This window comes from Zingiber officinale, chromosome 8A (genome assembly GCF_018446385.1).
Source record: "Zingiber officinale cultivar Zhangliang chromosome 8A, Zo_v1.1, whole genome shotgun sequence".
Taxonomy (NCBI): Eukaryota; Viridiplantae; Streptophyta; class Magnoliopsida; order Zingiberales; family Zingiberaceae; genus Zingiber; species Zingiber officinale.
The window spans coordinates 54,093,031-54,237,209 of NC_056000.1; the positions used below are offsets into that span (position 1 = coordinate 54,093,031).

Consider the following 144,179-nt stretch of genomic DNA (forward strand, 5'->3'; position numbering starts at 1 on the left):
AGCACAGTTGTCACCTGTCTCACTAGCACAATTAGAGTCTTAGATACTTACATCAAGATCATAAACCCTAACTTCTAGGGTTGACACAATCAGATAAGATCATGTTCATAACCTACTCAACCTTCAAGTCTTATCTAATAAGATATTTTTCTTTTCCATGCATATCCAAAATAAAATGTGGGCATATAATCGTAGGCTTTATTTAGTTTGGGCTTGTTTGAAGAACTCAAACGCATATCCAATTAGATTAACCTATTAATCCAACAAGTTTAGGATTTAATTAGATTAATTCACTAATCCAATAAGTTTAAAATCTAATTAAAATAACTCATTAATCTAACATGATTAAGATTTGAAATAAATTTTAGACTTAACACTTATACTCACTTTATTTTAGTCATACTAAAATAAAACAAACTCCAAAATTGATGCGCTCTCTGTGTGCGATGTTGACAGTGACTCTAAAATTTCATTTTAAAAACATAAACAATGAGTGACTTCTAGCACTACATCATAGCTACCCAAATAACGAGAATATCATAGATTTAACTTAACCTATCTATGACTATTTTATTGTATAATTTAGTCTTTTTTTTCCTTAACATCTAGATTGATTTATAAGGCATAAATTATATCATCCTCTTATTAATTTATGTGTTTCTTAATCTCTAAGTAGACTTACTTAACTAAATAAGCTCAATATCTCATACTAATTTATTTTAGCATGACTATGCATATTAATAGTCTTACTTAATCAAGGGGTCCACAGATATTATTTTTGTTATATGAAAGGGATAAATTCTATCTACATCACTCACATTCCTCCATATAACTTATTGCATACCAATGAACAACTTTATAATCGACCTTATTATAAGTGACGTTCATCAATACTAAAGTATACAATTCCTTATATAGGGAATCGTAGTGACTTCAGTTTAAATGACTATTTATACTAATAGTCACTATTAAATTATTTATAACACTCATATATCAATTTATGTAACATTCTTATAATGGATTAATTCAGTATATATTATCTAATATATATCCATCTATTAACTTGATATTTTATATTTATAACTTGTGAGATTAAGTCATTAGTTAACATACATGATTGTTGCTCTTATATATTAATATTATAATCTTTCATAATCAATTAAAAAAAATGATGTGTTATAAAACAGAACCAATTACTTTAAAGTATTATTATATTTATTCAAATTTATACATATACAAAATAAATATAAGAGAAAATTACATTTTCAGTTTTGTAATTTGCATCTTTTTCAATTTTAGTTCTGTTATGAGTTAATTTACGTTCTTAGTCCTGTAACTTGTAATATTTTCCAATTTCAGTCATTTTTCCTCCAAAATTGAAAATTTTCAACGGAAAATATCTAGTTTGTGATTGGAATATAAAAAACACATGGGTCATAAAAAATCAAAATTCCCAAATTCAATTTACAACTCATCATTTTCCGTTGAAAAATTTTAATTTTAGAGGAAAAAGGATTGAAATTGGAAAATATTATAAGTTACAGGACTAAAAATATAAATTGACTCATAACAGGACTAAAATTGAAAAAAAATATAAATTACAGGACTAAAAACATAATTTTCTCTAAATATAATAAACATAAAATATTATTTATTATTAAAATATGATATAAAAATCTCATATCAATCATCATTGACTCTTAGGGTTAGTGTTGACATTGACAAAAAGACCAATGTAGTGAAAGTTCTCTATTTAGCGATATTACGATTAAAATGTCAATGTAGTGAAGTTCTTTACTGGCGAAACAATTATATATCAGACACCTTTATTAACCAAATGAGAAGACTTTGAAAAGAAAATACGACCTAGATGTTAATGTCAATCTATAAAACTAGAATTGTTGAACGGAAGAATTGCGGCTAAGTGGATACTAATGTTACAAGCAATACTGTTTCATTAATGAAGAGTAAATGCCCTCCCTATCTCACAATCTTGCACGGCACAACCAGAAGAAGAAGAGGAAACAACCATATTAATCCATGTCCATTTATTTTATTCGTCGTTATCGTTAAATATTCACCCTAAGATCTCCTTCAATCCGCAGGCATGAATTCTATTCCATGAGTCAGCTTGAGAAGGATGGATTCATAAACTTGTGGTTTGCATCCTTATCTCAAATAAGAGATGACTGATTCCATTAGGATTGAAATTGTATGGAACAAAAACAGATGAAGAATATCTTGAAGTGGAAGTGGATTCCCCTTTGAGCATCAGATTTGACACAGTTTCATTTCATGTGCCGTCAGAATTTTGTCTTGGAGATCGATTGTTGAATTCCTAGTGTGCATGGGTTTTTTCATGATTTAAATTATGAAGGCTGGCGTAAATAAAAATTAAATAATTACAATACAATGCCAATATAATACAAGTGATAATATAACATGATTCAAATCTATTTTTACTCAATCATCTTATTGTTTGTGAAATAAAAAATCACTAAACTATTCTTTTAGCACCAAGGCAAAAGAGCAAGCCCACACAATTCGTGGATAGAACCTTTAAATAATGACCCGACTAATAGGACTTACAATCAACTCTCTTCGCTATTATAATGAATAGATCTTAAGAGAAAACTCACATCTTACAATAGAAATCAACTCTCTTCGCCTTCAATCCTCATGGTGATTCATTGGCACTTTGAGGAAGATAAGGAGTGATTAAGGATATTTTCCAAAAATGTAGTATCGATGTAATTAATATCTGACTAGAGGGCGAGGTTGAAATAAATGACACCTCTCATAAGTACAAAGACAAACAAGATTGCGTCTCCTCGGGGCGGTACGATGGTTAAGGCATGGGGTGTTGCCACATGAGGTCTTGGGGTCGAAACTCGGCGTGACCGAGCATAACCTCCCTCATGTTTTGGCCATTTGCACTAATGACTAGTAGCCACCCATGATTTACCTCCTCCGTGTTAGCTTAGAGACGGGTTGACGGAGGCGCCGGGGCGAGCGAATCGCCTTTTGTCATAAAGACAAACAAAATTGCTAGTTGCTTGAGAGTGCTCGTGTGTCTATCCAGTTTAATATGTGAAGTAGTGATTACAACAAAAATAATGATATATACAGACAAGACACAAATAGATGTCGATATAACGTCAGTTCAGATCCTCTGTCCCCATGTTCCATTGTTGATCGGACGGATCAGATTAAATCTCAAGGCATCATGACATCTTTAAAATATGCGCAGTATCCTCGTGATGTGCAAAACATCCTTGAGATTTAATCTGATCCGTCCGATCGACAATGGGACACGGGGACAGAGAGAAATGGAGACAGAGGATCTGAACTAATATAACCTAGTTTAAAAACATTGCTCATAGTCCACAATATATAATTAACATGTGACACCCCTAAATATTCATTAGATATCACTCCTTCACAGGACACAATGATGCCAACATTCTATATATAATCCCAATCTTGGAATGTATAATATGTTTTTCTCTCTTTTGTAGCAAAACACTACAAAAAAAATTCAGCATTAGAGACGGAATTTTCCGTCGCTATTTCGTTGATGATTAGATTAGCGACGGATTCACTGCGTCGATACTAGTTTTGTCGCTGACTGTATTTAGAGACGGAATTTTAAATTCCGTCGCTAGTTAGAGACGGAATATATATTCCGTCTCTAAATTTAGCAACGGGATATATATTCCGTCTCTAAAATTTAGCGACGGAAATTTAATCATCAGTCGCTAACCATGAAATCCCCTCTCTAGTTAGATTAATATTCTCTCTAATTAGAGACGGAATTTTAAACTTCCGTCTCTTAGAGACGGAATATTAAAATTCCGTCTCTAATTAGAGACGGATTTTTTTATATTCCGTCGCAAGCTATCGGCATTTCAGACAAATTCAGGTCACTCAGCGATGGAAAATTAAAGTTCCGTCGCTAAGTATCGATATTACAGTAATTTTCATTGTGAAATTAGAGACGGAATATTAAAATTCCGTCTCTAATACCTAAAAATTTCACCAGAACCATTTTATTTCTGCAGTCAATGTTGTTTACATTTCATATCAATCTAAACCATCACATACGATGGTTTTCAAACAACACAATACATACACAATTAGACAATAACAATACAAAATAAAATATAAATGTAAATATCAAACCAAATATCCAATCCAAGCACAATACATTCCTACAACATCTCCAATAACAACAATCCAAGCACAAAACTAAAACTAAATATCCAATCAAACAACAAAGATAAATATCCAAACATCTCCAACCATAAACACTGATTGTATAGTACTACAACATCTGAAATTTAAAAACACAATACAACACCTTCTAGCAAAGAAAATCCAATCCTAAGCTAGTGAGTAGTAATTAATCCTGCAAAAATGTTAATATGATAGATTACTAATAAAATAAAGAATAAACTAATACACAATTATGAGTAACATATTAAATATAATATTATGAATTTATTTGACATACCTGAGTGCTAGTTTGGATATATGATGATAGTGCTGTATAGATATCAACGTTCCTGAAAAGATATAATACAATGTTAGAAATAATTCAAAATTGATAACTATGGCAATGTTGAACAAAAAAAAAATTAAAAAGTTAAACATCAAGATACCTATGGCAATCTACGGATCAGGGGGATTATTAGGGTCTTGAGTCTCCTAAGAGGCAAAACAATGCGGCGTTGCACTCATTTGGTCCAAGAAGACCTGCATATCCCGCCCAATTTTCTCAAGATCCAATCGGGATTGCCGCTCTGCTCTAAAATCTGCCTCCAAGCTTGATAGTCGGGTCTTCAAATCTACGTTTTCTTGCTCTAAGGCGTCTACTCTAGCAGATGAATCAGATGCACTCGATGATGTGCTGGGACGACCCCTGACCCTAGGAGCCATCGTCTGATCATATACAACTCTTGCCTGGCTCCAAGACCATAGAGGGTGGAGGTCTTTTTCCTTCCACCAACCACATCATAATAAATTTCATTTATCTGGTCAGTGGATAAAGTCTGCTCCTCACCTCCTTCTAAACTAGGCTGAGACGCCTGTGTAACCCTAGCAGCAATTTCTTCCTATTTACATTAAAAAAAAGTATTATTAGATATTTACTAAAATGATAGATAATCATTATTAATAGTTAAATATATTCAAGTGTAGATTCTTACGTCTAATGCCGACGATCGATGATCTATAAAGTTGCCATCTTTTGACTTGTGTGTCTTGGTAAATATCTCCCAACAAGTAGGAGGTCGCTGTAGATCATGTTCTTGAATATTAAAGAATGTAAATATTTCTAGCCGTATGTTCTAGGTACAAAACTCTTATAGAATTTTAAAATTGATAACTCACCAAGTCTAAGGCATGCTCAACGATCGATCGGGATCCAGCAGTATGTTTTGTCGCTCCGGTACTAGGGCCAGCCAGCTTACTCTTTCTATTGGCTCGAGCTATCATTGCATTTTCTTGTCATCTATCTGCAGCCCAGATGACTCGCCATGCATCCCAAATGTTCTCAGGCACATAGGATGGTTTTATTCCCTTTTGTCTTGCTTTGTATAACATGTCTTTGTATAGTTTGGCACATGCTGCGTTTCAGGTAGCATAAAATTCTGCCTCATTCCCTTCCTCCCAAGTATATCTTTTTCTGCAATAATATGTTCACAAATTATTATAAAAAACATAATAAAATCATGATAATTAAAATGGCTTACCAAAAACTCATCGTAATAAAATTGCTTCATATCCGGGTCTACACGCTTCCATGTAGTACCAGCGGGCTAAATCACTCTTTAAATTTCGAGGTGATGTATGCAGCTACTCTATGACCATCTGTGGTAAAACTGCATTTAACAAATAAAATTAAACAAATATATTAAAAAAATACACTATTAACACCAATACTTACCAACCCCCAATAATCCGTAGAACAATCTATAGAATTACATTATAACATATACGCATGCACACTAGTTTTTATCAAAAAAAAAATAATGACTACTAGAGTAAGACAAGTGATATAACCATGAATATTTAGATCTAAAATTTAGCTTAACAATGCTTAATCTGAAGATATAACAATTTTAATCATTAACATTTTGTAGATCCTCCTCACTAGACTCTGTTAGTTCAATAAGCTCCTCCCTGCTGGATATTTTTCCATCATCTATCTCCTTATAAGGTACATTAACATCTACAAGTAATTGAGATGTTGATTGAAGCCGAGAATCTACTGAATATATCTCCATTGTATCATTTTGAAAAACATCATGGTTTTGGTTCACGAAGAGTTGGGCAATTCTATGGTAGAGCGTGGCTTTGTTCGGCAAACTGCTAACCATTCACTAGCTCTTCTCCTCTTCGTGGGATATTCAAGATAGAAAACCTGCCCCGCTTGTACCGTAAAAATGAAAGGTTCATACTTGTTGAAGCTTTTGTTTGTATTTACCTCAACTAAATTGTAGTTTGGATGTATTCTGGTACCTGTTCTTGGAGTCGGATCATACCAAGAATATTTAAATAACACACATCTTTTGATGGGTAAAGCAGGATATTCAACTTCTATGATTTCTTCAAGTCTCCCATAATAATCCAACTCAGAATTACTATTGTTGATAGATCCTTTCACACAAACACCCGAATTGAAAGTTAGTCTGCGTGAATCTCGTTGTGTCACGTGAAATTTAAAACCATTAACATAGTAGCTAGAGTACATTGTTATCTTACGGAGAGGTCTAGATGCAAGATTGATTATCCTGGAATCTTGCACATTAGATATTCTCCGATCGGACACCTATAACAATAATAGAATATAAAATAAGCCTCTGATAATTTAATATGGATGTAAGAAATTAAAATTATCCTCTAACTTACATAAATTTGAAACCATAATGCAAATTCCGTCTCTAACTTTTCAGCTATTTCACTTGCACAAACTGATGGATTTTATACTTGTAGTTGTTGTTCATACAAGCTGAAAAATAAGGTAATTTTAAGAAAATTATGCTATCGAGAAACAACTTATTTTTTGAGAAATTTTTTATTCAAGAAGTCAACTTACTTTATGTAGGGTTTGACTTCATCACAGTTTAAGAGTATGTATGTCCTCACAGTATGATATTCTTGTGGAGTTAACCATCTAGAAACAGATGCTCCCATTGGCTTGCCAGGAAACTTGAAAATAGAAAGTATAGATGGGTCTATAGGCTGCGCATCATCTGAATTTCTAAGACACTTACGATGCCTGGTTTTTACATTATCAGCAAAATAATAGGAACAGAATGAGGATGTTTCTTCAATCAGATAAGCATTATAGATTGACCTCTCAACTCTAGCTTTGTTACGAACATTATTCTTTAATTTTCTTAAAAGTCGTTTGAATGGATACATCCATCTGTACTGGACATGACCAGCTATTCGTGCCTCGTACGCTAAATGTACTGGTAGATGCTCCATTGAGTCAAAAAAACTGGGTGGAAAAATACGTTCAAGCTTACATAGTATGAGAGGAATGTTTGTTTCTAATTGAAGCATATCATCCATCATAATACACCTCGCAGTCAAATATCTAAAATATAGACTCAATTCTGTGAGTGCTTGCCAAACATTTTGAGGAAGTAAGTCATGAAAAGCCACTGGAATAAGTCTTTGCATGAATACATGACAGTCATGACTCTTCATTCCAAATATCTTTAACCTGTTCATATCCACGCATCGAGCCATATTCGAGGCATACCCATTTGGGAATTTGATTTCTTTCAACCAATTACATAAAACTTGTTTAGCATCTTTATCCAATGTATAACAAGACTTTGGGAATTTATTGGTTGTTTCATCCTGATGCAACTCTGGTATGCTAACTAGTTCTTTTAATTCCTCACGTGATTTTGTAGTATTTAGTTTTTCCATGCACATTCATCACAGTGTTAAAAATATTATCAAAGAAATTTTTCTCAATGTGCATTACATCTAAATTATGTCGAATAAGTAGATACTTCCAATATGGTAGTTCCCAAAAAATACTCATTTTCTTCCAACTACACTTGCACTGCCTAACGATGTATTTATTTATCTCATCAGAATTAGTCTCAACTACTGGTAGAAAACCATAGTTGTTTATTTGGTCAAGGATTTCTTCACCTGACTTGATTGTTGGAGGAAGTTTTCTGACTACAACATTCCTAATGAAATTTTTCTTATTTCGCCTGAAAGGGTGATCAACTAGTAAAAATTTATGATGATTATCAAACCAAGATACCTTCCCACTGTAGGGTAATGAAAATGCATCAGATTCTGTCATGCAGTGTGGGCATGCTAATTTACCAGCCGTGCTCCATCCTGACAACATTGAGTATGCTGGAAAATCACTGATCGTCCATAATAATTCAGCATGTAATCTGAAATTAGTTTTGCTTGCAACATCATAAGTCACTGACCCTACATTCCATAATTCATTCAACTCAGCAATCAGATGTTGCAAGAAAATATCAATCTTCTCTTTTGGATTAGTCGGCCCTGGAATAAGTACAGTAAGGAACATAAATTCATCTTTCATACACATCCATGGTGGTAAGTTATAAGGTGTTATTATAACTGGCCAAGATGAATATTGCTGTCCAAACTGACCAAATGGTTGAAATCCATCTGCAGAAAGTCCGAGTCTCACATTACGTGGTTCCATTGCAAATGAAGAAAATGTTGTATCAAGATGTTTCCATGCAGACGAGTCACAAGGAGGACACATTATACCTTCTTCGTGCACATGCTCATGATGCCACCTCAAGTAGCTTGCTGTTGCAGTAGATGCGTACAAGCGTTGAAGTCTAGCAGTTAACGGAAAATAATACATAAATTTCCATGAAATCTTTTTATTTTTCTTCTCTGGTATTCGACTACTATGCTTATAACGAGGGTGAGTACACACTACAAAAAAAACACCCATATAAGAGCGGTTTTTTTTCCTTTTAAAAGCGGTTTTCAAGCGCTCCTACACTTTTACCAACGGTTGTAAAACCGCTCCTCTTGTTGCCGTCCCTATATCCTATAGTAGCGGTTTTTGTAACCGTTGGTACAAGGTGAAAAACCACTCCTATTATTCTATGTAGGTACGGTTTGAAACCAATCTTACACGTTGTGCATATAACAACGGTTTCAAATCGCTTCTATAGGTATAAATCTAGGAGCGGTTTAAACCGCTCTACAACCTTTTAGGTGTAAGAACAATTTTAAACCGCTCCTACACACCATGAATATAAGAGCGATTTCCAAACACTATTGATGCTAGAAATTTAGGAGCGGTTCAAACCACTTCTAAATGTCATGGGTATAGGAGCACTTCAAAACGTTATTAAAGCTAGAAATATAGGAGCGGTTCAAATTGCTCTAGAACTCATAAGGTTTAATAACAGTTTTCACAATATATGAGTGATTTCAAACCACTTCTAAATGTCATGGATAAAGGAGCATTATTAAATGCTTTAAGAGCACTACAAACCACTCTTTAACCCGTGCTCTTACATGTCATGAAAATAAGAGTAATTTCAAGATTGATGTTAGAAATTTTAGATTTGTTTTAAACTATGCTTAAAAGTACAACCTATTGATTGATTAAAAGTGATCTAAATAATTTTATGGATTAAGCTACCTGATCAATTATGTAAATCGAAGTTATCATGTTAATCGTGCCTGATGATGAATAAATCAATATGATTTGAGATTAGATACTTGCGAATACTACAATTAAAAGATGTTTTTAATTACAAGTCTAAAGATTCTTTTACAATCAAAACATGAAGATGAACAAAAAAAAGCCTAGAATTCTTGTGAGGGTGATATGATCTCTGGTTTACTCTTCCCTCCACCTTGCTTCTTGGGTAGTAAAGCCCGATGGATGTTGGCCATGACCCATCATTGGAAATCGTCGCACACGCTAGGAGCCTGCCAAACTCCTCATTGTTTTTCATGAGCAATTGAATGTGTTTTGGGATGATGCGTCATTTTTCGCCAACTCTAACATCTTGAACAATAAAGAAATATAAATTTAGTTAGAGAAGGGGATCCCTAGTGAAAGAACAAAACAACGAAGCTTACATCAACATCTATGTATTCGAGGACTATAGAGAGAGACCGGTGCACCGGAACCAACGCGCTAAGAGTATCGATCGACCCCAAGGTAGTGAGTGATGCACCCCATCGGGAACTGGAGGCCAACCTTCTGCAACCAAGAAACAACCTTCGTCCCCTTGGCCTTACTATGGCCACTCTTAGTCGTCGTCGCCCCCACTGTCGTCAAACTATCACAAGAGATCGAAGCTATTCGACGGGCGAAAAAAATAGCAACAATGATGGATGCTAGATGGGTAGGGTTTTCACATGATTTTATTGAATGGGTCGTCACTCAGATTGCCAGCGTGGAACAACTAAAGGTGTTAGATGATGTGAGAAATTTAGATATTCGACTGTCACGATTAGCTTTCACATGACGGTAATCCCCTTTCCAATTAAGCAAAATATGCTCTACAAATCTTCCATTATCACTAATACTGAATAAATGATAATAATACGATGTAGTCACTCATTGATTTTTTTCCTTTTTTATTTTTTAAATGTTTTTATTTTTTTAATATTTTTTACACGTATTCCCTTTTTTATTATTTACACGGGTTTCCTTTTTTAATTTTTTACACGCTAATCCTTTTTTTATTTTTTTACATATTTTTCCTATTTTAAATTTTTACACGTTTTCCCTTTTATATTTTTAAATATATTTCCTTTTTTATTATTTACATGGTTTTTACTTTTAATTTTTTACACGCTTTCTATTTTTTTAAAAAAATTACACGTTTTTCTTTCTTTTTTTATTTTTTACAAATTTTTTTATATTATTTATTTATGTACTACTATAATTTAGACGAGTGCCGTTTGAAACAGGTATAGTTTACAAATCAATTCTCCATTAGAAAACAAATAGATCTGCTACCTTAGCGAGTCCCTCGTGTCGACCCCATGGATATGAAAGAAGGTAAATGTAGATACACATGTGTTAAACGTATGGTGGGTGACCACATGTCATCAGTTCCTGGTAATCGACTCATGACCATTACACTAGAGATGTCATGCGTCCACCATCTGTATTATGCCCTAGGGGCATTACCCATTAGAGGAGAGAATATAAGTGGTTTATTGCCGTACTAATTCTTATCCATTAGAAGAGAGAATGATTTATAGCATCACTTTATATAAAATATTGTTAGCGATTTGAAAATTATTCCTAGAAGTTAAGCAATAAAAATGGTGAGTAGCAATATTTGACACAAAACTGTTGCTATGTAGATAATTTCAATGTCTTGTGATCCATTGCACCATTTCCTCGCGATAGAGCTATCGATTTAAGTTGGGTCCGTTAAGTTGGGTTCGTCGGATTGATATACTTTAATTGTTATTTTTTAAAAATAATATTGATCAATTTTAACTTGGATAAGTTATTAATTAAATTTATCTGGTTAAAAATATTTAATTAGTAATTAATTCTTTTTTAGCATCCAGCTAAAAAAATATTTATAATAATTAGTGGATAAATGAGAATATGAAAACAATAGTATAAAAATTGATAACAAAAGATAGAAATTGTGAAAGAAATAAAATTTAAAGAGAAATAATCTATTTTAATATTAAATATATTTTTATTTAAAAAATTAAACATAAAAATGTTATGTCCAAATTTTTAAAAAAATTATAAAAAATTAATAATAAGTATAACCAATAAATATTTTAATTTATTAGTGAAACCTAACTTATACTAGTAAAAAGATTAAATATTACAGTTCAAATCTAATTTTGATAAATAATAAATTAAATATTACCGAAAAATAAATTTGGTTAGTAAAAAATTATATATTACCTGTTAAATTTAACTTTGATTATAAAAATAAATTAAATATTACCGACCAAAGTTTGAATGATTTGATAGCGGTTTATAGCAACATTTTACACAAAACAATATTAAATATATTCAGTATGAATGCTTTGATAATTGTTCTTAGAAATTAGAGCAATAAAAACGATTAGTAGCAATATTTGACATAGAACCATTACTAAAATTATCCAATATCAGTAGTTTCAATATTATTTCTAATATTTATATCATTAAGAGCGGTTTACAGCGATGGTTTATTCAAATTGATGCTAAAACTATATAATAGGAGCACTTTGAAAATTAATTCTAAAACAATAGAGCAATAGAAGCCGTTTATAATGACACTTGACACAAAATGATGTTAAAAGTATTTAGTAGGAATAGTTTGATAATTGTTCTTAGAAGTTAGAGCAATAGAAACAGTTAGTAGCAATGTTTGACATAGAACCATTGTTAAAGATACCCAATATCAGTAGTTTCAAGATTGCTTCTAAAAGTTATATCATTAAGAGTGGTTTATAGCGGTGATTTAATCAAATTAGTGCTAAAAGCTATTCAACAAGAGTGGTTGCAAAACCATTCTGAAAATGTAAGACAATAGAAACAGTTTAGTTCAAATTGATTCTGTTGTTGGATTTCCAAGAGCGGTGTTACAACCGCTCCTAATAAACCGCTTCTATATGGGTATTTTTTTTGTAGTGACATATTCTGCATTCAATCAGTTCACTGTCTTCTTTCCAAAATATCATGCAGTTATTAATGCAACAATCAATCTTCTCTACGGGCAAGCCTAAACCTCTCACCAATTTTTTTGTATTGTAGAAGCCATCAGGCATTATGTTATCAGCAGGATGTAACTCAGACATCAATTGACAGATGTTATCGTAACATCTTTCTGAAAAATGATGCTCTACCTTTATATTCAATAATCTTGCAGTAGTTGATAATTAAGAATGACCAGACGGAATCCCTTCCCACACTTCTCTTTCACTAGCTTTTAACATGTCATACATTTGCTGAACTTCATGTGTTGATACATCATCTATATTTGAATGATCAACAACATTCATAGCGTCATAAACCATTGATTGCATTGCATTCTCATTAGATGATGATTCCCCTAAAGGAGTTGTGTCTGATGATGAAGCAATCGAGTTCTAATATGGTGAGACAAATAAGGCTCTCCATGACAGTACCAGTTGTAGTAATTTGGAACAAATCCTTTTTTACATAGATGTACTTTGACAGTATCCTCATCATGGAAAGCTTTATTTATACATTTGGAATGATTACACGGACAACGTAACATGACATCATCCATACATTCTGGATGACTTTTCGCAAAGTTCACAAACTCTTTAACTCCAGCAAAATATTCATCTCGAATAAATCCATTTTCTAATCTATTGTACATCCAATCTTTGTTCAAGTACATTGTATCCTAATAAACATAAGATTGATTACTTAGTAAGCATGCAATTAATATAATTGAGGTACCACACATATGATATTCAAAAATCATACCATGAATACAACATTTTGAGCATTGGTGGTGTGTGTAGAGTTTAACAGTTTCTAACAATCAAATTTTACAATAGTGACACAATGTAATATGTTTTGTGTAGTCATTTCAAGTCAATTCTATTTGATGCCACAGGAAGATCAAATATAATACTTTTCCTCAAAGGAAAAGATCATAGATTGACTAAGTTGTATGTGTTTAAGCCAGCTACATTTCCTGTATGCATCTTTCCTAATGAAATTGTATTTTTTTTTTAAATAGAAAATTGGATAGATTTAATGACGATTAGTAGATTCTATAAGCAAACAAGTTCATTTGAGTAGAATTTATGGTGGTTTAAAGTGTGAGGGATAGACCAAAGAAAATAATATTTAATATAATTATATTGATTTTGATATGTTTGTTTGCTCATATTTCTTTGACCACTCTATTTGCAAATAGCAATTACAGAACTATTGCTATTCTGGTGTACTTAGGTCACCATCATTTCACTTGCTGGATAAATTTGATTTATCCAACAACCTTACTAGATAAAATATATAACTATTACTCTAGTTGCAAATGAATTACTTCATTTGTTTCCGTTGGATTCTTATACAGTTCAAAAGGCAAGTGTTCAGTACAAATGTGATCCATTGCATCTGCTTTACTAGGACTATTACTTTTGCAAGGCATTGAAATTAGAGAGAGATCTGAGGTACTAAGTAAACTAGTAATCTAGCTTTAGAAACTAGCTTTTGAAATTGCAAAGAACATGAATGAAAAGGAAATAAACCACAAAAAGCAGAGCCTCGGCTGATCATCAAGATGTTGATCTACTTGGACTATGTGGATCCAAATTCCAAGTCAAATAGTATCAAAGTATAACCATATAAATTACTAAATCCTTAATTTTATATTGCTTTCATCGAAACTAGTTTGCATAACTGTCAATACTGCCACTTGAGTGAACAACTGAGGGAAAAGATCCGTACAAACAATATCTAATGGATTATGTGTTTAAATTTAGCCAGACGATTTACCCGACTTTATGAAAGTGTTAAGGCAAAAATAAAACATACAAGTGAGGTGTTCCAAGAGTTAGTAGCAGAGATATGTTAGACGTCCCAAATTCTTCGAAGTACAAATGGTCAAGCCATCCGCCTACAGAATGACCATTAAATTTCCCACCTGCATCAAGATAAATTTCCAATTTTCACTTCTTATTGTTGAATAAATTAGCAAGCAAAAGGTTCAGGCGAAACAGATCTACACAGCATTGAACTAGAGAGGTTTTCACACTGTGACACAAAATTTTTTAATGACTTGAAACTTTTGAGTTCAGAAGCAGATTATGAGGAGAACGAAGTCTGAAAGAGAAAAATTACCTAGGGTTCCTTTTGAGTTCTCAATTCACAAAATGCAACAATAGAAAATTATAAATAAAAGCATCTACTGAAGCATAACAAAATCTGTGAAGATGGATCATGCTTCACGCTTTACCGGATAGTAATTCCTTGTCAAAGTTGAAAGTTAAAAGAAAGTTGTGAACTTGTGAAGAAGATCAAGGTGGAAGGAGCTACAGAATGACACCAAATCCATCAAACTAGTAAACTCAATTCAATAGATTACCGAGAAGGAAGGAGACGAGACGCGGGGAACTAGAACTGGGAAGACAAAGACGTTGTTGCAGAGAGCTCTCTGCAGGAACTGAGAATGAAAGAGGCGAGCCGCTGCGAGGGAAGGAGGTGAGCCGCTGTGAGGGAAGGAGCCGAGACAGAACTTACTGAGACATAGCTGGGAAGGAGCCGTTGCGGAGAGGAGATGAAAGGGATGCGGTATGCGGAGATGCGTTGCGGTCTGTAGAGAGGAGAAGGAGACGAGCGAGGGAGCACAGAGGAGAAGAGTGTTCTACCCTAAATCGTGAGGAGAAGAGGGTTCTGCCCTAAATCGCGAACATAGCGATAGTTCCGTCGCTATTTAGAGACGGAACTAATAGTTCCGTCTCTAATCCATTTATGATGGGGCTTAATTCACTACCAAATAGTGATATTTAGTCCCTAATTAGAGACAGAATCAAAATGTTCGTCTCTATTTAGAGACAGATAATTTATTTCCGTCGCTAAACTTTACGGATTCATTTTTTTTAATTAAAAATGGTCAAAATAGAGACAGAACTATGTTTCCGTCTCTAATTAGAGACAGAACTATGTTTCCGTCTCTAATTAGAGACGGAACTATATTTCCGTCTCTAATGCTGTATTTTGTTGTAGTGAAAGGTGATTATATTCACCCCAAGAGCTCCTCATAGTCCGTCCTCAGGTTATAGTCGACCATCAAGTGAATATGCTTCCCTCTCTTGCAGGTTATGAAAGTGAGACCTATTGGTACTCCAAAGTAGTTTGATGTGATCAATCGAGTTAGGTTAGGTCTTGTTGTGTTTAACTCTGTGTCTAAATATGCAGGAACTTAGGAGCACAGGACGCCGAGCAAAAGACGTAGCTAGCGAGAAGGATGACATGGGAGAGCTGACGGACTCGGTGCGTCTGAGGGACGAAGTGCTGCGGAAGAGTATGCGAGTAGACGAGAAGGAGGAGCGCGACGTTTCTGAGAGATGAGAAGCCGGAGCGGAAGCTTACTCGAGAAAATCAGAAATTGGGTACGGGTGAGCCCCATTTCGGATGGCCGAAATCACCCAAGCGAGTTGAGCCAGAGCGAAAAACTCGGACCGAGACGAGTAGAACCGAAGAAGGAGGCTCGGACCAAAAGTTAGCAAAACGCTGACTTCTGGTGGTTGGGGCACCTGGATTAGTCCGGGGCGCCTGAACCTGGTCGGGGCACCCAAACCAGTCCGGGGCACCAAGACTCCAAGCACTCGGAACCATTTCGGGGGCTCGAAACCCGATTTTTATCCAGTTCAACGTGACATTTGAACGTTGCATTGGGGGTAGATTTCTATCTCATTCCAAGCACCTGAAACCCTTCCAAGTACCCCGAACAGGACTATATAAGCAGCCCTACTCCCAAAATTTGAGAACAACTGAAGAGTCTGAAACAATACTTGTACACTTCCTAATTTTTGTTTAGCTTTATTTTGTGAGCTTTGAATGCTGTAAGAGGCTTCTCCGCCTGAAGGAGAAATTAGTGCGCTTTAACTTCCTTGGATTAACAACCTCCCCGGTTGTAACCAAGTAAAGTCTCGGTGTCACTTTCTTTTTAGTTTCTTCTTTATTCTTACTTATACAAGTGTTCTTTTAATTAAGCTATAAATCCGAGAAAGATTTTTTTATTTATAATTTGTGCAGGGACTATTCACCCCTTCTAACCGGCCGCCAACGATCCTAACAAGACCAAGACTACCAATTAGAGCTTGATTTGAAGCCTTCAATCTTTATCTAAGTCCTTAGAAATCTTGAGCACTTAAACACTTATTCATGTGAGAGTTGAAAATATTTTAATTCAAAGTTGTTAGCTCAAACCTCTCCGAGAGATTTTATAATAAGTGCCATAACAATTGTCTCTTGTCCACCTCTTATTGACTAGAAAATCCTTCCGATCACTAGTTGGACAAATTTTACCTTTAAAAGTCAACGTTTATATTGCTAGTTAAGTAGATTTCTACCTCCAATTGACTCCTCAACCTCTACTAGATTGAAAACTTCATTCAATATATTGACGCTGTGACAAAAATATTCTATATATTCATGGAACCCTCATGCTTAATTGGCTAGCATGCCCTAGCCAATTGAAATCACATCAATTGACTCATACTAAGTAAAATATGACTTGAGATTAATAATCCCTCTATTGAAGGACTTACACTAAGTCACTAGGTAATTAATGTTGAGAGATTGTTAGTGTAATCGTCCTCAGATCAAAGTTGACCAGTTTAACTAAGCTCGAGTGGGTTTGAACTTGAGTTTCGATATTTGAACAATATATGAGATAATATATGAGGAAACCCTAGACTTGAATTAGGGAGTTAGGATTAGAGGCAAATGAATGAGTAATCGATTAACCCAAGTTCAATTGATCAGTAGATCGATTGAGAGTGCTTTCACACATAAGCATGAGTAATCGATTAGCCCAGAGTTTAATCGATCAGGTAATCGATTGAAAACCTAAATCATGAGCACAGAGAGGTGTTGAATCAATTGGACAATCAATTCAACACTCTCTAATTGATTGGGAGGAGTTTTTCACAAAGAACAGTAAGCCACTGGATCGATTGGGTAATTGATCCAGAGCATCCTCAATTAATTGACCAATCGATTGAGGGGAGTTCTTCATGACGCACAGTGGGTTTTGTAATCAATCAAGTGATCGATTAAAGCTTTTCAATCGATTAGGCAATGTTTTGTCACGAGGAGAAAAAGTCGATTAAGGCAATCGATTAAAAAGGTTTAATCGATTGATCTAATCAATTAAGGTCTTTTCGTGAGAGCATAGAGTTTTGAAATCGATTAAAGCCCACTAGATCAATTGGGATGTCTCACCAATTGATTAAGGTTCGAAAAAAGAGTCATTCTACAGGTTGTTGGACGGTTGGATGACGTGTCAATCGATTAAGGAAAAACTTAATCGATTAGAGGCATCAGTGAATCTTAGAAAAGGGTTTTCATGAAGATTTGAAGATAGATCTCTCTCGCACACTCTCCACCAGTTCTTGAGCCCTTAGAAGACAAGTGTTGTTGCACTTTCCAATGATCAAGAGACATCTACAAGTTACAAGAGATTAAGCAAGGTGTTTATTACATTGTGTATTCATTTCCTTGTTGTATATTCTCGTTGTGAGCTTATACGAGGTTTCCCCACCTCCGGATTATTTCTGAGAAGGAGTGTTTTCATAGTGGAGTGTATGTATTGTGTGGATCCTTAAATTAGTCATCGCAAGGAGATGGATACCAACAAATAAATTTAGATGTTAGTATTGCTTTAAATTTTTTCACTATAACAAATTAATAAAACGAAACGATTGAAGATAATCACTCTCTCCTCTCTAGCTTCCAAAATGTCCTAACAATTAATTACTCGTACCTAACTAAAATGTTAGGACCAAGAAAGGCTAGAGGGGGAGGGGTAATTAAATAGTCTATTGTTTACTTTGTTTTGTATTTACAATTGAAATTAGTGTAGCGCTTTCTCAAATCATGTAGTTATGTTGATATGATGACAAACTCAAAATTACTAAGTAAATATAGTCAAAACTATTTTAATAATGATCAAAATTACTCAAATATTGATTAAAATTATTCCAATTTAATTAAAACTAATCCAACTTATCATAACTTGGTCAAATATTATTGGAGTAATTTTGATCAAATTTGTTATAATGTGAAATAATTTTAATCAAAACTACTCTAATTACTTCATGTTAAACAAGTTTTGGCCCATATTAGAGCAGCTTTACACAAAGCTATTCTAATTGGAGTAATTTTGCCGAAAGCTATTATAACGACATTGGATGAAAATATTTTTGAAATAAAAGATAATCTTTTAAATTTTTTTTTTTAAGTAATCCACTCTGTTTTTCTTTGTTTTTTATTTTTTTATTCCCACACAATTTTGAATTAATATTTCAAATTGTAGATTTGAATAATTGAAGATTGTCTATAAATTACGGACAAAAGTCCAAAAGCACCTCTAGTTTTTAAAATCATCGCAAGTTTCGTCTCATTTTCTTAAAATCATCGCAAGTTTCGTCTCATTTTCTTTCATTTTTATCAAAAGAGTGTTTGATTTCATCAATATTTCATATAGAATTAATTGTTCTCTAAAACAATATTTTTATTATTATCTTTTATCTATATTTCTCGTCTACATCTTCAACTATGTTGTAATAATAGGTATTACTATAAAGAGTAAAGTAAAAAAAAATTCTCAATCGTAACTTGAATTTTACATACAATCCTCACTTATAAAAAATTTTGTTTCCACTCCATGTAAAGTTTTATTTGCTTCAACTCCCTCATGTAAATATTGTGACTTAATTGTCCCTCAAATTTTTTAAGTACAAAAAGATCCAAAAATGAGTATAATTCCTCTTAAATTCAGTACTTTACATTAGAATCGAGTATATTTTCTATTAAATTGAGCATATTTTTTTTCCTATTTTAATATAATTCCAATTAAATATCATTTAAAGAAAATCTAGTATATTTTCTATCCAATTGAGTATCATTTAAATAAAATCTAGTATATTTTTCTATCAAATTGAGCATTTAAAGAAAATCTATTATATTGAGTATATTTTCTATTAAAATTGCCCTTCATATTTTTTAGGTATAATAGTCTAAAAATGAGTATAATTCCTATTAAATTCAGCAATTTAAACTAGAATTGAGTATATTTTCTATTAAATTGAGTACGACTTTTTTCCTACTTAATATAATTCTTTCTAAATTCAGCACAATTTAAAGAAAATCTAGTATATTTTTCATCCAATTAAGTACCATTTAAAGAAAATCAAGTATATTTTCTATCCAATTGAGGTAGAAAAAAAACATGCTCAATTTGATTAAAAATATACTAGATTCTAGTTTAATGTACTGAATTTAAGAGGAATTATACTGATTTTTAGACTTTTTATATTAAAATATCATGGATAATTAGATAAATATATTTGACTAGGGAATAAAAATAAAAATTTATTTCAGTGAAAATGGCATACAAAATTATATTTGCCAACGAAGGACTGCATGCAAATTTTCCCTATAATGCATAGGGTTGGTAACAGGCCTGGCATGGGCCTTCGCAACTTTTATCCTCTTGATGGTCGTAACAAAGACTTCGATGCCTTCCCAATCCCACCCAAATATACTCTATCGAGTTCTATCCGATACCGCGAGCAATGGAGAGCCTCTTCACCGGCTTCCTCCCTCGAGCTTGGACCATCTCCACCAACCGTGGAGTTCTGCCTTCGAATTACTTCGGCAGGACGAGGAACAATGAAGCGATTATCCGCATGCCTCGGAGGAGAGCCACACTGCCTGGAATCTTTTGCATGGCTGTAATTTCTGTTAATATGAACTTGCCTATCACATCTTCGGATTTTCTATTGATGAGTGACTGAAAGATTTCGTCTTTCTTCTGCTTTTCCTGGTTTTGAACCTGCAAAGTTGGGTCTTTTGGGCTCATCGAGTTCGTTTCGCTGACTCTATTCTGAATTCAGTCAAAGGTGAATTTTTGTCTGGTTTACAAGTGAGGCGAGATAACAGTAGCATGGCAAATCCACATTGTTGTCGGCCTGTCGAATTATGATTCTTCCCTTTGTTCTGGGCCAGAGAGTTGATGGAAGATAAAGATTTACTAATGGCCTCCCGATTACCTATACGCACCGCGAGCATAGTTAATTTGGCATGATTTTTTTCATTGATTATCTGATTATGTCATCGTCCCTGTAATGACTCTCTGGCGAGCATGGTCATTGAACTGGCATATTCAGCGTTCTAGCATCTGACTATTTCATCATCACTTTTTTTATGATTTGGATTTTATTTGTTCAAAATAAAATTTCAAGAGTTGGGCATCCCACTTTGTTGCCATGGATTCTTATGTATATAGTTGTTTTTGCCCCCCTTTTATCTCCCACAAATACATAAAATATTCCAATGCAGGAACCGTATCTGATAGCAAAGTTGGATTCTGCCGAGAAAACTTGGAAAGAGTTGTCGGTATGAATATGTTCATCGTATTTAAATAATGTATGATTATTAAATACTTATGAAAATGACTTAATTTCATTATTGGCTTGATATCTAGTTTTGGTGGATTTTGCATATATTCATCATTTTATTATGGCCTACAGATGTTTAGTAGGAACAATCATCAGCTAAATCTTCAAAACTAATTTGTGGCAGCATGAACAGAATTTTTAGTTCCTTATTAGCATTTATCTTGCAATAATGATATGAATATAATTTATTTGTTCTCTTCATAACACTTTGTATTCCATTAATTTTTTTCCTTTTCAGTTTTACTATCATCAATCACTACCCAGATGTTATGACTGATGAGGAATAATTTTCTACAAAGTTTCTTTATCTTATATGACATTTAGTTTTAGGGTTGATGTTGGTTTTTTGTTCCTTTTCAGCCAACATGGTCATATGCATCCTCAATAATAAGTTAATTACTTGGATTCTCAAACATATTGCCCATATGCGGCCTACATTTTATCAAATTCATAACTTTGGAGATTAACATGATACTGAAACGCCAAAATGATTCATTGTTAATTGTTTGTTGCTCCATTCTATTCACAGTAAATGAAGAAAACCCTCATATAAAGATTCCTTTTCAGTTTTCATTCCAGTCCTTTCCCACATTGAAGACTGAAGTAGCCATAAAGGTTTAATTTATAGAAAATCTTCACAACCATTGTGAGGCACTAAAACAGCTGTAGCTTACAAATCAACCTCTTTTGAGAATGTGAGAGTTGTCCACTTTCTTTCTTTCAGGATGCATGAACTTAGCTGACTCTATTGCTTTCATAATGTTCCCTTTAGTGTTAACAGGCAAGTCACACTGTCCAACCTCTTACTAAAGGAGTTGGAGTCGGCATTAGAACTGACTTTCCATATCTGAATTATACTTATTGGCTTCAGTCATTGCTCTCTCTCTCTCTCTCTCTCTCTCTCTCTCTCTCTCTCTAAGGTATCTAGGTTGTCACTCAGGCACCTGCGGTTTGATCCCTAGCTATGACGAATTTACTGAATTTTTCCTCCAAATGGGGTGCGCAACAAAAGTTTGCTGGGCTTCTTGGCCGTCCACCGCGAGCGCTTTCCAATTTACTCTAGTGGTATGTGGGAAAATTCCGTGGGACGGGCCGGTCACCTCAGGGCTAGTCAATGAGGCTAATTGAGTTTATCATTTTTTTTTTCTCTCCAAACTTGTAAATTTAAAACTCTACTCAAGTATTAGATTGAGTTATTGATTAACAATATAGTTCCTTCCAAGTAATGATGTGGCACATAATTTCCACTGCAGGCCAAACTTGCAGATCCTGATGTTGTTTCAAATCATACAGAGTATCAGAAGCTTGCACAATCGGTGGCAGAACTTGATGAGGTATCGGAGATTCCACTTGGTGCCTTCTTAGTTTATAGATTGAAGCACACTGACAACACAAGATGTTTGGTTGTTGATCATTCATGTGTTGTTATTGAATAAAAAATTTCTTCTTAATCTGAGAATAAACAGGTGGTGGTGAACTACAGGAAGTTCAAAGAATGCAGGAGACTACTAGACGAAACAAAAGGTTTACACTTCTAGATCATATTTTTACTTGCCTTGCAATTAATAAGATCATATAATTAACATTGTATTTGTCTGACAATAGCTCTAACAGAGGATGAGAGTGATCCAGATATGGATGAATTGGTTGCTCATGAGATGGAAATGTTATCTAATCAGCTTAAAGATCTTGGGGATAAGTTGAAGGTAGCAATTTAGTAGTATTTGTTGATTTAGAATTCATCTTATTATTTTTCATGTTTAATGTGTTCAAATAGACTATCTGGTTCAACATACCACTTGCTTAGATTTTGATTTCTGACTTTGAGACATGCTTTCTTCATACCATGGAAAGCAATAGTTTGTAACTTAGGCTACGTTTGGTGAGGGGTAATTAGCATTGTAATGTAATCAAGATTACATTACAATATTGATTACTTTGTTTTGTATAGTTTTAAAACTGTAATATAATGTAATCTAGATTACAAGGGCAACAATACGTAATTCATATTACATTCCAAGCTCAATATTTAACTAAAATTTAAATGTCAAATATAACTCTAGTCCATTTCCTGTTCCAACCGGTCGCTAATGCCACTATCGCCATCGTCAACCACCGCCCGCCGGTTGTCAGCTGCCTCCGCAGGCCGCCTCCTCCGCCGTCGGCCGTTGCCGCAATTGCCCCTCGCCGCCGCCTCCCCCTACCGCTGGTCGCCCGCCGCCGCCGATAAAGGTCACCGGATATTTTTGTCATTTTATAATAATACGAATTACATTCTCTATAAAAAATAATGGATACCAAATAAAATAATGTAATCAAAGATTACAGTTTTTTACCAAATGTAGTAATGTAATGTTAATTACATTACATTACAAAGTTTATTAAATTACAAGTTTGATTACATTACCCCTAAACAAACATAACCTTATAGTTTGTCGGGTGCTAAAGTATTCTTCCCATCTTATATACTTATCTCAGGCACTATTTCTAAATGAGGAAAAGTTTTATAACAGATTTGGTGAAAATGAAGTTTGGTTTGTGTTTCTTCATTTGCTTTTGCGTACTGTGTAGATCCTTAATTAAGTGGCTTTCATTCATGAACTTTCTTAGACAACACCGCTGAAAATTTCTCAAAAGCGATCCAACTTTTTTAATACCTATTTTTTCTCATACTGGAATTTAGTTTCCACATCCAGAAAGTTTGCTATATATTGCTCTTGGCCTTTTTTGATCTCAGATTATGATTTATTTTTTCTTGCTCTATAGAGAGATAACCTCTTCAATGTATTTCTTATATGTTTGTTTAAGTGTTGGATATTCTTCCATGTTTATGCTATAAACTAGCACATTTTTTTACTTATTATGTTCTTTTTGGCAATATTTCCACAATCCTACCTCATAATGGTATCATCATCCCATGTTGGGCCCAATATTTATAGTTGACTATATGAAATCTTATCCCCATTATTTTTGTCCCATTAGTTTTTTATATAATCAACAAATGATATACACCAAGTTGTTATATCTTAAAATAATTGATTAGCTAATCCAGTACATGTGAAATATAGGGACCCTTAGTGTGAACCTACAATTGTAGTAAATTATTTATTTCACTTCCGGTAGCTCTCATGACCATCTTTGTTTTATTTTTCACAGGTTACATTGTGTTTGTATATATAAGAAAGATTGCTAATAGACCATGCTTGTGTTTTGGAGCTTTTATTTATCAACACATATGTAAAATGTTAACATTTGGTTCTACCGCAGAAATTTAACTGGCATCCATTTTTCTGAATTAAATCATCTGTTAATTCATCTTTGAAAATTCATTTGTAGGTGTTATTACTTCCTAGTGATCCAATGGATGCTCGCAACATCTTACTTGAAGGTGATCATTGATCTCTGATCACATGTGTAATCAATATTTGCTTATTCTGTTTTTATGCGATTAGGAAGATTGTATGCACCTGATATAGTACAATGAATGAATAAGCAAACGAACCTCACATAGAGAAAAGTGTGTACCAAAAGAGAAAAATATGTCTAACCCTAAATTACCAAACAATTTGACAAGTTATCAAATGATAAAAATGTTTATTTAATATTAAATTGAAGATGCTTCAATCTCAAAATATTTTTTGATTGTTTCCTTTAATTGAAAATGTGTCATTCTCGAATTATTTTCTAATTTATCTCTTTAAATTTTGTTTTTTTTTCTGTGTTATTGTTTTTTTTCTTCTGCATTAGCCCATTACAAACAACAATGTCAAGAATGGCACAAACTTTATTCTAATGCAAATGCATGTCTTAATGTCAGAGTTGATAGGCTAGTTCTAAATTGATAGTTTAGCCATTAGATATTATTTATGTATAGGGGAGGTTGGGGGTTTGATGTGATGATGCAAGCTCTTATCCTCTCTCCCTTCACCCACCTCCAAAACCACCCTCTTCTCATTCTCCTTCCTGTCAAACTTTAATATGCTTCTATTACAATGTTTCTATCATCTTTCTCATTAACTTGATGCTCACAGCACTCACCTCCTCATAGTTATCGCTACCTTTGCCGCTCAAGACCCCTGTGGTGTCTCCTATAATCGACAACTACCCATCTCTTCATTGGTTGTGTGAATCCTTGCTCAATCACTTCTCTACAACTTGTATCGACCATGAGTCCTGGCCACCGCTCATTGACTCAGTAGGTCTAGTTCAACACCTCTCTCCACTAAACCACAGATATTTGTATACTCTGACCGCCTCAACCTCTAATCTGCCTAAAAATCCTCAAGTTTGCTGCTCCTCAAGCTTTTCAAACTATAGATCTTGAAGAAGAATAACCAAGTGGGTTCTCTTCTTCTGTTGCAGCACCTTGAAACTCCTTTAACAGTAGTCTCCATCATCTCTACATGAATTTCACTTTGTCAACCACCATGAGCTGCACTCTCAACAACTTCTAGTGTACCTCTAGGCCAGTAAGTGCTGTATGCTGTTCTCAGTACTCAATGAACGTGCATCACTTAGATCATTGATGCCTACTCTCAGCTTCAGCCTTGTTATCCTTTTGGAAACTTTCTCTTCAATTCTTCTTATGCCAGAAGGAAAAGAATTCCTCATGGCCATCACTACTTGTGCTACTAATACAACCTAAGCTAATTGCAGGATTATCTTTTTTAGAAAGAAGGCATATATAAAATAAAATGAGAGGAGGGAACCAAAAGGAAGTTAATGGTCAAGTGGCAGATTTCAAAACAAGGCAGCTGGAAAAAGGTAAAAATGCTTGATGGTAATATTAAAAAGTACAGTTTGAAAATCCAATAAACATGATATGAAACCATGAAGGTTTTCTTCACATGGATTCTACTGAAAAAGAAACCATGTTGCTAAGATATCTGCCATTGTTATTGCCTACTAAGATAGCAAACAATCTAGTCTTTTCCCTCAAAGTTGGAGTATTATTTATAAGTACTCCGGGTGAGTTTGGATGTGATCAACCGAGTTAAGTTAGACTATGTGGTTTTAATGTCTTGTGTCTAAGTGTGCAGGAATTTAGGAACACAAAAAGTCAAGCGGAAGACACAGCGAGTGAGAAGGATGACACGAGAATCGAGTCAACGGGCTCGGTGCATCCGAGAGACAAGGAGCCGCGAAAAGAGTACACCGGCAGACTAGAAAGACGCGCGTGGTGCTTCTGAGGGACAAGAAGTCCGGGAGGAAGACTGCTCGAGGAGAAGGCCGAAGTTGTGTTCGGGTGAGCTCTACTCTAGACGCCTGGATGATCACCTAATCGAACGGATGGAAAATCGGTCAACTTTGAAGTTGATCGAGTCCATACGCCGAGACCTAGTTCAAGTGCTCGGATTCCCTCGGGCCACATTAGCAAGCTGTTGCAGCGAGGATCAAAACTGGAGTCCACGTCAGCTGACTCTAGAAGCCTAGACCGGGTCCAAGCGCTCGGGTATCGATAAGTCATTGATGAAGAGCAGTTGCGGAGTGGATCGAGTCGACTAGGTCGAGATGGCACGTCAACCATTAGCTAACTTCAACCAGTAGGCTATAAATAGAGCCCTAGTTCTTGAAGTTTATAAAAACACACTCTCTGTACTCGAATTGTTTTTCGAATTTTAAAGTCTGCACTTTCAACGATTGTAATAGGCTACTCCGCCTTCGTCAAAAGGAGATCTTTTAGTGGAGCCTTACTTTGCCTTGGATTAGCAACCTGCCAGTTATAAACTAAGTAAATTCTGCCTCGTTTCTTTAATTTTATGCTTTCATTTTATTTCAATTAACGTGTGTGTCCTTGCTAAGTTTAGAAGCAAGATAAGTTTTTAAGCTTAATTGCAGGCTATTCACTCCCCTCTAGCTGGCCTACTACGATCAACAAGTGGTATTAGAGCAAGTTATGCTTTAGAAGGATTAACCGCTAATTAAAGCAACACGGAGATGGCCAGAGCGAGCATTCACCCGCCAAAGCTCGAGGAAGATTTCGCGACATGGAAAAAGAGAATAGAGGTATTCTTTAAAATAGACTTTGAAATTTTACTAACCATTAAATATGACTTTGTAGCCCCCAGAGATCAGGATGACAAGGAAAAAGAAGAACATCTCTAGAGCAAAAAGGAGTAGAATGACTCCATAGCAAACGACAAAGCAAAGTTCCATCTGCTGAGTATTCTTTCGTCTCAAGAAGTCAATCGGATCGGCAACTATGACTCAGCTAAAGAACTTTGGAAGAAGTTCCTAGAAATGCATGAAGGGACCTCGGACGCTAAACTCGCAAGATGGGACCTGCTTCGGAACCAACTCAGCAACCTCCGGATGGAAAAGGAAGAGACAATAGCTCATCTACACGCAAGAATCAAGGAATTGATCACCGGACTCACGAATCTCAGAGAAGTGGTACCAAACTGAGATTTGCTAAGGTATGCATTAAATGGTTTTCCAAAAACTCCCGAATGGACATCTATAGTGGACTCATTGTACATATCCAAGGATCTCAAGGTAAGTACTCTAGAAAATTTATTTTCCACTTTCGAATTACATAAGTCGAGATGTGCAGGTTTAAGAAATAAAGAAGAAAAGTTGACTGAGAATCTGACACTCAAAGCCAAGAAGAACGAACCGGAACCAGATTCAAACTCATCGGTTTTCGAAGATGAAAGGGCTTATGTGGTAAGAAAATTGAATAAATTTTTTAAAACTAATAAATTTAATAAGACACACGCTAAGAAGTTTATTTCGGGAAAAAGGAAAGTATGATGCTACAACTGCAATGAAGGACACATTAAAGATAACTGCTCCAGATTGAAAGACAAAGGAGCAAGAAAATCTAAACACAAGAACCTCAAAGCAATATGGGACGAGTCATCCTCAGAAGAGTCCGAGCGTGAGGAGTATGCCGGAATAGCACTGATGGCAAGTCATCAAAAAGAGAGCATCGATGAAGGGGGAGCCACTTCTAAAGAAAGCAGCAACAAAGGAGGATAATCAAACTACGAATCCGACACCATAGTAGGCGAGGTCCGTCTTCTGCCTCCTGAACCGTTATATGATGTATTAAACTTATGTCTAGATCATTGTTCAAATTAAGGTCCAAGTATGTTAAATTAAAAATGATAACATCTAAAAGTTAAATTAGCAACGGTTTGTCCGTTAAAACATTTTGATAAAGTTCAAATGGAAAATAGAAAACTGAAAGAGCAAATAAAATTATTGAAAAAGAATTATGCATGCTCCGATTTGAACATTTCACCAATTTTAAATTTTAGAAATACTAGAGTACTAGTTGGTATATTAGAAACCATAGGGGCTAAATTACAAAAATTCCTAGAAATTATGTTCCTAGAAAGTACTTGATAAACTAGTGGTAGAAATTTATTTTGGGTTCCCAAATTATGTTTAGTCTGATTAAAATAATTTTTTATGCATACTAAAATTTAGATTTAGATTAATTTTAAACATTGATTGCAAAATTAATTATCCTGTATGCCTTCTATTTATCTTTTGTGTTGAAACTTTTTTCTGTGAAAAATAAAGACATTATCAACTCACAGAAATATTTTCAAAATTTTCTAATCATATTATTTTTTAATTCTTTCGAAAAATGAATTTTAACAATTAAAAATATTTCAAAAATTGATTCCTCAAAAACTTAATTTTTCTGTGATAACGAATTAGGTTTTCTGATAGAATAAAATTTTTTGATATTTTTTTAACAATTATATGATTTTTTTCTGAATTTTTGATTGAAAAATAAAATTTAAAATTTAAAATTTTTTAGAGATTAATTTTGAAAAACCTGATTTTTCAGAAACTTACCGTTGTATTAGAAATATGTAGAAAAATCAGCCAAATTTTTAGGACTCGAAAACTATTTTTTTTTTATTTTTTTTTGCGAAATAACTCTATCTATTTACAAATATTAATTACAATTAAAATAAAAATATTTTGTACTTGAAATTTTTATTATGTTTTCAAATCATTATGATTGTAATTGTCAAAAATTTTCAGGATTTTTCATACCTTTAAAATAATTTTTAATTATTTATGCCAAACTTGAGAATAAATTGATAAAAATTATTTTTTAATAATTAATTTCAGTAAAAATACATATCACTAAAAATTGCAATATTTAACTAGGGATTAAGTTCCAATAATTTTCAAGCTTTTTTCATAATTTTCCCTAACATATTTTTGATGCGATCAAAGGGGGAGAACGATTAAGTTAAGGAGGAGATATATTTAATTTTTCCTTGAATTAATTGCAAAATTATTACTTGTTATAATTGCAAATATATTGTTTAAATTGTTTTATTATTTGTTTTTAACTCTAGCTTAACTTGGGTTGATGCATATCAAAAAAGAGGAGATTGTAAGTACACCGGGTGAGTTTTGATGTGATCAATCGAGTTAAATTAGGCTCTGGGGGTTTTGATGATTTGTGTCCAAGTGTACATGAACTTAGGAATATAAGAAGTCGAGCAGAAGACGCATCGAGTGATAAAGATGGCATGAGAATCGAGTCAACATGCTTGGTGTATCCGAGGGATGAAGAGCTATGGAAGAGTACATCGGCGACGAGAAGGACGCGCACAGTGTTTCCGATGGACGAGAAGCCGGAGAGAAAGACTGCTCGAGGAGAAGGCCAGAGTTGGGTTCGGGTGAGCTCAACTCTGGACGGCTGGATGATCACCCAAGCGAATGAACAAAAAATTGGTCAACCTTGAAGTTGCCTTGCCTCTAGGTGCTCTGACCAGGTCTAGTTGCCTGGACTCCAGGCGCTCAGACTTGGTCTGGATTCCCTCGGGCCACATCAGCAAGTCGTTGCAGCGAGGATCAAAACGAGAGTCCATGTCAGTCGAGTTCAAGCGCTCGGACCGGGTTCAAGTGCCTGGACTGAGTTCAGGTGCCCGGGAACCAATAAGTCTTTGACGAAGAGTCATTGTGAAGTGGATCGAGTCGACCACGTTTAGGCGTTCGAACTGGGTCCCAGGAGTTACCACATCAGTCAATGGCTAACTTCGACCAGTGGGCTATAAATAGAGCTCTGGTCCTCGAAGTTTATAAAAACACACTCTCTGTACTTGAATTGCTTTTCATTTTTTAAATCTGTGCTTTTAATGATTGTAAGAGGTTACTCTGCCTTCGTCAAAAGAAGATCTTTTAGTGGAGCTTTGTATCGCCTTGGATTAGCAACCTCCCCAATTGTAAACTAAGTATATTCTACCTTGTTTCTTTAATTTTATGCTTTCATTTTATTTCAATGAACGTGTGTGTGTTCTTACTAAGTTTAGAAGCAGATTGTTTTTAACCCTATCCATCCCCCTCTAGCCAATCTACCGGGACCAACATCATTAGGTTTCTAATTTGATGATCAAAATTTTTTTTCAGAGATCTCCTCTATCTGTTGATTGCTAAGCCTTCAACAAGATTATTGATTCTTTCTGCATTCTTATTTTCTTTCAGAGTCATTCTGATACTTTTCCTTGTATAAATTTCTTTATTCATGTTCTCTTGGGACATTTTCTCCCATTTTATCTCATATAAAAAAAGTATTGAGATCCCAGTCCAGCTCTCTTCTTCAATCCTGAAATTTTCCCTCCATCTTCACAATTTTTATATGCCTGTGATATTATTCAATTTAAAGGGAATTGAGAAAGTGAATGATATTTTCTCAAAGAATATGTAAATTCATTGACTACAAAATCGCACCACAGATTTCTCAATCATTGCATCAGTGCTATGTCTGTTTCTCTATTTGTAAGGCTTGTATTCTAGTTTGTGTGCGACATTTTAGAAATCGTTCTATAATTATGTTCCAGCTTGAGTATTAGGAGTAAACTTTATTTTGCACTGATAGTTTAGCCATTGGATATTATGTTTCGGTCTTATATAGTTGTTATTCCTCTATTTTCTATTTGGGTCATATTACTATTTTATTTGGGCTGTAAGACTGTTACTTGTAAGCAAATGTAGAGCTTATTAGCTCAGGTTTGGATAAGATCTTTCATCAAATTTTGATTGTTCACCTAACTAGTTTTATCCATTCATATAGTTATGACCTATATATGATGATAACAATTGCAAAGTGGGTTTGAATTGCTACATGGAACTTTTCCTTCTAAATGACTGGTTTTAGTAACAAATCAAATAGCATAACATTATTAGTTCTTAATAAACTTGGAATGCCTGTAAAACAAATACTCATTTACCAGTTCCTATTTCTGCAACATGCCAGTACATATGGTATGCTATATTTCTTAAACATTGCTTCATATATTGGAAATGTGATATTCCATAATATCCTAGAATATTATTGTTTATAATTCAATATTTCCTTGCTTGTTTTGGGCTATCACAATGCAATTCTATATCTTTTTCTTAATTTTGCATCAGGCTATGTGATGTCCATTGCAAGATGTTTATATCATTTGTATATTTATACCTCCCACGCTGTTGTCATGACAAGAGACTTTCCAATTATTATTTGTTTATTTGAGCCAGGAACTTTTTATTTTAAGTCTTCAGCATCTCCACGGCGCTATATCTGACCAATGTCTTCCCTTCTAATTTCAACTTCACAACAGAGATTCCAGAGTAGTCTTAAATGACTTGGAGATCATATGTTTAGGTTTAATCTAGATCGACAGGCTTCCTAGATAGATTATAACTGTCAGATGTGATTGTATTGCTTGCCTTTATGTTGGGAGTCTTTCCTAATAGTCGTGCATACCATTTTTCTGTTTCATTGATAAATTTTCTCATTTAACATGTTTGCTTGAAGTGTATTATGCTCATATAATCATTGTTTCTCTAGTTTGTACAAAATCCAATTCTTCCTGCTGTACCAATATTTATCCATTTTTTGCAGTAAGGGCAGGTACCGGTGGTGACGAGGCGGGAATATGGGCAGGTGATCTTGTAGGTAGATGATACCTTCATGATCTTTAAATATGTTTTCTGGAAGATGCTCCTACAGAATGTTTCTTAGTAAAAAGATGTTGTACTAGACTACTAATTATCACCGATCCATTTATTACTTGAAACTGATACTGTGGTTTAACATAATTATCTAGTGTTTCAGTGAATCTTCTTGCTTGTCATCCTTTAGGTACGCATGTACCAAAAATATTGTGAGCGAAGTTCTCTAAAATATTCTTCAATTTCTAGTTCAGAGGTATGCTTTTGACTACCTTCCATACCTCTTGATGCTAAGTCACATCAAAACTACAGATATCTATTTTCAGGCTGAAAAGGGTGGATATAAGACTTATGTGATGGAAGTTAAGGGAAATTATGTATATAGCAAATTGAAGTATGAGTCAGGTGTTCACCGTGTCCAACGTGTGCCTCAAACCGAAGCTCAAGGTCGTGTCCATACATCAACTGCGACTGTTGCAATAATGCCAGAGGTACTCTACATAAAAATTGTTGCAACTAGAATGCATTACATTGTAATTTTCAAAGAGATATTGGAGTTTTGTTAACTCATACCATTGACATATAAACAGTGAAGCTTAAGTGATGCATGCTATTACATTTGAACATCAATTAGACAAAGTAATGTTTGTTATGCCTGACCAAATTGTCATGTTATTATGAAAATATTTTCATTCGCATGTTGCTAGTTATGTACATATCCACTTCATGCTATATACCAACATGGATGATAGTCTAAAGCACTTTGAATTTTTATAATTTACTCCAGTGGCAGTATCTGTCAAAGTAAAAAACCTTAGTATAAATGCTCAACTTCCTTGGATGATGGTTTTCTTCTACTATTGGATGTTGTCCTAAGTTTTGGCAAATATCTCAGGGCATATCTAAGCATGGGGGGTCATAAGTGAATGTAATCAGGTTATCATGTAAAAGAAGTTGATTCATCGAGTAGAGTCAATGTAGTAATTGCATTGTGATTTCCTTTTACAGCAAAAGCTTGACTAAGTTATAATTTGGGGCTATGGCAATTTTTCTTATGTAAGACCGTTAATGAATTTCAATACTTACGAGGTTCAGAATGTGTAGATATCTGGTATTGAATTCTGAAAATTTGTTAATTTGCTCTTGGTTATGTGGTTATTGAACTTAGTAAAGTGTCAACTGTTGTTACACAATTGCAATCTTTTGCTTTCATGATTTATACATAGTGTGACACAATCAATGAACCTATGGCACTACTCAGGCAGATGAAGTTGAAGTAGTAATTGATCCAAAAGACATTGAACTAACAACAGCAAGATCTGGAGGAGCTGGAGGTAACAGTCAAACTTGTCTCTGTAATTTGATTCTCATTATTTAAGTACGATTTAACTGCTACAAGTTATACCTGCGTGATATTCTGATGCTTTATCCTTTTAATGGATGCAGGGCAGAATGTAAACAAAGTGGAAACAGCTGTTGATCTTTTCCATAAGCCTACAGGAATACGGATCTTCTGTACCGAGGAAAGAACTCAGCTTCGCAACAAAGACCGTGCATTTCAATTACTGAGAGCAAAGCTGTGAGTTATTTAGGGAAAATATGATTTAGAATCAGCCATTAGAATACTTGGTGATCCTTTGCAATTTTGGCACACCCTAACCTTTTTTTTATTCTTATAATTAAGTGATTCTTCAGCGCGTTTCTTATTTCCTATTTTCACCACATAACATGTAACCCATTAGTACATAACAGAGTCTAATCAGTTAAAAAATTTGATCTATTACCATAAAGTGATATTAAAAGAGTTAGTTCTTGAGGAACAAATGGATGAAGTTAAAACAGAAAAAAATGATGGTTGTTTGATGAATTTTGTAATCTTAATTCTTAATACTCACTCAGTAGTAGTCCATGTAGTTGGTCCCAAATAGTTGGAATTTCGTACCTTTTGCTATTGTTATTGTACCATCTGCTTAGTGAATATATCCATTCAATTTCTGATCACCTGTTACTTATTTGTAGTTATGAAATGAAAGCAAGCGAGCAACAAGAGTCACTAAGGAACCAGAGGAAGTCACAGGTTGGTGATAAAACATTCTAAGATGATTAATATGCATGTAAAATTTCAAAGTTTTATCCATACACATCTAACAAATCTAAAACTAATATATGTGTGATGTTCTTCATTATTTTTGTCAAACACGGTGGCACAACCTAGACACACATTAGGAGCAAGTTAAAATATTCTTGAATGTAACTTTGGTCTATGATGGGAAGAAATGAATAACAATTTAACAGACATGCTAGAGTGACTGAAATGCAAAAGTTCAGAATAGGTTATTTGTTGGGTGGAAGTATTTGGTGATTCATATATGTTTGTTGTTAAGGTTTCTAAAGTGACAATGGATGTTTAAGTACTGATCTTGCATATGAGAGAGGTAGGGTATGAGCTCTTGATCCTTGTCGAGGGACAGATTTTGGTTAATTCTGGTCAATCAAGTATTCGTTATGTGCACTATGGTGTTCCCCATCTATTTGGGGTTGGCTATTGGTCAAAATTGTCATATCTCACCTTTGAGTTTTATGTAAAATTATATCGCTAGTAATATCAAATATTGAACACTTTTAATAGCGAGAATCCCTTTTTTTGCACTGCATCTAGGTGCCAATATGAGGGTCAACTTTTGGATGACCACCTAACCCAATATTTAACATCTCGTGCACCAATTACACCTGACGATCTGGTCTAACAAAAGTAGAGTTAATATCCATGCCCAGATCTGATGTAGTTTTACATTGATGGTCCTTTTGGAACACAGCTCAACTTTTTTTTTCATATGTTATGTGTTAGAAGAAAAACTAGCTCGTTTGCTTGCTTGTATTGTAAGCAATTCATGGTAGGCCATGTTGGAAATTAAAGTTGACTTTTGGGAAATTACAACTTTAGCTTCTTGGAACTACATCTTTTGGAATTACAACATGTTGAAAACTAAAATTATCTTCTTGGAACTACATCCTTTGGAATTACAACTTGTTGGAAATCCAAGTGGATTACTTGGAACTATATTAGGATTAAAGTATTTTTCATAGTTTTAACGGTTGAGTCCTTCATTTTCCAATGTAATTAAATAGGGAGTTTAGATTGTTTGTTTGAGTTGTATATATGGGGATGGACTCGTAAGCATTTGTATCCCCAGCTGATCAAGTACTCAAATACATATTTTTCTTAGTAAAATTTCTCTTTCTTTTATCTTCATTTTTGTGGCAATTACTTACGTTTTTTGGTTGTCTTCGTCCAAAATTTATTGCCAATCTTGGATCATCAGAATATTCTCTATATTTTGATTATAATCAAATAAATTGAAAGTTTCAGTTGTAAACTAATTCTCCTATCATATCTAATTTAACTTGGTGAAACTAAGCATGAGATGATTATTGAGGCAGAACATACACTAACACAATGGTACGAAGCTGAGTGCCCTTAATTGTCATGGATGAGTACTGTATGGTACAAACTGCCGTTTGCAAGTATACATTATTCAATGGCTAGATTACTTCAGCGCATGATTTTGCAATTTGAGACTTTTTTTCCTGCAGTCCCTGAACACAAGGGAAAGTTGGGATTAGAAATTACTTGACAATTCATTAAATTGCTTCTATACAATTCTAATTGAATTGTATGCCTTGTCTTATCTAACTTATGGAACGACTCAGGGAGTTTCTTTCAAAGGGTAGTTGTCCCCTTTGGTTGGCCATTTATACATCTGTAGTTTGTGAAAACTATGGATTGGCAGAATTTGCATATTGTGATTTTTGCTATAGATTCCAGAATTCAGGAACGGTATATTTTAATTCTTTTTTTATTATTCTCTTTTTTAAGGTGATATTTGTCTACTGTGAGAGACCTCATTACTATCAACTGAATGATATTTCTTTCATCGCCTTGAGCTACCTTGACAATAAACTTATATCTTCAGCGTAAATATTTCATATATGAGATGCATGCTTGAAAGTTTTGACTTTTCTTGAAGGTGGGGACTGGTGCCCGTTCAGAGAAAATAAGGACATACAATTACAAGGTAAAATGTCATGGATATTGTCTTTACTGTCTTAAGACAACCATTGGAAGGATTAGTTCAACCAAAACTATTATTCTAATCTTATGATTACATTGTCAGTAATGAATTGCAATTTTTTATTTATAGGATAACCGAGTTACTGACCACCGATTGAAGATGAACTATGAGCTAACTTCCTTCCTCTCCGGTGATATTGAGGCTGCTATTCAGGTGTTGACTGATGCTAGTATTTTGATATTCCATTAATTTTCATTTTATTTTTTTAATATTTTTTATTTTAAAAAGGTTTAATGTGAATTTCAGTTAAATTGTCTATCTATTTATCTATCTACACCACATACCTGCATATTTAGGTGCTGATGATGGTAGTATTTTGATATCCATTATTTTTCAATTTCCTTTTTTAGTATTTTTTTAAATCTTAAAAAGGTTTGATGTGAATTTCAGTTAAAGTCCATGTCTATCTATTTATCTACACCACCTACGTGTGCATGTTCAGGTGTTGATTGATGGTAGTATTTTGATGTTCCATTAATTTTTTATTGCCTTTTTTGGTATTTTTCAAATCTTAGAAGGGTTGCATCTGAAGACTAGGGACACCCACGTATTCACTTGCAATAGTAGTGTGTGCTGGCTTTAAAAGAAGCTAAGCACTCCAAAATTGGGATCCATATTCCCTTGTCTAGCTATTCAATTAGCACACTTATTTGTCGTTATCCTCACTGCTTTGAATGAGGTCAACTCTATTTGTTTTTTAGTTGGCACTAGATATCCAGTTTACACCGACTAATCCTGGGGATGACCGTCTTGGCCCCACAGAAGTTTTCCAATGACTACCAGGGTAAATTGAGAAGTGCTCCAGTCGGCGACCCAACAGCCAACGTTCTTAAGTCAATCGGAGATCAACTCTATCTTATTGTATGGGTGGGAGTTAAAAATCTGACAAGGACATATAATCACCAATGATCTTTTAGCAAGATACACATCTCCATTCTAGCATAGAAAATTTTCAGAATATGCTTCTTGTCGCTTCGGAAAATCATCCAAATGCCTTTTTAATAAGATAATTAAAGCTATCTTTGGGTTCCTTTCCCCCTTTCACATCCTTACTATTTGAAATTGGAATTTGTTCTTCTCTCAACTTTATGCATGGCCATCGTACTAGTAAAGATCTCTCCTTACAGCTTTTGAACCCAAAAAGGAAAAGAAAATCTTAAACCACTTTTGATTACGTTAATGTTCGTACCCAAATATCTCTCCTTACATTTTTAATTCTTATCTGTCTCGACTCGGCTGAATTCAATATTATTCTTCACATTTTGAACTCCAATAACACTTTTCTTTGTAGGCTTGTGCAGCCATGGAGCAAAAGGAACTGTTGGAAGAAATGGCTGAGTCTGTTGCTGCATCTGGCGCTTGATCAACCACATCTACCCATTGTAGGTGCATCTATCAATGCCTACTTTCTTAACATAATTGTTATTGCACCATGAGATAATTCTTTTAGTTCCTTGAAGAGTCTTATTTTTGACTCACAAAAAGTTGGGTTCCTATGTTGCATCACCATCCATTGGGTGTGTTTGGTTTAAGTTATCATGCATAACATTGGTGATGTGATTATCAGTAACCAAGGTTATAAGGAATAAAATATTGCATAATGTTGTTTGGTTCAACCTTTGGAATACTTATTTTGGGAGAAAAAAATTGGAAAAAAAATTTTGGAAATTTTTTTTATTAACCCCGAAATCACTTAAAACCTCACGCTTCCAAGGTAATCACATCCGGGTTATATCCCCCATTTGCTGACATGATAGGCATGTTTCATTACCTGAGAATCAGTCATTATTTGAACCAAATAAGATTAAATAACATAATCTTAAGTCGATAACCAAGGTTATTAACAACCAAACATGCCCTAAGAGTTTTGTTTATTTGGATTGAATTTATAAAGGTGAGGAGGGATGTCCTTTTCGCTTCTTTCCCTAATGTTTTCCATCCAAGTAAATAAACCTAAAGGTCATCCATTTGTTGTCTTCTGCTTATGCAACGTCTTAGAACTCTACCTTAGTTTGTGGCTTTCGGTTTGCCATATCTCATAGTGTTATTGATTTTCTCACAACATTTTTTTATTTAAAAATAATATCAACTTTTCATTTGAAGATTATGAATTTGAATTCTAAAATAGAATTGAAATGCTAGTTCAGTAGCTAACTAGGTAGCTTTATGTACTGCAAGAGTTGACTTACAACTCACCCCAAGCTTATTGTAAAGCTTTGAGGCTTACATTGGTCGACATACATGACTTGAATACCTTTTAAAATTATAAAGCTTAAACAAGCAAGTCCTAAGTAGTTCACCTATTAATTAGGCAATAATAGATCTATATAATTTAAGTCTAATAATAAACCAGGATCACACCATTATAATCACAATACAAAGTTCATAATCTCTAAGATATCAACTCCTTGACTTGGGCTATCTGTCATTAGTCACATAACACTTTTTTGATTAGGGCTCCCTACCCTTGAGGCCTTCAAACTCTTCAATTTTGGCTACTTATGCTCCATTTATTCAAGTTCCTCATCTGCTTGAGGTTACACCACCAAGCTCCTTTTCAATCTAGGTCACTTAATCTCAAACTACGAGTATCCCTTCAATCTGGGCTATCTTTTCTTAAACTCCAAAACACTTGATCCTAGCAACTGACATCGAGCTTCAAGTTTGCTTAGCATGACTAACACATTTGATGTACCAATATCAAACACACCTAACTAACTTAAGTTGTATTGTGAAATGATAAAAATTTCCCCAACTCTCTCTTTTTTGTTTGTTTGTTTGTTTGTTTATTTAACAATCTTCCCAAGTGAGTGACAATAATAAGCATAAAAATGCATCAAAACAATTAGAAACTCAAATCTCCCTTTAATTCCCCTTCAATTCGGGCATCATGTGGAACTCTCACACACGAGTCAAGCTATCATTAAGGTGATCCTCTTTTTTCCGAATAAAGGAGGTTTACTGACTTAAGCTTCAACATCTCTCCTCCATTGCCAACTATCAAAATAATACTAACGAGATACATGAAAAATATGTATGATCATATAGATATCAATCAAGCATAGTGATCAAACAAGCGTGAAATACTTAACAATCATAAGTCCATGCGAACTAATTCCATACAAGTATTTGCATGATTTTCCATTTATATGATATTCTCATGAAAAACTCTATCCTCTTGGACATAAGCAATTTATCCTCCATGTTGATCACCAAATTCAATTGACAGGACTAAATTTGCACACTTAATTCGTCAATCAAATACAAATTGACAACTTAATCTTCTGCCAAACATCAAAATTCATGATTAGCCTCCATCATAAAGGGGGAACTAATAAAAACTTCAACCTAGAGTTAAACCTTATCTTTACAATAAACTATTCAAAATAAATGCAAAAATACATTATAACATATGACAGGAGATGGGCATTCTATAGGAGATGAGCACGGCAGGACTGTTGTTGCAAGTCTTCAAAAGGGAGATTAGAGGCTCGGGTTGTGCCACAAAGACGAGGATATTGGCTATGTCATGTATGGTGTATCTCATTTAACAATCTAGGGACCGCTATAATTTTGATGGAGGGGTGCCAAATCTCAACAGGATGTTCATAAAGATCCAAACGCATGTGTTTAGATCTTTGAACTCCTAGATTCTACATTCTTATTTGGTTCTAAATATAATTTACTTATAAAAAAAAAAACAAAGATACATTATAACATATGATCTTTGGGTCAATGAGGAGCTTCTTAAGCTTGATCTATTATCAAGTAGACATTACACAGCTTCATTCTCTCCCTTGATCAGTCAAGTTTGATCACCTGTCTAAGAATATCCTTAATTAGTATGGATAATCCTATAAATTCACAAGTAAATTATCAAATCCAAACCACCGACTTGAAGCATTTTTGAAATGTCAAATATCATGATTAAGCTTAATCACAAGGGAGGAACTAATTTTCTAATAAATTCTACCTTGTAGCATCATTGCTACGATCCTTATGGAATCATTGAGGTAAAATGTGCTTGATGATAGAGTTTTCCCAAGTTGCTTGGGCCCTACAAAGGGGGTAGGGGTGAGTTGAAATATGATTCAGCACAACCAAGTGGGCCAACCATGAAGTAAAGTAACAACTTTGAACTCTTTCATGTCCTTAGTGTGTTGAATATTGAGGCAATTCGACTCAAGTTGATGGACATTCTATAAGTCCTACCCGACTTTGTTGTACTCGGGCACATTAGTTTGTCAATTCTCTTTAAAGTTAAATATAACCTTCTTCGAGGTATTAAGTTTAATTTGGAATGCTCGATTGATCAAGGTCGGTTAAATGTTGCAAGTGATGAGTTTGCTTCTCATCATTCAGCTACTTCTAGAGATTAATAGAGTAAATAATCTACTTATGAAAATATTGAACTGAGTTCCTAGAGTAACTAGAGATTAACTCTGCAAAAGGGTGGTTGCGAAGGTTCTAAACTTTATGATATTTTGCTTGTATCATGTTACATGTTCGATATGTTGATTATATCATATTCATTTTGAGTTATTGGAGTTTTATCGCTACACCTTGTAGATAACTCACTCGAGGGCGTAGTGTTTTTGCAGGATGCTCAAATCAAGACGGAGGTATATCTAATTGTGGGGAGCTTTATCTTATTGATTGAAATTTTAAAGAGTTGATCTCACTTATTAATTACTAGTTGTAGTTGGTGCTTATTATTTTTAACTATTAACTGAAATCAATTATAGATTGTTGGATGATCTTACTTTCTTTATTATAGTTAGACTAACTATGTGACTTTGATGTTGATGATTGTTTAAAATGAATTGGTTATAATTGATGACTTTGTCTTGAATTTAGAGACATCGATAAGCTTGACTAAATCAATTGGAATAAGTATAAAACTAGTGAAGCTTCTATCTCGCAGCAATCTCTACTTAGAGACTACTTTGTGTATTGTTTTGTTTTTTTGGACATTTATAAAATCGTGTGAATAGGAAAAACATTTAACACGAGCATAATTTTACCTACTCAGATTTTTAAGACTTGCCTATGGGCTGGGTCTGGTTCAACGGACCGGTTACTCATTGACCTGGTTCAACGGGTCAGCCCGTCTAGTGACAAATTGCCGATTCAATTACTGTTTGAATTGGTGATTGAATTGTTGGTTGTTATCTTTTTATTAAAATTAATTTTGTAACCTATTTATCTTGAATTATTTGATACGGGTTATTTTAACTTTCTATTAATTTTACAATCTATATATTTGAATTATTGATATGAGACTATTATATCTTTAATTTATTAATTTCAGTTAACTATTTTAATTGTTCATTGGTTTTATTTTATTTATTCAATATTGAATTTATAAAGATTATTGATTTGTATGATATATGTAACAATAAATTTATTAACAAATATAATTTATTTAATAATAAAATTATATTTATAGTGAAGAAATATGTAAAATTAATTAAAAGATATAATTCATGTGAGATATATATAGTTGTTTTTATCTTGCGGACTTTGTCTGATATTTTTCTTAGTTTTTGGATATGTCATTTAAGATTTTATTTTAAGATTTAAAGATAATTAAGTTATCTTATTGCATAAGAAAAATTTAAATTGATTTTTTTTTAAGTCTAAACAAGGTGTGCGAAAGTCCTTAGTATATCATATATATATATATATATATAATTTTAATACTAAAATAACTAATGTGGTATTAATTTCCCTATAGTCTATGATGATAGGTAGACAAGTTAAACAAGTATAAATTCTTTTTTATATTTTATATTTTTATAAATTTATAATTTTTAAAATAATTTTTTTAAAAAATAAAATAGTAATAACTTTGAATCATCATGAATAGTAAATTGAACCGAAATCAACCGTGTTGAATCGTGAATCGTTTCTACTTTAAATGTTAAGGTTAAGAGTTGGACCACTTTAAAATGTTAAGGTTAAGAGTTGGACCATTGAATAGGTGGTTCAGAATTGTTAACTCGGAGATTCTAAATTGTGATTTTGAATTGTGATCCGGTCTAATTTTTTTTTAAATTTTTTTTAGCATTTTATGTTCAATACATGGCTTTCTAAGTTATTAGTTAATAAATAGGTTCTCAGATGTTCTAAGATTGTTCTTAAAGATTTTACCAGTTTACAATAAATCAAACCGAATAAATCACACTACATGTATTTTTTTCCATTTTCTAAATCTAAATTAACACAGAGCATCAAAATTTATGATCGATGGCTTGAACAAGACAACACAAATATTCCAATTATTGATCCGAAAAGCTAGAAAAAGAGTAGATGATTTCTAACTGGAATCATCTTCCTTCTAATCACAGAGTGCCTTAACATTGCGATCCTGTTTCTCCTCATCAATCTCCTCCTGCCCAAATCCTCGTAATAAAAGTCAAAAAATCCAGGATTCTCTCTTTGCAATCCATCCCACACTGCCAATCAAGTTCTTATGAGCCAAACAATTGAACAAATCAAATCAGCATCGCAAAGGAAGCCGCGCCGAGGTTGATCATGGAGGAACTAGTGTTACCTGCATTGGTGACTACTGGTTGGATGTTAGCGCGTTTGGCAAGAACTCTCGCGCAGTCTTCCCTATCCAAGTGGAAGGTCAGGCACCTCTCTATCAAGTGCTGAACCTGCAACTTCATCCAGTCAAAGAAACACATGTATCGAATTCATGGTAATACCACAAAGTAGTAGTAGATGATGAGTTCTATTTACCCGGCAAATTAAGTTCAAATTCTAGGAGAATTAGTAGAGACAATGAGAGAATTAACGTAGTCGATCATGTACCAAGCGAATGCATCGGGCAGCACGGGAGCGGTAGAAAGACGGTGGCTCCGAGCGATGGCGGAAGGCTGCGGCCGCGGCCGCGGGAGGAAACATGTTGCTGATGCTTCTCTGGTAGGGATGGTGGTGTGTGGTGTAGAAGAGGAAGCAATGTAAAAAGGAGAGATGAAGGCCAGCACTAGATATGATCAGTGAGGATGAGGCATAGTGGTCCAGGAAATATCTATATGCAAAGAAAGATATTTGGAGTCAGATATTTGAAGGTGAGTCAGATATTTCAAGATGATAAACTGTTGGCCTTTTTGAAAGGTGATTGGCTGAGAAAGTATCGTTCACATGGTCCTCATCCTCCCTTCTGGCGTGGCCGCCTGTATAAGAAGGTCACGTTGCCTCTTAACTCAGAACGGCACTTTCCACGTCGTATTCTAAATCAATAGCACAATATTTTTAAAGATTATTCAGATACACTCATTCATGATTCAGAAAAAGATCTTTGCGCTACAAAAGAAAAAGATCTTTGTGCGCCTCTTGAGTGCACCGGTTAGCCCTCTAAATAGTTGATCTGGCATTTAAGGTTTAAATGCTAGTTGTGACACACCGTAAGAATTTTCTTTCGGTATAACTATGTATAACGATAAATTTAATAAAGTTGATTTTTTAGATGGATTTTTTTGAGTGTTTTTAATTTATTTTGATGGTGGATGCAATTTTTTTGGAATCGAGTCGATCACTTTCAGGATTATTTGATTCCAAGAATTGAATAATTGTCAAGTTTTTAATTTATTCTAGTGGTCGATGAAATTTTTTATAAGAACGGATCGATTATCTTTAAGATTAATCAATTATAAGAACTAGATACTTAGATTATCAAATAAAAAATCTCTATGCCAACCGAGTTTGAAATATGGGACAACTCGGCTATTGGATCGTCAAACTGTTCGCGCATCTAAATTTGCTCGATTAGTTAATGAGGGAAAGACCATCCACCTTCAGAATTAGTCAAATCCAAAGTATAGATACTATAATTAACCAAAAAAATATTAGAAACATCTCCTGTGGGTGTGATCTAGTCTTAGAAATTAGAATTTGAATTTCAATAGTCGAATATTTTAAAGATAGATCAGATGAGATTTGAACACGTAGTAGTAGTAGTAATAATAATAATAATAATAATAATACTAATAATGATCGCTGTTTTGATAAATGAATAGTAAAAGAAGGCAAATTGAATATAGCGATAAAGATATGGGCACCTTGCAAAGTCCGGCTAAGTGAACTGGGACGCACTATGTATATGCGTCCAGTACTGAAGTCCAATATTATTCAAATGGCTGGGGAAACAAAATCCAATAAAAAAGCATAAATAAATCTCGATCAAATGGCTCTGGTGATCTTGATCTAGTATGTATTTTCCCATAGGATGCATCGTTCTAAAATTCTAAAAGGTATATCATATTTTATTTTATTTTTTATCAAAGGCACATATAATTCCAATATTACCCCTCCCATCAACGTCCGTAACATCAAGTTATTTTCTTAAATATCTGAGCTCATTGAACCTTCAAAATCAACACTATGATATTTTAATTTCTCGTAATATAGTAGTGTTAAATTTTAAAAATCAATGCAAAATGGTGTTAAACCTTCAAAATCAGCATTACAATGGGTTGATTTCTCGAACCCAGTAACACAGTAGTAACAAACTGATGTTCAACATTGAAAACCACTACTAAAGTAGTGTTAGACATTCAAAATCAGGAACACCCTATTCTGATTTCTCGAACTCAGCAATACAGTTATATTGATTTCAAAAATCAGCATCAAATATACTAAACCGTCAAAATGAACACCACAATATTCTGATTTCTGAGACCCAACAATATAATGTTGAATTTTGAAAATCAATATCAAAGTAACGCCGAACCTTCAAAATCAACACTATAGTATTTTGATTTTTCGAATCCAACAACACAGTGGTATTGAATTTTTAAAACTAGTGTCAAAGTGATGCTGAACTTTGAAAACGAACACCAAAGTTTTGCTAAATCTTCAAAACCAGCATCGTATTCTTTTGGTTTCTCAACCATAGTATTCTGGCCCTAATCCAAGGTTATAAGGTTTCTAATCCATGAGTCTCATCATGTCCTAAAACCTCAACTTCATGACCTTTTTATGTATACAAAGCCTATTAGGTTCATCAATGAATATAAGCTAGAATCCATTATGGTTTTATTCAGTTCTGATCGAATTCAGTCCAAGTTAGTAGGTTTCTGCATTGCCCCTAAAGTCTCATCATGGTTTAAAGCCTCAACTTCATGACCTTCTTATCCTACCAAAGCCAATTTTTTTTTTTAAAAAAATAATAACTTGTGTGCCATTGTAGTTCATATAGAAAGCTCAAAACAAGGGTTGCACATCATCTCTAGTAGCAATGATTTCCTAAGTATTTTACCGTAAATATGAAACACATCTCATGGCTATTTAGAAGCAATTTCTAGAATATTCATTCCTAATGGAATTTGAATGTTGATCCTCTTATTCATTCTCCTAAGTATTTTACGGTTGCACCATATGCATACTAGCAATAATATTATAGTCTTAATCTTATATCAAAACAATTGATCATAATATAATCAATTAAATAAAATTTGTAAATAAATTAATATGTCAATATATAAAATATAAGTTAAAAATTGATAAAAGACATTAATAAAAAATATGAGGAAATTGGAGAAAGGAATTTGTTCTCAAGCTCACCGAATGCATCATGTTCGTTATAGGTAGAGCTATTGAACTCTATAACATATTTATATTTAAATAAATTTTATTTTATTATATCATTATTAATTAATTTTTCTTTAATCATTTTAAAAATTAATATATTCTATTTATTATATGTATTTATTGCTTGCTAATAACAACCTTAACGCAAGGATAAAATTACAAATTACTGCCCCATGACTTTAAAATCGAATAGCGAAAACAATCTTAAAATAAAACTACGTATAGTATAGATCCAACTCTTTGAGACCTTCGTAGAGTACCCTTTATATGAATTTATTGCTTGCCTAAGTACCAAAGCACATATATATGCAGCAATTAAACCCTTCAAACAACGCTGCATAAATTTTTCTTGATGATAATTCTAGGAGCAATAACAGCTTGAATAGATTTTCATGAATACTTCTCGATTTATCTTAATAGTCGATAAAAAATTTTTATGGGACTAAACCGATTACCTCCGAGATTAATTAATTTGAAAAGCTAGATACTGAATTATTAAAAAAAAAACCAATGGATATCTCATAACACAACCAATCGTTGGATGTAGTTCAAACGCTCATCCAAGCACAAGTGTTATTCTTAACTAATAACATCACACCAGTAAAAAACAACTGCCACAGGTAAGGTAACTACTAGCTACTTCAAAGCCATGATATAGGAGGATCTACATCAAGCTGGTACAAATTGGTCAAGATCCTTCGCAGCGTCGCTACCATGAGCAAGGTATAGAGAAAGAATGACATCACTATCGCCCTTTCTTTCTGCTAAGAATCTCCTGTTCTTTGAGGCGCTGTTGAAACCTTGCCAAACGTGCCTGTAGGCTGACTAAACCTGAAGCCTTGCGTGATAGCATGAAACCTAACTGTGCCACGTAATCGTCGATTAAATTTCCAGGTTTTTCAACCTCAGCCAGCAAATTCATCTCCTGCAGAATAAGCTTCATCAAGCTACAGGAGTGCTTGAAATATGAAATATTGGTCCAATTGCGACGAATGTTTATCGAAAATAGCATGCCTGTTGTGGTTTGATATAAATTGGACTACAAGAAGCAGGATTTTAGTCTGAAAAACATGCATTTCTGTGTTGCTACTGCTGAGACTCAGCTATAAACTGGCAAATGATTTTGTCAATTGACGAAAGATAATGATGAATGAATATTAAGTGCAGGGTCACAAGACAATGAAGCTTTACTTTATTCTAATTTCTACACTAATAATTTCAACCAAGCAAGGAAATACGAGGATACGATTTTTATGATGATGTTGATGGCTTTTTGTACTAGTGATGCAATTGGCAAATGCGATTGGTGGCGCAGATACTGCAACCTAATAAAGAGTAAGTACAGAGATAAAAAGAAGAGGAAATTATTCTGAGATAGTTGGCCACTTACTGCACATTATTGTTAATTCTAGTATATTTGCATGAGACCAAAAAGGAAAACAGAGACATGCAAAACCAACTTGATTGTTAGACTGTCTCCAGATGAACTTTAGATAGAATGAACTACTAGAGTTGGGTTAAGTTCTCTTACTTCACTCACTATCTCAATTGTATTCTCAATCTCTCTTCTGTGAGCAGCTATTAGTGCCACTTCTTCCTACACCAAATGCAATTTCAACAAAATCAAAGAGTGAAGCAAAAAAGGAACAGTGAAAGGAACTGGAAGATTAAGAATCTTTAGACCTCGAGTATTGCATCAATTTCCTTGACATATTTATTTGATGCGTCGTCCAAAGAAGCATCAGGCATTTGCTGAGGGTTAGGACCTATTGTAGTCAACTGTGATCCACTCTCTCTTTTCAACCAGTTGCTTTGCTTTTCATATTTTTCTCTAGAAACCTTTTTGCGAGGTGAGGAGACCTTTGTCACTTTTTCTTCATCTTGAGTGTCAAATGAACTCTCATTTGGATACTGTTTATTTCTTCCATTGTCATGACTGTTTACTGACTCCATCAGCTCCCTCTCAAATGAAAGCGATGATGGCACATTTACCTCAGCATTTCTAGTTCCAAATTGATACCTGTCAACATCAAATGTAGACTTATACAAACCCTTTTCGTTGTTTCCTAGCCCTTTAAAATCTTGCATTTGCACAGGGAGATCCTCAGGTATAACTGAGGAAGGGAATGTTGATTCCTTGGCACAAGTTAATATTGATGCAGCCATTGGATCTTTTTTGGAATTCCCACTCTTGGAAAGACTTTTAACCCTGCTCAGTCCAAGGAAACCAGAAATTAGTAACAGATTGTGAACAATGTGTAGTAAATGAATCATGTGAATTTACCTATCAGCATATCTGAGGGTATTAAGTGTATGTTCACAAGATCCTGCATTTGGGGAGATGCAGGATATCATGATCGTCCTTGAGTTGCCAACAAAAGAGTCACGAAGCACCTCGGTCAATTTACTACCTCTGAACGGGATATGAATTTGATCATTGTCAAGGGCACGGATGCATTCCTTCAAAGCCAGAAGACTCTTGTTTATTTCTGCACCCTCAAGTCTGGAATAGACAAGAACAAAAAAATAACTCCATTTAAAATATTAAGAATGCTTGGCTCTAATAATCAAATACTTGAACTATCAAATCATTGCACTTTGATTCCTGAAAGTCAATAACACTAAGCAAAGAACTCAAAACATGCAAACCTAGTTTGGCGATCATTATCTGTCGTATCAGCACCACGCTCACTTCCAGCAAGATCGATGAAAGAAATTTTCCCAACAATTTTACCGCCTTTTCCACTACCTTCCTTCTGTATTTTTAAATCACTTACTTCTTTGTGCTGCTTAATGACTAATTGCAGTATAGCATGAGACCTCGATGATTCTTCATTGGCTCCTGTAGAACCAGTACTTCGTGTAGCATTACCTTTCTCAATAAATTCTTTCACAACCTGAACGTCAGAGACCTCAAATTCCTGCAATCCCACAATGCATACCTGTTGCCTTCCATCTTCTCTCATCAAGAGTTTCCTGGCAATATTACGACAATTAAGTCTCTGATTGTGGTTGGAGTGAATAATAACATAAGACAGCCTCCAAACATACAACCCAATAAGGTAAATTGCAGGAAAATGAGTAAGGAAAACCAAATAAACGATTGTGCAAATTAACTAAATGGCAGTAATTGTTTCTTGCTTACTAAACAACAGTAATGAGATTACAGAATCATGAAATCCATCATGAATTAGACTCATAATATAGTATAAAAAAAGGACAATAGAATAGCAACATCTGATGAACTATAAAACGAGCCCTTATTGAAGTTAAAAACTAACCAAGAATCTCAAACCTATCAAAGTATGTGCCATCAACTAGATGTAAGCCATTCTATATTAAGAATATGCAAATAAGCATAGAGACATCTAGTCTGAGCATTCAAGATATCCTGCACCAGTATTTATTTGTCTATGTAAATGCCAGTGACCATGATGATCCAAGGGGTGTACACTATTATGAATACGTGACTGATATATAGCAGCTCTATCACCAAAGGTTCCAACTAACAATGTTGACAGAGTGTGCTTCTGAATAATGAATACACAAACAGATATGGAAGTTACCATCTCCAAGCTTACCATATCCAGATTGATAGATACTTAAGGTGTTAGAAATAAATAAAACAACCAATAAACTAGCCATGAATCACAACAATTTAGAATCAACTAAAGGGTCTTAGCCAACAATTATACACTCAATGAAAGGTAATTCAAATATATTAGCAAGAAATATTTGCTTAAAAGCATAAACCACTAATGCAGAGTAGATAGGATTTACATTCTTTCTGCCTTTCAATTTGATCAACTTTATTTCCACATTTCAGCACAGGAAATGGAGAAGTAAAGAAAATTCCAGATCTACAATTAATTTAAAAGGTGATCAACTTTATTTCCACATTTCAGCACAGGAAATGGAGAAGTAAAGAAAATTCCAGATCTACAATTAATTTAAAAGGTAGTATGATTAGGCAAACCTCCTATCATGGAGAAGATCAAACAATTTGCCACCATAGATTTCAAAATAGCTAAGCCATAATTTGTATCTTAGATTGCGATAAAATGGTTGACCCAACAAGCGAACAATATCTTCAGCGGCTCTAAGCGGTAAAGGTTGCATAGTATATGTCTTTCCACTACCTGTAAGCAAACCATGGAAAAAGATTACAATGGAACCTAAAACATGCAATAAATATTTGCAGGAAGAAATAATCAGACATTAAGCGAATATATTTGTGAAAGAATAACCAAACATTAAAGACAACTAGAAACTCTAAGTCCTTATCTTCAGTCGTGATCCTAAATCAATACATCTTTATTATATAAAGGGAGACAAGTGCAGATGTCTCTCACGTTCTCAACAATTTGGTTTTTTAATTTTATAAAAATTATTATGTGGCATGTACTCTTTAAATTCTTGACGACTATTAATAGCAGATTTCTTATTAGAGGATTATTTACAATGACTGTTTAAGGAGACATACAACACGTTCACAAATGAGGAGCAATTTGCTTTTAGTTTGTAACTATTGTAAGTTATAATTTATGCACATCAACACATTCTCCCTCTCCTCTTGTCATTGTTAATTGAGAGAAAAAGTGTCTTTACTTTATTGAATAGTAGACATTTATATACCAACTAGAATTTATCTTAGGAAATTATAATTAGGCTAATTGACAAATTTGCCTAATTGACCTATATATATTACCTAACATATAGAGATACTTTGGAAACAAATATTATATACAAATATGGTAACTATTATATATAATATTCCTCCTCAAGTTGGAGCATAGATATTAATCATACCTAACTTGTTACAAAAATAATCAACATGACCCCCACTTAAAGCTTTTGTGAAGATATCTCCAAGTTGTTCTTCAGTCTTCATATATCCCGTAGAAATCAAATTTTGTTGAATTTTCTCACGAACAAAGTGACAATCAATTTCAATGTGCTTAGTTCGCTCATGAAACACAGAATTCGAAGCAATATGAAGAGCAACTTGGTTATCACACCACAATTTGCTAGTCTTGAAATTTTAAGTCCTACTTCAGTCAAGAGTTGATATATCCACATTTTCTCACACACACTGTCATAGCCCTATATTCTGACTCTGCACTGGATCGTGATATAACATTTTGCTTCTTACTCTTCCATGAGACTAAATTTCCTCCAACAAAGATACAATAACCTGAAGTAGACCTGCTATCTATTTTAGAATCTGCCCAATTTGCATCCGAAAAACATGATTTTTATATACAATATCACGTCTGGGTGCTCCCTACAAGTAACACAGAATTTGTTCTAGCACTACCCAATGATGAATGGTTGGAGATGACATAAACTGATTGACAACACTAACTGCATATGAAATATCCGAACGAATTATGGTAAGGTAATTCAACTTCCCAACCAACCTTCGATATCTCTTAGGATGTTCAAATAGTTCACTTCTCATGCGAGATGCATGTTCTAAGTTATTGGAGCACTACAAGGTTTTGCCCTTAATTTTCCTGTCTCAGTTAATAAGTCGAGAACATATTTTCTCTAAGATAGAAATACACCTTTTTTACTCTCATAACCTCAACACCTAAGAAATACTTCGTACCCTAGGTCTTTCGAATGAAACTGAATATGAATGAAAGATTTAAGATATGAGATTCTCGTAGTATCACTTCTAGTGATAACAATATCATCCACATACACAACTAATAGAATGATACCAACTACTGACTGCTTATAGAACACAGAATGGTTAGACTTGCCCTGCATCAAGCCAAGTACAAGGATTTTGTTTCAAACCATACAAAGCTTCTGAAGACGACAAACTCGCCCTAACTCCCCCCAAGCAACAAACCCAGGAGGTTGCTCCATATACACCTCCTAAAGATCACCATGAAAAAAAACATTCTTGATATCAAGTTGATGTAAAAGCCAATTACGAGTAGCAGACATTGAAATAAACAATCGAGCAAATGTCAACTTTGCGATAGGAGAAAAAGTGTCTGAATAATCCACACCATACGTTTGAGCATAGCCTTTAGCAACAATACGAGCTTTTAATCTGGCAATCGATCCATCCAAATTGGCCTTAACTGCAAATACCCATTTGCATCCAATAGCCCATTTCCCAAAAGGTAGATCAACCAAGTCCCAAATGTCATTGTCATCTAAAGCATTTATCTCCTCTATCATTGCATCTTTCCAACTAGGATAAGATATGGCATTACGAGCAATTTTAGGAATAGAGATAAAATCAAGTGAAGCAATAAAAGAATAGGAGGAAGACGAAATGTAGTTATAATAAACAAAAGAAGTAGGATAAGTATACTAACGTTTACCTTTACGTAACACAATAGGAATATCATCGCTCGGGACTTGATTTGATGATGAAATGGCAGGTGTAGGACATGAATCAAGAGGTTGACGCCGGGAATAGATTTGAATAATAGGAGGCTTGACAGGAGCCGGTTCTAGGATGGGTGCAGAGGATATGATAGAATACATCAACAAATCATCATCCTCCCTTTGACAAATCGGAATAGGTGAGAACGGAAAATAAAGTGTATCTTCCATGAAAGTAACATCAATTGAGACAAGATATTTGTTAATATTGGGACAATAACACCTATAACCTTACGAGAATAACCAAGGAAGAAACACTTTAAAGGCTTGGGATCTAATTTAGTGATATGTGGACAAACATCTTGAAAAAAACAAGTGCTACCAAATATCCTAGGGTTAACATGAAACAACAGCTTATTGGGAAAAAGGATTTTGTAAGGATCTCACCATGAAGAACAGAGGATGATATGCGATTAATGAGAAAATATGTTGTAGAAACTACATCAGCCCAAAAAGGTTTGGGAACATTCATTTGAAATAAAAGGGCTCGTGCAATTTCAAGATATCTATTTTTACATTCAGCTAAACTATTTTGGGATGGAGTATTCATAAATGTGAAGTATATAAGGTTTTCATATTGTTTTCACGCCATATTTGACCTATTTTTCCATGCATGATTTGTGATATCTTGACTCTATGGTTCATTTTCATGCTTTATTACTCCTAGATACTGCTCTCGTGCATTTTTATTGACGGGGACGCGAACCAGAGCCAAATCGGAGGAAGGAGATCAAGTTTAGAGGCTCCACGGCCAGACACAAGTGCCCGTGTCCAGCTGCACAGGTCGTGCCCAACGGCACAGGCCGTTCTCGGCTCAGCTAGCTCGCCACGGGTGCCCCTGCCTAGTGGCACGAGCCGTACTCGACTCGGCCGACTTGCCACAACACGAGTTGTGCCCCGCTTTTCCTCCATGCCACGACTACCCGTGCCCAGAGACACGGGTTGTGTCCTGCTTTGCCAATTTGCCACGGCCGCCCGTGCCCAACGGCACAGGTCGTGCCTCATTAGATCCAAAGCTCCCATGCCCGACACAGGTGCTCGTGCCTAGCGGCACGACCCGTGTCAAGCGTCCAATTTTCTACACTATAAAAGAAGCTCTCCTCATTTGGATTAGGGAGTTGGGACCAGAGGACTTCGTCCTCCTCCTTAGGGGAGGGTTTGCTCCTCAAGGGTCCACTTCGACGATTCGTCCACCTCCGGCACAAGGGAACCACTCTGAAGACACCGGGAATCTTCTCCCTAAACATTTCTCTATCTCTATTCTTTGTTTTGATCTATATAAATGTTTTTATTAGTGTCCTTTGATTTGTAATTCTTTGCAATGGAGTAGTTCTCATAATTCTAGGAGGTAAGGAGTAGCCCTTTTGATATTGAACATCTTTCCGTTTAATCTATAAGTTTGCGTGTTTTCTATTTGATGAAATGTGTGTTTATAGTCCGGATCTACCAATTAACACGATCTCGATACCAAAAGCATGAGATTTGTATCCCATGATGGTTTGGGGATGAATCGAAAAGAGAACTCTACCATTCAACCTATAGAAAATTGAGACGCAGAGAGTCGGATACAAAATTGCAACCCAGTATGTCGCGAGGAATTCTAGGTTGTCATAAAGTTTAATGGATCAAACCGAATTCGTTGTCATGCAATAGAAAAAGTGGTTAATTAGAGGTCGAGGGATCTTGTGACAAGCTCCCCTAGGTTTTGATCACTAATTGCGATCCTTCCGAAAGTAGACAATTATTAGGGTTGGTATGCCATTGTAGTACTAAAAGTTCACATCGGATACCATAGGATGGTCTACCTACATGAATACCCATTGAGAATAGGAAATCAAACACAAATTAGGTGTTTACAATCATTTGGGTGAAACCAAAGTCCCAGAATTGCCCTTCACCACTGAACCTTCTGTGATCTTTCTACTTTGATCACACTTTGCCTTCCTGCCTTGATCACACTATGCCTTCCTTCTGTGATCACACTCTGTCTTCCTGCTTTGATCACACTCTAATTTCTTTCTGTTATCATTCTGCTTTCTTTCTGATTTCTGCCCACCTACTTGATCACATCGCTTTTCTTAACTCTCTTAACTTTGATTCTCTTAAGTTTTCTTATGACCACACACCACCATAATCGTCTAGATAATTTACTTTGCGAACTTAACTAGTGCTTAATCAACAGTCCTTGTGGATCAATATTTTATTACTTGATGATACTTCCGTGCCTTACGGATTTGCACACATCAAGTATCAACACAAGAGGTTTCATAAAGTATGTCATTCTAACTTATATAAGACTCGAATGAACCAGATGTATATTCCTTGACATTATCACTTCGCAAAGTACAAATGAACGCACTGAATTGGGTTTTAATCTGAGTACAAAAGACACAAAACAAAGAAAATAACTCAGAATAATTTTTCATTAAATATAACCAAGTTACCACAAAAGTAACAAAATCTTAAAACCAGATTTAGACAAAATAGAACAAGGACCCTAAATATCAGAATGAACTAATTCAAAAGGAATAGTAGCACGTTTATTATTCTAGGACTCGAACTAAAACGGTGATGTTTTGCAAACTGGATTGACTCAATCTAATAAAGATACCTTACCATATTGTGGACAAAGCTTTTTGAGCAAAGGAAGTGATAAATGTCCCAACCTACAATGAGTCTCGAAAGGAGAAGTGACATTCAAGCAAGCAAAAGAATTTGGGAGCGATGTATCAAGAATATAGAGGCCTCCAGACTCATGTCCTTTGCCAATAATCTTCTTCATCAAACGATCCTGAAATAAGCAATGATCAGGAAAAATGAGATGCAACAATTGAGATTACGAGTTAGTTGACTAACAAAGAGAAAATTAAAGGGCAAATTAGGTAAATGTAAGACAGAGGACAGAGGAAGAAAAGGAGTAGATACGTCTTGTTTACCCAAATCAGCGATAGCAATGATAGAGGGAGATGAAGGCTTGAGTGATTCTTGATATTTTTGGAACTTGGCAAATTCATCTAGAGATAAGGATCGTTTTATCAGAGGCATCATTAGTGGATGCAATATAGGACAAATGTTTTTGTTGATATTTATACTGAAGCTTTCTACACTCGAATTTCAGATGGTTTGGCTTACGACAGTAGTTGCACACAATACCACCCGAATTCGTCGTTCAAGTTCCAGTCGTGTGAGCTACCTCCTTTGTTTCCACTGTCACTAGTTGATCTTCCATGCTCATAATTTGTCTTGCGACTTACCAAAACACCACTAAGCGGAACAGGTGCAGTATTTTTGGTACTGAAAATACGACTAAATACATTTTGTAAAGAGGAGATTTTAAATCCAGAGAGAACTTGTCACTTAGCACAATCAAAGTTAGGGGATAGGCCAGCGAGGAAGCTCATGATAATCATCTGCTCTCGTTGGTGTTGTTGAACCTTCACATAAGGGTAAAAGGGCAATAACATATTAAGTTTCACATATGTCTTCTTGAATGTCATAAAATAAAGGATTAGAGGTTGATCTTATTTTTCTACAGTAAAATGCTTTGCAAACCTCAGAATTTCTCCATTAGTTCTTTAACAAATTCATGTTGATTAATTAAACCAATTACCTCATTATCAATACAATTCCGAATCTAAAGGAATAAGCGAGCATCCTCTCTAAGCCATGTCTGCTTCGAATCATCTTAAGGAGGGTCATTCTTTATAATTTGATTGATCAAAGTCCAAAGGGAAGCTTTGGTGTAATTGTAAAGTTAATGCCGTGTGATCTTGTAATCATAAGTTCGAGTTGCAGAAATAACCTCTTGCAATGCAGGATAAGGCTACATACAATAAACTTAATATACCCTATATTGGTAGGAGCTTATATATATATATAGCTATGCAATATTATATTAATATCTAAACTCATATATATTGTCACATATCTATATAAATATCATAATTATAAGTATGACATGACACAGTAACAACCTGATATCATTTCAATGAGAGTTGAAAACTCTAGCAAAGCTCAAAACTACCCTTCCTTTCATAGGAGTAAAAAAATACTATGATGGTTCTGTTGCTTTATATAGATATCTTATCTATGATTTAGCAATCCCAAAGTTCCCTTCTAACATGTGCAAATAAGGAAAATTTATTTTTTTTCGTACTCTTTCATAAAATGAATATCAAAAAGAGACTTCTGGGGTGGAAGAAAAAAAGTCTATGACACTGAAATGTACTCCCGACACATAAAATCAACAAATCGGAAATACTCTTTGTTTCACACTCTTTGTATAAAAAGCAGCCCAGTACACAAAGCTCCCACAAATCTTAAGTTTCGGGGAAGGGTCCGACCACATTAAGTCTATTGTACACAGTCTTATCCTACATTACAAGCGATTATTTCTGCAACTCGAACCCGTGACCTCTAGAAATATATGTGTATGTTAATTAAAAAATTATTTTACTAATATTTGATTTCTATATATGCTCACTATTGATGTTATATTTCAGGTGTTGAGATGTTGAGTTCATATTTCGATATTCTCATAAAATGTTTGATGCCTATTGAATTTTTTCAACAACTAGAGAAAAATATAAATTTAAAAATTATTTTTTATTATTAAAATATATAATTAATTTTATAAAATATTTAAAAGATATAAAAATAATTTTGAAATAATTCTCAAAATTTAAAACTAAATTTAAATTATAAAATTATTTGAAAGGTTATAATTATAAAATTATTTGAAAGTCTTAAATTTTTTTGAATATATTTGGTAATTTTTATTATTTTAAATTTATTTGAAATGTTTTAAGAATTATATTTTGAAAACTTTTAGATTATTTTAAATTCACAATCAATTTTCAACATATATTAAAAATTCTAAATTATTTTATATAATATTTTATTAATTTTTAAAATTATTTTAAAAGTTTAAAATAATTCCTGATGTTTATAACTATTATTAATAATATAGTATATTTCTAACTATCATATATAATATATTGTTATATGTGCTATAATAGTTTATATATCAATTTATAATTAACAACAGTTTATATTTATTATAACAGCTATTTATAATTAACAGTATATATAAATAATAGCTATATATACGATTATATATAGAGAGAGAATTTATTACGTACACCCATATGTGAGCATCTAGTGTTAATTTTTTTAAAAAAATTCACTTCCTTTAGTCTAAAAATTAACATTAGGTACTCAAGTAACATTTCACCATTATATATATATATATATCCTACTTATCTTATGGTGCTCACCTTGTGTGCACCATGTATATTTTTATTCTTTATTTTTTTTTAAGCTTAGGGTTTAGAATTTAGGATTTAGGTTATAGTATTTAAGCTAAAGAAATTAAAAAACAAAAAATTGCGCATGGTGCTCACCTTGTGAGCACCATAAGGTAAGTAGAGGAACAACCCTCTATATGAGGAATGCTACCGTACACCCGTAAGCACCTAATGTATTTTTTTAAATTTTTTTTAGATTTAATACTATACCCTAATCCTTAGAGCATCTACATCAGTTTCTCTATTACTATATCTAAATTTTTGGGTAAATGACCCATTTTATTAAATTTAGATAATCACTTTTCACTACACACTACATCAAATACCCTAAAATTTCCATCATCCTTAATTTTTTAATTATTTTATTCTCTTTTTTATTATTATATTTATGGAATGAGTGGAAGGAGAGAGATTGAGTGGAAGGAGAGAGATTAAAAAGAAATATTATTTTATTTTTTGGGTACAGGTTTCATTCCCTAAATTTAGAGAATCACTATTCATTAAATCTAAATTTAGGGAATGAATAGGATAACTGATGCAGATGATTTTTAATTACCCTATCCAAAATTTAGGGTAAAATCTTTAGATAGGGTAACTGATGTGGATGTTCTTAAAGCCAAAACCTTAAATGGCTAAACCCTAAGCTTAAAAAAAATGTTGCGCAATAGTGTATATCACGCGAGGCGCCAACGGAGGTGTGCAACGTAACACCCCTAGATATATATATATATACCAATACACTTTCGGTCTCAGTACCGTATTGGAACGGTGAAAACTGCCCGTACCAAGCAGCACAAGTGAACACCTTAATCTATGTCACCAAGTGAAAACAAAGGTCCACTAAGAAGTCTAAAATAAGTAGTATGGTAAATTAAACCAACCAAGAGACCACAAACTAAAGGTAATTGAATCAAATGACGAATGTTTTGCTCATAACTCCATACTTCTAATTAGTATTGGGGTCTAAAGATTGATAATAAAAAAAGACTTTGTTCTTAGACTGCTATTGTGTATAACTATTAACTGGGCGTCCCTTCACATTTCACAATAGAATGACAAAATCCACATGACTAATTTCAGAATGCACTGTTGGTTACGCAAACAGATTTACTAAGAAGTCTGATCTGAAAAGTATGGTAGCTTAGACAAACCAAGGGACCAAAAATTAAAGATCATTATACAAAATCTGAAGTGTGTTCTGTTCATAACTGAGATTTCTAGTTAGAAGTCGGCCTAAAGTTAAATCCATAATAAAGAAGGCCTCCATAGACAGCTCCTGTGTCCAAATCCTGGTTATTTAATCACACTAAGAATGGCCCATCACAATCAACAGCTAGTTTCTGATGGCATAGTTGACTATCAAACAAGTGAACATTGAGTCACCAGTTAGACAAAAATGGACAGACTTGAAACATGTATTTTTGCAGTGTGAATGATGGAAACTTAATTCCCTAAGCTTCAGCCCTTTGATCAGATCTGGAAAAATTGCCATCTTGCATTAAAAAAATGTTCTAAAAGAAAATTGCAACTTTCTGCACAGGAACTTGTTGAGAAGCACAAATTTCTGAGAGAAGCTACAGAGAGTAGGTGGAGAAATGTAATATTAGAAAGAAATGATAAAGATCAACAAAGTTCTTGGATACATAGGTCCACACAAAGAAAATATAAAAGATTATGAATCAGGAATCACAATAATATTTGATCAGCAAATTAATCATACTTTGTTAGCCAATTTGACCAGTAACCAGAGCAATAGCATGTTTCATGATGAGTTCATTAGGAACACATCTTTCACCATGATTTTGTAATAAAAAAGCTCAACTTAATAAATAAAAAAAGAAAAGGCAGTAGTGTAAAGGAAAAAATGGTTTGAAAGAATGAAAAAAGTCATTAAAAAAAACCAGTTATATAAAATTCAGCATCTAGGGAAGCTTACAAACTCAACTGTCAATGAATCAGTTATGACATTTTAACTACCTGTTTGACCATATGCAAAGCATGTAGCTTTAGTCCGTTGAAAAATGGTTGGTATAATCGGCTCTACAGTGGCACGATAAACCTGTTTGACAATTTATAAATTTGGAGACTAAGAACTCAATGGAAAAAAGATTTTGTGAAATATCATTTTCATAACAGGGTATTTCACAGCATCAAACAGTTGGCTTCTTACTACATAAAAAAGAAGACAGTTAACCTACCTCATCATTTGTAACATGCTCATCCAAAACAGCATCAAAGCAAAATTCGTGCTTTTCCACATATGCAGTCAAATCCACCTATCATATAAGAATATGTTAAGAGCAAAATATCAGAACAGTACATGACTAGCACTTTCTACAACTTCCAATTATAACAAAAATCACATATTGAGTGTTAATTAGCATATCAGAAAAAAATTAACAACATAATTGGCATTTTAGATCGCCAGCAACACAACAAAGAAGTGAAAAGAGTAAAATAGGAGAAGTTGGGAAAGGACATTGTGATGGCAGACACAGTTGAAGTATATGTACAAAACTACAAATATTATCTACAAAGGCAACAAACCTTCAGCTTGGGTTCATAGACGGTTAAATAAGCATTCTCATGAACAGTCACAATGTCATCCTCTTTCCTAGATATCTCCTTCTTATTCAGAGGTCTTTTGCGCACCTGAAAAGAAGAAAAGTCAGGAAGTGAAACAATCTTCTGGAAATAGAACTGAGTATAACTAGGTAAGCAAAGGGCATCAATATGCATGGAACTGGTGGGCAAAGGTAAAGCAAACAGCTTGACTTATTCTGTCCATCTTCAGATTACTAATCATCAAAGGATGGTAGAATAAACAAGTGCTACAAGAGGTAAACATGTATATGATGCATCTATGTGGACAGAACTGTGTGAAAATATGAACATGCCATCCTGCTCATAAGTTTGCAGAACTCCCGAAGATTGGCTAAAACTTCATAATAATATCAAAATATATTAACCCAAAGCAGGATCAATGTATATTGTTAGGATCCTTCGTACTCGGCTAGAGAGGGGGGGTGTGAATAGCCGCCCCAAATCGATCGCGTTTCTTCCTACAATTCGTTAGCGCAGCGGAAAAACAAACAAGGAAACGAAAACAAGAAGATCAAACCTCAACGCGTCGATGTAACGAGGTTCGGAGATGATACTCCTACTCCTCGGCGTGTCCGTAAGGTGGACGAAGCCTCTCAATCCGTCGGTGGATGAGTCCCCGGAGAACCGGCTAATAATATACTCCTTGTGGGTGGAGAAACCTCACCACAATCTTTTGCAACAGCAAACAAAGGAGTACAACAATAGAGACAACAAACAAGAACAATAGAAATTGTAAAACACTTGCTTGCCTCTTGTTGTCGACTGGAACCTTGATGCGGCGACTTCTCGGATCCAGCGGCTAGAACACGGCAGAAACTCACGCGAGCTTAATGATGAGAGCTCGTAGCTCAAAGCACACTCGATGGTCGAGCGAAGCTCAAGAAGAAAGAAGTCCTCGCCACAGAAGCCCTCGGCCCCTTTATACTGCGAAGGAAACAATGAAGAAACTAGCCGTTGCGTCGCGGCTAGAACTCGATCGACGGACCGTCGGGATCTGTCGGTCCCGGGCCGTCGATCGATCTGTGAAACCGCGTACTACGATCGATGCGTGGACCGATCGGGATACCTGGATCGGTCCGGGCCGATCCCAACTCTGGCTGTGCCGCGTCGTCTCTGATCGGTCCCAGGCCGATCGGGACATCTTTGATCGATGCGTGGACCGATCACCTGCCTCTTTTCGCCTCTGTTAAGCTGGCGATCGGTCACGGCCGTCGATCAACGAAAGCTTGTATCGATCGGTTATTAGGCCGTCGAGAAAACAGTATCGGTCTGGATCGATGGCCGATCCGTTTTGCCCAAACCAAGTCCCAAGACTTCAAACCAATATCCGGTCAACCTTGACCTATTGGTACTTCATCCCTAGCATCTGCTGGAACTCCTGCCAAGTATCCGTCAATCCCTTTGACCTACTTGACTTTCAACACCGAGTCCGATCATCACGATCCATGGATTTTCCTTGCACAGCTTCACTCACGGACTTTCACCGCTTCACTCACGTGATTTCCACACCGCCCTAACATCCAGTTAGGACTTTCTCCTTCACCTCGCTTCAACTTTCCACTGCCCGCTTCACTCACCGGGACTTTCCCACCGCCTAACATCCCGTTAGGACTTTCCCATTCACCTAGCTTCACTCACTAGGATTTTCACAGCTTCACTCACCGGATTTCCATTGCACTCACGGGACTTTTCCCGTGCGCCAAACTCCTGTTTGGACTTTTCACGCGAGCTCCCTGCTTGGACTTTTCCAGCCAAGTCTCCATACTTGGACTTTTCGATGCCAAGCTCCCTGCTTGGTGCCAAGTCTTCATACTTGGACTTTTCCGAATCAGTTCACCTCACCTACTACGGTTGCACTGATAATCTCCCAAACATCTATTCTCGTCCCACATCATAGAACTCTCTCACGAGTGTCAAACATCAACATGCACACAACCTGGTCAACCTTGACCTAAGGTTGCACCGATCTTCCCAAGTCAAACATCAAAATCTGACTCGAGTCACGTAACTCGAAGTCGGGTCAACCAGTCGACCTTGACCTGGGGTTGCACAACAATCTCCCTGATGTTTGACAAAACTATAATCAAGTTAGGTTAACCCGATAACCTAACTTAGGTTTTCAATCATCTTCGATGTCAATGTTCTTTCCTTGAACATTCTCTGGACATTCTCCTTAGGTTAACCCGATAACCTAACTTGGGTTCTCCATAATTCTCCCCCTTTGACATACATAAAAGAATTCAATGTTCTTCCTTGAACATTCCTTGACATTCTTTCCCTAGCTTAGGTTAACCCGATAACCTAACTTGGGTTCTCTAATAATTCTCCGAACACTCTCCCTTTTTGCGACACACATCAAAAGAAAAGAGAGTATCAAGTCAAGAATTTCTTCTAATGAAAGTCCCATACCTTCGTTGAAACTCTTAATTTCCCCTTTATACTAAACTCAACAATCGATTTAGTGATAATCCCATATCACTAATCCTCAAAAGTCTTAAGGAGCAAAAAGTCAACTCCTCTTGACAATTAGGTAAAACTCCCCTAAAGGTCAACTCCCCTTGACCATTGCACCAACTGTTATCCTGGTTTCAAACCTTTAGAAATTCATAAAACCCAACTTCTAGCTGAACTTTCGGACAACAGACTGAAATCGGGCAAGTTGGCACCCCTGATCGGTCACCGGACCGATCAGGACTCCTCTGGATCGGTCCATTGACCGATCCACAACTGCTTGGACCGATCGGACTCCCTTCGATCGGTCCACAACCTCGATTCATTTCTGAATTTCCTCCCGAAATTCAGAAACCTCTAGAAAATTACAGAAAATTTCCTCATAACATATACTATCATGGAAAAATAGTTTTAGATGAAAATAACTTCCATTTTCAAATCTTGATACAAAATTCAAAAACTTTGAAATAGTTCAAAGTTAAGTCGACTTTATATCACAATATTGATGATGAATGCTATCACTAGGAAAGCTTCGTCAGGGTTTTCAAAACAATTTTGAAATGATTTGAACCCTTTAATTTGGGACCACGATCTTAGCTATATGTGCATGACTTGTACACAAGCTTTCCCTATGATCCCAATTTTCTTGAATTAGGCTCATCTAGGTACAAGAACTATACCTTGATCCTAACTCATGATCCTAATATCTCACACACATTTAAAGTGTATCAACACACATCCAAGTCAATTTTGATGTGAGATATGGGTTTAGGTATCTTAGACTAAGGTCTCATGCATTTTCTAAACACAAATTTGATCTCGATATCAAAGTGTGTTTTTCATCCTTAAATCAATTCAATTGATTACTAATGCAAGAGATGATGACATGGCGTAAATGGTATCATCAATGAAAACATGTGCGATGTCATGATGTCATGGCATAAAGTTTGAAACGAAACTAACACATGGCATAAAAATAACCTAAGCATTATCATGACATTTCGAATGATAATAAAACTAAACATGATGTCATGACATGTGAAGGCAAACAATCATGGCAAGATTTAGCGTAAATAAATATACCTAGATTACCTATCTAAGTATCCTTAACCACTTGGCTAACTTCAAATTTAATCCTAGATTGCCCCAAGATGCCAAAATCCTAATTTTGACACTTCTTGAACTCTAGATTAATTCATGCCACTTAAAGATCAAATTTATCCTCAAAACTTGGCATGTTTCATTTTTCCTCGAGAGTTCTCTAGATTTTCCCAAATTGTGCCAATTGAGATTAAAAATGAAATTTCCAATCTTTAGGCACATTTAACTCTTCAAAGGAGTAAATGATAATTCCATTTCATTTTCAAAAGTTCTCAAAACCTTGAAAATGCTCCTTGAGTGTCAATTTCCTCAAAGTTGGGTTAACTACCCTTCTAATCGGAGTTGACACTCTCTAACCCATTTATGGGGTAGAGAAGATGCTCCTAGGAACCCAATACCTATTTGAGCTCATTGGGTTCACTAAATATTCACTAGGGATAACTTCCCTAGCAACCCTCCTAATGACCCTCTTAGGCTTTAAAGCCTTGGTCATTTGGGACTCATCAAGATCAACTCTAGGGGTGACTCCCTTGTGACCAGTGGTGGTCTTCCTAGCCCTAGGTTTTGTTCCATAATCGAATGGAACATTGTGGTAAGTGGGCTTGACCACTTGGGACTTAGATTTGTGACCCAAACCTTTCTTGTCCTGGGACTTTTGACCCTTAGGCCCTAGAGTTGACTTCTCTAAATTTTTAAGGGTCTTTTCTAGGGTATCAAGCCTTGACCTCAAGACTTGATTCTCCTTTTCTAATACCTCAAGTTTTGATTTGTCATTCTTTCTTGAGGTGTTCCTAGGCATGTGTCTAGTTGATTTAGGGTTTCTACCTAGGTTTTCCTTAACCTTAGAAGTGTTAATCCTAGGGTTAGCATTCCTAGTAGTATCCCTATCTAGGTTGACATGTTTAGCACCTAAGCACATGTATTGATTTCTAGTGTTAACATGCTTATCATTATTGACTAATGCAATAAAATTACTAGCATGTATCCTACTAGAATTGCACGAATGAGCCTTAAAAGATACCTTAGGGTTTGCCTTAGCTCCCCCTATCGATGTGCATCCCTTGTCCTTGTGAGGTTTCCTCCCCTTCGGACATTGGCTCCTATAGTGTCCCCGTTGCTTGCATTGAAAGCACACCACGTGCTTCTTGCCTTTGCGTGTTGGGACGCCGGCTTCCTTGACCTTTGGTGTCGGTGGAGTCTTTCTAACCCTCTTTGGACACTTGCTCTTGTAGTGCCCAAATTCCCTACACTCGAAGCACATTATGTGTAATTTGCTAGAAATTAAAATGCTTGAGTTACCTAGGGTTGAGGATGGATGAACGCTCTCATCTTCATCCCTTCCGGAGGTAGAAGCTTCTTCTTCTTGCTCCGACCTTGAAGAGGAACTCTCCTCCTCTTCTTCTTTAGATGTTGAGTGGCCCTCAACTTCTAAATCTTCTCCTCCATGATGTGAGCTACTTGGCTCACTTAGCTCCTCTTCATGGCTTGAATTTGAGCTTCCCTCATGGAACTTGGCCAAGTTATCCCATAATTCCTTGGCATTGTTGTAACCTATCTTACACAAGATGTTAGTAGGCAATGAAAATTCAATTATTCTCGTTACCTCTTCGTTGATTTCGGATTTGTGAATTTGTTCTCTTGTCCACTCCTTCTTCTCAAGTGGTTTTCCTTCCTTATCCACCGGAGGAGTAAAACCTTCTTGTACACAAAACCAATTCATTATGTTAGTCATAAGAAAGTACTTCATCCTTACCTTCCAACACGCGTCGTCGCGTTCGTAGAAGGGTGGAATGGTGATGTCTTCTCCATGAGATCCATTCTCTAGCTTTGCTCCCACGGGTGTTGATCCGACGAAGAGCGGCCTTGCTCCGATACCACTTGTTAGGATCCTTCGTACTCGGCTAGAGGTGTGAATAGCCGCCCCAAATCGATCGCGTTTCTTCCTACAATTAGGTTAGCGGAAAAACAAACAAGGAAACGAAAACAAGAAGATCAAACCTCAACGCGTCGATGTAACGAGGTTCGGAGATGATACTCCTACTCCTCGGCGTGTCCGTAAAGTGGACCGAAGTCTCGATCCGTCGGTGGATGAGTCCCCGAGAACCGGCTAATAATATACTCCTTGTGGGTGGAGAAACCTCACCACAATCTGCAACAGCAAACAAAGGAGTACAACAATAGAGACAACAAACAAGAACAATAAAAGTAAAACCACTTGCCTCTTGTTGTCGTGGAACCTGATGGCGGCTTCCGGATCGGCTAGAACACCGGCGAAACTCACGCGAGCTTGGCGATGAGCTCAAGAAAGCTCAAGAGCACAGCGGCTCGATGGTCAAAGCGAGCTCGAAGAAAGAAGTCCTCGCCGCAGAAGCCCTCACCCCTTTATACTGCGAAGGAGCAAGCGAAGAAACTGGCGTTGCGTCGCGGTTAGAACTCGATCGTCATGCGGACCGATCGGGACTGTCTTGATCGGTCCCGGGCCGTCGATCGATCTGTGAAACTCTGTGCGTACTACGGTCGATGCGTGGACCGATCAGAACCGATCGGTCCACGGCACCGATCCTAACTCCGCGTGCTTCGCGACATCGTCTCGATCGGTCCCAGGCCGTCGGGCCTGATCGATGCGTGGACCGATCACCTGCTCTTTTCGCCTCTGTTAACTGCGATCGGTCACCGATCGACAAGAATCAACGAGACCGATATCGATGGGTTATTAGGCCGTCGAGAAAACAGTATCATTGGATCGATGCGGTGGCCGATCCGAAGCTCGTTTTGCCCAAACCAAGTCCCAAGACTTCGACCAATATCCGGTCAACTGACCTATTGGTACCATCCCTAGCATCCGTCACCCTGACTGCTAGAACTCCTCGCCAAGCATCCGATCCCTTTGACCTACTTGGACTTTCCAACACCAAGTCCGATCATCCCCGATCCATCTGGATTTTCCCTCGGCTTCACTCACGGGACTTTCACCGCTTCACTCACCAGATTTCCAACCGCCTAACATCCCGCCAGTTAGGACTTTCTCACCGCCGCTTCACTCACGGGACTTTCCAACGGCTTCACTCACGGGACTTTCCACACCGCCTAACATCCAGTTAGGACTTTCCCATTCACCTAGCTTCACTCACTAGGATTTTCACCGGCTTCACTCACCAGATTTCCCATTGCTTGGCACTCACGGGACTTTTCCCGCGAACTCCTGTTTGGACTTTTTCTGAGCTCCTGCTTGGACTTTTCCATGCCAAGTCTCCATACTTGGACTTTTCGCATGCAAGCTCCTGCTTGGACTTTTCCGTGCCAAGTCTTCATACTTGGACTTTTCCCGAATCAGTTCACCAGGTCAACCTTGACTACGGTTGCACCGATAATCTCCCAAACATCTATTCTTGTCCCACATCAAGAATAGAACTCTCTCAGTGTCAAACATCAACACGACCTGACTAGGTCGACCTTGACCAAGGTTGCAATCTTCCCAAGTCGAACATCAAATACTGACTCGAGTCACGTCGACTCGAGTCGGGTCAACCAGTCGACCTTGACTGGGTGCACTAACAATCTCCCACGATGTTTTCGATAAACTATAATCAAGTTAGGTTAACGATAACCTAACTTGGGTTTTCAATCGTCTTCGATGTCCGATGTTCTTTCCTGAACATTCTGGACATTCTCCCCCTTTAACCCGATAACCTAACTTGGGTTCTCCATAATTCTCCCCTTTTGACATACATCAAAAGAATTCCGATGTTCTTCCTGAACATTCCTCGACATTCTTTCCTAGCTTAGGTTAACGATAACCCAACTTGGGTTCTCAATTCTCGATGAACACTCTCCCTTTTTCGTGAAAAGAAAAGGAGATATCAAGTCAAGAATTTCTTCCTAATGAAAGTCCCATACCTTTCGTTGAAACTCTTAATTTCCCCTTTATACTAAACTCAACAATCAATTTAGTGATAATCCCATATCACTAATCCTCAAAAGTCTTAAGGAGTACAAACTCTCCCTAAAAGTCAACTCCTCTTGACAATTAGGTAAAACTCCCCTAAAGGTCAACTCCCTTGACCGTTGCACACAATGTCGTGTGAGTTCGAACCTTTGAAATTCATAAAACCCAACCTAGCTGAACTTTCGACAACGGTGATAATCGAGGCAAGTTAGACGCCGATCGGTGGGACCGATCGGGACTCCTGGATCGGTCCATCGACCGATCCAGCTACGCTGGACCGATCGGACTCTTCCGATCGGTCCACAACCTCGATTTGTTTACAATTTCCTTCCGAAATTGAAACCTCTAGAAAATCACGTAAAATTGAAAAATTGTGAAATTTTGAGGATACATTCCTCATAACATATACTATCGTGGAAAAATAGTTTTAGATGAAAATAACTTCCATTTTCAAATCTTGATACAAAATTCAAAAACTTTGAAATAGTTGAAGTTTAAGTCAACTTTTGTATCATGATATTCAATGATGAATGCTATCACTAGGAAAGCTTCATCAGGTTTTTCAAAACAATTTTGAAATGATTTGAACCCTTTAATTTGGGACCACGATCTTGGGGCTATATACGTGACTTGTACATGAGCTTTCCCTATGATCCCAATTTTCTTGAATTAGGCTCATCTGTACAAGAACTATGCACCTTGCTCCTACCTCATGATCCTAGTATCTCACACACATTTATAGTGTATCAACACACATCCAAGTCAAGTTTGATGTGAGATATGGGTTTAGGTATCTTAGACTAAGGTCTCGTTTTCTAAACACAAATTTGATCTCGATATCAAAGTGTGTTTTTCATCCTTAAATCAATTCAATTGATTACTAATGCAAGAGATGATGACATGGCATAAAATGGTATCATCAATGAAAACATGTGTCATGATGTCGTGGCATAAAGTTTGAAACGAAACTAACATGGCATAAAAACTAGCCTAAGCATTATCATGACATTTGAATGATAATAAAACTAAACATGATGTCATGACATGAGGGCAAACAATCATGGCAAGATTTAGCGTAAATAAATATACCTAGATTACATTAAGTATCCTTAACCACTTGGCTAACTTCAAATTTAATCCTAGATTGCCCCAAGATGCGCCAAAATCCTAATTTTGACACTTCGACCTCTAGATTAATTCATGCCACTTAAAGATCAAATTTATCCTCAAAACTTGGCATGTTTCATTTTTCCTCGAGAGTTCTCTAGATTTTCCCAAATTGTGCCAATTGAGATTAAAAATGAAATTTCCAATCTTTAGGCACATTTAACTCTTCAAAGGAGTAAATGATAATTCCATTTCATTTTCAAAAGTTCTCAAACCCTTGAAAATGCTCCTTGAGTGTCAATTTCCTCAAAGTTGGGTTAACTACCCTTCTAATCGGAGTTGACACTCTCTAACCCATCTATGGGGTAGAAGATGCTCCTAGGAACCCAATACCTATTGAGCTCATTGGGTTCACTAAATATTCACTAGGGATAACTTCCCTAGCAACCCTCCTAATGACCCTCTAGGCTTCTTGGGGCCTTGGACTCATCAAGATCAACTCTAGGGGTGACTCCCCTTGTGACCTTGGTGGTGGTCTTCCTAGCCCTAGGTTTTGTTCCATAATCGAATGGAACATTGTGGTAAGTGGGCTTGACCACTTGGGACTTAGATTTGTGACCCAAACCTTTCTTGTCCTGGGACTTTTGACCCTTAGGCCCTAGAGTTGACTTCTCTAAATTTTTAAGGGCCTTTTCTAGGGTATCAAGCCTTGACCTCAAGACTTGATTCTCCTTTTCTATTACCTCAAGTTTTGATTTGTCATTCTTTCTTGAGGTGTTCCTAGGCATGTGTCTAGTTGATTTAGGGTTTCTACCTAGGTTTTCCTTAACCTTAGAAGTGTTAATCCTAGGGTTAGCATTCCTAGTAGTATCCCTATCTAGGTTGACATGTTTAGCACCTAAGCACATGTATTGATTTCTAGTGTTAACATGCTTATCATTATTGACTAATGCAATAAAATTACTAGCATGTATCCTACTAGAATTGCACGAATGAGCCTTAAAAGATACCTTAGGGTTTGCCTTAGCTCCCCCTGTACGTGTCGTCCCTTGTCCTTGTGAGGTTTCCTCCCCCTTGGACATTGGCTCCTATAGTGTCCCCGTTGCTTCCCTTGGAAGCCCACCACGTGCTTCTTGCTCTTTCATGGCGGGACTCCGGTTTCCTCGACCGTTGGTGCCGGCGGAGTCTTTCTAACCCTCTTTGGACACTTGCTCTTGTAGTGCCCAAATTCCCTACACTCGAAGCACATTATGTGTAATTTGCTAGAAATTAAAATGCTTGAGTTACCTAGGGTTGAGGATGGATGAACGCTCTCATCTTCATCCCTTCCGGAGGTAGAAGCTTCTTCTTCTTGCTCCGATCTTGAAGAGGAACTCTCCTCCTCTTCTTCTTTAGATGTTGAGTGGCCCTCAACTTCTAAATCTTCTCCTCCATGATGTGAGCTACTTGGCTCACTTAGCTCCTCTTCATGGCTTGAATTTGAGCTTCCCTCATGGAACTTGGCCAAGTTATCCCATAATTCCTTGGCATTGTTGTAACCTATCTTACACAAGATGTTAGTAGGCAATGAAAATTCAATTATTCTCGTTACCTCTTCGTTGATTTCGGATTTGTGAATTTGTTCTCTTGTCCACTCCTTCTTCTCAAGTGGTTTTCCTTCCTTATCCACCGGAGGAGTAAAACCTTCTTGTACACAAAACCAATTCATTATGTTAGTCATAAGAAAGTACTTCATCCTTACCTTCCAATACGCCAAGTCGCCGCATTCGTAGAAGGGTGGAATGGTGATGTCTTCTCCATGAGATCCATTCTCTAGCTTTGCTCCACCGGTGTTGATCCGACGAAGAGCGGCCTTGCTTCCGATACCACTGTTAGATCCTTCGACTGCCAGAGGGGGTGAATACCCTAAATCGATCGCGTTTCTTCCTACAATTCAGTTAGCGGAAAAACAAACAAGGAAACGAAAACAAGAAGATCAAACCTCAGCGTCGATGTAACGAGGTTCGAGATGATACTCCTACTCCTCGGCGTGTCAGGTGGACGAAGCCTCTCAATCCGTCGGTGGATGAGTCCCCGGAGAACCGGCTAATAATATACTCCTTGTGGGTGGAGAAACCTCACCACAATCTTTTGCAACCCAAACAAAGGAGTACAACAATAGAGACAACAAACAAGAACAATAGAAATCAGAAACACTTGCCTCTTGTTGTCATTGGAACCTCACGGCGACTTCTCGGATCCAGCCTAGAACACCGGCAGAAACTCACGCAGAGCTTCAAGACGATGAGAGCTCAGAAAGCTCAAGAGCAACTCAGTAGTCGAAGAGCGAAGCTCGAAGAAAGGAAGTCCTCGCCCTAGAAGCCCTCGGCCCTTTATACCGCGAAGGAAAGAAGAAAGGCCGCGAACGTTAGAACTCGATCGGCTCACGGACCGATCAGACTGGCCGATCGGTCCCCCGATCGATCGATCGACCGCGTAGCTCACAGCGATCGATCGTCTGGACCGATCAGATACCGGATCGGTCCACGCATCGATCCTAACTCCGCCGTGCTTCCGCGATCGCGTCTCGATCGGTCCCCGCATCGATCAGATGCCCGATGGACCGATCACCGCCTTCTTTCGTCTGCCGATCGGTCACCGATCGATCAAGAATCAACAGAGCTTGTTGATCCGATCGGTTATTGCCGATCGAGAAAACAGACATCGGATCGGTCCGGTGATCGATCCGAGCTTGGTTTTGCCCAAACCAAGTCCCAAGACTTCAAACCAATATCCGGTCAACCTCGACCTATTGGTACTTCATCCCTAGCATCCGGTCACTCCCGACCTTAGAACTCCTGCCAAGTATCGAGTCCTTTCGACCTACTTGGACTTTCCAACACCTAAGTCCGATCATCCCCGATCCATCTGGATTTTGCTCGGCTTCACTCACGGGACTTTCACCTGCTTCACTCACCAGATTTCCACACCGCCTAACATCCCAGTCAGGACTTCATCCCAGTTCACTCACCAGGACTTTCCCACCGCCTGGCTTCACTCACCAGGACTTTCCACACCGCCTAACATCCCAGAGGACTTTCCCATTCACCTAGCTTCACTCACTAGGATTTTCACCGCTTCACTCACCAGATTTCCCACCGCCCGGCTTCACTCACGGGACTTTTCCCGTGCCAAACTCCTGTTTGGACTTTTCACGCCAAGCTCCCCGCTTGGACTTTTCCAGTCAAGTCTCCATACTGACTTTTCCATCAAGCTCCTCGCTGACTTTTCCGCCAAGTCTTCATACTGGACTTTTCCGAATCAGTCAACCAGTCAACCTCGACCTACTGCCTAATAATCTCCCAAACATCTATTCTTGTCCCACATCAAGAATAGAACTCTCTCACGAGTGTCAAACATCAACATGCAACACAACTAGGTCAACCTTGACCTAAGGTTGCACCGACAATCTTCCCAAGTCAAACATCAAAATACAACTCGAGTCACGTCAACTCGAGTCGGGTCAACCAGGTCAACCTTGACCTAGGGTTGCACCAACATATATGTCTAGTGACAACTGTATAAGTAAAGATGTTTTCTCAGTTTTAGTCCTTTAATTCATATGGGATCTTTAAATTTTCTACAAAACAATTAACAATCAGCGAATTATGCATTAAAATACAGAATTATAACAAATTGGATGCAAAGATTACGGATCTATAACAAATTGAATGCAAAGAATACGGATCTATAACAAATTTAATATGAAGTATGATATCCATTTACACCGACTGAAGTGACAAAGACCTGGGCAATCACCCATTAAAGTGAGGAGCATTGATATTAGTGCACTCATACCCTAAGTGGCCATGTTCAACCATGGCTTTTGATGTATCTCAGAGGGGGAGAAAAGGAAGAGGTTTAAGGTAACTCAGTGACTTTCCTTCTTTTAGCCGCCTGGCTGGTTGGTGGGGGCAGAGGGATTTCCGGCATGGCAGCTATAGTGGGCCCTCATTGATGCACAGGTTGGTAGATGCGTGATGTAGATAAATCCGTAAGTGCATGGAAATATCGTCAAATTATAAAAAGATATCAATCCCACAAAGACGGGTGATCAAGTACTAGCTTACAAGCAAATACAATTGTCTAGACTAATTACGGGATCAAGAGTGTTTTAGAACTATAAATCTTGAAAAAACAAAGTGAAGATGAGCGAGAGGAGAGAATTAATCAAGAAGAGAGGAAGAGAGAGAATGATCTAAGAGAATTCGATTTGTGAAGGCAATTATAGGATTTCAGTTTCACCTCAATGATTATAAATAGCTAATTTATGTTTGGTTTCTTATCCTCAATGGTTGTTCATATAGGTAAACTATCCTATGGTATCCAATGTAAACTTTTGGAATTACACCAGCGTATCCATTCCAATCTGTCATCTACTTTCAGAATGACAAAGCTAAGAGATTGTTTTCCTATGGAGACCCTATCACATGATCCCACAATCCCCTAACCTTGTCTTCTCTTACTATGTGTCAATGAATTAGAGTAGATCCATTAACTTCTATGACAACTTATTCTTTCTCGTGGCATACCGATCTACTTTTGTAGCTGACTCTTCACGTCTTGAGTTTCTACTGATCGGGGGATTGGGTTCTCCTTTTAGTTCATCCCTAAATCCTTGTGGGATACGAATCTCATGCTTTTAGCATCGAGATTGTGTTTACACACATATCGTTGAATAGAAAACATTCAAACTCAATAAATTCAACAAAAAATGTTCATATATCAAAGGGTTATTCCCTAATCCTAGAATTAAGAATTTACTATATAGAAATGGAGTTACACACGGAAATCAAAGTTCAAACGATTACAATCAAAATCTAATTCAGAAAAGCAGAAAGAAATCTTAATCTTATTGTGTGAGTGCGTCTCCGGATGCTCCCAATCTAAATTCCCTACATTGATGGCGTCGAATCTCCTTTAAATCGTCCTCCGAGATCACCTTGGTGCCCTTGGGCGACTCCAAATCGAGATCCCTTTCCAAAAACCAAAAATCCCCTTAAATAGTGGTTTTTGATGTGCCCGCCGCGGGTCATGTCGGCTGGCATAGGCGCCCACGGTGGGCACTATGAACTCCTCTAGTGCCCGACATGGGTCGTGCTTGCCGGCGGGCACAAGCTCTCGTGTCGGCCGTTGCGTTCTTCTCTAAATCTCCGACACGGCCGCCTATGTCGAGCATTGTGTTCTTCTCTAAATCTCCGACATGGGCCGTGCCAGCAGGCATGGGCGCCCGTGTTAGGCGCTATGAACTCCTCTAAAAGTTGGCCTTTAACACAAATTTTCGCTCCTTTTCACCTCCTATCAAAAGAAAAATACGAGAGCAGTTCTCTGAATTAGGAAAATATTGAAATGAAGCACAAAGAGATGAGAATGCGAAATATATGTATATAAAATTAGACAAGATACACATCAATACATGATAAAAAACTATATGAAATACACACATCAAAATCCTTTACTGATTCTCAAGCAAACAGCAATATTAAGAATGCATGTGAATACATATCTCTCAAACTTTAATAAATTCATCTAATCCTATTAAATAGTATCATCATTAAGCGAAGGCATTCAATCAATTTCACCAAGCCTAACAAGATAGTTTAAGTGCTCAGTACTTCTTAAGGCTTCAAGTTCCTCCCTAAGTCAAGCCATCATCCCATTGTGTTCCTAAGGTTTCCAGCATTAAGAACTTACTTGCCATATGTGAGGATCATCACCTCTTCCCAATGCAAAGTCTCAAAAGTATGCTAAGTATTGAGAGAAGTAGATAACTGCTTCCCCAATAACCTAATTCGATCTCAAAGGGTATCTCATCATTTCCACCTATGACAGCTATATTTTTATCCCATTTTTACCACTCAAAATATATTTTCACTCAAATGTTTGATTGCATTTCAAATTTTTTTTTCTTTTTACATGGACTTCGATTTTTCTAAATGAGCTGACATAAACCGAGCATGATCCAAAAACTAAAATATTAGGAGAATGTCACCTACGATTACCATGATACTAGTCTAATAAATGAATCATGACTATGTTATACTAAATCAACCTTTCGGAAGCAAACTATAAGTGTAATGGTTAACTATTAAGTAGTCATATAGTAAAACAAAATAAACTCAACAACGCTTCAGTATAATTTTACCATGAGATAGGAAAATATGAATCGCCAAAATTGAGAGAATGCATTCACATGGTATCACCAATACCAAACACATCAAAACATTGCTTAAAGGACAAAGCATGTATGGGGTGCTTCAATTTGAATCCAAAAGATAACCAGAACTAAACATGAAACAAAGTAAAACTAACAACTATCTCAAACTAGACAACGATCAGAAAAACATCAAAAATAAGCATTATCAAACAATATATACAAAAGAAAAACTCACCCCGAAAATGAAGCACTTCTCCATAAGATCAATCAATGTGGAGGACAAGGGGGGAAATGAGAAAGGAGTGACATCTCGATATTTTCGTCGAAGAGATCGGAGCTTAGGCGACTATGCCATTGATACATATGTTCAGTCTCAGAAGTTGTAACCTCCCCTGCTCCCGGTGGTCTTCTTCCCTTACCCCTTACTATCGTTGATCATGCATGAATCCCCTCACATCTCCCCAAAACTACCTCGACTCTTGCTAGAAGGTTGTTTCTTCTTGTCTTCTTCTTGCCTCAGCCTGAAAATACAATTCGGCTGCATCATAATGTGAATCTGCCCTCTGGAAATGACTTGTTAGGCTCTTAAATCCACTACTCTAGTTTCCCCCTTGTTCTATATATTGCCTCATAGCAATCTTCTCCGGCCATTTTCAAGGCTAGAACGGAAGTCCGAAAAATCATAAATAGAGGGTCCTATAGGATATTTAGAATGATAAAAAGATGGTCCAGCCAGTTCAATGTTCAAGGTCGATGCCTCACCCCTAAATATCAGTGACTCTACTTTATCCTTAGGTGATCTCTCTCTATTAGGGTGGACTATTGGTGCATGGGGCATCTCAGGAAAAGGTAAGTTTGGCTCCCTAGATTGAGGGATAGGTAGGACTCGCTCTAACCTCTAATTTTTAGGTTTGGTGATAGTGGTATATCATTGGGAAGTTTAAAGGGTGCCCGATCTTTCATTACTAAGCCAAATGAATCTCAATCGTGGACAAGCATCCTAGATGCTAGACAAGCCCCTATATCAATCTAGAATTACCCTCTACAATCTCCAACCCACTCAAGTCATAACCAAGGTGTTCAACAAAATAGGTAACAAACCCACCAATCACTATTGTCCCAAAAGGAGCTTTTCCAATATTGACCAAATGTCTAACAAAGTGGGAACCAAAATCAATACTCACTCCATTCAACATACACCAAAGGCATAAAAGTTCGGTAAGCCTTGCTACACCTTCACTATCTCCTCTCCTAGAAATGGAATTATCCATCACCTTATGGAGGTATCGAAACACTGGATTCTTAAGTTGCGAAGCTTTTGCCCTAGAGGGATCATATACATTTTCCCAATCAATTCCCTCCAAAAGCTGGTGGCATGAAAATCCCTAGGCATTCTTTTCTCTCCTCCGGCACGCAATCCAAAATAATAATTGAATTGTTTCAATGACCATATATAATCATTATTAAACAATAAGAACTTCATCCTACCCTCCTCATGCTCACTTCCAGTTAAAACCTCAGCTTCTAAGGAACTTGAGAATTCAAGAGTTGTCCTAACGTAAGTGGGACAACGAATACTTACCAATTCATCCCAATTCACTTTACTAATCAACCGCGATATGTCGTCCTTAATACCAAGGGCTTCTATGACTTGATCATCTATATCCATGGTGGGCATAATCCTACGTTTCACAAGAATATCAAAACATGCTTTATGTTTTTCTCTATGAAAAATAATTCTGAAAGGATCGTTAACCTTGTCGCATGCTTTTTCTTTTTACCTCTCCTTGCTTTTCCCTTTGAAAACGGAAGTTTCTCTTCTCCTTGTTCTCTTCATCTTTGCTTCAAAATTTCAAATGGGGGTTAAGGTTTAGGGATAGAGAAAGGTTTGCTCCCATGAGAAAATGTGAGATGGTGAGGGTTCTAGGGCGAGGGAAGCTTGCAGATGAGATCTAGTGGAAGAAGTTGAAGGATTTTGAGGGGTTTTAAGGCTGGCACGGGTGGCGACAACGGCAGAACGGGCGCGGTGTCTAGGGCACGAGTCATGTCGGCTATTTCCCTATATAGGGTTAGCGCGACACAAGTTGTGCTGGCTGACACGAGCGCCAGTGTCGTGATCTAGAAATTCCAGGCTTCAGCGACATAGGTCGTGCCGACTAGCACAGGCGATCGTGTTGCGCTATGTAAACTTTGGGTTTCTGCGACATGGGGCGTGCCGACTGGCACAGGCGCCCGTGTCGGGCACTATGTACTTCTTTCTTCCTCCTTTTTCTTCGCTACGAGCCGTGCCGGCTGATTGGGCGCCCACAGTAGAATCAAGAATTTAGGGTGTGTCATTGGTATTGTTCAATGCCCTACAAAATAAAACGACTTGATCAAAATAACACTCAATAGCGAGGATTAATGGATGAAAATTCAATAATCTAAGAAACAAAAGGCTTGGATTGCCTCCCAAGAAGCGCTTGTTTACGGTTATAAGCTCGACCCTTTTTTTTTTTTAAATCAACTCAGGGCCTTTGCTTTGAGGGGGTTTCTCTCCCCTCCTCCGAGTGATCCAAATTGGAACATCTTTTCTCTTGATTAGGCTCTGGCCGATATTATATACTTATCGTGTTTCGAAGGCTCTATATTTGGTACAGTGTTCGGAGGTCTTTCAAGATTGTCCTCTGAGTGATTAGAATCACCTTCCTCTCCTTGACCCTCTTTATGAAAATCATTTGATAGTTTAGAGAGGTTAAATTCCAACTTGTTTCTTTCCATCGCAAATGAAAGCTTATGATTTTTCACATCAGTAATTGCTCCGGTGGTGGCTAAGAAATGTCTTCTAAGGATGACAGGTACGTGGGGATCCTCCTCCATTTCCAACACTACAAAATTGGTTGGCACGATAATATCCCCAATTTTTAATGGAATATCCTCCAAAATTTCCAGAGAATACTGGCAAGTGTGATCGGTCAATTGTAGAGTCATAGTTGTGAGTTTAAGATGCCTAGACCTAACTTTTTGCACATGGAAAATTACACCAAACTCACACAAGCTCCTCGGTCGCAGAAAGCTCTGTTTATCTTTTTATCTTTAATGAAGCACGGAATAAAAGAGCTTCTCGAATCTTTAAGCTTTCAAGGATGCTCATTTTGAATTACAGCACTACACTCTTAGTGAGTGCAACAATCACATGATTCTCTTTCTTCCTTCTGTGAGATATGATCTTTTTAATGAATTTAGCAAACTGCGGCATTTGGTGTATTACATCAAGTAACGACACCTCAACACAGATCTTCTTCATCTTCAAGAATTTTCCAAACTCTTCATCTTGCTTAGTCTTCCCGAGCATTGTGAGAATGGGATGAGTGGTTGACAAATCTGAACCGGAGGTTTAAGCAAGAGATCTTCATTTGTTTCCTTTGATTTGCTTGACTCCTCTAGCACCTTGGGCATTTTTGGTACATCAATCCCCTTAACAAGATTATTTGGTATCTCATTTAAGCTTTCTTTCAAATTTTTAACATCTTTCCACTTCTCAAATTTATGGCATTACAATGTTCCACCGGGTTTATCTCCGGTTGTCCTAGAAATTACCCGGTAGTTCTTGAAATCGAACTTGTCACTTGCGCCACTTGATTTTCCAACATCTTTGTATGATTGGCAAGAGAATCAACCGAAGTCCTCTCTTTTATCATGACTTTGTGGTTAGAATGTTGTTGGCAAAACTTTTCATTGGCTTCAGATTGAGTGACTATGAATTGCTCCATCATTTTCTCCAGGTTTGACTTTTGTGGTTATGGTTCATAACTTTTTTCATAGCTCCCTTGATTCTAGAACTGCCCTTGATTTGATCGATATGAAAAGTTTGGATGGTTCTTCCATCCCAAAATATAGGTGCTGGAATCGGAATTGTTCAGCCTTAAATTGAAATTGTTAATCACATCCACATGTTCAACTTAACCACCTTGTATAGATACCAAAACAGAACAATTCTCCCCAACATGTCCTAAAATTCCACAAAACTCACAAGTATTGACAACACTAACAGGACTTATACTCAATGAGTCCAAGCATTTGTTCATTGCTTCCAACCTTGTCGCCATAAATTCCATTGAATTGCAAGGACACTTCTTTCATTGGCTCACTGATGATGGTTAAATGCTACATTCTCAATGATATCCTCAACTTCTTCAAGTGTTTCATAATAGCTCCTCCAGCAACCGAGTTAAAGGACACTTTAGCAGCATAAGAAATTCTATTATACAATGTGTGAATAATTAACCTTCTTTCAAGCCCACAATGTGGGCACTGTTGCAATAGGCTCTTGTCTCTATCCCAAGATTCAAACAACGATTCTCCATCTTTTTGCATGAAATTTGTGATAAAGTGTCACATGTGAGCAGTCTTGCTTGGGGGTAATATTTGTTCAGAAATCTCAAGCCGCATTGATCCCACATTGCTATACATTCCAAGCGATGAAAGCCACCTATTGGCTTTATCCCTCAATGAGAAAGGAAAGAAGATGAGTCAGATAGCATCTGTAACCCCATTTTGCTTCAAAGTTCCACAAATCTCCAAGAAATTCTCCAGATGCATATTCAGGTGTTCCATAGGTGCTCCCCAAATTGACATTATTGAACCATGCATACCAAAGCTGGCTTGAGCTCAAAGTTATTCGCCTCAATTGTCAGCATTCCTCTCAAATTTGGTGTTGCATAATTGCCAAGTGGTCGGTTGTTGTTCACCACAATAAAGTTCTGGGGTGTTTGTGTTGGTGCAAGCTGCACCAGAATCAAACCTGAGTTTTGATGTTGTCAAAGGTTCAAGTTAAGTCTTGTTATGATCTAACAAGTTGACTGAGTGTGCAAGATGTTTCCTCAACTGGGAAAGTCCTAGCTGGAGGCTAGGCAGAGAAATCTTAGCAGGTCGTGGAACCCAGATGTAAGTCCAAGTGGGTCAAGGCTTGGCAGAGTGATCGAGAGGTCTGGAGGACCGAAGATCGAAGGAAAAGTCCTGGGGAGCCGATCAAAGCTGAGTGAAAAGTCCAAACTAGATCTGGAGGATCAAAGTTTGGCAAGTAGGTTGAGGTAAACAAACTGGAGGAGCGACAGTGAGGTCGGGTTCCCGAAGGGAACAACCTTAGGTCACTGATCCAACTGAAGAAACCGGGAAGGTTTCCAAGTTGAGATCAAGAACAGTTCGTTCTTTTATTTCTCATTATTATACTATTATGCTAATATCTGTGTTGCAGGTTGTTTTGGTCTAACATCTATGTTGTAGGTTATTTTTAACACTGTCTTGCAGGTTAAGTTGGATCGGTCGACCGAACCAGAGGATCGGTCGACCGAACCAAGTAAGATCAGCACATAAGTCAGTTCAGATCAGAACTGAGCCAGAATCAGATCAAAGCCAGATCGGTCGATCGAACAGTAAGATTGGTCGACCGAACCTAGTGACTCAGCAAAGCCAGCTTATCATCACCGATCAACAGCAAAGGAAAGATGGGTTGATCGGTCGACCGTACCCAGAGATCAGTCGACCGATCCAATCAACATTAAAGCTGCATTAAATCAAGATCACGACAAATTCTGACGAACAAGGAAAAGGCTTGTTCGGTCGACCGAAAAAGGGGTTCGGTCGACCGAATCATTAAAGACCAGTAAATGCAAAAGATCGAGCCAGCTTCGAACTTCAGCCAGGAAGGAAGGGAGCGGGTTCGGTCGACCGAACAGAGGGATCGGTCGACCGAACCTCCAGTACACCTATAAATTCAGACTCGAAGACAGAGGCCAAAACAACAACTTTTCTGATCAAAATTTCTGCTCTGCAATCGTCTCGTCTTCATCTGTGCAGCAAGCTACGTCATCCGGAAGTGCCGACCTAAGCTACATCTCCATTTTATTAGTCGGTAAAATTTTATTTTAAGCTTGCATTTGTAATTCATTTAGGCAAGATAGTAGGGTGTTACTATCTTGCTCCATTGTACGATCTGCTTCTTTCCGAAGAATTTCGGAAAGAAGAGTTATAGTGATTTGCTCACCGGTGCGGTCAAGGACCGCGAGCCTTTGAGTAGGAGTCGAGCTAGGCTCCGAACGAAGTAAACAATCTGTCTCTTTTTACTTTCCGCTGTGCACGACTTTGATATAAAAGAAAAGATTAGTTTTAAAAAGCGCGATATTCACCCCCCCTCTATCGCCCCAAACGATCTATCAATTGGTATCAGAGCCGGTTAGCTCTGAAATTTCTTAACCGTTTTTCAAAGCATTTTTAAAACTTTTTCTTTTCTTTTAAGAATATTTTTTCTTCAAGCACTACTAATCCCAAGACGAAAGTCTTGGAAATATTTTTGTTCTTTAAGTTTTTCTTGCAAGGATGTCGAACTCATATCAAGAAGGCTTATAGTACGGTTCGACCTCCACTATTCAAAGGAGAGAATTTCAGTTACTGGAAGAATAGGATGGAGTACTACTTAAAGTCCGGCATTAAGCTTTGGTTCACAGTTTTGAAAGGCTATACTCCCCCAATGAAGGACGGAACAACTCTAGAACCAGAAGAATGGACTCCTCAGATGATCAAGAAGGCACAACTGAACTACAAAGCAATCAATACTATTCAGTGCGGACTCACGATGGAGGAGTTGAATAGAGTTGGTCCCTACGACAACGCCAAAGAATTGTAGGAATCGATAGTCAAACTACACGAAGGAACAGACGACTCGAAGGTAAACAAACGAGATCTACTTTTAAACAATTTGCTAAATACAAAAATGTTTCCCAGAGAGACGGCCTCGCAACTACACGCCCGACTGAAGGACATCCTCAATAGTCTTCACCTGAACGGACATAATCTCGAAAATCGCGACACAATAAGGTACGCTTTGAACGCCTTTCCGAGGAATGCTTTGTGGGCATCAATTGTAGATGCTTACAAAATTAGGAATGCGAGAAAGGTGTTGCTTTGTATGCAGGGCCGAGCAAGGAGACAAAATCAAAAACGAAGATCGAGTTAGAAAGCGAATCAGACCCTGACTCAACTAATGAAGAAGAATTAGTCAACATGGTCCGAAGACTGTTGACTAAGAAGAAGTTTAAAAGAAGCTCCAAAAAGACTCCACCAAACCAGATCCAAAACAAATCAGAAATGATTTGTTATGGATGCAACAAGAAGGGGCATTTCAAAAATGAATGCCCAAATCGGAAAGAAGAAAGACCCAAATCGACAAGACGGAAGAAGGCTCTTCAAGCGACATGGGACGAAACTTCTTCCGACGAATCCGACGCGGAGCAAACGAAGCACTCGAGTCACCTTGCATTTATGGCAAGAAACGAAGATTCCGAGTCCGACGAAGAATACGTGTCCGAGATCGACCTCGATTCCGAGAGAAGCACCGGATCGGAAGATCCGAATATGGTAACGATTTATTCAAAGTCAAATTTGCTTAAAGTAGTTAAATGTTTGTTTAAAAAATTAGCAAAATCGGAAATACAAAATAACTTGTTACTTAAGGAAATAGACCACCTTAAGCAACAAGTTAGCTTGAGTGACTCGACCAACCAAGTTCAAGTCGGAACGTCGACTCAAGTTGAAAAACTTGAGGAAGAAAATTCCGACTTGAAAGGTCAAGTCGAGCGACTCAAGAAAACGTTGGAAAAGTTCGAAATGGGATCCAAGTGTCTAAATATGGTACTTGGTTCGCAACGAGCTGTGTACAACAAATCGGGGCTTGGCTATAAACCGAACAAAACAAACAAATCATACATGTCTCTAATTAGTCAAAATGTTAGAAGTCAAGTCCAAGCATGGGTTCAAACAAAACAGTTAATTAAACCAATTAAACCAAATTTCTACTTGGTCCCCAAGAGTCAAGTCCAGTACTTAGATAGACCTTATCTAAGCTATGACTCAGGGGGAGTAACTAGAAAAACAATCCAACCAACTTAATTAAACCAAACTCAATACTTAGGATTAGGATTATTAGAACGGTTAGATGAAAAAGGTTTACCAAACCCTATAACATAGCACCGGAATGGATTGGGATGATAGTACGTCAAGGAAACTCTGTCGAAGGCATGTCTAGGTTGAATATGGAATTCTACCTGGTGCACTAGACTTAGTGGATCTGACCGAAACTACCCTAGTCAAACATGGGCTAGTTAGACCAAAATTTAGTACTAAGTTTTTTGGGCAGGAATAGTTTGGAAAGTCTTCAGTAAGTGGTCTAATGATATTCAAGTAGGTCATATGCCTCGCCACTGAACTGAAACTTATCCTTAGGACGCCTGCTTGATTAACCCAAAGCTAAATTTGAATCTAACATGGGTTCAATAACCTCTTTCAATAAAATTAAATCTAATTCAAACCAAATTTATTAAACATTATTTTAAAAACTTATTAAAAAATATTTTAACTTATTAAAAATTATTTTAAACTTATTAAAACTTATTTTAAACTTATTAAAAATTATTTTAAACTTTTTAAAACTTATTTTAACTTATTAAAACTTATTTTAACTTATTAAAAATTATTTTAAACTTATTAAAACTTATTTTAAACTTATTAAAAATTATTTTAACTTATTAAAACTTATTTTAAACTTATTAAAACTTATTTTAAACTTATTAAAAATTATTTTAAACTTATTAAAAATTATTTAAACTTATTAAAAATTATTTTAAACTTATTAAAACTTATTTTAAACTTATTAAAAATTATTTTAACTTATTAAAAATTATTTTAACTTATTAAAACTTATTTTAACTTATTAAAAATTAAACTTATTAAAAATAATTTAAACTTATTTTAAAAATTATTTTAAAAACTTATTAAAAATTATTTTAAAAAAAAACTTATTTTAACTTATTAAAAATTATTTTAAACTTATTAAAACCTTTTTAACTTATTTTAAAAATTAATTTAACCTTAATTAAAAATTATTTTAAACTTATTTTTAAAAATTATTTTACACTTAATTAAAAATTAATTAAAACTTAATTAAAAATTATTTTAAACTTATTTTAAAAATTAATTTAAACTTAAAATTAAAAATTAATCTAAACATAATTAAAAATCATTTTACACTTAATTAAAAATTAATTTAAACTTAATTAAAAAATTATTTTAAACTTAATTAAAAATTGTTTTAAACTTAAAATTAACAATTAATCTAAACTTAATTAAAAATCATTTTGCACTTAATTAAAAATTAATTTAAACTTAATTAAAAAATTATTTTAAACTTAAAATTATTTTAAACTTAATTAAAAATTATTTTAATCTTATTTTAAAAAATTATTTTAAACTTAATTAAAAAATTAATTTAAACTTATTTTAAAATTTTAAACTTAATTTTAAACTTATTTTAAAAATTATTTTAAACTTAATTAAAAAATTATTTTAAACTTATTTTTAAAAATTATTTAAAACTTAATTAAAAATTAATTTAAACTTATTTTAAAAATTTAAACTTAATTTGAAACTTATTTTAAAAATTATTTTAAACTTTAAAATAATTTTAAAATTATTTTAAACTTTAAAATAATTTTAAAATTATTTTAAACTTAATTAAAAAATTATTTTAAACTTATTTTTAAAAATTATTTTACACTTAATTAAAAATTAATTTAAACTTATTTTAAAAATTTAAACTTAATTTTAAACTTATTTTAAAAATTAATTTAAACTTAATTAAAAATTATTTTAGACTTATTTTAAAAATTATTTTAAACTTAATTAAAAAATTATTTTAAACTTAAAATTATTTTACACTTAATCAAAAATTATTTTAAACTTATTAAAACTTATTAAAAATTATTTTAAACCCATTAAAAAATTATTTTAAAACTTAATTAAAATTATTTTAAAAACTTACTTAAAATTACTTAAAACTATTTAAAAAAAAAAATTTAAAAGATCAGTCGACCGAACAATTGGTTCGGTCGACCGAACCCTTTTTATGCCACATGAAGACTGATTCAATTATTTGGTCGACCGGACCGGTTTATCGGTCGACCGAAAACATAAAATCTCATCCATGCAACTACCCTTCACCTTCCCAGTATCCGTGCCAAAATTAAAGTTTCGGTCGACCGAACGTCTGCTCACCGGCCAAAAGGACGAGAGATTTAAGGGATCGGTCGACCGAACCCTTGATCGGTCGACCGATCATCTTCTATATAAGCAGAAGCGGGCAACCCTCACAACTCATCCAAATCCATTCCTCTCCTCTTCTATCTCTTATTCTATTCGCCGATTCCAGCCTCTTCCCATCCGAAAATGCCTCGGTAACTTCCTTTTATTCTATTCCTTTTAATATTTTTGCGCAAGTTACTTATTGCATTTTATTTTTTATAGTGAGAAAAGTAGAGCTATTGCACAAAGAGAGGCTAGCTCTCTTAATCCTAGCCAAGACCCTAGGTTTTCTACCGAAGATTTGCGTCTATCTTTTCCTAATAAAAAATTTAAGGTTATAGGTACTCGTTGTTTGGATCTCCAATTCTATCAAACCTTTTGTCCTGAGGCCATAGAGATCAATCAACACTATCAACTTGATAGCATCATCTTTTGTAGACATGCATACAATCCTATTCTCTGTTCGGAATTTTACCATAACTTGTGCGAGCTTGACCCCATCACTATAGGACTAGGGTCGCCACTAGAGATATGTTATTTGATCTGGACATGTTCCTTCGATTTCTACGGATCCGACCTTCGGTCAACCGTCTCTTTTTTAGTGCGTCCCTTCTAGATCCGTTACCTGCTCCTTTCTCTCATCTGACTCTAGACCTCATGTATGTTGACTTCTTTGAGGGACCTCGTCCTAAAAAGATGTCAACTGTACCCCTTAGTCCAAGAGAACGCTTTTTATAAGATGATCGTGTCTTGCATTTATCCTTTATCATCTAGAGATCAGGGCGTTTTGCGACCAGTTCATCTTTTTCTGATGTACGCCCTTAGACATAGACTGGACTTTGACTTAGGCTACTGGGTATTCAGATCTATCATTTACTATTCAGGTACAACACTTCATTTAAGGTTCATATGATTCAGTGTCATGTCCTCACTGCTTATATTGCCAATCTCGGAGTAGGGGTTCATCGAGGCGAGTTGATTGAGTTGTCTGACTTTGATCTTGTCGGGGTTAGGTAATTATCCTTGGCTGGTATTAAGACTAGCGCCGAAGGGCTTGTGTACAAACGAACTCATCCATACTACATCCCTCCGGTTGTCGACGACCCTATTGATGAGGATGATCCGGTTCCTGTTCCTGCGCCTCCTCCTACGGTTATTGATCCTGGATTTGCCATGACACCCTTCTTTGATTTTCCTCAAAGCAGTTCATATGCTCCTCCTCCTCCTCCAATTAGTGACTTCTTTACCTATCTGCGAGATGATATTTTTAGTCGCTTTGACTCCTTGGAAACAAAAATGGACGACCAGTACAGCTCTCTTCAGGGACAACTTGTTGATTTTCGTCAGGACATGATGGACCGTACTGATGCCTTACAGAAGGAGCAGCAGAGGATTTTTGATTATCTGAGAGATGATGAGGACGAGGATGAGTGATTTCAGGATTTATCTTTTATGACTTATTGTATCTATTACCTAACTTAGATTATGACTATGCTTAATCTTCATTGTTTTTCAGTCTTTAGTAGCTCTTAATAATTTTTGTAGAATAGGTTCTTTGATTTTGAAAATTACTACCTAGTTTATTTTTCAAATTTATTTTTGTAAAAATTCCCATTTAAATTTTTTTTTCAAAATTCTTTGAAATTATTTTTCATTTTCTGGAATAGCCTAGGTCTTACCGTAGAATAACATGATCCTATAGTTCTAGGAGCCAGCATCTCACAAGCACAGTAGGATCCTTTGTTTGTAAACTTAGAATGGGTGAGATGCTCAACCTGAGTCAAATTGCTACTATCTTGTGATAGCTAGTCTTGGACAAGGGTTGGACATTTCATCATAAGGAAAATTTTTCCTTAGTTTTTCTATATCCATGCTTGGATTTTAGGAATCTGACAATTTTAGGGGGAGCTTCAAAACAAGATTTTTAACCTTATACTATTTTGATCAAGTTATTTTCAAAATATTTTTTTCTTTCAAAATATCTTTTTCAAAATATTAAAAAAAAAAATCTTTTCAAAATGATTTTCAAATTTCAAAATATATTTTCATAATGTTGTTTAAAAAATTCGTTCTTTTCAAAATATTTTCTTTTTGATTTTCAAATTTCAAAGTATATTTTTCATAATGTTGTTTAAAAAATTCGTTCTTTTCAAAATATTTTCTTTTTCAAATTTCAAAGTATATTTTTCATAATGTTGTTTAAAAAATTCGTTCTTTTCAAAATATTTTCAAATTTCAAAGTATATTTTTCATAATGTTGTTTAAAAAATTCATTCTTTTCAAAATATTTTCTTTTTTCAAAATGTTTTTCAAAATTTAAAGTATATTTTTCATAATGTTGTTTTAAAATTTTATTCTTTTCAAAATTTCAAATATTTTAATTTTCAAAATATCTTTCAAATTTTATTCTTTTCAACATGTAGTTTTTGAAATTCTTGATTTAGTATATTTTTAATATTTTTTCTAAATATTAGTAAATTCTTTGATAAGTCTTTTCAAAATTTACTTGGTTTTTGGTTCTGCCCCTATTTTTTATGTGTGTCAAAGAGGGAGAGATAGTGAATTCAGGGGGAGTTAGTTAACTCAAAGGGAAAACTTAAAAGTAAAATTGTTTGTTTATTTACTTGTTGCTTATTTTTAATTTAACTTTGAACCTTCATTGCCAAACATCAAAAAGGGGGAGATTGTTGGTGCAAGCTGCACCAGAATCAAACCTGAGTTTTGATGTTGTCAAAGGTTCAAGTTAAGTCTTGTTATGATCTAACAAGTTAACTGAGTGTGCAGGATGTTTACTCAACCGGGAAAGTCCTAGCTGGAGGCTAGGTAGAGAAATCTTAGGCTGGTGGAACCCCGAGGGGGGTGGAACCCGAGGCTGAGGAAAACCCTAGGGGATGGTAATCCGAGGCAAAAAGTCCAATCAATCTGGAGGATCAATCTGGCAACAGTTAAACTAACCTGAGAGGAGTAGGTGAGGATGGGTTCCCCGGTGAGGGAACAGTAGGTGTCAGTTCGACCTAGGATTTCGAAGGAAATCCGAAGTCAAAATCGGACAGTCCGAAGGTTGTTAACTTATTTCTTTGATATTATTATGCTATTTGTCTAACTCTGTTTTGCAGGAATCTAACGATTCTGCAGGGTTAGACTTAGCCTTGATCGGTCAACCGAACGGCCAGATCGGTCGACCGAACCCCAGTACAACCGGATCAAATTTCTAAATCGTAGACCAGGTTCGATCAAGCGATCGGTCGACCGAACTCGGAGATCGATCGACCGAACTCGGGGATCAGCACCAGTCAGTAAGGAAAGGAAAGAAGAGCTGATCGGTCGACCGAACCCAGACATCGGTCGACCGATCCAATCAACATTAAAGCTGCATTAAATCAAGATCACGGCAGATTCTGACGAACAAGGAAAAGCTTGTTCGGTCGCCAGCTTCGAACTTCAGCCAGGAAGGAAGGGAGCGGGTTCGGTTGATCGAACAGAGGGATCGGTCGATCGAACCTCCAGTACACCTATAAATTCAGACTCGAAGACAGAGGCCAAAACAATAACTTTTCTGATCAAAAGTTCTGCTCTGCAATCGTCTCGTCTTCATCTGTGCAGCAAGCTACGTCATCCGGAAGTGCCGACCTAAGCTACATCTCCATTTTATTAGTCGGTAAAATTTTATTTTAAGCTTGCATTTGTAATTCATTTAGGCAAGATAGTAGGGTGTTACTATCTTGCTCCATTGTATGATCTGCTTCTTTCCGAAGAATTTCGGAAAGAAGAGTTATAGTGATTTGCTCACCGGTGCGGTCAAGGACCGCGAGCCTTCGAGTAGGAGTCGAGCTAGGCTCCGAACGAAGTAAACAATCTGTCTCTTTTTACTTTCCGCTGTGCACGACTTTTATATTAAAGAAAAGATTAGTTTTAAAAAGCGCAATATTCACCCCCCCTCTATCGCCCCAAACGATCTATCAGTTTGATCTTGATCCATTGATCTTTGTTAGATAAGTCTTCGATGAAATGTTCGATCTATCTCTAAATCCAATGACAACAATTCCCCTAACCTTGTAGTTCTTTGCATGAACTGAATTGATTCCACTAAAAAGAGAAGAAACAAAATTTAGGCGAGCGTAACAAATGTTAATATTAACCAAAACTAGTTCCGGCAATGACGCAAAAAACTTAATGTAGATAAATCCATAAGTGCACGAAAATATTGTCAAGTTATAAAAAAATATCGATCCCATAGGGGCGGGTGGTCAAGTACTAGCTTACTAAGTAAATACAATTGTCTAGACTAATTACCAGGTTGAGAATAAGAAATCTTGAAAAAATAAAGTGAAGATGAGTGAGAGGAGGATATTGATCAAGAAGAGAGGAAGAGAAAGAGAATGATCTACGAGAATTCAATTTGTGAAGGTAATTCTAGGATTTCGGTTTCACCTCAATGATTATAAACACCTAATCTATGTTTGATTTCCTATCCTCAATGGTTGTTCATGTAGGCGTACTATCCTATGGTATCCGATGTAAACTTTTGGAACTACACGACGTATCCATTCCAATCCTTCATCTACTTTCATAATGACAAAGCTAAGAGATTGTTTTCCTAAGGAGACTGTCACATGATCCCACAATCCCCTAACCTTGTCTTCTCTTACTATGTGTCAACGAATTAGAGTAGATCCATTAACTTCTATGACAACTTATTGTTTCTCGTGGCTTACCGATCTACTTTCGTAGTTGACTCTCTACATCTCGAGTTTCTACTAGTCGGGGATTGGGTTCTTCTTTCGATTCATCCCCAAATCCTCGTGGGATACGAATCTCATGCTTTTAGCATTGAGATTGTGTTTACACAGTAGATCCGGACCACAAACACACATATCATTAAATAGAAAACATTCAAACTCAATAAATTCAACAAAACATGTTCATATATCAAAGGATTATTCCATAATCCTAGAATTAAGAATCTACTCCATAGAAATGGAGTTACACCCAGAAATCAAAGTTCAAACGATTACAATCAAGATCCAATTCAAAAAAAGGAGAAAGAAATCTTAGTCTTATTGCATGAGTGTCTACAGATGCTCCTGATCTGAATTCCTTGTGTTGATAGCGTCGAATCTCCTCTAGATTGTCCTCCAAGGTCACCTTAGAGCCCTTGGGCACTCCAAATCGAGATCCCTTTCTTAAAACTAAAAATTCCCTTAAATAGTGGTTTCCCAGGTGCCCTCTACGGTTCGTGCCGGCTAGCACGAGCTCCCGCAGGGGGCGTTGTGAACTCCTCTGGTGCCCGACACAAGTCGTGCTGGCGAGAACGAGTGCTCGTGTCGGGCGATGTGTTCTCTGAATCTCCGGCACGGGTCGTGCAAGCGGGCATGGGCACCCGAGAGTTGTGAACTCCTACGGAAGTTGGCCTTTGATACTGTTATTCGCTCCTTTTCACCTCTTATCAAAAGAAAAATACGAGAGCAGCTCTCCGAACTAGGAAAATATCGAAATGAAGTACAAAGAGGTGAAAATGTGAAATATATACATATAAAATGGACAAGATATACATCAATATATGATAAAAAAAACTATGTGAAATACGTGCATCAATACACATGGGAAATTTCTAACTCTAGGGGATCTTAGGTGCAAGGGGTGTCTCATTCTTTGGTAATTTCCCTAACTTAAATGAATTAACAAACATTAAAAATAATAAAGAGAAAGGGGAGATTGTTAGTGCAATCATACCCTAAATGGTTGTTAATAGGGATTTTGATGTGTTGGGCAAAAGGACATAACACACATGAAGCTCATGTTGCTTATGACTCGATGAAGTTGGGTTGAAGATGATGACTTGTGATGACCAAGATGGTGATGCTCAAATGGCTTGGAGGCTCATCGGAGGTTGCAAAGATAAACTTAAGTGAATTATAAATGCAGAGAGACCTATGGCTTGAGTTGGGGTAGCTCGTGACTTAAGCAGGGAACTGACCATTGGATTAGTCGTAGCCAACAATCCAATGAGCTAGAAGATATTTCCATCCGACTCATGTTGAATGGCTCACGAACAAAATATTTATATTTAGAGCTCGATAATCAATTGACCACAGTTGTTGACTGAATCCTTGATAGCAGTCAAAAAAGGTCATTGATCAAGTAGTGAAAAATTGAAGCATCAAATGGCTTATGGGATGAAGCAACTCAGCCGATTAAAGTCAATGAAGTTGACTAAAAGAGATGTTGGCTAACAAAACAGTTAACTAGGGTTATGTTAAATCAACTGAGAAATTTGTTACTAGACACAAAGCTGAAGCAATCGAAAAAGCAATCGACTAAAAAAGGTTTAGTAAATTAGCCTGCTATATGACAAAAAAGTGAAGGTTTATTGACGACAACTTAGAAACCATTAATATAGGGGTTCAATCATAGTTGTGAAAAGCGCGCTCCTAGTTGTGCCTAGGCGCAAGGTGCAGTCAAGCGTGCCACTTCTGCCTGGGCAATGACTAGGCTCAGTACTTGAATGAAGCGTGCTTAAGAGCGTACCTTTTGAGAGGTTAATTAGGTTGCATTAGCTCGCATGCATACGACATATTTTTCCTGCATAACTCTTCCTCTCCCCTAGAAAATGAACATCAACCTCCCTTACTCCCTTGCAAACTTATTTCACTAATTTTCTCTATGCGTGACTCTTCCTCTCTCCTAAAAAGTAAGTATCAACCTCCCCTCCCACTTATTTCACTTATTTTCTATGGTGTTGATTTTTGGAAATCAGTGATGTTCTTTGAATGAACCACAATGGTTGGTGGGACAGATAAAATGGAAAGAAAGTGTGTCATTTAGGAAATCTGAAAGTTGGTGCGCTTTTTGAGAATTCCGCAACTTTAAGTGCGCCCTTTAGTCAATTGTCGTATTTAAAATTAGCAATTCTTATATAATTTCAAATTTCGATATTTGTTGAATGGTGGTAAGTTTATGGGTGCTCACACCGGAATTACAAGCATTTGCTATTAAAGTTCTATATCTAACATGTAGTTCATGTGCTTGTGAAGAAAACTGAAGTGTTTTTGAACATGTAAGGATGAATATTTATGGAAATATTAAATAAATTAGAGTAAAAATAAAGAAGGCGACCCCTTTTACCAAATCAACAAAGGGGTGTCCCACTTTGATTTTTTATCAAAAGGGCGCCCCATCTCATTGTGCAGCCATGTATAATTATCCAACTACTCTCCAATACTATTATCTCCTGTCTAATTTCCGAACAACGCATTGTAACTGCTACCAAGATTTAAAATCTTGACCCTTGCCGAGGTTTCGGTTCCAAATTAGAACAATACGATTTTGGTATCATATCGTGTCGCGCCAATACGATTTCAGTTTTTTTTTTAATTTATATATAGTAATTATTAGATAAATATGTTTATGGTGTATAATTTAAAAATAAGTTGATATTGATTTTATATAAGTCCTCCATTATTGAACTTAATATTATTAAAAAAATAATTAAATATAGTTTTCTTTAAAGAAAATTGATATATAAATAATTTAAATTAAAATTGATATATCATAATATGTTACCTTACTAATACTAAAAGAAGTAGCGTAAATCAGACAGAAGTATCGGTTCTCTAGATTAAATAATTATAATTATATAAATTAATACAAAAAAATATTATTTTATATATAATAATTATATAAATTAACTATTTATTCATTTAATTAATTATTAATTTAAATAATATATATTTAAAATAATAAAAAATATAATATCAATTAAACATTAAAATAGTAAAAAAATAAAAGAATTATCAAAATATAAATTTGATTTATTAGAATTTTTTTAAAAATAGATTTTAAAAAAAATAAAATTTTTTAAAAAATAGATTTTAAAAAAAATAAAATTTTTTAAAAAATTTTAAATAAAATTTAAAATAGTAAAAAAAATAGATTATTAATTAATAAAATTTATTACTTTTTTTTAAATAAATATTTTTATAGATATTTTATTGAGATAATTTAATTAGGGTTTATGAAAGTCACTTTAGGTATCACACTTAAATTAGGAATTGTTTTAATTAATTAAATCAAATTTTATTTTATTCGATGAACAAGAACCCTAAAACACACGCACGACTCCTTCGACGCTGCCGGAAGTGTCCTGCGACGCTTCCGGCGATGCCTCTGGGACGACTCACCTTCTGGCGCTCAAAATATGCACGTGCATCACACGAACTCATCGCTCTTCGAGTGTCGGTTTCACTCTGCTGTCAGAATGATAAAAACCCTCCGTGTCGGATGACACGGAACGATATTTCAAGCTATGACTGCTACAACACAAATGATAGGTTCTCTGACTTTCTAATTTTTTACCTTTAGCACTTTACTTCTCTATATGTTTGATTCTACTCATTGTAGTTTTTTTACCTTTATTTTTTGGAATTTTGCTAATGGCATGTTTATTTAGATGCAAAATCTAGGCAATTCTCGCTTTCATCTTCATAGCCAATCTTAATTGACAATGCGGATTCAACTATGTTCATCTATCATTCACGTTGTAACAGCTACAAAACCGTAGCGGCTACAACTGTGTGGCAGCTCAGTTATAGCAGTTACGAAACTGTAACTGCTATAATTGTGTAGCAACTACGGTAACTACTACAACGCACCCCTAGTTGAGGATTTAGGAGAGAAATATAAGCAAGAGATAATAATAGGAATCGTACAATGGAGGACAGTTGTGTCATTTTACAAGGGAGATTGGTGGGGTGAGGTGCCCTTTTGATTAAAAAAATCAAAGTGGGACGCCCCTTTGACAATTGGAAAAAAAAAGAATGCTCTAACATAATTTTTTGTTTTGTGTGAAGCTTCGTTCCAAAATAAGAAATAGGTTGAAGCAAAAAAGACTAAATGATTTAGTTTTTATAAAGTATATTAGGGTTTGAGGCGTCAATATGATATGCTAACACTCTGATTATATATTGCTTTGGATGAGATAGATGATAGCAATGAATGGTTGATGGAGGGATTGAATAAGAAAATGATTTAGTATTTGATGATGACAATTTGACTTAAGTGAAGTTGCACGAGCTTCTGGAGTTGGTGAAGATGCCTATAGTTTTAGATCTCAAGCTTCATTTTCTTCAAAAGAAGGGCAACTACATCAAAAAGAACTAAGACAAGATCTTCTACAAGTCAACTTATTGATGAAGAAGAGGAAGAAATCGATCTTGAGGAAACCAATGAAGATTTAGTTAGATACAAATCTAAAACATTTGGTGATGATGATAATGATATAATTGAGGAAAATGATGAAGATTTTGATGATTTAGATATTTGAAGTTTATTTTTTCTTTAATTTGAAGATTGATTTTGATTATGAAAATAAACTATTTCAATATTTAAATGTTAATGAAGTTTATATTTACATTATTGTTTAATAGTTTGTGAAATATTTGAATTTTGTTAGTGAAATATTTTGGCAAAAATTCCCTATATATATTTGAATTGTAAAAATTTACACCCAAAACGTCTTTACTTTGATAAGGCATACGCCTCACGCCTAGTGCTTAAGACCCTACAACACCTATGCACTTTGGGTGTCTCACGTCTTAAATAACTATAGATTTAGTGAACTGAACTCAATTCTTAAGTTTTCTTATTCTATTTCTTAGCCTTAGATTTATAGTTTTCTTTGTCTTGTCGGAGTTTTTTCCACCTTCAAGAGAAATATAGTGGGGATTCATGAGTGACTTACTGAAGAGTTATAGGTTGTGGTGTAGGACTAAAGTTTCCAAACTGAAGAGTCATCAATTTGCTAGCATCCATCCTACTCTGATCCTAACATTAATAATAGCCACAAATCAATGTGCTTAGCATAAAAAATGTCATGAACTAAGTATACTAGCCTTTGTATTTACTTAGTGCTTGCCAGTACCAATTTCCAATTCAACATTGGCATAAGTTCATAATGGTCATTTGGCGTTGTAATAAGGAAGTAGCTGTCACGTCCTAGGCTATAATTTCCATTTACCATAGGAACTAGGAACCCCACTTAGTGATAGTGTGATAATAAAAAAACCAAAAGTCATCGAAACAATTACTAACTCAACATAATCAAGAACTTTAACAAACTATATATATACATGTTGAGGCGTGATAGTAGTAATAGCATGCAAGAAGAATGCAATAAGATCACCCAGCGTCCAATCTTCTACAACACAGTAATAAGCAAGACATATAGTGCTTAAGAATGACAAAAAGAAGAAAAAAAGAGAGTGCATATCGTCTCCATGAAGTGTTTTATCCCGTTATTCATTAGTGGAATCAACTAAATCCTTGAAGTCATCATACTATATACTCAATTAAGCTAAATCAAGTTATGGATAATAAGTGTTTTCTCTTGATTTGAGGAACAAGTTACTTGCTTCCATAGGTTAAGAATGTTTACAAATCATAAGGCTTCTTAACTACATATCTATCAAACCTGATTTAGGTGCTTGAGCCACCAACTATGTCTCATGTTTTATAACCAAGAGGCTTTCCCCCTTCTCATTTTCTAGATGTTTTAACATAAATTAAATCATTCATCTTCCTATATCTAGTATCATTCTTTTAAAATCCTCTAAAAGCTAGTGGGCAGTCACATGTATAGTCCCTATAATATCTTATTTGATATTATATTCAATCAGCCACATAAAAGCTAGTAGGAAGCCACTTGTAAAAGAATATTCAATCACATGGTCACTTCTTTAACAACTATCATTTTTACATATATCCATCTCCTTTCTCATTTACACAACATGATCAATCTCTCAAGCCTATAAAGTTAGCATAATTGTTGTTTTCCTCAAGAAAGATTTTCATTATCAAAGTAGCAAGATTTGTGTGAAAAGAAGACACTGTAGAATGTTAAGGGAATTGATTTGGTCAAATAGAAAGATTGATGTAGCACTAGGAAAAACCAAAATTCACAAAGAGAAAGAATGCTATGACACTGAAAGAGAATTTTAACTTCCTTTTATAGCCTCCCATCATTCTAAGTAAGGTACTCTCCTAAAAACAAGGTGGGTCCAAGTTTACCCAGATCATATGTTGATGCAAACAAGGAAAATATATTTATTTGAATTTCGAAATAAATTTTGTTAATTGTTTACTTTGTTGTTGAAGATATTGGTAACTTTTGTTTGATAGTAATATCTTTTAATTTAGTAGGAATTTGATTGAGTGATCATATTTTCTTTCCTAATTTGGTTATAATAAAAGAATTATCATTTCAATGTATTCTTTGAGTCTTCGACTTTTGATTAATAAGATTTCCTCACCAAGTCTCTATTTATTTCATCGCAACTTTTTTATGTGAATAAAGGTTTCAATTTGGTGTTGCAATTATAACTATTAGAAACATAATAATACAACAAAAACAATCAACCTTTTATCTTACTAAATTGAGTCGATTATATGGTTCTCCTATGTCATTAGGCTCGATTCCTTATCATATTATCATTTATATTTTGAATAAATTCTATTATATTTTATCGTTGTCAACCAAGTATTCTTTAGTCTTCATTTTTCCTCAATTAATGTGTGCATTTGTTACAGTTTTATATTAGCATAACTGGAGCATTTATTGGTCGCCTAAATAAATGTTCATATCATCTTAAACATGCCTCTCGAAGTTTTTCCATGATAGACACAACACTTTCTCTTAATGGTCTCATTTATTGTCCTGTCTATCCTCGTATATCCGCAAATCCATCTTAACATCCTCATCTATGCGACTTTCATCTTCCACTTAGGTCTAATCACCATTTTGTAAAACTTCCCTTTAAATTTTAATGGTACCTTATGAACATTGTTGGAAAATTAGGAGATCCTAATTGCATAAAATCAGAAAATAATCTTTAAAAATCAAAAAATAATCTTTGAGATAATGATTGTATAAAATCATGAAAGAATATTGGGAAATCAGAAAATAATTAATTTTAGTAATTTCTATTTCTTATGTTTCCTTTCTTTTATTTGTTCCTATTTTAGCACTTTGTATCTTCTATTTATTGATGTAATGTCTAGTTGAAAATGAATAATAAAAAATTCCTCTTCTTCTAATTTTTTTTCCTTCAATCTTCCCGATTTTCTTCATAGTATCCGAACCCTAGATTCAATCTAGGGTTTGTTTTTTTTCACGGTAAATCAACATCCATGGAAGATTGCCTTAACCGGCACCACGAGTAGAGATTCGATGGTGTCCAAAGAAGAAATGGCTGCCAACTCAAATTTAAACCCACCGATATCTTTCAATGGTTCGATGAAGGTATTCTCTAATTCACTCCAAGTTAATATTCAACGTCTTAATGGGAAGAACTACACAGACTGTGCGCCTAGCTTTAGAAGGGAAAAGTAAACTTGGATATGTTACAGGAAAAGTGATAAAACCAGCTAAAAATCTGAATATTCGCTCCTTATCGCATGATTAGTCAATTCCATAAAGCCCTCTATCGGAAAATCATTTATGTTCCTACCTACGACCAAAGAGGTGTGGGAGGCAACTAGAGACACTAATTCAGATTTGGAGAACTCTTCGTAAATTTTTAGCCTAAAATCAAGGCTATGACAAGCAAAGCAAGGGGAACGTGATGTGACTTCCTACTACAATGAATTGATGACATTGTGGCAAGAACTAGATCTATGCTATAATAATATCTGGAATTGTGTTGATAATAGTGTTCGTTATATGAAACGGCAAGAGAATAATCGGGTGTTTATTTTCTTGGCGAGACTAACAAAAGATCTAGATGAAGGGGTCGAATCTGGGGAAAGACACCTCTACCAACAATCCGTGAAGTATTTTTAGAAGTCCAAAGAGAAGAAGCTCGACAAATGGTTATGCTTAACAAATCTACCTTAGTCTCTACTAATTTAAGTTTGGAAAGCTCTGCCCTTGTTACTAAAGGTTTTCAAGAGGAAGCAAAGAAAGATGGCAAAAGTTTTGGAAAACCATGATGCGACCATTGTAAATGCCCATGGCACGCGTGGGAAACATGCTGGAAAATCCATGAGAAGCCCAAAAATTGGAAGAAAAGAACTGATGGTGAAGGTCGTGCACTTCAAACTATTATCTCAGATCAAGAGGGCAATTTACTCTTAGCGTACTTCCTTTCACCAAGGAACAAATAGACGAACTGTACAAACTCCTTGAGTCTCAGAAAAATCATTCTTGTTCAATAGCTCAAAAAGATAATTGCATAACAACAAACTTCCTTAGTGTCAATTCTAATCACGCTTAGAACATTGACTCAGGTGCAACTGATCATATGACAGGAATGTCAAACCTTTTCTCTTCATATAGACCTTGTGCAGGTAACCAAAAAATTAAGATTGCAAGCGGCTCTCTTTCAGCCATTGCTGGAAAAGATTCGGTTGTAGTATCATCTATGCTCACTCTAAATGATGTCCTTCATGTTCCAAAACTGTCTTGTAACCTTTTATCTGTCAGTAAATTGGTTCATGATCCAAATTGTCAAGCTAATTTCTTTTCGTCTGTATTCCAGGATTTGACCTCGAGGAGGATGATTGGCAATGCTAAACAGAATGGAGGACTCTACTTCCTTGAAGATGGATCTGAATCAAGAAAACAATCTCAACCAAGAGGTTCCTGCTTTGAATTTATTTATGTTTCGAGCAGTAATATTATGTTGTGGCATTTTAGATTAGGGCATCCTAATTTTCGATATTTAAAGCACTTGTTTTCTAAATTGTTTCACAATAAAGATCCATCATTGTTTCATTGTGAAGTATGTGAGATTGCAAAACACCACCGCACATTCTTCCCTTCACAGCCATACAAGCCATCAAAACTGTTTATCATAATTCACAGTGATGTTTGGGGTCCTAATCAGATAAACACCCCCTCTAATAAGAAATGGTTTATCACATTTACTGTTGATCATACTCCACTTTGCTGGGAGTATTTATTAAAGGAAAAATCAGAAGTTGAATAAGTCTTTAAAAAAAATTTCAATATGGTACAGACTCAATTTCAAATTAACATACAGATTTTTAGAAGTGACAATGGGAAAGAATATTTTAACAGGATCTTAGGAAATTTTTTCCTTGAAAAGGGAATAGTTCATCACAGTTCGTGTATAGATACACCTCAACAAAATAGCATTGCTGAAAGAAAAAATAAACACCTCCTGGAGGTAGCCCGGGCATTACTTTTTTCAACAAAAGTACCAAAATATTTGTGGGGTGAAGCTATTTTAACTGTTGCATATTTAATTAATAGAATGTCATCTAAAGTTCTACAATTTAAGACTCCATTCAATACATTTACAACATGTTTTCCTACTATTCATCTTTCAGCATTAAAAATATTTGGTTGCACAACTTTTATTCACAAACATAGGATAACTGAAAAACTTGAGCCAAGGGCAAGAAAATGTGTCTTCGTGGGTTACTCCCCTAAGCAAAAAGGTTATAAGTGTTATGATTCGATATTAAAAAAAAATTGTGACAATGGATATCACATTTTTTGAAACACAACCTTTTTTTTAAGGGCATTCATCTTCAGAGGGAGAGTTCAAGGGAAGATTCATTTACTAACTTTAATAATATGTTTTTGTCAAATGATATGTTTAAATTTGAGCCTACTACCTCTGCACAAATAACAAATGGCGAAGAAACATTCTTTGAAACTTCTCTCATAATGAGTAATGTTTCTACTGAATCCAAGCGTACATGTGACAATAAAAAAATCTGAAAATCAAAATTGTGAAAAACCTAGTACAGTGCCACAACATGATATGACAGGTAATAGATTCAAGCAAGGGGAACAAACTTGGAAGGGAATCGTCTACTTGAGAAAGAATCATCAGAAGGGGAAAGATGAATCATCTCTACAGCATAGCCGTGATTCCGAGCTAGGGGAGAATCATCATCCTAGTACTGATAATTCTCTTCCAAAGTCCGATAGTCAATCTGAGTCTGATATACCAATAGCTCTTCAAAAAGGTGACAAATCTTGTACCAAACATCATATATCTAAGTTTGTGTCATATTCCAATTTAATTTCATCCCTTGTCACTTTTTGTTCTCAATTATCCTGCGTAGACATTCCTAAAAATGTACCAAAAAAAAACCCTACAAGTTTCAAAGTGAAGGGAGTTATGCTTGAGGAGATGAGAGCTCTTGAAAAGAATACTACTTGGAAGATTGTTACACTGCAGGGAAAGAACTGTGGGATGTAAGTGGATTTTCACTATGAAGTATAACTCAGATAGTTCAGTGGAGTGATATAAGGTTTGGTTGGTGGCCAAAGGATTCGACCAAACCTATGGTGTGACATTTGCTACCGTTGCAAAACTAAATACAGTGAGAGTACTTTTATCTATTACTGCTAATATAGACTGGCCTTCGATGCAATTAGGCGTAAAAAAATGTCTTCCTCAATGGTGATTTAGAAGAGGAGGTGTACATGGATAGTCCACCGGGCTTTGAGGATAAATTCGGCTCAAAGGTGCGTAAATTAAGACAGTCTTTGTACGATCTCAAGCAATCTCTGAGAGCCTGGTTTGAGAAATTTACTCAATCGAATACACTCAAGGACAAACAGATCATACATTGTTCTTAAAATTTTCCACCGAAGGAAAGATTGTTGTACTAATAGTGTATGTGGATGATATTATCCTCACAAGTAATGATGTGATTGAAGTGGAAAAACTGAAGAAAAGCTTAGCAGTTGAATTTGAGATCAAGGATTTGGGAATATTAAGGTATTTCCTTGGTATAGAAGTCACTCGCTCTTCTCATTATTGTCTCTCAATAGAAGTATATCCTTGATCTCTCGGAGGAAACAGGAATGAGTGGTTGTAGACCCGCAGAGACTCCCATGGACCCTAATATAAAACTCTAGGAAAAAGGCAGTGTTCCAGTTGATACCAATAGATACCAAAGATTAGTTAGGAAACTAATTTATCTATCTCATACTTGGCCAGACATTACTTTTTCAGTCAGTCAATTCATGCATGCACCATTTGAAGAACACCTTGAGGTTGTTATATAATTCTGAGATATTTGAAGACTACTCCCGGAAAAGGTCTAATAAAAAAAGACCAATCAAAAAAGTGTTGATGTGTTTACTGATGCAGATTGGGCCGGATAGATTAATGACAGAAGATCCGCTTTAAGATACTGCATCTTGGTATGGGAAACCTAATAACATGAAGAAGTAAGAAACAAAGTGTTGTAGCCAGAAGTAGTGCAAAAGCTAAGTTTAGAGTAATGGCTCAGGGAGTCGGTGTTGTGGATATACAGAATATTTGAAGAGCTCAAGAAACCCATAGAACTTCCATTAGAGTTATACTATAATAATAAGGCCACAATAAGCATCTTTGAGATAATGATGGCATAAAATCAGGAAAGAATCTTAGGAAATCAGGAAATAATTGATTTTAGTAATTTCCCTTTCTTATGTTTCCTTTCATTTATTTATTCCTATTTCAGCACTTTGTATCTTCTATTTATTGATGTAATGTCTAGTTGAAAATGAATAATAAAAAATTCCTCTTCTTCTAGTTTATTTTTTCCTTCAATCTTCCCGGTTTTCTTTAAACATAAATAATACTTGATGTTCTCCTCCATTTCAACCATCTTACTTATATCCTATGTAAAACATCTCTATCAACCACTCCATCCTTTTAAAAAAAATGACCTGGATACTTCAAGCACTCAGTTATATTAACTTATCATCTCCTATCTTAACAATTGTCTTACTAAGTCTACTATTACTAAACTTAAGTTTCATATATTTTATATTCACTCTGCTAAGTATAAAACCTTTTACTTTCAATATTTTCCACCTTCAAACCTTTATTAGAATATTATCCGATCTAATCATTTTTCCATTTTGCATCCTATTTAACGTAAGTTCCAATTTTGAAATGTAAACTCTCCGATAAAAATTTAAATTCCAATACTCTGACCTACTTAAATTTACTAAGCTAAGTTGGTCAATTAAGCATTCATCAAAAAGTTGATGAAAATACAAATTTCATCGCTCATTTATTGCTTGATCCTTCATTAGTACTATATTGAATTCATCTTTAATATATCTTATTTGGATAAGCTCCTTGTTTTCCTCTCTATCTCGCTTTACCATTCTTACAACTAGGTTATTCATTGTTTTGTCACTCTCTCATGTACTTCCTCATTCCACCACTAAAAATTTTTGATGGTGCCCATCCTTTTGACTTACTAAGTAGACTTTTAGCCATTGTTTTCAAATTTCATGTAATTTTATCTCATGTCGTATTTGAGTTGTCATATGTTAGTCCTAATACTCTTATGCTCTTACTCTTTCCTTAAATATAGTTTGTTTCTCATCCCTTAACTTCCACTTGATCTTAGAAATTATGCACATTTTCATTCTACTGATTCTATGTTTGAGGTGCGTATCTAACACCACTAACCTATATAAGATGGTTAGTTTTCCAAAGATGGATAATAAAATGTTTTATAAAACTAACTTTAGCAAATATATATATATATATATATATATATATATAACCTAACCATAAAAATTAAAATTGACTATTGTATTAATGATATTGATGTATCAAATTTTAGTATGATGAACTATTATTTTCTTCACTAGTAAAATATTCTGAGAACATAACTTAATTAAACCACAAAATTTAGTGATGTTGGATCCTCAATTGCAAACATATGACCTGTTGACCCTAGTTAATGTAAAAAACACTACTTGTGATCTTTGACTTTTATTTTGGTATAAGTAGTTACAATACTAAACGAGTTCTTAGTAGAGGCTCCTATAGTCCTATGGACAACAAACACCATTATCCTAGATTCACTGATTTGTATATAACTGTCTCATTCCATTTGCTTTTCATTCAGACTAACTATAAAATATTGTGTTTTTGTTTTTACAACATATAACATTAACAATTGAAGAGAAGAATATGAGTTGATCTATATACTAAATGAAGTGTGGTCACAAGAATGTAACAATAAGAAAATGGTAAAAACTCAAAATTGGCATGAGAACAGGACTTGAAATCTTTATTGACCAAATGTATGTTAATTGGTTCGCATGTTTATGTTGACAGATTATATCATACATGAGAAAACAATATTAGCCATGCTTGATGTCAAAAAAGAATACTTTGATTTATGATGCTTAATCTGACATAGATTGTAGAAAAACATTCATGAGAATGATTTTTGACTTTCTTTTATGCTTTAACTCCAGTTTTCATAATTAGTAAAAATAAAAAGAATTCTGTAAAAGTAGAGAGTAAAAAATTGGCTCAAAAATGTTCAACAAAGTAGTTTATACAAAATTTCTAAAGACCTGATAGCAAAACAGAATCAGAATTGAAGAAAGATGAATAAGTACCTAGTAATCATTTGTTAGGCATCAAAGACTAATAACAAGAAGTTGGTAGCCTCTAGATGAGTAAGAGCATACACTCGTAATGAGAGGCACAATTTTTCACTAATAAGCACACAGTCCTTAAGGACAGACAAAGGTTATCATAAATTATGTTTAATTTGGTAGGATTCTATCTACTAAAATTTGAAATTCTGAACTAGAAAAATTATTAGAATAAGATATAAGTTACAAAGAACAGAAGCACAAACATTGTCAACAATTTCACATACCACAACTTTGATCTTTGCCACATTGCTCTCTTTTGTGCTAATCTCTTTCTCACTGCCTAATTGTCTGACATTGTCATCATGTGGACCTGGCTGCCTGCGAGACATTGTGTCACTTTCACTCTGAAAACTTTTATTAGGCATGAATGGAGATGGCTCAAATTGGTCTGACAAGACATGCTGCAGTGAAAGAATCATCCAAATTAATCAAACATTCTACAAAAACAATGTAGCCAATTTTGCAACTGATAAGCAGAATTTTTCTATACAATTTAGAATAGATCTTACAATAATTATATTATTTTTGTGGTTGATTTTTGGTGAAAAGCACTAAGGATTGATTTTACATTTATGGAAAGCAAACTCACATTGAATGCTCTACTATGTTTTGTGAATATCTTTGCATCTTGGATTGATGTGATTTTTTGATGCTACGGAAAGCCAAGTAATAGGACTACATCTTTGTCGTCGTCTCAAGCCAGTTCGGCCATTTAAAGGATCAAAAGTGCGCCACAAGATGGTCAACAACTGAGATTCCGCAAGGGTTTATTAAGATCCATGGTTGAGACTTAAACCCTAAATTGAATTTATAGAAAAAGCTTTCAGAAGCAACCAAGGGGAGATCATGGAAGTCTAGGAAGGGCTGGAATTTGCAAAGGATTAGCAAGGGAAGCCTTTTGAATCAGCATAAGGAGTTTAGCAAGGCCAGAAACTTTTCGATCAGTGAGAGTCACAATCATTAAGTTTTTCTTACCTCTCTTTTCCATTGTTTTAATTCCCAGATTATATTTCCCTTTTAAGATTGTGTTTACTTGATGACAATCATGAGCTAAAAGGTTAAAGGTTTAGGATTAACAAAGAAGCCTCTTTGATTGTTCTAAATTGGGTTTCAATTTTTATTTTTATTTTTTGATTTATGAATGGAGTTCTCATTATTAATTCATGTTCTTAATGCCTGTTTTTCACTAGCTACCAATAACTTAATTGTGTTGGATTAAGTTGCACAGTGAAAGCATACTTATTAACTAGATTTAATGAATTAACTATGTTGTAAGGGAGATTAAGAGAGATCTAATATCTTCTTCATGCCAACATCAACAACTTTTGACCTTTATATGTTTTTTTTTTAGCCAGCGCATCAAGAGAAAGGGGTTAAATAATTCAAGAATCTTAAAAGAGTTTTAAGTTAATTAGCGAGTTAGTTGGAGCAAAACCATGCATACAACCATGGTTGAGTGCTAATCCAAGTCCTTATGTTTAATTACTTGAATTTGATTATTTCCTTTTTGTGTTAGTCGTGTTATTTTTCATTGGCCATAGCATAACTGAATTTATCTATTGATCAAATAAAGAAGCCAATTGACACAAAATCCTTGTACTTAATATTCGTGGGATGATATTTGATTCATGCTATATACTTAATTTGAACCTAGTATACTTGCTAGAGTGCATCAGCAATCACTTGCATATTGAAATATTTTTCTTTATAAGAACTTCTGAGAGAAAGGAGAAAAGTGTTATGGGCCATTGAAAAACACCAATATATTAGTGCCAAAAAAATGACTTCTTGAATATGACAAAGTAGAATTTATCCAATATAAGTTCTAGTTCAGCCAACAAACCAATAAATTTCAGTAAAGTAAATTGTTAAAATGGGAAAGTCATCATTGTCTTTTAGCCGTATATACCTCAGAGAGAAGTTCAGTGTCATCCATAGCATGAAGATCCAAGAGTCCAGCTCCAAATTCTCCTCTAACCTCAGATGAATAAAAGCCATCATGAGCGGCAGCAGTATATGGTTCAGATATTGATTCCCCAGCAAAATTCATATTTCTTAAAAGGTTAAATAGTTTATGCTTCTCCTCAACTGTTTGAGGTCCGTAACCCTACCGAACAAAACGCAGGCATCAACACAATTTGCTGAATCCTCCATTTAAGTGAGCAGTTGAGAAATGAGATTTACAATATTAACCAAAACATTTCTGCATACATTTTGAATCACATTGAAAAAAACACAATGCAAGAAGAGAAAAGGTCAGATCTTTCTCCCCATTCATCACTGCGAGCCCACGTACCTGCATGAGGGCACTGGGAAGAAGACGCTGATCGGACGACACCATCGGTGAGGCTAGATGCTGGAGCCCAGCGGACTGGAGCCACCGCGCCATGACCGCGTCCCCGGCGTCCACACCAGCGGTCTGATCGCACAGATCCGCCGTCCCGGTGCCGGCATGGCTCTGCCGCATCTGGCCACCCATGTGGCGCTGCCACTGGCGTTTCGGCGCCAATTTCGCACGCTCCGCAGCGCCCCCACGGTCGATCTAAATGAGAAACCAGAATCTCCAAATCAGAAAAGCACGAAACCAATCAGAAAGTCATGCCATTCAACTCAAATCCAACAGGTCGTCAAGAAATCACATGAGAATCTATCGCGAGCAATATATGCGGATCGAGCGCCCGATCCAGTGGACACAGTACGAGTGATATCGGACACAGTGGGCTTCGGCAAAGGAAGACAATGATTCCTGAAACCCTAGTCGAAGGCAGCGCCGAGAATTTGGGGCACAATCGCTCCCCGGAGAGTAGAGAAACAAGTGAGACGGAGAAATGGGGAGAGAGAGAGGAAACACAGAGGGAGAGGTTTTAAACGAAATTTTATTTTCAAAAATTAGTAGTAGTTGTCCTCACCAACCGAACTTACCTGTGTCGTTAACCTGACGTCTGATTGGTTGAATGATTGGGACCATACGTATCTCCCGGTACCAGACTCCAGAGTAGGTGGAAGTGGATTATACCGGCTGTTGGCAGGAATTATTTCTAGAATATATAAAATAAAAGCCAGACGAGACAACGACAAAGCGCCGTTTCAAGCAACGTTCTCTATGATATTTTATAATATTTTGAATCATAAAAAATATATAGATTTTTTTTAACGGTCAATTTCATAATCAAAGATTAAAAAACATCATATTTTTAAAAAATAATTGTATTTGTTATTATGTTAATTTATAGCTTTGTATTTGAGTTTATTTTTTAAAATTATAAATAATGTTTTTATAATAAATCCATGGAAAATCATAGTCATTTAAGAATCTATAATAATGATTTTATGATAGTCTTCAATTATATTTAATAAGATCATTATAATAAAAATAATAAGAAGAAGAAGAAAAAGAATGACATTAAATTGGAGAGTAAATACACATATTCAAATTATCAATGTCCTTTGCACAAACATGAGCCCAAATTCAAGTTTCGTAAAAAGTGTGTGCATGTGATGATTAAAGTGTTGAAATTATAGTGGAAATAAAACATAAAAGTAAATAACATGTGCTAACAAGGATATATAATGTGGTGTAAAGTAGTGCTCTTGCTCCATAAGGAATGATGATACGGGGATAGTTGATCTATACGAGACGCGATTAAAATGGTTAAAAGTCAAATTGAATCATAGGTCAATAGACAAGATCAGTTTAAGTGAGACCAGAGTTGGATCAAATGTGTTAGGATCAGTGGACCGAGTGGGCCATATATATATATATATATATATAAACAAAACACATAAATTTCATAATTAAATCATCCCATAAATTTCGCAATTAAGTCATCCCTAAACTTAACACCAAATTAATTTTCCTCATTAATTACATTAAAAATATGGTTAAAAGAAAATAGTAGGAAAAAATTTAAAATTTTTCTAGGGGATTTATAGATGATATGCAAGTCTTTATATTTTTATTGTAATAATTTTTCAAATACAATACAGTTTAAGAATTAAACTTAAGATTTTCTAAGAATAATTTTAAAATTATTTTTAACTCGCGAAAAATACTAAAATATTTGGTAAACCTAATCAATCTTATATTAGAAAAATATTTTCATAAAAAAAACTATTTTTCTATTGTGAAAGTATTTTTCTTTATAGAAATTGTTATTTTTAAATTAAATATTCAAAAATAGCTTTCAACGTAAAAATAACTTGCATCTAAACATTAAAAGTATAACCGTTATCTTTGGAAAAATCAAATATTTCAAAATTTGATCTTCAAGAATTTTAAATGTGGAAATTTTGTTTTCCGGTAAAAAAATCATAAAATATTATGAAACAATCAGAAAAAATTTAAATTTTTTTTTTTTGCAAATAGATAACATATTTGTTTATCACAAAAAATTAAACCTAAAAAAATTGATTAGAAAGTTTACAAATGATAATTTGCCAATAATGTTAATAAATCAAACAAAATTAATTTCTAGCAATTAAATAAAAAAAAATCCAATGTATCAAAATAGATTTTGAAATCCAAGATAAATTTTTACCTACTAAATTGATCAAATATTTTCTAAGAATATCATTTTTTTACATTTTTACAATTTGGCCTTTATGATTTTTAACATATCAATTAAGCTCTCCATGATATCTAAAATTTAAAACCGGTAAGAAGTTTAAATTTGAGCATGTATGATCCTTTTCTAACATTTTTATTCAATCTTTTATTTTTTTTTATTTTCAACCTTAATTTTTTCAAAATTTTCTAGTAAGTATATATAGTTTTTCTTTGAATTTATATATTTGGTTCTAGTTTTACATAGAATTTTAGATAACATTTTAATAACATCATACATTTTATTAGAAAGTAAGAATCGTACCTCACTTATCGTGTCAGATTCATAGGTAGATGCTTCCCTTCATCGATTCTCTCTCATGAAGTGCCTTCGTCGTCTTTTTCTTAGTGATTGACCATTAGTGCTAGCCGACATATTCCTCGGTTTCGAACTCTTCTAATGATGACTCACTCTATTTTTCTTTAAGATTCCTTTGATTGAACCTGCTTAACCCTTTTTCCTTTTCTTTACCTTTATACTTCAATATGGAACAGTTGTCATTGATATGATCTTTTTCGTCACAGTTATAACACTTTATATTTCTTTTCTTCTTCCTCCAAAGTAGTTTTGTCGCCTAATTCTTATCAAAACCTTTAGTTTTAAAAAATTGACTCATTTTCCTTACCATATAAGCCTCCTAATCTTCGTAAAGGGATGACTCTGAATTTGGTTCAATCTTTTTAGCTTTTAGTGCTAGGTTCTGACTTGACCTCTCTTTATTTCTTGAGCCTACACATCTTGATTGGTGTAATTCAAAAGTAGAAAACAATTCTTCTAAACTACTTACCTTGAGGTATTTCGAAATATAACACGAGTCTACAATCAAGGTTCACTCTTGAGTTTTTGGAAAAAAATTTAGCGCGTATATAATTGAGTCTCGATTCATTACCATTTCTTTGAGGTTGGTGAGTCCAATTATCAACTCCTTAAGTTATGCATGTTGATAAGCCACCTTTTCTCCATTTTCCATCTTGAGGTTGGTTAGTTGATTTCAAAGCATGTCCCGTCTTGCTAGTTTGACCTCTAATGTTCTTTCATGAAGCTCCAGGAACTTCTCCCAGAGTTCTTTAGCGGAGTTGTAAGTATCAATCCAATTAACTTTCTGTGGAGGTAGTACACTTAGCAAGTGGAATTATGCTTTACCATTGGCTATAAAATTGGCCTGTTGCTTCTTATTCCAAAAGTGCTCTTCTTTTTCTTCTTCATTCTCGTCCTTTGGTACTTCAAAAATATATTTAATTGTTAATAAAATATTAAAATCGGTTTAAAAAAATATCTTTATTCGTCGCTTCCAAAACGTAAACTCCCTCTTGAACTTTGGTAGGTGAATGCGTAATCCGACTATTTTTCTTGTTGCTTTAGTCAGTGATTGTACTTTGATACCACTTATTAAGATCGATGAACTGACTAGAAGGGGTGAATAACCTATAAATAAAATTATAATTTCTCTTGCTAGCTTTCTTAGGCAAGGGCACACCAATTAAGTAAATAAACAATAAACCATAAATGAAATAAAGAAACAAAGATGTATTTGGTTTGCAACTCTCGGATTGCTAGTCTAAGAATTATGCAAGCTCACTATACATCTCCTTCTTCGAGCAAAGCGTCGGATGCGGAATAGCCTCTTACAAGAGTTGAAAGAACAAACAAAAATAAATACATAACTAGAAATTAAAGTGCTGAGTGTGCTATTTTGAAACCTCGAGCATCATGGCCTATTTATAGTCACTGTGTTCGACGTGACTGTTTGTTGACGTGTCGGCTTTCAGGTGCATGGAAGCAATACGGGTGTCTGGACTTTATCGATGTTGATCCACTTGGCAATGGCCCACTCAATGGCTCTGGATGACTTCGATCATTCTAGGCGCCTGGATGGTATCTGGGAGCCCGGAGTCTACTGACATAAACTCCATGTTGATCCGCTTTGGTAACAACCCTACTAATGTGGCCACCCATTCAGGGCCCCTGGAATGGATCTAGGCGCTGGAATCCAAGCGCCTAAATTGAATCTAGTGCCTGGAATGATCAAACTCAAAAGTTAACCATTCTTCATTCTGGTTTCCTAGATGATGCTCTGGACATCCAGAATTAAGGTCACCCAATCTCAATTCCGTCTTTCTCCTCGGGCAAGCTTCCTATCGACTTTCCGACCCTTAGATGCACCTCGCACACCCTTCTCACTCTATCGATGTACTTTTCCACAGTTCTTCGTCACTCGGATGCACCGAGCTTGTAAGCTCCCTTCCTGTGTCATCTTTCTTGTTGGCTGCATCTTCTACTCAACTTCTTGTGTCTCTAAGTTCTTATACATTTAAACACAAAGCATCAAATATACATGACATAACTTAACTTGGTTGATCAACATCAAAACTAACCCAGGATATTTACAAAATTGAGCTTAAGGTCAAGTCCGGACGGGTTGAGATGCATTCAAGAGGGGTTTGATCCAAATCCTCTTCGCGATCGAAATCGTAACTTAGCCACTCTAGACTCCTCGATACCTAACCACTACTGACTCAGACTCCATGACACTTGGTTGCTCCCAACTCCAAACTTCCTAACACTTGGTCGTTCTCGAATCCGGACTTCCCACTACTCAGCCACTCCTGATTCCTCGACTCATTGGTTGCTCTCGACTCTAGACTCCTCAACACTCAATCGTTGTCAACTCCAGACTCCTCGACACTTGATCCCTCCTAACTCTAGACTTCTTAACACTCAGTCACTCCTGATTCCTTAGTTCCTAGACACTCAGTTGCTCCTACTCTTAACTCATCGATGCTTAGTCGTTTCATAACCTCTTGCTCTTGATCACTCCTTGATTCCTTCAAGAACTCAGCCTGAAGAGGCATAGGTAGCAGAACGTGTGGCATGACACCTCCTCAACTACGACGTGGCTACATGGGGGCAAAAGTGTGGGTGTGACATGACATTCACTTAACCCAAACATGGATTAGTGGGGGTTGTGGGCATCATTTTTCCTGCCAAGAAGGTAGTAGAAATAAGAACTTGCTCCCGCAGTGCGGTGACATGCACAGAGGTAATCTAGATTTTCAATCTACTTTTTTTTTTTCTCTTTTTCTCTCTTTCTGCCCCATAGGCCTGACTTGAGCGTCGGAATGGCTGTGTTAAGGTCCGCCTTGGCCTCCATTCTAACTCTCATTGAGTTTTATAGAGATCCCCAAAAGCTTGTTCAGCATTGGATCAATTGGAACTCGTCAACCACAGAGACAACTCACCGATGGTTCACTCTTCCTCAATCTTAGACTGAAACAATCATAGTGCAAATTGACTATCATCAACCCTTGAAATGAGCCAATGAGATATCACTATAAGATGCTACAACACCTTGACTTAAATAATGAGATTTCATAAATGTTGGTCCTGTGTGGCCTACAAGAGGAGGTGAATTGCCTGTAAGTTAGAATTTAACACTTCTATTACTTCTCATCTTAACAATGAACATGTGTTAGATAATTCAAAAATAATGACATAAAAGAAGTAAGAGACAAATAAAATTTTACTTGGTTTGTAACCAGGGAGATTGCTAATCCAAGGCAATGGAGACTCACTAAAATTCTCCTTTTATTGTAAGTAGAGAAGCCTCTTATAAGAGTTGAAAGCATAGAAATTAAAAACAAAATAACAAATTCAAAGTACAGAAGTGTTGTAGCTCCCCCAGCTGAACGCCTCTACCACTTCACAATGACAAAGCGATAAGGATTTATACACTCCCAGGCACCCGAATCACTGCTGACATAGCCTCCACGATGATCCATAGCAATGGGCACCTCTTTGGCACCATTATGGCCTGGACGCCCGGACCACTTCGAGCGCCCGATGTCCAGGCACCTGGATAAGTCAACATTTTGTTGACTTGTCTGGTCTTCAACTCCGGTCGCTTAGATGATGCTTCGGTCTTCTAAAATTGAGCTCACCCGGACCCAACTCCGGTCTTCTCCTTGAACACTCTTCCACTCCGACTTCTCATCCTTTAGAAGTGTCGCATGGGTCCTTCTCGCTCCATCAGTATACTCTTCCGCAGCTTGTCGTCCCTCAGATGTATCGAGCCCGTCAACTTGATTCTCATGTCACCCTTTCTCATTTGTTGTATCTTCCACTCGACTTCTTGCGTTCCTTAGTCCTTGTATACTCAAACGCAAGACATCAAATGCGCCGAGCCTAACTTGACTTGGTTAATCATATCAAAACCTCCGGTACTTACAATCTCCCCCTTTTTGATGTGGATCAACCCAAATTAAGTTAGGATTAAACAAAAATAGTAAAATAAATAAGTATGCAAATGCAATTAATAAATATGCAACATTTAATGCAATGAATTAGAAAAAATTATTCCTCCCGCTAGACTTATATTTATTTTTCCCCTTTTGATCACATTAAAGTGGTAAATACCAAAAATAAATTTGAAAAAAAAAAATCAAAGGGTTATATAAATAGTGACTGATACTTAGAAAATTGTTAGAATTATTTTTTGAAAATCTGAATTTTTACCATTTGAAAATCAGTTTTCGAAGAAATAATTTTAAAATTATATTTAATCTTTGAAAAATTATAAAATTTTTTGTCACTAAACGTACTTATCCAATTAAAAAGTTTTTATCGAGATAAAGTTTTCACAAAAAAATATTAATATTAGTAAAAATTAATTATTTTGCACAGAATGATGTATTTACAAAGAAGAATATTTTAAAAAATAGATTTTGATCTCGAAAAATCATGTAGTTTTTCTAAATATGTAAAACATAAATATATCAATAGAAAAAATAAATTTTCAAAGATTTACTTTTTGAGAATTTTTAATATTAAAAATTAATATTTTGGTAAAAAATTATAGAAAATTAATTAAAGGTCAGAAAATTTTGAAATTATTTATTCTAACATGGAATTTGTTGTCTTATGACTGTTAAAATCTTGAAAAAAATACTAACAGTAAGTTTGTACAAAAAATATTTTTCTAAGTTAAACAATTCCAATCTAGTTAATTAATTAAATTTAAAAGGAATTTAAACTAGATATGATTTTGAAACTCAATATAAGTTTCTATCTACTGAATTAAAAAGATATTTTCTAAGAATAAATTTTAGTGACATCTTTGCAATTTAACTCTTATGGTATCTAAAATACCAATTAAGTCTATCTTAATTTCTAAAATTTGAATTTTAAAAGAACTTAAGTTTAAGCATGTATCATTCTTTTTAAATAACTCCATGTGTTCTTTTAATTTTTCATTTTCATTGTTGACTATATCCGATTCGTCTTGTGGACATGATTTTGCTAAAAATAACTTTTAATTCTAAATTTTTCTTTTTAAATTCTTTATTTTCTATTTCTAATTAACAAAACTTTTAAAAAGTATTTTAACAAATTTGTATAATTTATCGAGAGGTAGAGATCGTACCTCACTTACCTTGTCGATCTCGTTATCCAATGCTCCCCCTTCATTGATGCTTCCCTCTGAAGTAGCTCCCTATTCATCGATGCTCTCTGTGTTTATTTCAGATAAGCTTGCATTGCCATCAATGCAAGTTCGGCATAGGCTTCAATTTCTGACTCTGATGACGACGACTCATCCCACGTCTCCTTTAGATTCTTGTGTTTCATTTAAGTTGGTCTTTTGTTCATATCCTTCTCCTTTAGTTTTGGATAATTGTCCTTGATGTGCTCTTCTTCTTGACAGTTATAGCATCGCACCTTTCATTTGCTTTGTGGAAGTTTCTTAGCATAAGACTTGTTATACTTGTTAGACTTAAAGAATTTACTAAACTTTCTTATCATAAATGTAGTTTCATCTTCTTCGAGTGATGTGTTTGAATCTGGTTCACCTTTCTCGTTAGCTCTTAGAGCTAAGTTTTGAGTCATCTTTTCTTCTTTGTTTCTTAAGCTTGCACATCTTGATTCGTGAAGTTCAAAAATAGAAAACAGATTTTCTAATGTACTTACTTCGAGGTTCTTAGAGATGTAAAAGGAGTCAGCTATGGATGTCCACTCAAGTGCTCTAGTAAATGTATTTAAAGTGTACTTTAATAAATCTCGATTTGTTACCATTTCTATGAGATTCGTGAGGTCGGTGATCAACTCCTTGATCCTTGAGTATAGATGAGCGACTGCTTCACCTTCTTCCGTTAGGAGATTACTGAGTTGGTTCCAGAACAGATCTCGTCTTGCGAGTTTCGCCTCCAAGGTCCCTTCGTGCAACTCCAGGAATTTCTGTTAGAGCTCTTTGGCCGACTTGTAAGCTCATATCCGGTTGATATTTTGTGGTGGTAGAATGCTTAGAAGATGGAATTCTACCTTATCGTTTGCCATAAAATTAGTTTGCTCCTTTTTTGCCCATAGGTATTCTTCTTTATCAATTCCTTGCTAATCTTTAGGTACTACAAAATCATATTTCATTATTAATAATAAATCAAAATTTGTTTTGAAAATACCTTCAATTTCTTTTTCCATGTCGTGAACTCTCCCTTGAACTTAGGTAGGTAGATGCTTAGTCTGGCAATTTTTTTTGTGCTTCTATCGGCGGTTAGTACTTCTGAAGCGTCCTCGCTCTGATACCACTTGTTAGTCTCGTGCGACCGATAAGAGGAGGGTGAATTGCCTGCAAATTAGAATTTAACACTTCTATTGCTTTTTAACTTATCAAGGAACACGTGGTAGTTAATTCAAAAATAATAATATAAAAGAAGTAAGAGATAAACAGAATTTTACTTGATTTGCAACTAGGGAGGTTGCTAATCCAAGGCAATGGAAGGTCACTAAGATTCTCCTTTTGTCGTAGGTGGAGAAACCTCTTACAAGTGTTGAAAGCACAGAAATTGAAAACAAAATAAGAAATTTGAAGTATAGAAGTGTTGTAGCTAATCATAAGCACTAGGCCTCCTTTTATATGCTTACTGGTCAAAGTGACTGTTTGATGATATGGCGGATTCCGAGCTTGGAACTAGTCGGGGCGCCCCCAGCTAGACGCCTTTATCCACTTCGCAATGGTAAAGCGATAAGGATTTATCCACTCCTGGGCATTCGGACTCTCTCCGGGCACCCGAATCACTGCTGACGTGGCCTCCATGATGATCCATGTCAACAGGAGCCTCTTTGGCACCATTATTGTCCGAGTGCCTAGATAAGTCAACATTTTGTTGACTTGTCCGGTCTTCCACACTGATCGTTTGGGTAATGAGTCTTCAAAAGTTGAGTTCATTCAAACTCAACTCTGGTCTTCTCCTTGAACAGCCTTCCGCTCCGGCTTCTCGTCCCTCGAAAGTGTCACAAGTGTCCTTTTCGCTCCACCAGTGTACTCTTCTGCCGCTTCTCATCCCTCGGATGCATCGAGCTCGTCGACTTAATTCATGTGTTTTCCTTCTTGTCCACTACGTCTTCTGCTCAACTTCTTGTGTTCCTAAGTCCTGTACACTCAAACACAATGCATCAAATACACAAAGCCTAACTTGACTTGGTTGATCACATCAAAACCTTGGGGTACTTACAATAAACTCTTAAGTTCGACTACGATTAGGTTTTTTCATAGCAAACACTACAAAAAATAGGGATTATAGGATAATTTTTTTTAAAAAAAATCATAGCAAACACTGCTTGGACCATCACTTATCAGCTGGTTTAGTAGAAAACAACACTGCGCCACTCTATCTACTACTGAAGTAGAGTATATAGCAATAAGAGAATACATTGCACAATTTATATAGATGATACACACCCTAAAAGACTTCAACCTAAACCTTAAAAACACAAAAGTGTTAATTGATAATATTAGCTCAATCAACTTAACAAAAAATCTAGTGCATCATTCAAGAACCAAACACATTAAAATTAAGCATCATTTATCAAGAATCATGTCATTAAAAGAGATATTGAACTCAATTATATTGAGTCCAAGTCAAACTTAGCATATATATTTACCAAACCACTGCCTGAAAATGAATTTAGCAATTTATGTCGACAACTAGGAATGTGTTTTATATACTGCGCCTACTACTTTCAAAATATTTTCCAAATAAATTGCAAATTATAGGAAAAATTTCTTACCTTTATTTTTTCAAAATTTCCTAATTCCTTAGATTTTTAAAAGTTGATTTTAGCCTTAGTCTAGATCAAAATCATAGAAAGCAAGATCCTATAGATCTACGACTTGAGCATCTCACAAATACACTAGAACTCTCTTGATTGTGTATTAAAAAACTTAGAATGGTGTGAGATGTGTAAGCAAACTGCCTAGACTTATGATGTTTATATTAGTGCATCGACACAAGTCTGGATGAGAAATACCAAATTATAGTGATCAGGTTAAGTAATCCATCTTAGTCAAACATGAACTAGAAACATTTACTTAACTTGACTAACCAAGTGAACATTACTATTTCTGATAGTTAGTTAGTAACTAACGGTTAGACATGTAATTAAGATTTTTAGATGAACATTTTTAAATACATATCAGGTCCGGGGGGAGGTAATTTGGAACCTACTTTAAAACCTTCCTTTAAGTTTTTTTTTTACTGTGAAAAATATTTTAATTTGCTAGAGCAAATTAATAGTTGAAAAGTTTGAAAAAATAATAGTTAAAGTATTTTGCAAATTGTGTTTGAAAAAAAATTATAAGTTCTTAACATTTCAAAAAAAATTTCTAAAAATTCTTGGCATTTCAAAAATATTCTTAGCAATTTGAAAATATTCTTAAGCATTTCAAAAATATTTCTAAAAATTCTTGGCATTTCGAAAATATTCTTAAGAATTTCAAAAATATTTCTAAATTAAAAAAATTCTTAGCATTTTAAAAATATTTCTAAATTAAAATCGTAAGTGATCCGGCGGTAAGAACAGGGGACCCCCGTTCTGGGGAGTCAACGCCACGTGGAAGTCAAAGGGTCAGGTGGCCGACCGGAGATGGGTGGGTCGCACGCCCGGCCGGTTGACTGGTGTCTAACTGATGGCAGAAGGCGCCCCAGCAGGAAGCTGGGCCCCGACGCTCATAGTACAGGATCGTAGGGCCGAGCGGAGGGCACGCTCGGCCGAAGACATGAGGTAGCATACTGCTAGCAGTCTCCACAAAGCACATTACCGAGAATCTCTCAAGTAGACCACTATAGGTGTCCGGCCGGACGTAAGGCAGAGACTGCGGGCATGTTCTACGTTTAGGCCATACTCCGAATCTTACGACAGGGGGTCCCGCTGTCCCATCGAAGACGTGCTTGGACTGTAGCAGTATGGGGTCAGGTAAGCTCACTGACAGGCCCTTACTGGGGTATGGGCTGAGGACACGTGTACACCTCGGTATGTGTGCACCCGCTTCTCCACAGCCCTATATAAAGGCCCTCATCCTTCGCCGGAGGTACGTATTCTACAATTCTTTGAGCCACTTTCTTGTTGAGCTTTACCTGACTTGAGCGTCGGAGGGTCGTCGCCGGGAACCCCTTCCCGGCCCGACTTCTGTGCAGGTTCACCGGAGGTCCGGGCGGATAGTCAGCAGATCTACGTCAGCCGCTTGGAGAGCACCACGTGCTCGACGTTCATTGATTCAGCTTTTGAACAGGATCAGTAAGCATTGTTGAGAATATATTTAAAGTTTTTGTTACGATACTTAAAACTACTTATTTTAAATTGCTTACCTAAACAAATGTTATTTTTGAGAAATTATACTTACATCTTGAAAATTTAGTTTTGCAAAATCCAACTTTGAAAATATCTTGAAAGCTACTTTAAAAATTATTTTGTAAATAAAATTGGTTCCACTAACTGAAAGATCGAAAAGAATTTAGATATCTCCATAATGGTATGATATTGTCCACTTTGGGCCTAAGCCCTCATGTTTTACTTTTGGGCTCTACCCAAAAGACTTTATGCCAATGGAGATATTTTTTTCTTATAAACTCATGATCTTTCCCATGTGATTTCAATGTGGGACTATGTTTGCAACCTTGCAACCCCAACAATCCCCCCTTAAACAAAGGACCACAGGGTCTCCCTCAAGCACCGGGTCACTCTTGACCTACTCAAGGCCTCCCCTTGAGTATGGGTCACTCTTGACTTGCTCAGGGTCTCCCCTCAAGTATCGGGACACTCTTGACCTGCTCAGGTCTCTCCTACTTTGTTCAAGGTTTCACTCACATGGTTCGATCTTGGATCACGACTCTGGCTCATGCTTCTTTCAACAGTTACTCTGGTGAAGAGTGATCTCGCTTTGATACTAATTGAAAGACTGAAAAGAATTTAGATATCTCCATAATGACATGATATTGTCTACTTTAGGCCTAAGCCCTCATGGTTTTATTTTTGGGCTCTCTCCAAAAAGTCTCATGGCAATGGAGATATCTTTTTCTTGTAAACTCATAATCTTTCCCATATGATTTCAATGTGGAACTATGTTTACAACCTTGCAACCCCAACACTAACTACTCCCTCCAATACACCTGGAAGTTTTATTTTTAACTTAACTAATTTCTCCGTGTATTTTTTTTTATGAATGTCAAAGGAGGAGAGTAAGGGTTTAAGTTAAAGTTAAGTTAGATAACCAAAGAAAATCAGAAGAACTTAACCCTAAAAATGATCAAGAGAACAACTAACTTAGACTTCTCTTAAATCATTTCTTCCATATATATTTTATTTTGTCATATATTGTAAACTACAGTGCCCAAATAATGATTAAATAATAAGATTATTTGACAAATAATCTTATTGAAATTTTTAAAAATTTTAGTAATTTTCTAAGAATTAATTGGAGCTCGTATGACATAATAAGAGGGGATACATTAATGGGCTTGAGAAAAACCTGTTTGGAATACCCGAAGGTGAGAGTTGATTGAGGAATAGATCTAGGGTCTAATTTTTGAATCCCTAAGTTATAAGGTTTTGCCCGTGCTCTAGCTCCCCACACGGCGCCGAGCTTCTTTCCCTGAGCCCTCACCAACGCCGCCACCATCCCTCTCCCTATCATGAATTCCCGCACCCCGCCGGCTCTCCTCCTTACGCGAGCACCAAGATGTCATCGACTCTCCTCCTCACGAGATCACCAAGACACCGCCGGCTCTCCTCCTCACGCGAGCACCAAGACGCCGCCGGCCTCACTCACTTGCACGAGCACCACAACCGCTGCCCTTGTGCCCTACCGCCGACTCCTCTTCCCTGAGCCCTCACCTCGCGACGCTGCCCTCTCCGCCTTCACCAATGTAGCCCTAGCCGGTACCGCCAATCGCAGCAGAGGCAACGTCGCAACTAATCAGGGTCGGCCAACCATACCTTTATCCCGATCTGTGCTCTCTCTCCCGATTCCCTCCTCGCTGAGAAGCCTGACACCGATCGTGATTTGGCAGCAAGTAGCTAACTAGTTCCCCCTAGTTCACTCTTTCGGTTGTTCTTTTGCCTAAGATTCAAGATCCAGTGCTGGATATCACCTCCTATTCCGACATGAAGCTTCTAGTGCATCTTCCAAGCACCATTAATTCAACCATACCCAGGGATCAATTGGGAGGTAAAATCTATTGTGGTAGAAGTTGTTTGATTGGTGTTTTGATTGATGCTTAGAGGTGGCAGTCACTCGTCGGTTAGTAATTGAGATAAACTCTTGCTCTTGTTTTGTTGTTGTCAATCTCTCTAATGGTAGTGGGTTTGGGTGTGTAGATGTGTAAAGGTTGTTGAGGATATAGAAGAGAAAATTCAATCTTGATGACATCATATTGGATTGATGATATTATGATGATTTTATTAGTTTGCATTTCATTAGAAGAGGAAATCACACATTGAGGTTTACATTGTTTTAATTTGGAGTTTTGAACAATGTTGTATCTTCGAGGTGACTTGTTAATATAATGGAGTAGGATATCATAGAGAGTTATATTATTGTGATGTCTAAGTGGTAGGAAGCTTGTTGATCTATCTACTCAGAGTATTTTATTGCAGTTGTATTCATATACCTATTTGTTCCTTGTATGGTTGATTTTTGATAATTTGCATATATGAAAGATCATATGATGTGTGTTTATGCAATGATGTAGTGGTAACATATTATATATTTTATCATAGTTTAGTTTATCCATGTCGTTATCTGCACACAATATTATGTATGAGGATTTGTGTGGTTGGTTCAATATGATATTGATTTAAGTGTTCAGCATGTAGTGATGTAGACTAATTAGGTTGTTTTTGGATGAATAGAGTAATGCAATTATTTATTGCCATGAGAGTTGATATGTATACTTATGAGAGTAGGTAGTTAGATTTATAGTCCTAGGTTAAGACATGGTGGTTATAGAACATAACCGGACATAACACTTAATATTCTACTTGTGGACGAGAGTTTTTGTTGGATGATATGATTAAACTTAAATTAATTAATTGAATGAATTAAGTAGGTTGGATTTATGTTGAGTTGACTTATTAGTAAATGGATTTCTAAATGAATCAATTTAAGAGTTGATAATGTTGGGTTAAATCTAATTTAACCAATGAATTTGGGTGAATCAAGATTCATAGTTCGATTAGAGTTTATCTCTAATTAAGTTGGGTTTGAGTTTAGTTTGTTGTTGCTTATGAGATTAGCTTAATGGTACAGTATATGACTTGCAGGATTTTGATTCGATACGGGTGATTTGACGTTGGGTTGGTTTGGCACGATCTTCGTAATAAAGGTGGGTACTTCTTACCTTGATTCTGTAGTTCTTTGAACTTAGTGCATGAGCTATCTTTGGATAGAAACTACTTTTACCTTGACTCCACTCTTATTTTTCCTGTGTTTGATACTTCCACGCAATCTTTAAGATATTCGTTTCCATATCTATACAGTCTCTCGTTGTTGTACATGATAGGTAGCAGATACTAGATACCGTATTTGTATGCTTTGACTGTTGTTTATTTATGTACCGTATTGAGCATGCTGGCTTCATGTAGCATACTTAATTTTTGCTTCTATTGGTATGATGAATGTTGTTTATTTATGTACCATATTGAGCATGCTGGATTCATGTAGCATACCTAATTTCTACTTATATTTGTATGATGACTGTTGCATTTGGTGCATCATATCATTGCATGCATGTCAACGATAAATTCTCCCTTGTAGTTGAGAGAGTCGTTGACTAGACCCGCACTCTCAGCCACTCGAGAGAGTGGCAGCTAGAGCAGATGTCGCTTGTCCTATTGTGCTTCAACTCGGTCATTCATAGGTAGTGATAGCTGGAGTTGCGAGCAGCAGGGACCCCGTCGCAGACGTAGCTAGTTAGCTACTATGTAATTGTCCCCTCAGCCACTCGAGATAGTGGTAGCTGGAGTGGTATACAGTCTGTCACTGACCCGGTCTCTCGACCATACAGGGGTCATGGTGCAGAGAGGTGGGTGAGAGTGACCATCCATGCATACGCTGTTATTATACTCGCTTTGGCTGTTGCTGTTTACATATGTTGTTATTGCTTACTTACTGCTGTTGTTCACTTATGTTGATATACTTACTTATGTTGAGATATATACTCGTTGTAGGTGTTTAGATACTAGTTTATTTATTGGTAAAATGGATACATCTCACATATTTACCCCTGTAGTTATAGGCAGTACTATAGTAGGTTGGCGTCACTCCTGCCCTTCTATTATTAGCCTAGGATATAACTTCAGATATGAACATTTATTTTGACATCATGATAGTATATACTATCTTTCCTTATGAAACTGTATTCCTTTTGGCATTCTCTATTTATTTATTTTGTGCATGCATTATCTTTAATTTACCCGCTGAGTTTCAATACTCACCGACCCACAAATTGATTTTTCTTTCACCAGGTAGCAGGTAGATAAGTCATGGATGCTTGGAGAGATGTTGCCTGCCAGTCCTGTGTCATATCCGAGGAATGATTTTGATTTTATTTCTCTTTACTTGCATTTCGTATTCGTTGGATTTGGTGCTATGAGAACTAACTATATTTTGATACTTGTTTTACAGACTTTGTATCTGTGATGTTTTGTGGACTTTGCATTTGTGGGTTTCTTTCCATTATTCCGCTGTATTTTCAGTGCAGCCGTGTGAACTGTTAGTGTTTTAAACTACATGGGTGTTGTTGTTTTGTTCCAGCTGAGTAGGTTGTATTATATAAACTGCGTGGTTATGTGTGTTCCAGCCGTGTGGGTTGATGAATATGTTATTATGTTATTTGTGTATGTATAATGCTTCATATTGTCATCGGTACAGGGGAGATGCTGCCGAAATTTTGTCGGTAGGGACTCCTCTAGGGGCGTGACATATGTTTTGCATATCTTTTTTTTTAACTTTAACTCAAGTTGTCATTGCATCAAAAAGGGAGAGATTGTTGGTGCAGTTTCTACTAATGGTTTAACTCAGGTTTTAATGAATGACAAGTAAATTAAGTTAGGTGTTTTTGTAATTTGATTACTCTACTAAATATGTAGGAATTGATAGGTCTGAAGGACCTGACACCAGACTAAAATTCAGCTAGGTCCGCGGGACCAGATAGTTGGTGTGAAGTCCAGATAGGTCAACATGCCAACTTGAGATCTAGCAGAAAGTCTGGTTGGATCCATGGGACCTGACAACCGGTAGAAGTCCAGTTGGGTCTGTGGACCTAACAACTAACATAAAGACCTGGTAAGTCAAGAGATTAGTCAACCAACTGTAAGTTAGTAAGTAAAGGTAAGTCATTGGAGGAGAGTGACTCGGTGAGTTTAGATTCATTTTGGATCCTTAAACTGAGACCTCGACTAGATCCTGATCTCAAGAGAGATAGGGTCTAATTACTACTCAGTAATATTGTGCTAACATTTGTGTTATAGGTTATTATTTGGTTTATTAGACTAACATGTTTTGTAGGGCAAGAAAAGCAAAGAAAAGTCTTAGGTGAATAGTACCCAAGGTGCCTTCAAGCAGTAGAAGGTGCCTTACCACTGTTCATAGAAGGCACCTTCAGTACATGGAAGGTGCCTTCCACAGGATAAGAATCATACCTCGTTGTGGGTAAGGGCCAGGTTGTTTGGGATCAAATTTGCTGGGTTGAGACGCCTTTAAGGCTTTTGAAGGCGCCTTCCACAGCCCTTATAAGGGCTTCTTGACCTAACCTTTAACAACAACTTCCATACAAACTTCTACGCGTCCATTTGAAGTTCTAACTGCTCCGACTTCCTGCGATGACTCTACTATAACGCTGTTGTGATTGACTATTGCCGAGGAGCCGACCGATGAGCCTAAGCTGACAATATTCGAAGGTGTTGGGTAACAAACTTATAATTTATACTTAATTATTTGTAAAAGGACAAGTGTTGGGTATTACACTTGTTTCATCTTTTCTATGTACTCAATTCTCTTTTCTGGAGGTACGGGAAAAGGTATTTTAGTGGATTACCCATCAATAGGTCCGCGGGACTTAGGTCTTAAAGTTGGAGTTACCGAAAGCTCTGAATCAAGTAAACCGATCTTGTCTGCTTCTGGTTTCTTACTTGCTTTTGATTTTTTATGATTTTCTGCTTCATTTACTTTGATCTTAAAATGAAAGTAAAGTTTTTCAAAACCACGTGATTCACCCCCCCTCACGTGCGACTCGATCCAACAAATCCTACCCATAAAACATAATTTAAGCATACAAGAAAATAAAAATACTAAGTACAATAGCCAAAATAATATGTCAAAATACTCGTTACCAACTGTCCTACACTTATTTTTGCACGTCTTGAGAAAGTAAAATAAAACTAAAAAAATAATATTTTTTCCCAAACAAACCTTAATTATACTTTGAAGATCATAAAAAAATAGTTAGCTAAGACTGTCAATTCTCAAAGATCAAAATATTCATGGCTCAATCCTTGCATAAGTTAAAAAACATGGTAACTTTAATAAATCTTGAACAAACTAAGATTGATAAACCTCACAAGATAATAGTGGTTGCTCTAATTTACACAAACAAGCAAATGTAGAGTTCACTCTGAGTTACTCATGATGTCGCACTACCATATGCTTGCTTAGTTCCTACTCTCCACCACTATAAACACAAGAAGCATGACTCCGAAGGACTTTTTAGAATTTTAAGAAACACAAGCACAAAGATTAAAGGGTGACATATGTTGGTGCAATATTCCCTAGGTCAAGGTTGACCTGGTTGACTAAGCTTGAATTGGTTCAAGCTCGAGTCTTGATGTTTGGGTTTCGATGTTTGACAATACATGGAGACAAGACGTGGAGATTGCAGGTGCAATTGTTCATGGGGTGAGATCATGAAGGAGAGTCAAGTAGGTCAGGGTTGACTGAATACTTGACTGAAAAATCCTGGTGAGTGAAGTCAGGTGAAAGTCCTAACTGGGAGGTTAGGCAGACTGAAAGTCCTGGTGAGTGAAGTCGGGTAGAAGGAAAACCCCTAGTGAGTGAAGCTAGGTGAAAGTCCCGGTGAGTGAAGCCGAGCAGCTGGAAAATCCTGGTGAGTGAAGCCAGGTGAAAGTCCTAACTGGGAGGTTAGGCAGACTGAAAGTCCTGGTGAGTAAAGCCAGGTAGAAGGAAAAACCCTAATGAGTGAAGCTAGGTAGAAGGGAAAACCCTAATGAGTGAAGCTAGGTGAAAGTCCCGGTGAGTGAAGCCGGGCAGCTGAAAAATCCTGGTGAGTGAAGCCAGGTGAAAGACCTGGTGAGTGAAGCCAGGCAAATGAAAAGTCCTAGTGAGTGAAGCTAGGCAGAAGGAAAGTCCTGGTGAGTGAAGCCAGACACAGGAAATCCAGATGAATCAAGGTTAATCAGACATCTGGTGTTAGGAAGTCCAAGTAGATCAAGGGATTAACCGGATACTTGGTACGAAGAAAAGTCCAAATGGGTCAAAGGGATTGACCAGACACTTAGTGAGCGAGTTTTAGCAGGTCAAGGGTGACTGGATGCTAGGCATGATGTACCAACATGTCATAGGTGACCGGATGTTGGTTTAGGGAACTTTGACCTTGATTTTGGGCAAAATCAAGGAGCTGAATCGATCAGCCGATCGATTGGCTCATGCCCAATCGATCGGCCGATCGATTGGGTGAGTCCCCGCGACAAGCTTCCTCCCAATCGATCGGTGGATCGATTGGGAGAGGCTCGAAATCGCACAGAATAGCGCTGGATCGATCAGCCGATCGATCCAGAGCTCCCAATCGATCGGGCGATCGATTGGGAGGTGCGATTCTGCGCAATAAGCCCTGGATCGATCGGTGAATTGATCCAGGCGCTTCCCGAGAGCACAGAGGCGCTCTGAATCGATCAGCCGATCGATCCAAAGCCTCCCCAATCGATTGGGAGCAATCCGATCGATCGGGATCCGACCGTTGGCGTCGTATTTAACTGCTGGCGAGTTGTTCTCTCGATAGATCTTCCACGGCTTCGATTCTTCTCTTCAGCAATCTTCACAGCAACTCCAAAAAGTTCTCACCGCCAGATCTTGAGGGTTCTTGGAGATATTTCCAAGTCAAGAGGTAGATCTACAGCAAGAAGAAGAAATCTAGGGTTAGGGTTTTTCTTGTGCTAACTTGTAAGCTTTTAGCTTGTATTTTGTTCCCTTTCCCTTTCTTCTTGTAGTGTGAATTTGTAGGGCTTTTCCGCCTTTGGTAGTTACCATAAATGAGTGTTTTCATAGTGGAGGGTGCGTGAGTGTGTGGATCCTTGGATTAGTCACCTCATCTTGAGGTGGATACCAAGTAAATCCTTTTGTTAGCTTTATATGTTTTGTTTCTTGTATTTTCGCTACATATCTTTAAAGAAACAAGCAACGACGAACACAGAATCGCGCCAAGCTATTCACCCCCCCTAGCTACTTATTTAGTCCCAACAACATAAATGTAAGGAAGAAAATAAATGAAGATATGAGACAATAAAAGTATTATCATATTGAGTTCAACCAAACAATGTTCATAGCCACTTTATCTACACTTCCAACAATAACAACAACAACCAACTCACTTATCATACATCATCATTAATGTCAATCAACACAACAATATAATTATGTAATAATCATTTAATAAATGCCACAACAATTTTTTTTAAACAATTTTCCACACTCAAATTAAAGAAATTTACACGACATGTCAAATTTTCTTTCTTTATTCATTAGCGTCCAAATATTTTTATTCTTTTTTTCAACTTTTTTTTCTTTTTTTACATGACACGTTATCAATACAAGTCTTTCAAGAAGGCAAAACATCTCTCTCAAAAATAAAGTATGGCTCAATAAGATAAAGCATGATTCACTTATGTTAAAATTTATATCTAACATTTCTTCTAAAGTAAAAATATAATCCCTCCCCACACTTAGAATTTGACCGCCCCAAGCCATGTACTCAACATGATAACAAAATAATGCCTCAATCTCTAAAGAATAGCAAGGAAGGTCACAACAAGTGGGGGAAAGAGAAATAACAATAATCCACAAGGAATATGAATGTTTTTCAACAAAGCATACATCAAAAGAGTATACAAAGGAGAAAACAAGATGACCTTCATCATAGCCATGTAACTTATGCTAAATGTGGTTTCAAAAAGGAGCAAAGCAAATACTCGAGTAACGATCATCAAGAGTGCAACCACACATAATGAGAAAGACAAATTAGAATTCAAATCCTCACTAGGTATAGAAAAATGATTGACTTTAATCTATCAAAATAAAATCCATTATCACACTAGCAATCACATACAAGCAATATAGTCAAATATGTCAAGGTGATCTCGAAATTTGATAATCAAATTAACTAGCTCTTATGACTTTCAAGATGATATAAAGGAATGCGTAGGAAATTTAACTCAAAATCTGACAAAAAAAAACTTGACAAAGTGCATAAATGGGAAAACAAACAAAGTGCGAGCAAGAAGCAATGTAAGCAAACAAAAAGTCAAAGAAGAACAAGAAAGAGAAAAAAAAAGAACGGACTCCCCTGAGTTCCTGGCGGTTGAAGTCGATTCAATAATAATAGCCAAGCCGGGAGCGAGATGGTTCGAGTGGAGGAGAGCACTGTCTTCATATGATAGATGTCGTTGAGTGCCACTCTCTCCATCCTAGCCTCTTCAAAAGTCCCTCCAGGTGGTTGGAGATGGTTCAATTTTAGTATCTACTTTAGAGGTGGAATGATAAGAATAGAGGTAAGCATCATTCCCTCCATCTTCTGCTCCTCGAAGGTTCTCTCTAGCGGTAGTAGGTGATTTATTCGTATCATCCAATCTGGGGGCTGGATTATTGCATGGGAAGTTAGGGATGTCTTCAACATAAATGTTGGAGGCTTCAGCTCAACTAGGAGTTTCCAATCTAAGGACCTCCAACTATCCATTACTCTTGTGGGAATCAGCTCATCAACATCATTGTCCTTGATATATGAAATATCAACAACTTCAACAACTTGACATGCAACATCATCAACAATAACATCAGAATATGAAACATCAGCAGCTTCATCACAGACTTTGCATGCATTAATAATATCACCAGCAGAATCAATAACAACTTTAACACCACCACACACAACAATGGAGGAATCCTGTAGAGCTGTAAAATCAAGGATAATATAATCACCAGCTCTACAATCCATCTCCTCCAACACCTCGACACCATCAAAAAAATTCTCTAAGAGAAACTAACTACACTCTTGTGCTAGTCGCTGGCAGATGGGGATGCAAGTTTTGATCAACTGTATTTGTAATTTCTGACTCATTGCTGGGCCTGGAGCATATAGTCTTTATGTTGTTATTGGGATTGGAGCATATAGTTTTCATGTTGTTGTTGCATTTGTAATGTTTGTTGCTGCAATTACAATATTAATTTTTGTATAATCTCTTCACATCCTTGCACAAGGATTTCTCGTTAGAGCCTTTGAATGTATCAGAGTCATCCTGAATGCCATGTGGACCTTGATAAGATGAAAAATTCTACACATTTTGTTGTTGTATTCCTCCATACATATAATATGAAAGATTTCTCTAATCAGGCATATACACATTAGGAACTGGGGGTGAGTAGCACTGAGGTTGCCTAGAAACATACTGATGTATGTTCTCATACCTCAAATCTAAAAACCCCCTCCAATTAGAATTGTAGAAATCTAAAAATGAATTATATTTATCCAACTGATATGGCTAATGGTACTTAGGATCAGTCTGAAAATATAGAGGCTCATACTGATAGAACTAAGTTTCAAGCTGGTAACGCAGAGGCTCGCTAAGAAAAGCCTTTGCTTCTAGGTACATGATGGGGCATTGACCAAATAAATGGGTTGGACTACCACACATCCGAAAAGAGCTCATTTCTAGCATTGATTAGAAGAGAAGAAACCCGATAAGTTGGGAAATGATTGTTAGTTAGAGCCCTAGAGCCAATCATTTGATGATTGTATGGACTCATGTATATCATATTCTTGTATATATATTAAGGCATTTGGTTTTTGGTTATTATGCTTATTTGTATTAGTGCCAGATAAACTAAGTATAATAGCGTCCTTGAGTAGAAGGTTCTTACCTATATCAATCGATTAGTTGAATCGATAGTGAGATGATATAGGGAACACTACTCTAAATCATTCCTAGTCGAGTATTAACATTCAGGGACAATGTTAATACAATAAGACTAGCATGTAGGTCAGCTCGATGACTTGATCTCACAAGTCATGGATATAGAGATATCAAGCTGACACATGGGTATGCATTAGAGAATGTATACTGAATGACCCGCCATGAGAAAGTATCATGGATCGTTATATGAGTGTCATATACTTTCTCATGTGGCTGTTAGTATGACTATTAGTCCTTAGACCTGAAGTCACCATGGATCCCTACATAAGGAGTTATGTACTTTGGTTTCGTCAAACGTCACCCGTAACTGGGTGGACTATAAAGGCGATTACTGGGTATATAACGAATAATGTAAAGGGATGTGAGTGATGTAGATGGGATCTATCCCTCCCATATGACGGGAGCGACATCGGTATTCTTGATAGAGTGAGACCACTAAGTGCATGGCCATGCCCAAATGAGTCAACATTAGATGTTGAGCTCATTTGATCGAGTGAGTCTACTTGGAGTTCAAGATTTAAATTGATTAGAGGATGACACGGTCTATGCCTCATATTGATCAATCTAGATATCTAGGATAGAAGGACAATGTCTCATATATTGTGAGGAGTCACAATTAGTAGTCACAAGGTGATGTCGGATCTCGACATTCTTGTAACTTGGGTAGTAATGATGTGTTGCTAGATACCGCTCATTACTTATGCTCCTAAATGGGCTTAGGCATTGCCAACGTTACAAGAACCTATAGGGTCACACACTTAGGACAATTAGATGCAGATTAGGTTCATATGATGAACCAAGAGGATTAGATTCATTTGATGAATCAAATTGGATTAAGAGTAATCCTAATTGGGCTAACTTGAGTTCGACTCAAGTTGATTCATGTGTTCAATCAGTCTAATTTAGATTATGACTTATTAAATCAATTTAATTTAATGAATTAGATTCATTATATTAAGTTGGCTTGAATCAAATGGTTGGATTAGATCAACCATGGTAGAGATTGGGTCAAGTTTGACTTGACTTGAGAAGGAAGACCAAAGGTCAATTTTGACTTGACCTTTTGCCACATCATTGGTGAGTTGGCATTAGGTGGACCAATGATGATGTTCCACATCATCATGGTGTGCCACCTCATGGGAGTTACAACTCTTTAATGGCTCCACATTAATTGCACTTAATGTGAAAATGGGAGTTACTCATGAGAAGGTGGCCGGCCACTTGAATGAGGAGAATAATTTTCATTTTGAAAAATTATTCCATCATTCATTCCTTCTTCTTCCTCCTAGAGAGTTCTTCTTGCTCTCTCCCTCTCCTCCTTCCTTGGCCGAACCACATAGGTGCTAGCACACCTTGGTTTTTTGGTCACCTCCATCTAGTGTGTCCGTGTGGATACTTCTAGAGGACCGTACGTTTGACGGTCTTGAGATCCGGCACCATTTGGACGAGCGGGATTTGCGTGGGGCGCGCATCAAGGGTAATGATCTTAACTTTAGTGTAGATCTAAAGTTTTTACAAACTCGTACAAGAAAAAGGTTTTTCGAAAAATTTTGTTTATGAATCTTTGCACGAGATCCATGGCTTTGGGTGACTCGGGGTTTCCGCGACGCGAAAAAGCGATTTTCGCAGCCCGACAAACCCAATAATGATATCATTTATAGTGTGTGTTGTTGATTATAGAAGGAAGCTGTGTCCTAGAGATACTAGGTTGATAATGTCCCCAAGAGGAGCTCATAAGTATTGACATGTTAAACCCTGCAGGTGGACTTAGTCCGACATGATGATAAAGTTGAGTGGTACTACTCTTGGACAAAGACATTAATTAAAAGAGTTGTCAGTAACTCACTTAATTAGTGGACATTCGATATCTTAAACACAGGGAGACTAACACACTCATAATAAGAAGGAGCCCAAAAATGTAATTTGGGATTGGTGCGGTAGTTCAATAATAGTTCTCTAGTGGAATGAATTATTATTGATAAAATTAAGTTGTGTGTTCGGGGCGAACACGGGATGCTTAATTTTATCGGGAGACCAAAACCAATTCCTCCTCTCGGTCCCTATCATAGCCTCTTATTTATAGAGTACTATACTCACCTATACCCACCTTCATACCCATGATAAAGGGGCCGGCCAAGCTAGCTTGTGGTTCAAGCTAGGGCCGGCCAAGCCTTGATTCATAGGTGGCCAACCCAAGCTTGAACCCAAGCTTAGGTGGCTGACCCCCATTAAATTAAAAAGAATTTTAATTTTTAATTTTTATTATGTGGAGGATATAATTTATTAAAGAGAAATAAAATTAAAATATCTCTCTTAAAAAGGATCTACAAAAGATTAAAGAAAGAGATTAGATCTCTTTCCTTATTTGTAGATTGGAAAAATATTTTATTTTTTCTCTTTGGAAATTATTCACATGTTGAAAAAGTAAAATTATAGAAATTTCTTTTTATCAACCATGAAGGGATTTTAAAGGGAAATTTTATTTTTTAAAATTTCCAAAGATAAATAAGAAATTTTTAATTGTTGATTTAAAATTATCTTATTTGCTCTATATGAGGTGGCCGGCCACATACAATTAATTAGGAAATTTTATTTAATTTTTCTTAATTAATTGTTGTCAAGGAAAGTTAAGAAAATTTTATTATAAATAAATTTCCTTATTTGCCAAAGCCAAGGAATATAAAAGAAGGGGTTGGGGTGCCTTCATGGGTTACAAATTTTATTGTTTTCTCCCTCTTTTCCTTGGTGTTGTGGCCGGCCATCTCTTCTCCCTCTCTTCCTCTTTGTGGTGGTCGAAACTCTTCTATAGCTTGGAGCTCTTGTGGTGGCCGGATACTACTTGGAGAAGAAGAAGAAGAAGGAGAGAAAGTTTGCATCCCTTAGAGCTTGGTTGGTGGTTTTTCTTCATCCTTGGTGAAGCTTTTGTTTTGACCAAACCTAGCAAGGAGGAGAAGAAGGTGCTTTGGTGTTTTCTCATCTTGGAAGATCGTTGCCCACACAACGTCCAAGGTTAGAAGAGGAATACGGTAGAAGATCAAGAGGTTTTTCTAAAAGGTATAACTAGTATTTTTCCTTTCCGCATCATACTAGTTATTTTTGGAAATAATATCAAATACAAGAGGCTTACGATTCTAGTATTTCGAATTTATTTTTGATGTAGTGTTCTTATGTTTTCTTCTTTTCCTTGTGATTTGATTGTTCCTTTCGGTTAACCTAAAGTTATTTTAGGAAATTAAATATTAACTTTCCTTAAAAGGTTTTATCTAGTCAGTGGTGGTTGTTCCCATATCCAAGAAGGTTATGTGTCTCGCCACGTCAGTACTGGGAACCAATTATGGAAATTAATATTTAATGGAATTAATAACTTAGGTGATTTGGATCGAACGTGTTAAGTTCCGCAGGAGATCCAAGTCTAAACCTAAAAGAACAAATAGATTAAGTTTTGAATCAAACGTGTTAAGTTCCGCAGGCGATCCAAAATTTAATTTAAAAGAACACATGGTAGCTAGGAAAAGGTTCAGACCTTTGTACAAAATTTTTGTACAGTGGAATCTCTAGGTTTTCCGAGTAGTAACCAACACTTCTAACCTGAAGAAGAGACCCTTAAGGTGGAAGATATGTGCTAATAGATGAACGGAAGAAAACAATGCAGATGATAGGAGGAGCTGCTGTGATTTGTGTAGACATGGAGACTCCTCTTCTAACCCGAAGAAGAGACCCCCTAGCTCTCCTCCCTTTTAACTCGAAGGGAGGAGGTGGAGGAAATGAAACCAGCGGATGAAGATAGTAGGAGATGCTCCCTTCGACAACGATAGTGGTATTGGGTGTGAAGGTTGCATCAGCCTTCCCTAGCGTTTGATAGCATTCCCCTCTCGTCTACGTGAGTTGAGAAGAGGCGATGGCTGGCTGGAGTGGAAGAGGAGGCAACTGTTGGAGTTGGTGTGGGAGAGATGGGGACGTGGAAGGGATGAGATGGAGAGGAGATAAGGGTTGGCCAGATGGGAGGAGATGGAGAAGTGAACTTCGATCGACGATGTGGAAAAGATGGCCAAAGCTCTTGAGGATGAAGAGGGTGAACTCCTTTGGTACTACTTTACCCTTCTTCTTGGTCAATTTGGGGCACTTGCTCTTATAATGTCCATGTTCCCTACACTCAAAGAAAATAAGATGATTTTTATTATTAATAAGTAAAATTATTATACCTTTGTTTGTAAGGATGACACATGATCCTCCATTTAATTTTTCTTAACTTATGGAGGTGACATCATCTTCCTTTCCATTTGACCAGGAAATAGAAGATTCTTCTTGCTCCGGTGTCAATGAATGACTCTCCCCCTCAATGCTAGAGGTGGAGGCCTCTTTATCTTCATCCTCTTGTACATGAAACAAAGAGTATACTCCCTCTTTGCCTTTTTCGTTGTACTCCATTGAGGATGAAGCTTCCTGATCTTCTTCTTCTTCCAATGTTGAGCATCTCTCAACTTCGAACTCTTCTTCTTCTTAATCCAATGAGTTGTCCTCCTTGGATTTGTCTTGATTTGGTATAGTGGAGGGGTCTTCATGGAACTTGGCCAATTTTCTTCATAAATCACTTTCATCCTTGTATTCTCTAATTTTGCATGTGATTATGCTTGGTAATAAATTAACAAAAATTTTGGTTACCTTATCATTGGTCTCACTTCTTTGAAGTTGTTCTTGACTTCATTTGCTCTTCTTGATGATTTTGCCACCATTGCTCTATCTTCATCATAAAGAAAATTTTTATTCTTGATTTTCAAGAATCGAAACTTGTTGATATGAATAGTGGAGGCATCCTTGTATCATATCCGAGTCTATCTCGGAAATCCATCTTGAAGTTGAGCTTTTGAAATCTTTGACTTGTTGAAATTGGAGCTTCAACTTCTTCTTCCTCTAGCTCATTGCCCCTCCGGCGATGAGTCTGGTAAAGAGCAGCCTCGCTCTGATACCACTTGTTGAGTCACTTCAGAGCTAGAGGGGTTGAATAGCTTCTCGCGTTTTGATGATGATGATTTGCAGCAGAATACTCGAAGCAAGCTCTCCAATGTTAATAATATGGATTTACTTAGTATCCACCTTAAGAAAAGATAACTAATTGTTATGAACCGCAAGTGTACGGTTATGTCATCAGTAATAATAAAAGATATCGTATCCACAGGGGACTATTGATTAAGCACTAGTCAACTTCGCACAACGAATTATCTAGACAAACCTAAGATTGGTGAGAAAAGAGAGTAAGAGAAAGAGAAGAGAAAAGAGAGAGAATGGATCTTAAGAGGGATTGGGCTCATAGGATGGTGGATGATGGATTCTAGGATTTCGGTTTCCTTGTAATGCTAGGTGATGTTACATAGATTGCTTAGTTCCTATCCTCTATATTCATTGTGCAAAAAAGGCGGGTCTCGCCGCCCAGCGGCCCCCTAGGCCTGGCCCCACAGGGATCCTAGGAGGAGGTAAATTAGCGGTGAATGCTGGCCCGGTTAAAGCGTGGTGTCTCCGGAATTTAACACAGCCGGCCCAGATTATTCATCCAGTGCGCGTCCGTGGACCTTCGACCCTACGACTCATTGTGCAAGGATGCCATGCCTTAACCGGTTGATCCAGCCCGCGGGGGCAACCTATCCTCTATATTCATGCTCTTATAGGAAGTTAGATTCATTACCGACTCTCCCCTGCAGTGGATAAGCCGACATGATCTCCTATTCCATGTCCTATGCTACTAAATGGGAATGATTCCTATGTTGTCCTTACACAGGCTTGCCTGTCACGTGCGCCCCTCGGATAATCAATATAGAAACACACTAACACACAATAACATAGAAATAAAAATAGTGATTATGCTCGATCCCCTACTTCCTTGTGGAGATTTGCTTCTCCTTTCAAGGTGATACCCTAAATCGTCCTTATACGGGCATGTCTGTCATGTATGTCCCTCAGATAATTGATCTAGGGTATCCCCCCTACGTGATTAATAATTCTACACAACCATTTGATAAAACATGCAAAAGATATAAACAAGATTCACACACACATTACATCAAACATGAACAAGACATCAACAAGTCATTGAATAGAAAACATAGCAAATCTACATAGTTTTACATGACTATCACATCACAAATACTTCCTATATCCTAGATCTAGAGATCTACTCTATTGCTAAGGAAGAACAACCCCAAAATATAAGGAAAAGCATACTTACAACCCTAGATTTGAGAAGAAGGGGAAGAAGAGATTCTTGTCAATGATTCCGATGTCTTGGGGATGCCTCCTTGCTCCGAAGATGGATGGATCACCAAGGGATGGAGGATAATAGAGCTCTAGGGTTTCCCTCTAAGGGGAGAACCCTTCCCCCAAGGAGAGGGACGAAGTCCCAGATCTAAGATGAGTCAAAGAATGGAGATCTTGACTCTTATATACCTCCTACAAACTGCTTAGGAAAACCAGGAAAATAGGGGTCCGGTAAACCAGATTTTTCACCCATTAAACCAAGTTTTCTCGTAATTTACCCTGAACCAAAGTTGTATCTCTTGAAATTATCTTCAATCTGATACTTGTATCGAGCCTTGGCTCCAACCGAGCCAAAAGTTATGGGGGTTCAAAGTTTGGTCTGTAGTCTGGGCGGAGGTCCAGTTGAACCCACGGTTGGGAGGCACGACCGTGCCATTTAGCATGGGCAGACAAGTCTCTCTCTCTACTAGACCTGAAGAAAAGTTATAGATCTTGAAGTCAGCTACGTTTCGGTATAAAGATCATCTAAAAACTCCAACCGATCGTAAATTTATGGGTGTTTTACGATCAGTCTGCAAGCTGCTCAGAATTCAGCACAGCTCTGTTTTGGCGTGGCACGGCCCGTGTTCTTCGTCACACGGCCGTGTGGAATCCACACGGCCTCACACGACTCCCTCTCTTGTTGAGTCACATGGTCGTGTGGCTCACACAGCCGTGGCCCTTTTCTTCTCTGCCGAGGTCACACGGTCGTGTAGATTCATACAGTCGTGGCCTTCCGGGTCACTGGAATGTTGGCACGGTCGTGCCATTTGGCACGCCCGTGTGCTGCTTGGCACGGGGATAATGGCACGACCGTGTGGGTTACACGGTCGTGGCCTTTCTTCACATCTGGTGCTGGCACGGTCGTGCCAGTTGGCACGGCCAAAGCATGTAATGGCCACACGACCGTATGACATACACGACCCAAGCTGGATTTCTTCCGGAGTTGCTCCCGTGCGCATTTTTGCTCCATTTTCGCTCCAAATAGCGTCCTATCAATCAAAACAAGCAAAGAGCAGATCTCCGAATAAAATATAATGGAAGTATGACATTACAATGAAATAGGGTGCAATAAACATAGATTACACTAATGAAATACAAGTAGATGTGCGTCAAGACATGCATAAAAGTGTATATAACCTACGCACATCACTAATCTAAGGATTCAACCCTCACACACATCTACTATCAAATAAACTCCTTCTCGGTAACTACCGGAGGTGGAGAAAGCTTGTACAACACCACTCAACAAGAATACAACTCACGTAAGAAGAAAATACAATAATACAAAATGAAAACTTCTTCTTGCTTGCTCTCTTGTTGATGAAGATGACTTTGGACTAGTTGAAAAGTGCAGCAACACTTCACTTCCAAGCTCGAAGTCCGGCGGTGAGTAGCGGAGAAGAATATGGAGGCATTTGTAGTGAAACAGTGCACGTGAAGCCCTTTTATCACGTGCACAATGGCTAGTTTTTCAAGCTTAATCAACTAGCATAATCGATTAAGCTTTGCTTAATCGATTAGCCCAATCAATTAGGAAGCTTTATGTTCATGAGAGAACCTACTGTAAGCGATTAAGCTTCCCTGCTTAATTGCTTACCAAACTCTCTGTGCGTTTGCGAAATCCAAGCTTAATCGACTGTCGTAATCGATTAAGAATTCGTAATCGATTGACCTAATCAACTACGAACCATTCTGTGCACTCACGGACTTCGCTTAATCGATTGCCCTAATCGATTAAACTTCAGTAATTGACTAACTTAGTCAATTACCAAACCCTAACTTCTAAACTAAAGTCTAGGGTTCCTTTACCCAACATCCAGTCAATCTTGACATGTTGAGACTCCTCATTGCCTAGCATCTAGTCAACCTTGATCCGCTAGGAGTTCTTCACCAAGTGTTCGATCAATGTTGACCCACTTGGACCTCCACATGCCTAACTTCACTCACCAAGACTTTTCTTCTGCCTAGCTTCACTCACTAGGGCTTTCACCTGGCTTCACTCACCAAGATTTCCCTTCTGCCTAGCTTCACTCACTAGGACTGTCACCTGACTTCACTCACTAGGATTCTCCATCTGCCTAGTTTCGTTCACTAGGATTTTCAACACCAAATGTCCGGTCAACACTGACCCACCTAGATTTTCTCTTCTGTGAACCTTCCCATTAGACTTGCCCTTGCCTAACCCCCAGTAAGGACTTTTTAATCAAGTATTCGATTAACCTTGACCTACTTGACCAATCTCCACACACATGGACAATTACAACTGCAATTTCCATATATTGTCAAATATCAAAACCCAAACATTAAAACTCAAATTTGAGCCAACTCAAGCTTAGTTAACATGGTCAACCTTAACCAGGGGATATTGCACCAACACTAAGAAAGAAAATAATAAGAAAAAATATTCTTGCATTGAATTCAACTCGGATAATGTTGTTAGTGACCCAAAGTTACGTAAACCAATTAATGAATTTGATGTTTCTATTAGAGATCAAATTTGAAGAGAATATTTGATTAGAGGACCTTGTTAACCATTTGACCATAGTTATCCTCAAAGACAATTTAGTAAAGAGAATAAAAGTTTCCAAGTTACTTGGTTTAAAAAAAATTTATAGTTAGAGTACAACATATCAAAAGATACAATTTTTTTTTATTTTTGATATTATCTCTTTAAAAATTCTCATAGAGGATGTCGAGCTGGAGATGTAACATTTACTAATTCAGGGATGAATAATTGAGAAAAGGAATAGAAGTATTTAATATGTATGTTGGTGGTGTAGTTAGTACTCACAATGATGCAAGAACACAACTTGATATTTTTCAAAATCAACGACAAAGTGTCATATTTGCTACATGCGCAAGGGCATGGAATCAAGGTTCATATCACACTCGATTAACATCAACTTTGGATGCTACACTCATTCTTTTAAAACAAGGTTTGCCTTTCCTGGACATGATGAACCATTGAGTTCCTCAAATAAAGAATTGATTGAGTGGTATACCCAAAGAAATGATGAGGTTGCCAACACAATAAATGAGAATGCCCCTGGAAATAATCAAATGAAGTCTCTAACAGTTAAAAAAGATTTAACATGGGTTTGTACTACTGAAGTCACAAATGTCATTATTAATGATATAAAAGATAATAAATATTCTCTTATGGTTGATGAGTGTTGAGACATTTCAATCAAAGAGCAAATGTGAGTTGTTTTAAGATACGTAAATAAACATGGATGTGTTATTGAAAGATTTCTTATTATTGTGCATGTGTCTGACACTTTTTGTTATTTCTTTGAAGAAAACTATTGATGAATTACTTGTAAAACATAAGTTGTCATTATCAAGATTGAGAGACCAAGGATACGATGGAGCTTCAAATATACGAGGTGAGTATGATGGATTGAAGGCTCTCATATCGAAGAAGAATTCATCTACAAGGTATGACCATTATTTTGCTCACCAACTTCAATTAGTTGTTGTTGTAGTTGCTAAAATAATCAACTTGTGAGTGATTTATTTCAATATGTTACTATGATTGTGAATATTACTAGTGCTTTATGTAAAAGAAAAGACAAGTTTAGATAACTTAAACATGACAGACTTGTAGAATGTTTAGAGAAATGAGATATTGTCAGTGGTAAAGGAAAAATCAAGAAAACAATTTAAAACGACCAAAGGATACTCATTAGGGTGAACATTACATGACTATTGTCCATTTGATATCTATATGAACTTCTATTTTACAAGTGCTTGAAAATGTGTATGATGATGATACTAAAAATTATAATAGTGGTATCACCACCAATTTGATTGATAAGATGGAGAATTACAAATATGTATTTGTGATTTATTTGATTAAATCTTTATTCGAAATCACAAATGAATTGTCACTTGCCTTACAACAGAAGGATCAAAACATTGTACTGGCTGTCAGTTTGATTAAGACAATGAAAGTTCGATTACAAAAATTGAGAGAGGAAGGATGAGAGAATTTTTTTTAATGTCGTCAATAAATTTTATAGTAACCATATGATCCTAGTATCAAATATAGAAGAAAATATGAGAAATTATGGTCGTAGCAGACATAATAGGCAAATGATTACTAATTTTCATCACTATCATGTTGAAATTTTTTGTAAGGTATTATTTCTAAATATTTTATTAAATTTTAATTTTCTAATAGTATTTTTTATTCACTATTTATTGTTACAATATTAGGTTCTTAATATGATAGTTCAAGAAATGAATAATCATTTTTCAGAATCAAGTACAAAGGTACTTACTTGGATTGCTTGCTTAAATCCAAATGACTATTTTCCTCAATTTGACATTGGTAAGCTACTCCGCTTTGCTGAATTTTATCCGGAGGACTTTTCATTGACTGATCGTGTAATACTTAGGATCAACTTGAGACTTACATTCAAAATGTATGAGTTGAATTTTCTATGATTGAAGAATTGGGAAGTCTTGCTAAAAAGATGGTTGAAACTGGCAAGAATATGATTTTTCATTGGTATATCATTTGATCGAGTTAGCATTGGTTTTACCAGTTGCAACTGTTTGTGTTGAAAGGATTTTTTCTATAATGAAAATTATCAAAACTGATTTGCGTAATAAGATGGGAATGAGTGGATGAATGGTAGTTTTGTAGTATGCATCAAGAAAAATATTTTTGCCATAATTGAAAATGAATAAATTTTAAAATATTTTCAACATATGAATACTCATAGGATACAATTACCTCCTCTTATTTGTGCATCCATATCTAGTACTGATAATTCAAGTGTCAAAAAATAATAACTTTATTGATATGCACATATTTTTATATTTGTATCATTATTGTTATCAATTCAATACTTTTATCTTTTAATATATTTTTTTGATAGCAAGAAATATTTTTATAATCCCTTCTTTGAGCATCCCATTAAATTTTTGTTTGGATCCACACTATTTAAATTATTTATTGTTCAAAATACCCTATCATTCTCAACCTAAGAACTAATACTATATAAGACTTAATTTTTTATTTATTTGGAATTAAACACCGGGTTGAATCCATGTCAATAAGAATAATATTAAAATTGAACATATTATATTACTTGTAAATTTTGTATTATAATATTACGTGTAGGATGTGATATATAATTTTAAAATAATAATTATTTATCTTTATAATTAAAAAGTTAATATTAAATAAAATATAATCTACAATTACAAATTATCCATCTTATGTTTGAAAATAATATTTATTACAGTTAAATTTACTTTGAAAGCTAAAAAATATATTATTGTCAACTAAAATATTAAACTATAAATATGATAAAATTATTACCAACTAAAATATTAAACTAAAAAAATATCGAGAATACTTTTTTACTTGAAAATAATTTAGAATCATTATAAAATTATTGTCAAACAAAATATAAAATCCAATAGATGAGCATACATACATTGTTTGAATCAAACATTCTTAACATATAAGAAGTAAAATAAAGAGTCACATATAATATACTGCATCATAACATCATGATTCTTTTAATTAGTATTTGATAAATCAAAATAGCACTTATTTAGTCAATATTGTAATATAATCATATAACATTAGCTATGTTATATCTAATCATACCTCCTTGTCTCCTGACATCGTCCTATCTTTCACTATGATTCATTTTATCGCTAGACTTTGCACTCAATTCATGATCCACTTTATTAATTAATCTCTCATATGGATCCACCCTATTAAGAAATTATGAAGAATACAACATGTTGTAGGTGTTGGTGCAGTTGACACAAATAATCAAACTTGAGTTTTGATGAATTACAAGTGGATTAAAATTAAATGTGTTGTTGATCTAATATTGTTACCGAGTACGCAGGGTTGACTAACATGATGTAACGTCCGAAAATTTCCAAATAAATTATTAGAAATATCCTACTAATTTTCTGGATTTTTAGGATATTTTTATAGAATTTTTGGAGTAGAGGAAGTAGCAAAAATAAATAAGGACGTAAAATAGCCTAAGCGGGAATTGAACCCGAGACCTATAGGACTCTAAGTCTTGTAGATAACTCTAGTAACCAAGGGGCCCCAGCAGAGGTGTGCTGAAAGAAGAGGGAAACAATTATATTTATATTTAAGTTGGCCGAATTAACCACTTAATATAAATAGGGAAAATTAAGAGGAGAATTATTTTGATCGTAACTTTTCCTCTCCCTCAAACCCCCACACCGCCCTCTTCTCCTCCTCATCCTCTCGGTGCCCAAGTCCAAGAGACCTAGGGTTCCATCCCTAGGGTCGTAGAAACACCTCCCGGCAACAACTCCGGCATGAGGACGCTCTTCTCCGTGAGAAGGAAACATAGACGCAAGAGGATCGTCGAAACGATCATCTTCTCCGGAAACCTAGCGATCAGATCGTAAGAAAATCTAGCGCAGGAAGTAAGAAATCCCTCACCTGTAGTATAAGTAGCTATTCGTATGTTTTATGCATTAGTTTAGTCGTATGCAGATTTTCAGTACGTAGGGTGTGTTCTAGTGCACACCAAGTGTTGGATAAAATGTTTAGCAGTAAAATGCTACCGTAGGCATTTTAATAGCTCAATAAACGCAGTAGAAGCATTTAAAATAGCATATTTAGTCTTGCTTCAGCTTATATGGGACTACGGTCTAATGGGTGGGCTCCCCTAGTCGCCTCTAGGTTCAGATAACCTAGCTCTAGGTTTAGATAACCTAGTAAAAGCAAGATAAATTAATTAGCTTATGATCCAGTATTTTACTTTTATCAGTGGCACTGTACTGGACTAGATGTCCTTGGGTTGGGCTCCCATAGTCGTCCCTAGGTTTAGATAACCTAGTAAACCCTACTAGATTCGGGATTTGCTACCTCGGGTCTAGTTAGGGATGCACCCATAGCAAGTACAGTTGTCGGGCCCATCAACAGCATGATTAGTATTTTCATCTATTTATGATAAATAGCTTTCAAAAACTCACAATCAGTTATGTGAACATGATTTAAATTCCGTATTAGCTTAGTTCAGTTCAGCTCAGTTTATGTTCCAGTTTAGCTCTTTCTTAATGATATCCCATGATTAGTTTTGATGACATGTTTTAGTATTCATGTTAGTAATTTCAGTATGCCATGCTTTAACATGTTCAGTATATGTTTTAAATAGCATTCTTTAAAAAGCATGTTTTCATCGTGTGCATGTTTTGTGAGATAGATGGTTTCTTACTAAGCTTCCAAGCTTACAGATACTTCTTTTCCTTATATTGCAGATAAAGGTAAAGGAAAGATGGATTAGCGGAGGCTGGAGGACAATGCGATGAAGATGTGTGTGACAGGAACTTGGAATAAAGATGCTTGGGAACTAGCAAACCTGAAATTTAGCATTTCTGATTTTGGTTGTTTTCTATACTTTAGAATGTTTAAGTAGTATGAAAGGTGAAGTATGTACTAAGTTTGATATTAGATAGCAAACTATGAGTAGTGATATGCCTAGTAGTTTCACTTTATGCTTATAGAGTTGAAATATGTGATTTGTGCACGAAACAGTATTGAAATCAGAGCTCAGCTGCGAAATCAGAAACCTCAATCGATCATCCGATCGATTGGGGAGCTCACTTCCGCGAACAATAAGCTTCTGGATCGATCAGCCGATCGATCCGGTGGAGTTCTGTCGCGAACAGAGAGTTAATGGATCGATCAACCGATCGATCAGGGAATTAGCTCTCACGAATAGAGAGCTTTGGAATCGATCACTAGATCGATTGGCAAGTCTAGATCGATCAGCCGATCGATCCAGAATTTACCCCGCGCACAATAGCAAGTTGAATCGATCAGTGGATCGATCAGACCACTCCAATCGATCCACCGATCGATTGGGAGGCTTGATAACAGCGGGAAACCCCTTTAGCATAGGAACAACATTCAAGATGTAGTTTAAACATGAATTTCATATTTAATAGCAATTAGCAGAAGGAATTGTATTAGTTAGCAAAATTTTTAATTAACTCAGTTTTCCGCACATTAAAAATAGTTAGCAACAGAATAATGTAACCCCCGGCCTTACAGCTTAGTTAGTAGGAGGCGGGTCGTTACACATGATAAGTTAAGAGGATAAAAAACCAAACAAGAAGTCCAGATGTGAGATTCTATCAGGAGAACAAAATATTTGATTTCCGATGGATTGAAGTTTGGATATGCAATTCCAGCAGGAGGTCGAGATGCTCGATTCTCAATTAGTGAAATCCAGATGTGCGATTCTGACAGGAGATTGGGATATTTGATTCCTGATGGGCAAAGTCCAGATGTGTGATTCTGGCAGGAAGACTTGGTGAGTTAGATTTGATGTCAAGGAAATAACTTGACATTTGGTAAGTGAAGGTAAGTCACTAGAGGAGAGTGACTCGGTGAGACTCGGTGAGGACACTTCCTGTTTGAGGGGACAGTAGGTGTCAGTCTAGTTTAGGTCGGTTTTAGAAAACCTAAACTGAGATTATGACTAGATCCAGGTCTAGATGACAGAATCTAATTAATACTAAATTGCTTATTTCTGTACTAACTCTGTTTTGTAGGTTAGATATTTTATGTTGAACTAACATATTTTACAACGCCAAAGGAGTACAAAATGTCTCAGGTGAACAGTACCCGAGGAGCCTTTAAGCCATTGGAAGGCGCCTTGAGTACTGTTCATGGAAGGTGCATTTGGGAGCTTGGAGGGCGCCTTCAGTTAGATAAAATTGGACTTCGTCGACGATAAAGGAGGGTTGTTCAGGATAAGACTTTATGCATTGAAGGAGCCTTCAGTGCTATGGAAGACGCTTTCAACACTCAATAAAAGGGTGTCTCGACCAAGGCTTGAAAGCAACTCATATACAACTCTTCTATAAGGTTTTGCGCATCCATTCGACGCTCGTATCACTCCAACTTCATGTTGGTGCTTTGCTACGATATTGCTGCACTAGACTACTGTTGAGGGGTCATCCAACACCAAGCTCAATCCGACCAACTTCAAAAGTGTTGGGAAACCAACGTTTATTATTGCACTTAATTATTGCTTACCAGAAAGTATATCTTGTTACACTTATCTGAGTTTTTATTGTACTTGATTCCCTCTTCCGGCAGTTCTGGAAGAGGTTATTAGTGGATTATTCATCAATAGGTCCGTGAGATCTGAGCCTTGGAGTAGGAGTCCCTGAAGATTCCGAACCAAATAACATTGCTTGCGTACTTGTGTTTTGCTTTTTATTTCTAT

At 36.0% G+C, this 144,179-nt stretch overlaps 3 protein-coding genes across 9 annotated transcripts; 1 reads left to right on the top strand and 2 right to left on the bottom strand.

The window, feature by feature from the left end:
- Positions 1 to 20,241: 20,241 nt before the first annotated feature.
- On the top strand, positions 20,242 to 41,092 carry LOC122009096 (peptide chain release factor APG3, chloroplastic). Of its 3 annotated transcripts, none has more exons than XM_042565118.1 (16): positions 20,242 to 20,463; positions 21,071 to 21,127; positions 22,443 to 22,523; positions 22,656 to 22,713; positions 22,795 to 22,895; positions 24,526 to 24,577; positions 32,054 to 32,103; positions 32,294 to 32,359; positions 32,430 to 32,594; positions 33,365 to 33,437; positions 33,550 to 33,682; positions 34,123 to 34,180; positions 36,132 to 36,179; positions 36,306 to 36,389; positions 37,528 to 37,618; positions 40,806 to 41,092. In XM_042565118.1, the coding sequence occupies exons 1-15, from the start codon at positions 20,305 to 20,307 to the stop codon at positions 37,597 to 37,599; spliced, it is 1,257 nt and encodes a 418-aa protein (XP_042421052.1). In that variant the 5' UTR covers positions 20,242 to 20,304; the 3' UTR covers positions 37,600 to 37,618; positions 40,806 to 41,092. The 3 variants fall into 3 exon arrangements, with proteins under 3 accessions (XP_042421052.1, XP_042421050.1, XP_042421051.1); XM_042565116.1 differs by having other exon boundaries at positions 40,827 to 41,092; XM_042565117.1 differs by having other exon boundaries at positions 40,838 to 41,092.
- Positions 41,093 to 42,452: 1,360 nt separating this feature from the next.
- LOC122011616 lies at positions 42,453 to 43,294 on the bottom strand. Of its 5 annotated transcripts, none has more exons than XR_006119985.1 (3): positions 42,984 to 43,286; positions 42,793 to 42,898; positions 42,453 to 42,694 (listed from the first exon to the last, which is right to left on the bottom strand). XR_006119985.1 is itself a non-coding variant. In XM_042567997.1 (3 exons), exons 1-3 carry the CDS (start codon positions 43,146 to 43,148, stop codon positions 42,620 to 42,622), a joined length of 294 nt encoding a protein of 97 aa, XP_042423931.1. In that variant the 5' UTR covers positions 43,149 to 43,294; the 3' UTR covers positions 42,453 to 42,619. The 5 variants fall into 5 exon arrangements, 4 of the variants coding, with proteins under 4 accessions (XP_042423931.1, XP_042423932.1, XP_042423929.1 ...); XM_042567997.1 differs by having other exon boundaries at positions 42,453 to 42,708; positions 42,793 to 42,904; positions 43,056 to 43,294; XM_042567998.1 differs by having other exon boundaries at positions 42,453 to 42,708; positions 43,056 to 43,290.
- A 3,005-nt stretch (positions 43,295 to 46,299) lies between these two features.
- Positions 46,300 to 106,332, bottom strand: LOC122009097 (kinesin-like protein KIN-13A). Its single transcript, XM_042565119.1, has 13 exons — positions 106,147 to 106,332; positions 105,804 to 106,049; positions 105,417 to 105,614; positions 103,732 to 103,908; positions 60,098 to 60,202; positions 59,749 to 59,826; positions 59,528 to 59,609; positions 49,813 to 49,975; positions 48,486 to 48,812; positions 48,121 to 48,339; positions 47,520 to 48,045; positions 47,368 to 47,433; positions 46,300 to 46,761 (listed from the first exon to the last, which is right to left on the bottom strand). Exons 2-13 carry the CDS (start codon positions 105,984 to 105,986, stop codon positions 46,582 to 46,584), a joined length of 2,304 nt encoding a protein of 767 aa, XP_042421053.1. The 5' UTR covers positions 105,987 to 106,049; positions 106,147 to 106,332; the 3' UTR covers positions 46,300 to 46,581.
- Between the last annotated feature and the right edge of the window lie 37,847 nt (positions 106,333 to 144,179).

What these genes read in the sequence shown, in the direction of transcription:
- LOC122009096 (XM_042565118.1), top strand. Translation starts at nt 20,305, where the DNA reads ATGGAGAGCCTCTTCACCGGCTTCCTCCCTCGAGCTTGGACCATCTCC. An exon ending in CAATTACTGAGAGCAAAGCT is followed by an intron (nt 33,683 to 34,122) that starts GTGAGTTATTTA and finishes ACTTATTTGTAG; the next exon opens with TTATGAAATGAAAGCAAGCG. An exon ending in ATATTGAGGCTGCTATTCAG is followed by an intron (nt 36,390 to 37,527) that starts GTGTTGACTGAT and finishes TTTTCTTTGTAG; the next exon opens with GCTTGTGCAGCCATGGAGCA.
- LOC122009097 (XM_042565119.1), bottom strand. Translation starts at nt 105,986, where the DNA reads ATGGGTGGCCAGATGCGGCAGAGCCATGCCGGCACCGGGACGGCGGAT. An exon ending in TCTATGAACCCAAGCTGAAG is followed by an intron (nt 59,827 to 60,097) that starts GTTTGTTGCCTT and finishes CTTATATGATAG; the next exon opens with GTGGATTTGACTGCATATGT. An exon ending in ACCCTCAGATATGCTGATAG is followed by an intron (nt 48,046 to 48,120) that starts GTAAATTCACAT and finishes TGGACTGAGCAG; the next exon opens with GGTTAAAAGTCTTTCCAAGA.
- LOC122011616 (XM_042567995.1), bottom strand. Translation starts at nt 43,148, where the DNA reads ATGTTTCCTCCCGCGGCCGCGGCCGCAGCCTTCCGCCATCGCTCGGAG. An exon ending in CTGCCCGATGCATTCGCTTG is followed by an intron (nt 42,905 to 43,055) that starts GTACATGATCGA and finishes GACTGGATGAAG; the next exon opens with TTGCAGGTTCAGCACTTGAT. An exon ending in ACCAGTAGTCACCAATGCAG is followed by an intron (nt 42,695 to 42,792) that starts GTAACACTAGTT and finishes CTTGATTGGCAG; the next exon opens with TGTGGGATGGATTGCAAAGA.